Raw genomic sequence first — 112,829 nt, 5'->3', positions numbered from 1 at the left:
GGAGGCCGGCGGGCGCAAGGAAGGTTGCTGGCATGCATGGGGCCCGGCAGGTGCCTTATCTCCCTTGCGCTGGGCCAGCTGATGGCCCAGCCAGTGGTCGGCCTGCTCCGTCTCTGCCACTTGCCAGCTATGCCTTGGCCGGCGCAGGGGGCGGCACCACGCATGTGCAGCGCTCCCGGGCAGGGAAAGTCCTTGACTTACAACCGGTTGGGTAGTCCTCAACTTACGACCGGTTGGGTAGTCCTCCTTAAAAAGGTTGAGAACCACTGCTCTAGAGATAATCTGGAGAGTTGCAGCAACAAGCAGTAGAGGGCACTCTTGGATTGTCTGGAAGGGTATCTGGAAGGATAGTCAGAAGTTTTTCACTAGTTCCTTGTCATTCATAAAGGTTATTACAATACATTAAACTAGCCAGATGGGCTGGCTTTGTACTATGTATGTAATCACTCAGGGTCGAAGCAGGCCAGCTTTAATATATTATGCAATTGCAGCTATTCATTATGCATTATTTGATTTTCCTAATAATCTGACCTGTGAAGAACCCAAGCCTTATAGTTTGTACATCATGTCTTATAATTTCTTTTTTACTACTTACATTTAATGATTTTATATAAAGTAAAAAACAAATCTATAGAAAAAAATAGAAAAGGAGAAAAGAAGAAACAAGTGTAAGAAAAGAAAGAAAAAAGAAAGATCCCCTAAAGTTATGGAATATAATTACTTCCAACTGACTCTTCAATATATATTAAATATTTTATAGTTTGTGATGAATGAATCCCAATAATTTTTAATTGTTAAATAAGCCAGGATACAGCATGCTATACTCCATTCATTAGCAGCACATAACATTCTAACATTCTCCATCTTCTTTGATTCAAACTTGCTGTCTGTTGAACATCTGCATTTTTCTCTGTACTAAGCAGGGAGATGTGCTAAATTCCCTGGAGCCTTCATCCCCCAAAACTGAAGAGGAAAGGCTGTGGTTGGAGGGCAGTGGAAAAGATCAACACTTGGGTTGAGTTAGCCTCAGAAATTGGTAGCTCAGACATCTGTTGCATTTGAAAAGCCACCAAGATAAGCCATTCCAGAAGAAGGTGACTTTCTTTTTGCCCTGAAATTCTTGACATGCTGAACTCAATAAAAATATCACAGGGAGGGAGGGAGGGCACAAGAGCGTAGAGCTACCCGGATTGACATTGCAAGACTGAGGCCTCTTTTCAGATTAAATTGCTGCTAAATTTAGCACTCTTGAGCCCTCAGATGGAGTTGCCTATGACATGTGTAGGTGGGGAGATGCTGATTCTGCCTTTTGGAGATTGGAACATTCTGCCCAGGACATATAATGCCTTGGTAAGGCCACACATGGAATACTGCACCCAGTTTTGGTCACCATGATGTAAAAAAGATGTTGAGACAGTAGAAAGAGTGTAGAGAAGAGCAACAAAGATGATCAGGGGACTGGAAGGTAAAACATATACAGAACGGTTGCTGGAATTGGGTATGTCTAGTAGTTTAATGCAGGGTTTTTCAACCTTTTCACCCATTGTACCACTTTTAGGATATGGCAATATAAGAGTACCACCAGTCGCCTAGCAAGGTGTCAAAAACTTGATGATCGCCCCCCCCAAAAGGAAAAAAGTGATAAAGTATAGGTAGTCCTCGACTTACAACAGTTTGCTTAGTGACTGTTCGAAGTTACAATGGCACTGAAAAAAGTGCCCCCCAAGGCACAGCCAAGCAAGACACTTGCCTGCCCACCCAGCGGCACTCTCACTCCCCTCCCCCGCTACCACTTTTCTAGGATGGTCACGTACCACCTGCCAGGTGCCAATGTACCATAGGTGGTACCCGTACCACTGGTTGAAAAGCCCTGGTTTAATGAAGAGAAGGACGAGGGGGGACATGATAGCAGTGTTCCAATATCTCAGGGGTTGCCACAAAGAAGAGGGAGTCAACTTTTCTCCAAAGCACCTGAAGGCAGGACAAGAAAGACAAACAACCTAGAAATAAGGAGAAATTTCCTAACAGTTAGAACAATTAATCAGTGGAACAACTTGCCTCCAGAAATTGTGAATGCTCCAATATTGGAAGTGTTTAAGAAGAGATTGGAAACCATTTGTCTGAAATAGTTCAGGGATTCCTGCCTGAGCAGAGGGTTGGACTAGAAGACCTCCAAGGTCCCTTCCAACTCTGTTATTCTATAATGCTAATTTCACATCATTAGCAGCATTCCTGGATATATTGAGTCTCTGAAAAGACATGGATTCTTTTTTAGTTTGGAGTTAGATCAAAGCTATCAAGCAAAGGTCTTAGGTAGCCACCAGACCTGTAAAGTAATGTAAGGCAATCTTCCAGATGACATGCACAAAGATGTCCTGAATCAAGTGTTCCCTTTTTGAGCAGTGGGATCCCAAGAGAGAATTCTGACTTTCCACTTCCATGTCTGTATGTTTTCCACTAAGAAATAATTGAGGGTTTGCTTTTGCCAACAATTATGGGTTACAATTGGGTTCAACTTTATATGAAAGTCTGAAAGAATTTGGAATATTCAGTCAGAAGAAAGAAGCTTGGCTAGATACATAAAAGGAAGTTACTTGTCTTTTTCAAGGTTATAAAAAACAGGACCAGAAATTACAAATGTAAGTTACTTAGATGTTGGGTAAACATAAGGAAAAACTTAGTGATGGTATCACCCTAAAGCATTCTACATATGGAGGCTGTGAGTCTCCATCTCTAGAGGTTTTTAAAAAGAGACTGAACAGCCCCTTTTCTGCAGTCTAATCAATTTTCCTGCATAAATCAGAGAGTTGGATTAGATGATCTAGGTAATCCCTTCCAACTCTAAAAATCTTTGATTTATGCTTCTATAATCCACAGAAGCATATGATCTGCAACAGGTTTCTTTTAAAAAAAGCCTTCTGTGGCAAGATACTACCATGTTTGGTTTTCCATGTGAGAAAGAATGAAATCACTAACAGTTATCAGAACTGAAGTCTCCCAGAGAATTGTTAGACAGCAGTAAAAAGATACACGCAAATGTAATCCTTTGTTTTGAAATCTTTCTAATGGTCATCTGGATTTTTGCATCCGATAACCCAAGACTTGCAAGCTATATCCCAACAGCACTTGGAGCATGCAATAGCTTATGAGTAGAATTATTATTAATTCATTGATTAAAATTATATATTGCTTGACTCCTGACAGCTCTGGGTGGCTCAGAAATAAAAACATTAAAAATAAGAGAGAAATAGACAATGATAGACAATAACAATATAAATAAAAGCATTTAAAGAATCAGGGGAAGACTATGGTAATTTTCCCACTAGAGACTTACTGTGATGGAATGTAGTCTGGATTCCCAGGTGACAGGGAGTGTATTCCAGAGGAGCAAGAGCAAACTCAGTTCAGATACTTTGTGTGAGAGAAAGAGGTTGAAGGTGGTTCCTTCCTAATAGTTTCCAAAGTATATGCTTTATATGGCTGGTAGTCAGCTTTTGTGAGATGGGTTGCAAACAAATTTAATAAATAAATGCCTGTCTATGGATAAAGAACAATAAACAAATCTGCTTGGAAAAATCAAAACATGTCTTTCTTGGTTTTTGGAGCTTGACATTTACAGTATAGCCGTTATTGAAGAGATATAAAGGGTCTCTTAAGCCTTGGAAATGTTATCTTTTTCTCCAAAGGATGCCCTCAAATTTTCCCCTTCCACTCCAATAACTTAATGACATCATCAACTATACATATCTTTTGGTTCGGGAAAAAGATACAAATGAAAGGATAAAATAGTTGTAAACTTTTCAGGACTTCTCTCAAAGACTCCACCAACTCCAAAAGAATCCTGTATTCTTGGACAGAATGATTGCTTGGAGAAGTGTGAAAAGCAGAAAAAGATATTTCTAATATATTTATTTACAAAATAATACAGTATTTGGGAAACACCTGTATTACCTGTACCATTTCATAATTTGAAGTGAGTATGAACTGAATGCAAATCACAGGAACTTATCTGAAGAGCATTTGAGAAGGCTGTCCTGCTGGAATAATAAAAGAACTGCTGTAATTATAAAAATAAGATTATTACAACAGGGACACTTAAAAAGAAATAGCAGCTTTCCTTGTGTAAGCCATTTGCCAGGTATGGTAGTGCCAGGCATGGAAAGAAAAGACTTTAGGAAGAAGGGAAAGACTGAGGAGATACAGTTGTGTTTTTAGGCTGAACTTTTTTCCCCCAAATTTTCTTGCAAATATTGATAATCTGCATGGCCCTATCTAAACAGGAAAGGGGACGAGATGCAGTCCTGCAGCTAAAAATTGCTGCAAACAAGGACGAAGAAAAAGAAAATGGTCACAAACTCTGCATAGCCATAATCTGTAAAGGGAAACATTAGGATGGACTCTGGGAGACTCAAAGAAGTTTAGAAAATGGGCAGCTCTTGGATAAGAACAGTGTTTCCCAACCTTGGGCACTTGATAATGTGTGGGCTTCAACTCCTGGAATTCTAAAAGTTGAAGTCCACACATCTTTAAGTGGCCAATGTTGAGAAACGCTACTTTAGGAGAAGAAATGAATCCATTCTGAATCCCCAAAATCTGGTATTCTCATCCCATCCCATCTTCACACTCTATCTCAAGAAACATTTATTGCATCTTCTTCCTTCAAGTACAGTGAGAAATGTTAAGATAGAAATGTACAAAGAAGCTGCACAACTCTCCATTCAGTTACACCATGGAGGGCTTTTATTTTAAGAATGGCTATATCCACCAAACCACAGCTGTTCTAGTCATGGATAAAAATCCAGGGGGCAGAGATTTGCTAAGGAAAAGGCACTTTTTAATGAGATGTATCTTTAACCAAGAAGCATACATCTTGGAGAAGGAAGTGTTCTCCAAGGCCCTTCTGCTTCTTCATGTCAATCAGTTCCTTCTCTTGCGGATGTCCAACAGGAGACAATTGTCCCCAAAAGGAGAAAAGGAAAGTCAGGAGTTTCTATTTCTGGATGGCTATTTCCACTCCTCGCCACTCATGGGCCTCTTCCCTATAGGTCCATTAAAATGCTGTGAGCCAACAAAAAGCTACTTTGGCATCTGTTCCCATTGCTATGCCCCATTGTCTTTATTCTGGTCAGTAGCTGGAGAGCGGTGTCCAACTTTCACAACTTAACCAACTTGTGGGAAAACAGTCTCCTACTCAAGCATCGTTATGACTGGTAATGGTTTGAGCTGATCTCAAACTAGAACTACTAGATCTGCAGGTTCACCGTTTGCCAGAATTTGTCCCCGTTTTATCTGTCACTTCTTCCAACTGGGGGGAGTTCAATTATCTAAATGGCAAGAGGTAGCAGAAGACAGGAAAGAGGAGCCTCCTTATTCACCAGGTGTTCCTGGGTTTGGAAACCTGGATCAGCTCAAATGGCTGATATCAAAACATCGGCCATCAAATCTGCTACTTGTCTTCCTCTATGACATTCCAGAGCATAACTTATGTGCACTTATTGACTCTTGTTCGGTCTGCTTTAGAACATGGGCTTAGTGCTCTTCGAGAAGAAGAATAAACACATGTTCAAAAGCAGTTTTATTTATTTATTTGTTAAATTTATATGCCGCCCATCTCACTGGCAGAGTTAAGCAGAGGATGAAAAGTGCAGCAGAGTGAGAGCCATTCCCCCCCTCTCCCTCCCTCTCTCTCTCTCTCTCTCTCTCTCTCTCTCTCTCTCTCTCTCCTGCTTCACAGTGCAGCCCTTCCCACTGCTGCTACTAGTCGGGGATTGGCCCTGTGCATAAAGTGGAAGAGCCCCATGCGAAAGAACCAAACCCGTCTGCTGTCCAGATTAGGATCGTCCTACAGAGCTGTGCCTGGGGACTTGATAGGGAAAGTAACAATGTGCTACTTCAAATGGTCAACAGGTGCTTGGCTGACCTCAACCCATATACGGTAGGTCATCTGGAAGCACTACTGACAGAATGGCTGGTGAACGGTGCCAGATTGCACTTACCATACAATAAAACTATTGCTTAAAAGGAGGAAAACATCACTTTTACACTGGACCACCTAAGGACGACTTTGTTGCCTCGGGATGTGTGGTGGAGAAGGTGAAGGCAACATCATAAGGACACAGCAGAAAAAAGAGCTTGCAGTGGCATGTTTTTGTCAGAGCTAAATGATAAGCAAGGGAAGTCCTGTGATAGTCAATACCCCAGTCAGAGTCTCCTTCTATGCTCTAATTAGAGTTTAAGTCTTCTTTGTAATCTCAGGAGCTGGCAACTGACTACTCTGATGCAAGAAGGGAACTCTGCAGGTGCTCACCATGGCTCCATTATTCATATAGTCTAGCTTTGACTTTCTAGACAAAATCTGTAGATATACCATAACTCATAGGCAAGGATTCTTTAGGCATCCTACCTACAGGCTTATATAGCTGCTAGAAGCTAATTCTCACCTCTGCCAATAGCCCCTCACTTTTATCAGCTCTTAATCAAAGGAGGAAAACAACAACAGAATCCAAATCAGTTCAGTAGGAACAACCCAACTGTTTGCAGAAGAGGCATAGCAGAAGAAAGCAAACTACTTAAAATCCTTAGGCAACAATAAATAATTATCCTGGGGGAAGGAGCATCAATCAATAAATAAATTACATGCATGTCCATGTCTCACAGTGTTTGGCAAAGAGGCTAGGATTGAAACACTCAGTAGTTGCTTTGGTTTCCTTCCCTACAGCAAAGCTCATCAAACTTTGGGGAGGTATATACAAATGGCAACATGCTAACACAGATACACATATATTAACAGCCCAAAGAGCAGCAACAGCAGCAATGGTCTTCTCCTATGCTCAAGGCCTTTATACAAATGGCAACCAAATAAGACATCCAAAATGTTGATGTAGAGAGTGAAATGACAGTCACTCCATTTGGAACGTCTCTCTGCCCTTGAAATATATCACTGGCCTTAGAGTCCTGAAAGGATGGCCTGAGTGCAGATCCCTGGATTGTTTTGCAGGCTAAGAAGTGCTCTCTCTCTCTCTCTCTCTCTCTGCCATATGGAGGAGACACCAAAATACATCCCAGCTTTCCCATTGGTGTGGTTTAGGAAGGGGAGGAGACCAATAGAAAAGCTGAGCTAGAAACTGTAATGAAAGGTCCATTTGGACATTAGTTCTGCGTCTCACAGGTGACAGGCCAGGAAAACCAAGGCAGGGGCCAGAAGAAGAGGACTGATCTTCCTGGGAGCCTCCTCCAACCATGTCTTTGGAAGGCAATAAGTCACACAAGGTATGCAGCAGAGTTTTGGCGGTTCAGATGGATCTGTCAGCCTTCTTGTTGCTCATTCCACCTTCTTGGCTTTCCGTTTCCGGGTTCCTTCATTGAGCTCCTCCCTTGATTTGGCTGGCATCTGAGGTGGTGATGGAAGGGATGGCTCCTGGGATCCTCCATGGTGGTGGTGGTGGTGGTGATTATCATGACTGGCAAATGCAGAGCCAAAGAGGATGGGGCACACCACATTTTCCAGAGGGGCAAATGGTGAGCTATGGGAGTGAGTTGCTGTCAAAAACACCTGCATGACAGGAAAAAGCTCCATTAGTGGTCACCTACTGTGCCAGGCTTTCCATTGCTCAGTCAGCTACAGTAAATCGAAGTGATTCCAACCTGTGTTTCTTTCCATTCCTCTTACCCCTTCTTACACCAAGGCTGGCATATGGATCTCTTGTTCTGGCCAATCAAGCCCTTTTCAATAAAGTGCTGGTGCTGCTTCTATGGGGTCACCACAGTTCCAACCTATAGTCAGCAGGACTCTAGCTATACTGTGGAAAGGCTACTGGAAAGGTCTCCATTGTTAAGCAACCTAACAGTATTTCTTATGATACACCAGCCAAGCTTCCTTTCATATCTCTGGAAATTCAAAACTCACACAGGAGTCCATCAATAGGGGAAGAATGTAATATCATGAATGTCATGACCTCATCATGCAAATGATGTCAGTAATGTGTCAATGAAGTGACTGATATTGGTGTCAATGAAGTGTCAATGAAGTGACTGATGGTGTCAATGAAGTGACTGATACAAATTTCATAATCTGAGTTCACGATATGTTGAATGTCACTGTGGCTTCTACCAAATGCTTCTGTTAACCCATAGTGCGATTTGTTAGCTTTAACTTAGTGAATTGTGGGAAATATCTAAACTACGGTTAATAGCTTAGTGTTATGCATAAATCAAGGACCGTAGTTTAGTCAACTATCCATAGTTTATTCCAATGAATGAGTCCAGGGCCTGAAGCTTCCTTGCCTTTCTGAAGACCTTCCAGTGAACAGAAATGGATTTGGCTCCTTCCCCCATTCAATCCACCCAAATGCTCACATGTGCCCCGGACAGAGGAATTTACCTTGCAGATGATCATAAAAATAGTGAAGAAGAAGATAAGGGTGGCTTTGGAGATGGGAAGCCACTGGGTTTGCTGAAGGGTGAAGAGCACTGCTCCATACAGACTGGCTTTGGATGGACTGCAAGACAAGCAAGCCTTCATAAGAAGCACAACTGTGATTCCATCTCAGATAAATAAATCCAAAATTTAGAGAAAGGACATGCTTTTTGTAGAGATTACTGCAATGCTCGTTAAGTGTGAGAAATGATCATAAGTCACTTTTTTGCAACTTTGAACTAAACTAAACAAAAGATTGTAAGTTGAGGATGGCCTGTATTCTTGAAAACCTGCAGTGATGGAGCACCCACAACCCCAGAAGGTGAAGACAGTATGTGTTTTGAGAATCCCTTATCCAATTTCTACTGATTTTTCTAATTTCCATTAATCATCAGATTCCTTCCAGGTTAGTTACAACATGACTGATCTCTATCCAGAAGACACACCAGTCCAAAGGTTTCAGTTTCTCTACTTACAAGGTCATATGAAGGAACTCATTTGTTTCTGGCTTCCAGACACCACGTAGCAATTGCTCAAAGTTGGACATCAAGGCAACTCCAGAACCTACAAACAGAAAGATGGTAGCACACTTGTAAACAGACCAGCAGTGAGAATGCAGGTGAGCAGAATTTCATTTTCCTATGCTCACTGATAATTCCTGTCAAAGTAGGTAATCTAATGCAGGAGAAAAACATTGAGCATCTTTGTGGTGGTGCTCTCAGCCACAACAGCTCCTTTAAGGAAATGGCAATTTCACTAATTATTCTGAATAATAAAAGCGATGCCCGTTTCTAAGTTTACTATTTAAAACTGAAAATAAGGTAGTGATGCCAGAGCCCCTACCTTAAGTTTATAGAAGTTGGATTATTCTAGTTTCTGGTTGCTTTGAATTAGCCAAAGAAAAGCAGTACAGAAAAATGTAAAAAAAATAAACATTTTGAATTTGTACTGTTTTGAATCGAAACAGTCTTGACCCCACAGGATTTTAGTGTGATGCAGGCTGCTTCAATCATTTTGGAAATACATCAGATTAAAAGTACTTCTCTTTCCAGATCACAACCAGAACAATCAAAACAACTGAACCCCCAAATAATGACTTTGATCTCAAAACTCATCTTCATGTAAAAATAAGAAATACACAAGCTTTTCTCACTGTCTTAAAACTTATTTTTCATTTGAAAGATCTCAGGCTTGATCTTGACATTTCTAGCTAAAATAAGATATTAGAGAGAGGCTACCAGTCACAAGAGAAAGTATTGAAGGACAAAGGGTCTGGTCAGATATAAAGCAATTCTCTATATCTAAAACGTCCTTGTGGCAAAAGCATTCCAGATTAGTAGGGAAGAGTTAGTTGGTGGAATTTCTAGCCTGACAGATGAAATCAGTTATTAACAGAAAAGAAAAGGAACGTGATTTCTTCCTTCTTGGTTCAATTTCTACATCAGAAGGGAAATGTCTTATGAGTGGTAACAGATGCTTCAATCATGAACCTCTGTGTGATCTCTATCATTTTTGTACCTAGCAGCCTGAGCAATGTTCCACTGGAAATAGTAGAATAGAATAATAATAGTTGGAAAGGATCTTAGAAGTCTTCTAGTCCAACCCTTGCTCAAGCAGAAGACCATAGGCAACCTTGGCTCTTTTATGACTCGTGGACTTCAACTCCCAGAATTCCTGAGCATGGCTGGCTCAGGAATTCTGGGAGTTGAAGTCCACGAGTCATAAAAGAGCCAAGTTTGCCTACCCCTGCCCTACACCATCTCGGACAAATGATTGTCCAATATTTTCTTGAAAACCTCCAGTGATGGAGCACCATAACTTTTGAAGGCAAGCCATTCATTAATTGTTCTCACTGTCAATACTCACTGATTAATGATGTATGATGGGCGGGGCTATACCAGATATGTGGAGAGGGCCAAGATACTATTTTATTCCCTTTGATCTTTTCTAAAGGAGGCTTTATAGAATTGTATCTTGAGATAGCTTTTTGGGGTGTTATTCTACCTTAAATGAAAGGAAACCCTCTTATTGTGTTTGACAACTGTATTTGCCAAAAATAAAGAAAAGAGTTCAGAAGTCCCGTTGGTATCCCAGTTTTAAGCATCTCACCAAGCTTTAGGAAGAATGGAAGAACGCAACATGTGATTCAGCTGGAAATGCATTCCAACATCCTACCATTTGTTTGGGGGTTTAGAGCAGGAATCTGGTCAACAAAATAGTTTCAGGACCACCATCTTCAACCATATACCCAACAGAAAAACTAGTTAGTAGTTCCCCACCACCCTGACAATGAAAGGTGGGGTCACGTTTAGCAGGAGAAGCTTCTCAGTTATGGTGCTTATTTGTAGAATAGTTTTTCATAAGAGCTTCACTTTGGCCTGCCATGCTGTGAATTTGTGTTAATCCAGATATTAATGACCTGTAACTCTTAGTATCCCTTTTTTACTGGCCATGCTGGCTAGAACAGGTGGAAGTAATCATTCAGCAACATCTGGAGAGTGATAGGTTCGCCATCCTTGTTTTATGCAAGAAATTTTCTCTGAGAAATAAAGAATACAGCCATCTGTTTTTCTTCCCCAGAAGATGAGAAATCTCAGCCTAATCTATATCTCAGCAGTTCTGACACTCACCATTCCACCACCTGTCTGAATACTGAGTGGGATCACAATGCTGAAATGACAGAGCTCACCTTTGACAAATCCAATTATGACCATAATGAGCCAACCATGATGGTAATGATGGTGGGCATGATGAACACCAGCAGCGATCTTGCGAACTCGGACTACCTCTTTCATTGCCACAAAAATCAGTTTGACAGGCAGAAAGCTGACACACTTGTAAAACAAGTTCATAGGGCAATAGAAGATTAGGTACCTGGAAAGCAATGCAGAATAAAAAGTGATACCAGTCATTGGGTTGAAAGAGATCTGACATCAACAAGGATGACATAAAAAAAGTAAGAAGAGAAGAAATAAGCTTCAGCCTCCCATGATAGAGACTCTATTGTTGGCCTTAAAAAGGCAATTTTTGAGCAGATTGTAGCATGAAAAAAAATAAACTGCTATTTTTCAGGTAATTCCATTCCATCTTTTCTTGTTTGTACATGTAATTTTTTTCAGTTGATTTACCAATTAAAGTTTGTCTCTTTTATCATCTAGCAAATGTTTTTGTAATGAATACATAATCATTGCTACCTGAATAATATGTTTTATTTCTATTGACCTGCTTAGCTTCTCCACTCTACAAGGGGTGGGTAAATATGTGTGGCAGTAGAGAAAATAACAATTTGTGCATCTTGAAATCATCAGATAAGTGACACATACATTGAATGTCATTAGGTACAATTGTATCATTGTGTAATGATGTCAGGACCCCCATGGCATCATTTTAAAACACTGTGGCTTGTAATGGACAACTACACTCTATTTTCAATCATATGTCTCCTATCCATCTGTCCATCCATATAACTTTTAGCATCATCCATTTATCCCTTCCTGACAGTTAGAACAATTAATCAATGGAACAAACTGCCTCCAGAAGCAGTGAATGCTCCAACACTGGAAATTTTTAAGAAGAGACTGGACAGCCATCTGACCAAAATGGTGTAGGGTTTCCTATCTGAGCAGAGGGTTGGACTCGATGACCTCCAAGGTCCCTTCCAACTTTATTATTATTATTATGATTAGCAAAGATGATAGATAGATAGATAGATAGATAGATAGATAGATAGATAGATAGATAGATAGATAGATAGATAGATAGATAGATAGATAGACAGATAGACAGACAGATAGACAGACAGACAGACAGACAGACAGACAGAGACAGAATCCAGGACATTACGTACTTATTCCACAACAATCATATTAGATTTTTAGACAGCACAAGATTCTCAGTTATCTTTTCTTCTGTTAGTTTGGGAAGCTTGGAAGGAGAAATCTTAGTATATCTCTCTTTCATATGCACAACTTGGCAGTGATAGCAGTTCCTTCCCTTAACCAACAATAGCAATGTGAAACTAACAATTTAACAGTTTCAGCAACTGGTATGTGTCAAGCAGATGTATTAACCTGGAGTCATATTTATGTTCATTCTGTTTTTTTAGAAATATCTCTTTTGGAGGGCAACAGGAACTCTAGTGGAGAAGTGGAGTGTAAGGGGCTTGGTGGTGCAGTGTTTAGAATGCAGTATTGCAGGCTAACTCTGCCCACAGCCAGGAGTTCAATCCCAATGAACTCAGCTTTCCATACTTCTGAGATAGGTTAAATGAGGATCCAGATTGTTGGGGACAATATGCTGACATTATAAACCCTTGGAGAATGCTATAAAGCATTATGAGGCAGCATATAAGTCTAAGTGCTGCTGCTGTTCCTAAGTCCTGGCTCTGCACTGAGGCCTAGCCTTATGGTCACACAAGGTGGCCTTACCAAACAGCTGTGGCCAGAAGTATGCTGGAGTTGTTGCTGAAGTAATCAATAGGGGCTTCTCCAAGCAGGAGATCAGCAAGGATGTAGCTGCCAAAACAATACAGCATAGCACAGACCCAAGAGGCCAATGGGCTGTTCCGGGACAGCTCCACCACACCTGCAGAGATAGAAGGAGAAAACTGCCGTTTCAAATCCAGCTGTTCTAGGATGAAAAAATCTTGAGAGAACTTACTTCAGTCCCTCACTTCAGGCTGCTTACTTCTGTTGTGAAGCCTTCAGTTACTTCTCCGGAGAGATTTAAATACCTTTCTCTTCAGCAGGAAAGTTCCTACTTAATTACATAAAGAATAGGGAAATCTCTTCTCAGCTGTACTAAGTAGACCTGGAAATCACCCTTCCCAGGAGGGCTAAAATACTTTTATTGAAGTTGGCTTTAAAAACAGCATTTTGTGTATCTGATAGTGCTGTACCTAGTCCCTATTCTTTCAGTGAATCAGTCAGGAATCTGATTGAGCCACTTTTGAATGTTATCTCCTTGCTCTGGATGAGCTTAGAAAATATTTGATCCCATTTTACCTATGTAATGATTCCTGCATATTTCCATTAAGGTCATGTTCCTATGTCTCTATATTCCTCTACCCTGCTCTCTTTCTAAGAGAAAACTGCTATTTAAAATCCAAAGCCTCAGGAAGCTAAGGATTGAGTCAAGGAATTGGAACCTCTGAAAAACAGTTGCAAATCCACAAGAAACTAGGAAAATCCACAGAGGCAAAAAGACCCTTTCTTCTAGAGCAGTGGTTCTCAACCTTTTTAATGCCATGACCCCCAACCGGTTGTAAGTCGAGGACTACTCAACCAGTCGTAAGTCGAGGACTACTCAACTGGTGCAGCACTGTTTGCAGAATGGGACTTTTGGCGGGCTCAGCAGGGCAGAGACAGCCTGGACAATTCCTATTGGCTTTTGAAAGCCAATAGAATTTGACTCTATTCAAGAGAGTCTATTCTATTGGCTTTCAAAAGCCAATAGAATAAAAGGGAGTAGCACAGCTAAGGAAAAGGGGGGGAAATAGTGGACTGTGTTGTTTGGCGACCCCCGTGAAATGGTTGTTCGGCCCCAAATGGGGTCCCGACCCACAGGTTGAGAACCGCTGTTCTAGAGCCTGGTATGTCTCTAAGGCAGTGTTTCTCAACCTCAGCAACTTTCAGATGTGGGAACTTCAGATGCCAGAAGCTAACTAGGGAATTTGGGCCATTGAAGTCCATACAATTTAAAGTTGTTGAGTTTGAGAAACATTGCTTTAAGGAATAGGTTAATGTTTTTAGCTAAAAAAAAAAATAGGGTTTATGTTTTAACTTGGATATGTGTGCTTCAGTCTTATTTATTGATTCAGATACTTTGAATGTGCTCTGGTATCTTATTTTTGTATGCAAGTCCAGTGTTTGAGTTTTGTACCATTTGGAGTCTTGGGGTAATACAGGTATATTGGGTTTTTAGACCCAGTTACAAAATCTACAAGATATTTGCAAAACAACTACAAAGGCAGCAAAGAGAGACTAGAAAAGGCATTTATTGCCATTTAACTATTTATTTCATTTTTTAATTCTGCTTTTATTATTGTTTATAAATAATTCAGGACAACAAACATGCCTAATACTCCTTCCTCCTCCTATTTTCCCCACAACAATAACAACCATATGAGATGGGTTGAGCTGAAGGAGAATAATTAGCTCAGTGGTGGCGAACCTATGGCACACGTGCCAGAGGCGGCACTCAGAGCTCTCTCTGTGGGCACATGTGCCATGCCCCGGAGATGGCAACCATCCCTTTTCAACCAGCTGCCCGCTAACTCGCTGAGGTCCCATGTGACTGGATGCATCCCAGGATGGGTGGTTTCCCTCTCCCCCATCCCATCCCTCCTGGCCTCACATGCTCTCCTTTTCCCGGGCACGACCCACTGCATCGCTTCCTTGGCTGTCGGCCAGCCATCCAGCTCAGAGGCAGCTTCTCTGAACTACTGGTGGTGGGCTGCGGAGCCCCAGAATGCGCTGCTGATGGACACTGTTGACCCCCATGCACTCACTGGCCTCTGTGTGCGGGGGCTGATAGTGTCAGGCAGCGGCCGCCCCGGCCCCTGCCTCGCCCTGCAACAATGGCACCCCCACCCTGCATTGCCTTGCCTTGCCTCACCCTGCAGGACGAGCCTCCTGCCCACCGCTCCACCTGCCAAAGACCCCCTGGATCTCCCCCAACCCTGCCCTGTCCCCCACAAGCGTCCCTCCCCACAAGCAACATCGAGGTGACCATGCCCACCTTGGCCACACCCACCCAGTCTGCCATAACCACCACAGCCACGCCCACCCAGTGGGCCACGCCCACCTGGCACCTGGTGATAAATAAGTGGATTTTGGGTTGCAGTTTGGACACTTGGTCTCTAAAAGGTTCACCATCACTGAATTAGCCCAAAGTCATCCAGATGGTTTTTAATGCCTAAAGTGGGACTAGAACTCACAGTCTCCTGGTCCTTAGGCCAGCACCTTAACCATTAAACAAAACTGGTCTAGGGTGTAAATTTGATCAGTTTAGAAAGAAAGAGATTGCCAAACCATGTTTGTGCCGTGGTTAGATACATGTGGGCAATGCTCTTGAGCAAACTATTCTAACATTGGCATTGCTGTTGCTTTCTAGTATCACAGGCCTTTGTTCTCAAGTAAAAGTGTCATAAATATGTATCTTGGATTCTGATTTGTTTAAAATATAGTGCAGTTAGTCCTCAACTTATTACAATTCATTTGGTGACTGTTCAAAGTTACACATCACTGAAAAAAACCAAAAACGAAAAAAAGACTTATGACTGTTTTTCACAGTTTACAACCTCTGCAACATCCCCATGGTCATATAATCGAAATTCAGATGCTTGGCAACTGGTTCATATTTGACCGTTGCTATGTCATGCGATCAACTTTTGAGACCTTCCGACAAGCAAAGTCAGTGGGGAAGCCAGACTCACTTAACAACTGAGTTACTAACTTATCAACTGAAGTGATTCACTTAAGAACTAAGGCAAGAAAGATTGTAAAATGGGACAAAACTCACATAAAAAATGCCTCACTTAACATAAATTTTGGATTCAACTATGGTCGTAAGTCGAGAACTACCTGTATTTAACTCTTATCATCTTATGGCCTAAGCCAGAGGTAGGCAATCTTGGCTCTTTTATGACTCGTGGACTTCAACTCCCAGAATTCCTGAGCCAGCCATGCTGAGGGGAAAGGGAGAGGTTTCCAAGCTGAGCCATGTTGGCTCAGGAATTCTGGGAGTTGAAGTCCATGAGTCCTAAAAGAGCCAAGATTGCCTACCCCTGGCCTAACCCAAGGATGGGCGACTTACACATCTCAGAGTGACCTCTTCCAATGATCCATCTATTACGCATCTGATGGAGTGGCAAAAATCTTCTTCCTACTTGGCTCCTGAGACTAAATAGGTATGCTTGGAAATAATATTGGAAGCATTGTTCCATAATCAATATGTTGACTGTCAAAGTATAATTCAGCCCTTCATTGTCTCTGTTTCTCCTGTCAACCTTGCAGGTTCAAATGAATGAACCAGCCAATGCATAATACTTTGGAGCAGCTGTTCTCACCTCTGCAGCCATTAGAAAGGAATTGGGTTTGGATCCCCCCTTCCAATGAAACTGATATGTTTGCTGTGGTCTAAAAATAAAGTGAATGTAGCAAAGACTGTTCTCCTCAAGACACCCACCCTACAGATCTCTAGTCCATAAAAGATTAGGAATTATTTTTTCCTTATAGAAATTATGAAAAGGATCTAAGTGTCTGGATGAATCACTACTTAAAGTCTGAGTCAGCATTGTGCTACAGCTGCCAAAAAAGCCAATACAGTCCTAGGCTGCATCAACAGATCAAGGGAAATGATAGTACTGGTCTGTATCACACTGGTGAAGCCACACTTGGAATATTGCATCCAGTTCTGGCCACCATGATACAAAAAAAGATGCTGAGGCCCTAGAAAGAGTGTAGAGAAGAACAACAAAGATGCTAAAGATCTGGAGACTAAATCCTATGAAGAAAACTAAAGGAACTAGGTATGTTTAACAAAGAGAAGGCTGGGGGGGGGGAGGGGAGACATGATAGCAGTCTTCCAATACCTGAAGAGTGCCACAGGGAAGAGGGAGTTGATTTATCCTCCAAGGCACCTGAATGTAGAACAAGAAGCTATGGGTAGAAGCTCTTTAGGGAGATCCAATTTGGAACTAAGAAAATCTCCTGACAGTGACAACAATTAGCCAATGGAATAGCTTGTCTCCCAAGTTGTGAGTGCTCCATCACTGAAGGTTTTCAAGAAAAGATTGGACAACCTCCAAATCCTTTCCAACTCTATGATTCTATGATTCTAACACGGGTTCCATTTTATAGTCCAGGAAATAGGGAGACTGAGGGAATCTTGGCTAGGGAATGAACAAACATTTGAACTTTGGTTTCTTTTATTCAGGAAGGAGGTATGCAAATATTGTCTTTTAGGGTGAGGTTTGCACTTGATTTCTGAATGACATTCCCAAAGGAAGGAAATAGCAAACACTTCCATACTATTGTAAAGAAAAGTATATGGATTTTTCCAGGTAGTCACCAAGAATAAAGATTCGGTCTAAAGTGAGTGTTGTTTTCCTTTCCTTTCCTTTCCTTTCCTTTCCTTTTCCATACATGCTATGGAGGATGCATTCAAAAAGAAGTCAGGACCAGGACAGAGCAATGTGAGAGGAAAACATAGTTAATTGACACAAACTTAATGGAATACATTTCAAATGCTAAACATATTACTCCTTTTGTCACAGTTAAAAGTATAATTTGGCAACAACATTTTGGAAGTTGTCTGGAGATTGTGCCCAGGACTTTGGAAAAGGGAGTCAAGTACAGGCCACAGTTTCTATGTTCTGGTACTAGTAGAACATACCAAATTTTGCATGCGGGAAATTTTCCAATCATTGTTTAATTTCTTCAAGAACGCATAAAACAACCAAGGCATATTGTCTGGGGCAAGTCAGGCTCTGGTGGATGACCTAAAGCAGTGGTTCTCAACCTTTTTAATGCCGCAACCCCCAACTGGTCGTAAGTCGAGGACTAAACCGATCGTAAGTCGAGGACTACCCAACCGGTTGTAAGTCAAGGACTTTCCTTGCCCGGGAGTGCTGCGCATGCGTGGTGCCGCCCCCTGCGCCGGCCGAGGCGTAGCTGGCAAGCGGCAGAGACGGAGCAGGCCGACCACCGGCTGGGCCACCAGCTGGCCCAGCCCAAGGGAGGTAAGGCACCCGCCGGAAAAGGGGGAAAAAATGGCGGACAGCCTTGCTTGGCGACCCCCGTGAAATGGTCGATCGACCCCAAACGGGGTCACGACCCATAGGTTGAGAACCAATGACCTAAAGAATTCCCTCTCTGTCCTCCATGCTAAGATGAAGCAGCTGCGAGTCCATACTATTAATTGCAGAAAGGAATCGGCAACTGGTGGTAGAGAGGAGCCACCAAGAAGCTAGAGATGCTATTGCAGGCATAATTAGTGAAATGACTTTCAGGGAAGGTGAACTGAGGGAAGTGAGTCATTTCTGCCCAGAATTGAATGTTACATAATACGCAGAACTTCTGAAAGTGGCTTGGAGTTTCTGGAGATTCTTCTAGAGCAGGGGTGTCAAGCTCATCGCGTCACGTGACGTGTCACGACATATCGTGACTTTTCCTCCTTGCCAGAGCTGGGGTGGGCACAGCTTCCATGTGACGCATCTGGCCCATGGGCCGGCAGTTTGACACTCCTGTTCTTAAAACCTTCTCTTACTGATTAACCAGGGTGTCACCCCAGTTCCTGCCAGATAGAGATAAAGGTGGTTTGACTAGCCTAATGAAGGTTCTTTATATTGTTTGTACCTGAAAACAGGTGTTTTGGTGGAAGAGGAATTTTGGGTACCATTTCTGCAGCTATTGTGCATTTTCAAGATGATATATACCAGTGGTTCTCAACCTTTTTAATGCCGCGACCCCCAACCGGTCGTAAGTCAAAGACTACTCAACCGGTTGTAAGTCGAGGACTACTCAACTGGTGCAGCACCATTTGCAGAATGGGACTTTTGGCGGGCTCAGCAGGGCAGAGACAGCCTGGACAATTCCTATTGGCTTTTGAAAGCCAATAGAATTAGACTCGATTCAAGAGAGTCTATTCTATTGGCTTTCAAAAGCCAATAGAATAAAAGGGAGTAGCACAGCTAAGGAAAAGGGGGGGGGGGAAATGGCGGACTGCGTTGTTTGACGACCCCCGTGAAATAGTCGTTCGACCCTAAATGGGGTCCCAACCCACAGGCTGAGAACCATTGATATATACATTTTCTGTATTGCAGAAAGAAGGAGCATTTTAACTGGAGTTACATCCTGCCTTTTCTTCAGCAACTCAAGATGGTGAATATAGCATTTTGTCCTCTATTGTAATTATGCCTCACACTAACAACCTTGTGGTGTAGATGGGGCTAAGAAAGAAAGAAAGCCTTAACTTACTCAATGAACCTATTTGGCTGATGATGATGGTAAGTGTCTCACTTACCAACAGAATTTCAGTCCCAATTGTAGTCATAAGTTGAGGACTACCTGCACTCCAATACTTTAACACCATACTTTGTGGTTTTAAATAGCTGTCTGCCATCACTAGTAATACCAGAATTATCTGTTATGTCTTTTGAAATGGTAATGTTATTCTTATGCTTTCATTCCAAAGGAAGTTAGTGGATTGAAGCCCTAATGATATAATCTAAGTGAATGTTGTAAACAGTAAAGCAATAATTCTGCAGTTGAATTTACCAACCAGGCCTGTAAGCTTGACCAGGGTAGAGAAATAATCCAGATTTGTTCTTCTTAGCAAAACCTCCGCACCTTTCCCTCTATGACCATGCAGGTTCTCTCGCTAACAATAAGGACTAGTAATTCAGTATCAATACTCATGACGCCTCAATTCTCAAAATGCCAGATTTTGAGACTGGCAAGTGTGGAAAATCAGAGAAGGTTGGGAAAAACCTTTGGCAATTGCTTTGCTTTCTGTCTGAATCCCAGCGATTGGATGATCATTGGAGGATCATTGGGGTCCAATTTTTTTCTCTCCTTCCCAGTAATTCCTTCTCCGGCAATTTGAAAAAGCCAGGCAATTCCAGGCATTTTTAAGCCTTCATGGGCAGGAACCCAGCTTGTCCTTTCCAGAAGAAGGTCACCAACTGCATCCATCCATCAAGACAGGGGTCTCAGATTCAAGGGCTCAAGTTTCTCACAGACACCCATCCCTTTGGTGTGGACAAGAAGAGAAAGATATTCCCACTTGATCATTTCTTATTTTAGAACTGTCTTTGGAACCAGGACTCTTAAATCCACTCCTGCTGCTAAAGCAATACTTTAAAATCCCAACAAAGGAGACTCAGTTGTACCAAAGACACCCCCTTCACCCCTTCAAAGCTGCCAGTTCTTCAACCAGAGAACTGGATGTTGAAGCGGCCGATCTCCTTAGTGCCACTTTGTGTTCATTCATTTTTTCTTCTTTCTTCTAATTAGATGAGGCAAATCTGGAGCCTTTGGCATTGGTCACGCGCCTCTCACCTTTTCAAGACCACTAGATTCAAATAAAATCAAGTCTGCTGGAAAGGAAACCACTACATTGGATTACCTCACTTAGCAGTGAGGACGAAGGGAGATCATTTCTGCTGTCTGTGAAGCTCTGGGCCACTTTCTCAAGACTTCTTCCTGCCCTTTTCACCTTCTGCAACCCCATCTTTATCCCTCTTTAATCCAGCCTGATGGCCGAGCTATGAAACTGCCTTACTGTTGTGCAGACGGGAGCTGCAATTCTGGCCCTTGTCCTAGATTGAATATTCTCATCACTGGGGGGGGGGAGCTTTTGGGCCAAAATCACTACCCACCCACTCGTTTTAAGCAAGTCCATCTTGGAAGTCAGGTCAACCTGTAGGAGAAGAACGCCTTTGGCTGGATTTAGGACAGCGGGGAATGTGGGGATGGAGGCATGGAACAAGAGCCAGAGTCAGACAAGTCTCCTCTGTTTACATTACAAGGACAATGCTGGGTATAGGTAACAATAAACACCATTTAATCATCAATGCTAATTTAAGTCGATGAAGAAGGCTCTCCGAAGCAGGTCAGTGGGTAAAAAAAGATGGAGAATTTCGCACCACCCGAAAACGGATTTCCTAGCCGTGGGAAAAAGAGGCGCCTGCCCTGCCGTGGGGAAGGGCGAAGGGGGAGCCGCTTCTCCTCCTGACTTACCTTTCTCATACTTGAGGTAGAGGAGAGAGACTACGAAGTAGCCCAAATCGAAAACGGGGAAGACAGGCAGATGGGCAAAGGCGGCTGCCAAATCCCCCACATCCAGGGCCCCGATCAGGTCCATTGTCGGAAGGAGAACCGAGCAGGCGAACGGCGAAAAGGGAGCCCCTCACGAGCGCCCAGCGGCTGTAGCTGGTGCTACCGCTGCTTGGCAGAGCAGGGACGCAGCGGCCGCCCCGCCGAGGGAGGGAGAGAGGGATGGAGACGCCCCGCCGCCTTCCCTACTTGGCCTGCCGCTTGCAAGCGCCTCCGGGGGCCGCCTCGGGCAGCTGAGCATGTGCAGAGTGCAATTCTTTTTCCTCCCGCCCGGAAGACGACCCCATCTCTCTCCGGCCTTGCCTTCACCGCCGCTACTTCCCAAACCCAGGCACTTCGCGTCCCCGCCTTCCCCGGCACCTTGCGCGGTTGCTAAACGAGGCGACTCTCCTTTCTACTTCACAGGCCCACGCAAATACATCAACGACAGTGGATGCTGAACGATTTACTGGAAAGGAGGGCAATGATCGTCCAGTTAGGGCCGGACCTCAAAAACGAAATCCGGGACTCCGCAACTCAGTCTCCGCTCCGTTCCCCGAAACGAGCGAGAGTGGGGCAGCAGAAGCAAATGCAACCGGTTGCCAGGGTGATGGTACATGTCGCGGCTTTTTTAAAATAATAACAATAAAAATCATTTCATGAAAGGGCAGAAGGCAACGCTTGCCCACTCAGGCGAGGTTCTTCTGCGGAGATTCGGATTCTCTTTAGTTAAATCAGGATTGAATGAATACTACTTCCCTTCCCAAGCCCTCGATTTCAACACTGTCAGACAAACTACACTGTGAATCCAGACCCCAAACTCTGCGCTTTCTCGCCTCTTTGCTCAAATTGCCACCCAGGATCTCTTCTGTGACCCCCATCTGAGATGCTTAATGGTAAATCAAACTGAAGGGTCTTCAGAACCGAGTTGATGGCGCAGATCTTCTATCCATGAGGAATGTCCACTTACTCCGTATTACACATAATGCGGTAACTGCCGGTAGAAGAGAATATTTGTAGCTCAGGTTTGAACTACGAGGTCCTTGGTGCTTTCTGAGCTTGGTTGTTTTCTTGCAGACCTTTCATTACCAAACTAGATAACATTATCAGTGCTGCGGTAGTAAGGAGCTGGGTTTGCTTTCATTTTATATTCTAGTGGCCTACCCTGTCAGTATTGGTGGGCGTGGTCTTGATTTTTTGATTGGGCTATTGTTTACTGTTAGTCTGAGTTGGTAGTACCTTGATTGGCGTATTATTTGCTTCTACATTATTAGTCTAATGTTGATCTTGGTGTTAATCTCTGTTCATCTGGGTGTTGAGTTGGTGAGGACTGTCTATGGAGATTCTCAATCATCCAAGTCATGGTTGTCCCAAAAGTGCTTTTCAAAAGGCAACGGGACTTCCTTTGTTTTTCCTTGAAGACGTTTCACTTCTCATCCATGAAGCTTCTTCAGTTCTACACCTGAACTGAAGAAGCTTCTTGGATGACAAGTGAAACGTTTCCAAGGGAAAATCCAAGACAGTCCAGTTACCTTTTGAAAAACACCTTTGGGACAGCTGGTGAGGAGGTGCTTTGGTCTTTTTGTTTCTTTTTTGGCTTTGTGAGTGCGTTTGCCTATAACGCTTCAGAAGGCAAGAAGGACACACCCCCATCGTGCACTTGGTACTTAAAGGTAGACTGCCTTTGATCATGCAGGTTCCGTCGGCACCTCACCACCAAGAGCCCACTTCTTCACAAGCTTGAGATTACTAGATAACACAAGGGATGTTTCTGAAGAACCTTCAGTTTGATCTACCTATTTTTCTATAGCTTCACAATTTCTGTTCCTCCCTCCGACTTTTTGGCTAACATAAACATCCTCCTACAGTTCTTAGTGTTTGTGTGTGGGGGAGGGGGAACCAGATACAACAAGGACCAGACCCCCTCCCCCAAAAAAAATAACGAAGAAAAGAAGGCAGCATCTTTTAAAACCACTGAAGAGCGAAAGCCTCCGCTCCCAGGGTAAAGAACTCATCCCAGCGCTTTAAATTGGTGGGCGGGGTTTATGGAGGAACGTCACCACCCGCTTGTAACCTACCACAGACTTTCTCCTTGCAGTAGTGCCACCTGGCGGCCAGCGGTTGGAATGGCAAGATGAAGTTGATGTTTATTGGATGTTGAGCCGCTGCGTGTCAGCCGGGTGTATTTCCGTTTCGATAGCAGCAGAGCGGAAGTAGCAGGATGTTGGGGGATTTGCTGTTGTTCGGGTAAGGGGAGATAACTTGTTGCCAAGCAACCAGTTTTATTAAGCTGGCGGGGGGAGGCATAGCTGTTTTCCTGTTTGATAAATTCGACTCTACGGAACTGAGTGTAAAGGTTGTGTAAATATGGGACAGGGACAGCAGAATACTCCAACCTGCATTCTCCGAGGGAAACTGGTTAAATTTCTTGTTTCTGCCCTGCAACTCTTAAAAGTGCAAAAAAAGAGAAGTAATTTAGGATGGGACATCAGGAAAGGCATGGAGGAAGCAATTATCCCTAACTTGTAGGCCGTTTCTTGCCCCCACAGCTCAGAAATATTAAGAATTAAAGTGGAAAAGGCCAGGCTTTTGTATATTCTTACTCTTTCTTCTTCTTCTGCCACATAGGACTCTGTTGGTCAATGCCGGAGCAGTGTTAAATTTCAGGCTGTAAGTACTGAAAAAAAACAACAGGATTTACTTTGTTGGGGAAATGGAGGAAATCTTATAACTGTAGGAATTGAGGTTTTGTGCTTCCAGCATGAGTTCCTTCTCAGAGAGGTTTCTGGGAAAGCTTTTGATTCAAAGATTGCAATATGTAATTCTGGTAACAGAAAACACCTGGTTCAAGGTTGTTAAATGAGTTTTAGGAAAATTGGCAAAAACTTCTTTCTAGAGAGTTGCTGTTCCTTAGAGAGTAGTTTATTGGACGGATTGTGCAGGACACAACTTTCTCCAAACTAGAAAGCTCTTTTTAAAATGCCAATGATGCTCCTATGGCTGCTCCCCAATCTTGGAAGTGGCCAAAGATAAATAAATAGCTTTTCTTGAGCGTAACTTTATGTCTGCTGACTAAACACATCACATAGCCATGTTTTCTTTTAGCAAAATATAAATGTGGTTGTGAAATGAAAAAGGTCTTCTGCAGTCACGACATAAGCCTAAGACTGAAAATCAGGCTTGTCAGATGCTATATTTTTTCTATCCTGCTCTATGGAGTAGAGAGTTGGTCTCTGACAGAAGGCCACCTGAAGAGACTAGAAGCATTTGAAATGTGGATTTACAGGGGGCTGTTACATATAAGCTGGGTTGACAAGATCAGAAAGGAGGAGGTGATAAGCCGCCTGGGAAAGCCAAGGGAAATCATCGGAACAATTAAAAAACAAAAATTAGAATATTTCAGACATGTGATGCGACATCCAGAAAAATACGGCATACTCCATTTAATCTTCCAGGGAAAGATTGAAGGCAAACGAGGTCCAGGCAGAAGAAGAACATTGTGGCTTCAAAATCTAAGGGATTGGTTTGGACAAAACTCAGCAGCACTTTTTTGTGTGGCTGCTGATAAAAACAGGATCGCCAACATGATCGCCAGCGTCCGATAATGGATATGGCACAAGAAGAAGAAGAAATGTGGTTGTCCGTTGCCTTGATTTTCCAATCATAGAGAAATACAAGTTGTATTTCTCTCATTTTAAATGATAGCCTGGGCAACTAAACTGGTGGGATAGCATGAAACCCTGAGATTTCTTATTAAGTATTAAAATTAACTCAATGTAGATAGAACAGTTAGAACTATTAATCAGTGGAACAACCTGCCTCCAGAAGCGATGAATGCTCCAACACTGAAAGTTTTTAAGAAGAGACTGGACAGCCATTTGTCTGAAATTTATAGGTTTCCCGCCTGAGCAGGGGGTGGGATTAGATGACCTCCAAGGACCCTACCAACTTTATTATATTATATTATTAACTCTGCTTCGCTTTTCAGGATCAGCCATGACTGCCTAGATTTAAATGTAAAGTGAGGGACTTTCAATCAGAAGGTTCAGTTATCACTACTTCCAATCGGAGCACTTAGCAATTTTACAAAAGACCTGAAAGCTGTATGTAATACATTTCCTATATTGTTTAGGAGTATAGGAAATGCATATCCCACCCAGATATTCTGTTTACTACAGTGGCCAAATTAGTGGCTCTACAGGAATATCATAAGCTGAATATTATAGCAGTGGGTGAACCAGCTGCAAGCACTTTTAAAGGCATGCTGCTTTTGATCATGGAAGTTCCCCTTAATTGTTGCCAGAAGATTCTTGTTGTATCCTGCCTAAATTGTATTCATCTGGTCCAGCACCATTTTTTCTGCATGGCTAATCATTTCTGAAAATTCTTCAAGTGGGCCTTGAAACTTCTTTTGTTTTCAGGATTCAGCAAATTGCTATAGTATTCCATCGCTACTTTGGTTAATAGCTGTCAGTAGATTTTCTTCTGTCATTGTCCATTTTAATATATTCCTGTTTGCCTTAAATTATGAGATACTATTATGTTCTGGGATGTTTACAATAAATCTTTGTCTTCCAGGAAGAAGAAAGAGAGTCAGGGCTTTGGTGAAGAAGGAAGAGAACCAACAACAGGTAAACATTCTAACTGAGGCCTTTGTACTGAAGGTTTTTTTTTTTTTTAACTTACTGTGTGTTTCCAAAATAGTTGCAGTTATTTTTTTAGTTTTGTGTTAGGATTGCAAATTTGGGGTATTGTATAGAAAAATATGGCTTGTTGTTCCTGATTAACATTCTAGACCAGAGGTATCAAACTCGCCGCATCATGTGACGTGTTGCAACGTATTGTGACTTTTTTCCCCTTGCGGAGCTGGGGTGGATATGGCTTCCGTGTGACGCATCCGGCCAATAGACCGGCAGTTTGACACCCTTGTTCTATCTAGACCACAGGTCGGCAACCTGCAGCTCCAGAACCGCATGCGGCTCTTTGAGCCTTCCCCTGTGGCTCCCAGCCTCCTCTGCCTTTGCAGAGAGAGACAGAGACAGAGAGAGGCAATTGCGCTTCCCTGCTTCTCTCTCTCTCTCTCTCTCTCTCTCTCTCTCTCTCTCTCTCTCTCTCTCTGTGTGTGTGTGTTTGTGTTTTTGTGTGTGTGTGTTTATGTGTAAAAGAGCGTGCATTCACAGTATTCTCCGAGGAGCTGAAAAGTTTACTGGGCGGAGCTCCTCCCTTTGCTGCGTCTCTGCAGGAAGCAGGAAGCAGGAAGGGCAGGAGAGAGCTAGCTAGCCCAGCAAGGCTGACTCAGGAATTCTGGGAGTTGAAGTCCATGAGTCATAAAAGAGACGAGGTTGCTTACCTCTGAGCTTTTTGGACAACAGCTTGAAGCTTGCCAGGTGAGCAGCAGATAGGAGGGGGGGAGAAAGAGAGGGAGAGAAAGAGAGAGAGAGAGAGAGAGGGAGAGAGAGAGGAAAGAGAGAGAGAAAGAAAGAGAGTAGGGGAAGAGGAGTGGCAGACCAAGGGCAGATAGGGAGGGAGGGAGGGAGGGAGAGAGACAGAGAGAGAGAGACCCTTTTGACATCTAAAATGAAGATAACACTGCATATATCCTTTTTTTACCTCTGTGTGTATGTAATTTTATTCTCTTAAAGCATTCTCCTGGTGATCATTGTTTTAATAGTATGGATATTCCCAAGAGTCATATTTTTACTTTTAGTTTTAATGTCATATTTTTACTTTTATTTTTAATATACACACATACATATACATACATACACACACACACAAACACACACACACCTATAATAAAGGTAAAAAAGGATATATGCAGTGTTATCTTCATTTTAGATATCAAAAGGGTTTTGCGGCTCCCGGTGTTTTGTTTTTGGTGGGAAACGGGTCCAAGTGGCTCTTTGAGTGTTTTGGGTTGCCTACCCCTGATCTAGACTATTTGGTACCATATGCATATTGTAACTGCTTCATTGTAAAAGACAGCTCAGTCTACTAAACTGGTAACATTGTTTAACATAAATTAAGAATTAAATTTTTACACAGAATTGCAAAATTATGAAAAAGTAACACATGTAATATGGTATATTTTCAGATTTTATAGATATTTGGTTTTACTGGGCCTCATTTCTCTACATTTGGACTGTGAAGTCAATTAGTTTTTGTGTAAATTATTGTTGCCCCTTCTTGAGAATAGTATCAAATTTGCTGTGGGTAATGCTTTAGATACCGTGTTTTTCACGCTGTAGTTTTGTTTTAGCCTAATAATTAATAGATTGTTTATTTTAAAGCATTTAGAACAGAATTAAGTGAGTCCCAGAGTTTCTCAATGCAGAGAGGTTGATTTGTCAACAATTAACAACATTCATTGTGAAGGCTGAGAAACATAGGGCAAAACATGAGTTAAGCCATGGGAAATTAAACTACTTTGAATATAAAAAATGAACTGAAAAAACTTCAGATTGATAGAGAACAATCAAGTGTTCTAATGATTTCTTCCTAGTGTATAATAAAGATACTTACGTATATAGTAACGTGTCAGATAAATTTTCATCAGATATGAACTTAGAATTATTCAAGCTATTGAATGCCTGGGATATTCTGTTGAGGTTCTATGAGTTTGACAGCAGGCAATATATAGTCACTCAGATACTGAACTTCCTCAATTCTAGCCAGGATAAGCAGTCATGGGAGTTGCTATTCAACAATTTCTAGAAAATTGCCCACCCTGAACTGAAACAAAAGAGTATACATCATTAAGTGACTAACCTTTGTCCTTACAGCAACTTTCCTCCCCCCCTCCCTATATATTCTGTAAATATGCTATGGCGATTTCTTAGCTATCCAGACAAATCATAGGCATATAAAGGAAGGGGCAGATATTGAATGTCTGCTGGAAGAATGACAACATGCCACCCAATTGCAAATATTAGAAAAAATAATATTCTTAGTGATTATACTGCATAGGAGGACATTGTATGGCTCTGCACAGTTATTTTCATGCTTCTTCTATCCCTGCTGGCTCATAGGCTCTATTATAAGTTGCTTGAATTATAAAGATTCCTTTATAACAGTGGTTCTCAACCTTTTTAATGCCGCGACCCCCAACCGGTCGTAAGTCGAGGACTACTCAACTGGTGCAGCACCGTTTGCAGAATGGGACTTTTGGCGGGCTCAGCAGGGCAGAGACAGCCTGGACAATTTCTATTGGCTTTTGAAAGCCAATAGAATTAGATTCTATTCAAGAGAGTCTATTCTATTGGATTTCAAAAGCCAATAGAATAAAAGGGAGTAGCACAGCTAAGGAAAAAGAGAAAAGAAAATGGCAGACTGCGTTGTTTGGCGACCCCCGTGAAATGGTCGTTCGACCCCAAATGGGGTCCCGACCCACAGGCTGAGAACCACTGCTTTATAACTTGTTTTCTTGTCTTATCTTAAATATAAAAAGTACCTTATTAATTGTTGGGAATCTAAGAAATAACTCCAATTATTTAAGTCAGTCTGGAATCGGATGGTACCTAAATTAATGACTGAATAAATTATTGCTAAGAGTATACTGAAAGGAGCGTGGATGAAACAAAGGTACTTTTTGCTGTAAATGCAATTTCATTTACTTCCCGACTTCTAGGTGATAATATCAGGGAGTTTCTGTTGAGTTTAAGATACTTTCGGATCTTCATCGCACTGTGGAATATTTTCATGATGTTTTGCATGATTGTGTAAGTAATCCCAACAAAGATGTCATGTTTATGTCTTCCTTACCTTGTCTTTTTAATGCTTGGTTTGTATAGTTACATAATGCATGGTATTCTTTTAATATAGTATTGGCACTTAAACATAGGAACGATACCAATACTGAACTGGTACTGCTGTAGTAATAAAATTATTATAAAATATGAGCTTCAATCCCACATATTCTAAATTCACACTATTCACTAATTGTTTTCACTGTTCCTTATATAATGAGGATATTATATATTTTCTAATATGCTATGTTTCAATTAACTTACTGGACAGTATAAAAGGACAATAAACAATTTTGGTTTATCTTACAGGTTTATTGTAAGAATAACTGATAAAAATTAGTCATTAACTTTCCATTTGTTTTTCACCAGGCTGTTTGGATCTTAAACAACTTTGACTGAACTGACAAAAAATACACGTAAATCTTTGGCAATTTGCAGATGGCTTCCAACTGGAAATATAAAATACTAAGTAAAAGATATGACATCATTTTAGTATTGAGCTCTGGCTTATTTTTACTACAAATATCAAAGGAAATTTCACCATTCCCTCTTTTCCCCTGTTCTTGTTTTTTTCCCTAGTTTTTGTTTCTTTGGTTATTTGGTTAATGAATGTATAAGAATGAACTTTCAGCCCTGTGAAGGGATACTTGGGTTACGCTTGCAGGCATGACAACCATGGAGAACAGAGCTTTTATGTGAAGATATGAAGAAATGTAAGAAGAAATTATGTTGAAACTTTTGACACGAGTACAAAAATGGCCTTGTAGTGCACACTTTATCAGTCATTGGATTTAAATTTAGCCTTTAGCTCCACTAAGGAAAAAAAATAGGTTTTAGATAGGATAAAATGATAAAACAATTTTATTTTGTTTTTTAAGAAAAAAAAAGCTATATTTCTCCTTGCCTTAAAACAGTGTTTCTCAACCTTAGCAAATTTAAAGTGGATGGATTTCATCTTCCAGGAAGACTAGCTGAGGAATTCTGGGAATTCAAATCCCAATAAGTTCAATTCTCAGCAAGGGATTACTGGGGAATTTTGTCAAGTTTGAGAAACATTGCTTTAAAGCAGCGGTTCTCAACCTATGGGTCGCGACCCCATTTGGGGTCGATCGACCATTTTTCGGGGGTTGCCAAAGAAGGCGATCCGCCATTTTCTCCCCTCGGGGCGGCGCCGCGCATGCACACCGCGCATGGGGCACCGCCGCGCACCGCACATGTGTGGCCCCCGCCCCCATGCGCGCAGCACCGCGCATGCGCAGAACGTTTGTGTGACGGGGTCGCCGTCACACAAACGTTGAGAACCACTGCTTTAAAGTAACATTTTAAGTAACTACCGTGCAGGTAGTCCTTTACTATGACCACAACTGGGCCCCAAATTTCCATTGCTAAGCAAGACCGTTGTTAAGTGAGTTTTGCCCCATTTGACGACCTTTCTTGCCACAGTTGTTAGATGAATTGCTGCAGTTGTTAGTAACATGGTTAAGTGAATCTGGTTCCCCATTGACTGTGCTTGTCAGAAGGTCGCAAAAGGTAATCACATGACCCCGGGACACTTCAACCCTCATAAATGCATGCCAGTTGCCAGGTGTCTGAATTTTGGATATGTGACCACAGGGATGCTGCAATGGTCATAAGTGTGAAAAACCATCGTAAGCCACTTTTCTCAGGGCCATTGTAATTTTAAATGGTCGCTAAATGAATGGTTGTAAGTCAAGGACTACCACTCTTTACTTACCAGAAAACAAAGTACACTAAATATTCCTGATCAGGAAAGAGTGATGCAAAAAATAAGTTGATGCCCAAAAGCAGTTTAAGTGTGAATTGTGCAAGACCTGTTGTATGACTCTCTGCCAAAGGAGAATAGCTGATTATATACCTTATTCTTGTAATAGTTGATTGGAGTAGACCCAAGTAGTTATCCAGCACATATATCTGAGGTGATGTTGACATCTAAAGCAGTTTGGTCTATAATGATGGTTAAAATGGGAGGATATCCCTGGGAGGTGAATCTGTAAAATCATCTTTCTGTTGAATGCTGAATGTCTGGAGATCTTACTGTGTGTATGAAGAGACTGTTTGAACATCTGGGCTCCAAGATCTAGCAAAATAAACACAATTGTATACTTTCTATACTGAGTCTTTTTTTTTTTCTTTGAGCGGAAGGGGTTAGGGCAGGCATAAAGAAAATAATCTCACGGAACTATCTGAAAAATTGAGTGAAAAAAAGAAAATGTAGAGACAATGCTACATTGGCTGGTTTACAAATAATAGAACTAATAATCAAAATATTGCATTTTACAAATGATAACACAGTATCAGCCAGCTCAGCAAATGAAGATTGTTTTCGCTTCCCTCCTGAATGTTAAATGGTGGGATGAATAAGGCATTTTTACATACTAAGTAAATTATTTCATCTGACTGGGGGCTGATTCTTGTTCCTGCCCTATCAGCCTCGTGGGAAAGGTGAGGGCAGAATTCACATTATCCTTTAGTAATTGTAATATGCAGGATTCAGAAAAGTTGGAAAGCTGCTCTTAAAAAAAAGTGCTGTGGCTAACTATTTGTATTCCTTTCAAGATGTTTATGTTCCTTTCAAGAACAGTCATTATTGGCAGCATGAATTCAAATAAACTCAGAAAGCTGATGTAGGTGAGATGACATGTTGCTATCCAAATATGAATTTAAGCAATACACTTTGCTAATGGATTATCTTTAGAATTCTATGGAAGTACTTAAATATGTTTGGTCTAGATCAGGGGTCTTCAAACTTGGCCCTTTATGACTTGTGGACTTCAACTCCCAGAATTCCTCAACCAGTCTTCTAAATTCTATTTTGACATACTTTATCAGGAAAAATCCGAAAGGAAGGTCTCCAAACTTGTCCTAAGGTAAATAAGAACGGCAGGTTTATTTCTGGGAGAGAGCTCTCATAACCTCCATCTGTCTTCTATAACTGAGTACTGCCCTTAAGTGATAACTGATTAGCTGAATTCTGAGATAGGCTGCCAACTTCTTTTCAAAAAAAGTCAATTTGAAGTACAAAAATTCTGCTCTGCCTTCTACATAACAACTTTAATAATCCCCACACTTTTAATAAATAATTATAACCAGGGAAATAATAATGGTAAAGAATCTAATTATGACATCATAAAGGTGCTTCTGCATAACAGTTTCCTAAAGGTGAGCCCACTAGATTTCTGGTGGGAGGATTTTTCACGGATGGGTGCTCTAGTTGAGAAACAAGACGTCCTTGCTCTCTGGAACAGAGTGTGTTACCCTAATTTTTTTTTTTTTTTTTTATTGAAATTTTTCAAAAGTTTTACAAATAAAAATCCACCCCCCCCTCCCCAACCACCCCACCCCCCCCCCGACTTCCCAGAACTGAATATAGGATTATTTAACAAATATTTTAAAAATAACATTTGCAATTTATAAAATAATTAATAATAATAATAAAAATCACAGTAATAATATATATAATAATAATATACATAACATAAACTTTAAAATGAATAATATATACTAAAAAAGAAAAAAAAATAAATAAAAAGAGAAGAGAGAGAGAAAGAAGAAGAAAGTAGACGAAGAATAAAGCATATATATATAAAAAAAAAATATATGAATAATAATACATAAAAAATGTATATATATAAAAAAGAAAAAGAAGAAAGAAAGAAAGAAAAAACAATCATTACAAATTATAAAAAGGCTAAATAATATTTTTCCATATCCAAATTATGTTGTATAAAATTTATCCATTTTTCCCATACCGCAAAAAATTTTTCTTGAGATTGCTCCTTTAAGAAAGCCGAAATCTTTGCCATTTCTGCCAAATACGAAACTTTATGAAACCATTCTTGTAAAATAGGCAAAGATTCCTTCTTCCAATATTGTCCTATTAACAACCTAGCGGCTGTAATCAAATTTAACATCAATATAACCTCCTTAGCATCACAGTCAATAACAATACCTAGTAAAAATAATTGCGGAGTAAATTTTACCCTTCTTTTAAAAATTCTTTGAATATTCCACCATATCTTAATCCAAAAAGCTTTTATATGCTTACACGTCCACCAAATATGGTAATAGGTAGCATCCAAATATCCACATCTCCAGCATTTCGGCTGTAGATTAGGGTACATAATGGACATTTTCTTTGGGTCAAGGTGCCATCTATAAAACATCTTATAAAAATTCTCTCTTAAATTTTGCGCTTGTGTGAATTTAACATTTCTTATCCAAATAAGTTCCCACCCTAATTGAGATGCTGGTTGCAACTTGATCTAAAGATTAAGAGTTTTATTTCATACTCTGTAGAAAGTATTATGTAAATACTTAGAAACTTCATGCCTGGTTAAGATGTCTGTGAGCAAGTCTGCATTTTGTGTACAGGTAGTCTTCCACTTACAATTGGGTATGTCTACTTTAATGAAGAGAAGGACGAGGGGTGACATGATAGCAGTCTTCCAATGTCTCAGGGGCTGCCACAAAGAAGAGGGAGCCAAGCTATTCTCCAAAGTGCCTGAAGGCAGGAAAAGAAGCAATGGGTGGAAACTAACCAAAGAGAGAAGCAACCTAGAACTTTTAATCAGTGGAACAACCTGCCTCCAGAAGCTGTGAATGCTCCAACACTGGAAGTTTTTAAGAAGAGACTGGATAGCCATTTGTCTGAAATGGTATAGGGTCTCCAGCCTGAGCAGGGGGTTGGACTAGATGACCCCCAAGGTCCCTTCCAATATTATTTATTATTATTATTAATAATAATAATAACAATTTACTTAAAACACTAAAATAAACATCCATTTATTGGAGAGGGGAACGTTTTTGTTTGTCCCTTTCCCTTTGTCATGCTCTCGTGTATCTTATATGGAGGAGTAACAGTCTTGCTGGGATTAAACTCTAGTCTGTCTTTTCCATCAATTTTATTATAACCTTGGGCACTGGATAAGTGTGGGTACATTGCAGTAGTACTAGTCAAACTTTGCTGAACTGGTCAAGCCTTCTTAGTAGGTACAGTATATGAAATCAGTAGTTTGGGGGAATCATGAGCTCCACTGATTCACCTATATAACCCATATATATATCCCCATTGCTCAAAGCCTAGCTGATAAACTAGGATTGAGCTCCAGAATAATCAAAGCAGGAAAGTGAACAATAGAAGTAAACACATCTGAATCTTCTTTAAAAAAAAGTAGCGTAAGAGGTGTTTTTTGGTCCTAAATGAATACAGTAATTTTGGTCTGCAGCTCTGAAATAAAGTGGGAAATTAGGGGAAAATCCTGGAAGAAAGTAAGTAAATCATTTCTGCACATTAAAAACACTGGATAGATGCATCCAGGAAACTCCCTTTCTTTCAAAGACCTTTTTTAATGTGTTACCTGATATACCCAAATAATTCTTTTTGTTTAATGTTTCAATTCCTCTTTTGTATTCTTTCTTACTGTTACCCTCTTGTAAATGTTTATCATGAAATTTTCCTATGCAGCCACCCTGACTTCTCTAGACATCTCCTGTTTTTCATTCTCATACAGGTAATCCTCATCTTACAACCATTCATTTACAAGTTCAAAGTTACAATTGCACTGAAAAAAAGTGACTTATAATGGATCCTTGCACTTACAACCGTTGCAGCATCCTCAGTCAAGTGGCCACAATTTGAGCACTTGGCATCTAGCATGGTTTTATAACCCCACTATTACTAATTTTAAGACAACACCTCAATTTATTTGTAGCATTTCTGCCTTTTGGACTTCATCAAGTTCTTCATCAGTCAGATGTTTTAACAGATTGTAATTCCCCATTAATGCTGAGTTGTCTGTGAAAGCATTGTAATTTGCATTGTGAAAGTGCTATCCACATTTGCCATTTTCGTGGTCAATCTGCAGTATACCGTCTCACCAATTTCAGACTTTCTATTCTGCATGATTTCAACAAGTTTATATTCTCAGTAACTAATATAAATCTGTTTGCATTCTCTATTGTTCTCTTAAGAGGTCTATTCCTTTGTTTCTAATAATCTTAATAATAATAATAATATTTTGGAAGGGATCTTAGATATCACTAGTCCAACCCCTTGCTCAGGCAGGAAACCCTATACCATTTCAGACAGTCTCTTAAAAACCCACAGTGTTGGAACACTGACAACTTCAGGAGGCAGGTTATTCCACTGATTAATTGTTCTGTCAGGAAATTTCTCCTTAGTTCTAGGTTGCTTCTCTCCTTAATTAGTTTCCATCCATTGCTTCTTGTTCTGCCTTCAGGTACTTTGGAGAATAGCTTGACTTCCTCTTCTTTGTGGTAACCCCTGAAATATTGGAACACTATCATGTCACCACTCATCCTTCTCTTCATTAAACTAGACACACCCAATTCCAGCAACCCTTCCTTATATGTTTTAGCCTCCAGTCCCCTAATCATCTTTGTTGCTCTTCTCTGTACTCTTTCTAGACAGAGTATCAACATCTGAATATGTTCCACATTTTAGGTTCACAAAACATTTCATGGGAAGAGAAATAAAATGAAGTTTACTTTTATTTGCATTTTAAGATGCTTTTTTGCCACATTTTCTTAGGAGTAAGCAGCATTAGAAAATAATACTTTCCTAAATTAAATTTATAAATAGATCCACATAAGCATATATATGCTTGATTAGCACCTTCTTAATAAAGACAGGAAAGATTGAGGGCAATAGAAGAAGGGGACGACAGAGAATGAGGTGGCTGGATGGGGTCACTGAAGCAGTAGGCATGAGCTTAAATGGACTCCAGAAGATGGTAGAGGACAGGAAGGCCTGGAGGAACGTTGTCCATGGGTCGGACACAATTGGTTGGACACAACTTCGCAACTAACAACAACAAATAAAGACAGAGAAAGAAAAGCAAGGTATGGTGACTTGTATTAGAACTCTTGATATTCCACTAGATTTTTTAACATACTTTGAGACCGGGATTTGGGGCAAAATTCACGACTGATTGCATTTTATAGGGGTTACTACTTCAACAATAAGTCAATACAAGAAGTCCTTGACTTACAGCAGTTCATTTAGTGGCTGAATGAAGATGAATATATGTGTCCCAAGATGTTGCAGGATAAAATCTGGGACATTCCCAATCCTGGGTCTGATCTTGGTGACCGACCAAGATTGGATTCTGCATTTAGTGATCGTTCAAAGTTACCGCACTGAAAAAAGTGACTTTTGCCCATTTTTAACATGACCATTGCAGTATCTCCATGGTCACTTGACCAAAATCCAGATGCTTGGCAACTGACTCATATTTATGACAACTGCAGTGTCCCAGGGTCATGTAATCACCTTTTGCAACCTTCTGAGAAGCAAAATCATCTTCATCAACAATTTGGACGAAGGGATAGATGGGGAACTCATCAAATTTGCAGACGACACCAAGCTGGCAGGAATAGCCAACACTCCAGAAGACAGGCTTAAGATACAGAAGGATCTGGACAGACTTGAACACTGGGCACTAACTAACAAAATGAAATTCAATGGTGAAAAAAGCAAGGTTCTACATTTAGGCAAGAAAAACCAAATGCACAAGTACAGCATAGGTGGCACCATGCTCAATAGTAGTAACTGTGAGAGGGACCTCGGAGTCATAGTAGACAATCACTTAAATATGAGCCAGCAGTGTGCTGCAGCTGCCAAAAAGGCCAACACAGTGCTAGGCTGCATTAACAGAGGGATAGAATCAAGATCACGTGAAGTATTAATACCACTCTTCAATGCCTTGGTAAGGCCACACTTGGAATACTGCATCCAGTTTTGGTCACCACGATGTAAAAAAGATGTTGAGACTCTAGAAAGAGTACAGAGAAGAGCAACAAAGATGATTAGGGGACTGGAGGCTAAAACATATAAGGAACGGTTGCTAGAATTGGGTATGTCTAGTTTAACGAAGAGAAGGACAAGGGGGACATGATAGCAGTATTCCAATATCTCAGGGGCTGCCATAAAGAAGAGGGAATCAAGCTATTTCCAAAGCACCTGAAGGCAGGACAAGAAGCAATGGGTGGAAACTAATCAAGGAGAGAAGCAACCTAGAACTAAGGAGAAACTTCCTGACAGTGAGAACAATTAATCAGTGGAACAGCCTGCCTCCAGAAGCAGTAAATGCTCCAACACTGGAAGTTTTTAAGAAGAGATTGGACAGCCATTTGTCCGAAATGGTGTAGGGTTTCCTGCCTGAGCAGGGGGTTGGACTAGATGACCTCCAAGGTCCCTTCCAACTTTACTACTATTATTTATTAAAATCAGTGGGGAAGCCAAATTCATTTAACAATTGTGTTATTAACTGAACCTCTGCAATGATTCACTTAACAATTATGGCAAGAAAGACTGTAAAATGGGATGAAATTCACTTGACAAATGTTTCACTTAGCAACATAAATTTTAGGCTCAGTTGTGGTTGTAAGTTGTACAATGTACTCCAAATAAGTCCATATTTTACTTAATTGTCATATTGGAGATTTCACTAATAGAGAACAAAACATTCTAATGTTCAATTACCAATTGTTATAGCACATGTCTATATACCTTGGGAATTCTGCCATTAATTATCTGAATGACGAGGGTAAACGTGCTCTATTGAAAGGGTATTCCAAATATATTGAAGCAGAGATAATCAGTTTTAGAGCAGAATGTAAACTGTTTATAGACTTGCCTAGCAAATGACCTTTTCTGGTGATTATGTGTACTAGGCTTAATGAACTGTATGATGCAGACATACAGTCCTTTTAAATGCAGAGGTACATAAATGTCCAATGGCAAGTGAGAGTGGGCTGAAACAACGTGGTGCCCAAATCCAGAAGATCAAAGTAATAAACATGCCAAGAGTCAGGGCATGAATTGCAATGATCAAGAACTGCCATACCAGATTCTTCCCCCAAACTGTTTTCCAGATAGTTTTTAGATAATCCAACACAAGATGAATGAAAAGACGATTGTTTTATCCCTCCAGAAGTACCATTTGTTACCAGTTTGTAAATAAAGCGAGGATCGGTTTGATTACTAGCGAGAGCAAATAGATAATGACGTAACGAGTATGAAGCCCGAACACAGAAAAATATGTTTGTACTTTGCAAATGGGATATAGTTAAAATAATCAAAACTATCTGCTCAACAAACGCGAGTGACAGAAGCGGAACAGCAGTCGAAGCCCCACTTTTCCCGCCTTTTTGCCGTTTCCAAGGCCCTCCGCTACCTCCAGCTCTCGCCCTCACCAGCCACCTCCGCGGGATCTTCTGCGCAGGCGCGAATGGCTCAGATTTTTCCCGCCCGCGAGTACCCTGTCGCGGACACGCACTGAACAAACAGAATGCCGAGTTCTCACCCTTCCTCCCCCACCCCAATCCTCTTGGCGGGAGCACCCAACGCCCTGCGTCGTGACGTCACAGACGCGACGTTCGGCGTCTGTGCGTCGGCCGCCGTCAGCGTCGGGCGTGTCCCAGGATGCACTGCGCGGGGCTGGCTCCTGCCCACAGTTGAACTCGGCCTCCTCCTCCGTCTCCTCGGTGGAGCCGAGCGGAGCCGAGCGGCGGCCCGGTTGGGTCTAGGACGAGTCGGGCTGCACTATTTTCTTTCAGTTCTTCTCGAGCAGTTGTGATACCCTTCCTCCCCGACTGGTGGGGCGCTTGAGCCCGGCGGAACATGCGGCTCCAGTTGCCCCGCGGCGAGGCCGGCGAGTGAGAAAGAGAGGGAGGGAGGAGGGGAGGACGGTGGGGCCTCCTCTCGCCCCACTCTGCTGGGCCCGGGGCTCTTCCTCCCCCAGGGAGGCAATGACAGCGGCTCCGGGACCGTCCCCGCAGCAGATCAGGGACCGGCTGCTGCAGGCCATCGACCCCAACAGCAATGTGAGTGAAGGATATATGTACAGGGAATGGGCAGCTTGTCTCAAACTAATTTCATGTTTTTCTATTAATCTACACTCCCTGCTAGTCCCAGGTGACATAACCATACTGACTTAAGTATGGTGGACTGTAGTCCACCACATGTGTAGGGCATCCGGCTGTGTAAGAAGTCTTGGTCAAGGATTAGTGAGAATGGGAACCATCTTTATCCTGCTTAGGGGCAGGAGTCCTGTAGTTAGATGTGGATGTATCTGTGGGTGTCTGAGAAAGACAGTCTATATAGATTTCTATATATAAACAAGTTATACTTCTGATACCGATGGTGGCAGGAAGGTTTGGATTCTGAAATCTTTACTCTCTGTTTTCTTGGCTTTCCTTTCTGTTCCTCCATTTGTATGGCTGCTGGAGCAATTCAGCCCCCCTCCCATATTTTGCCAAAAAATAGGTACTGCAAGAAAAGGATTAATCAAGCTTCTTGTCTGTAGTCCCCTTCTAGGGTCTCTTTGGATCTTTTATAATCTTCTGAACTGTATTTTATATTGCCCAACAATTGGTGTTGCCTAAAACTTATTTTTAGTCCTTTGCTGATCATTTACTCATTCTCTTCCCCCAACACAAACACAAACAAATAGTGTTTTCTGTCTGACACCATTTTCCCTCCCCTTTTTTGCTTCTTCAGAATAGCATAACTTGTGTAGTATGGCTCAGAGATGGCAATGATGGTCTACCAGTGAGCAGGAATTTAGTATTTGCTGGGGCTGAGGAGGGATACTTGTGATGGTTTGGGCTAATATTTTCTGTTTTAAGGGCTTCTTGAAATACTTCATCTTACCTCTTTCTCAGAGCATCTATGCATTCTGTACTAATATAAGAGCAACTTTTCTTTTCCTTTCCTTGCTTTGCTTTTGTGTATTGTACCTAATCCTCTATGTGTTAGTATGTGTGGATCCACTTTTCACAATCACATTCTATGGGTCTGAGTAGGGAATTTTTTCTGCATTTTTATTCTAGTTCCCCCAGCCCCAATATATTTGTAGAGCAGGGTCCTGAGCTGTTTTCCTTTGAAATTTATAAAATTATTTATTACTTCAGATTGCTGTATCTCCTAATTTCTCCACACCCAGCCTATATTTTCTGCAATCATTCCTTTCTATGCTGCTCTTTCCTCTTGACCTATCTTTTTGATTATAGCAAAATAATGGCAGATAATTTGTCCGCAGTAATATAACCCTATTTTTGAGGGGTGAGATGAGTTTATTTATTAAAAACCTAATTAACCTGAATCTTTGGACTTCTTATTTATTATAATGAGTTTATTTTTATTTATTATACTTCTAGGAAAATAAAAAATATTATCTTTTACTTAAAAATATTTTGTTTGATAGTGTAGTAGTTCTAGTGAGTAACTACAATAACTGTTGTAAATTACTCATCTGGTATATAATGTATATAATTTGCTTATTTTGCATTAGAGAAAAAATGAGACCAATGGAAAATGCATAAAATTATGTTTATCTGCATGGAAACATCCTAGGTAAAAGACCCATATATATAAGAGAGTTGAGGAAACAAACAATTCTCAAAATTTGTTAGGCATAAGATTTAGAACATTTATACTGACAATTATATTAAGCTGAACTAAAATCATTGTGCAGGCCTTTATTAAGAATTCTTGGATGTTTATCATTTGCTATATTTCAAATCAGGTCCTTGCATTACTACTTACTCTTCCTGGGCAGTTGTTCCTTCAGCTACCATACGCAGAGAGACTATGTGTTTATGAGTTCTTTTGTATCACTGTGAGTAAGAAAAAGAGATGGTCTGGATGTGCTTTTCTCTACTGCAGGGGTATCAAACTCAATTTCACTGAGGGCCACATCAGCACTGCAGTTGCCCTTGGGGGGCCAGGTGGGTGTGGCCAGGGTGGGTGCGGCCTACTTAGTGGATGTGGATGGAGTGGGTGTGGCCTACTGGGTAGGTGTGGCCAATTCTACATCATTCTCATCAAGAGTGCCTGTGGGGGCCTGGGCAGGAGTGGGACAGATCTGAAGGTCTCTGGCAGAAGGGGGTGGGACTGGGGCAAGTGCCAAAGCATGGTCCACCAGGGCAAGTGCCAAGAGGGCCACCACAAAACTGTGTACATTGGCTCCCGGCTGGCCTGGGCCAGGGCCAAGGCAGCGGGGGCCATTCCCTCAATGTTTCCAGGATGGCTTCGCGGGCCACATGAAACCACTTTACAGGCCGCATCCGGCCCCCGGGCCTTGTGTTTGACATGTCTGCTCTACTGCATTCTACATTTATGGAAATAATCACTTTATATCAGGGTAAAGATAATGGCATGTAAACAGTCCTGTTGTAGAAGAGCCAATTGACTCTTGCAGGCTTCATTTAAAGCTTTCATTCTCTTGAGAAAGTCTGAATATATTTTCATGTTTATGTTTTGATTTCTCATTTTAAGTATGTGACTTATCCTTCAAATGTTTGCAGGATAGTATACACTTTTTCAGAAATATCTATTCTTAAGATACATCAGGAAGCTATGCCATTTTTTCTTTCAAATCTGTGACTTTGTTGATTTGTTTTAATTTATGCTACACTGTTCCTCAGGACCACGACATAGCATATATAGTGCTCCCTCCAGGGTTTTTTCCTTATAACCTCCTATGAGTTGGCTCGATTGAGAGAGAGTGATAGGCCAAAGTCACTCAATGAGCTTTCATGGTAGAAGGGAACTATGGGTAGTCCTCAACTTAAAATAGATCATTTAGTGACCATTCAAAGTTACAATGGCACTGGAAAAAGTAACTTATGACAATTTTTCCCACTTACGACCATTGCAGCATTCCCCATGATCACATGATCAAAATTTAGACACTTGGCAACTGACTCATATTTATGATGGTTGCAGCGTCCTGGGATCATGTGATCACCTTTTGTGACTTTCTGACAAGTGAAGTCAATGGGGAAACCACAGTCACTTAACAACTTTTTACTAACTTAACAACTGTAGTGATTCACTTAACAATTGTGGCAAGAAAGGTCATAAAATGGGGCAAAACTCACAACCAATATCTTACTTAACATATTTTGAGCTCAATTGTGATCGTAAGTTGAGGACTAAATCTGAGTCAGTCCTCTTCTGAGAATATCTTAAATGCTATATTGATTCTCATTTGTTGTCTTTTTACAGGCATTAAACTTTTTTTGCAGATACATTAATGTGATTTTAGTATTGTGGAAAGTCTGTTTCTAGACACACCTTTTGTCCCTGTGTGGTAACTTTTGCCTCCAGGCAATTTGAATGATTTCTTACAGGTCTCTTCTAGTGGATTGAGATGACCCCAGCCTCCACTAAGTAAAGCAGAATAATTGTGTTAAAACACATTTATTTCCTTGTCTTTTTCTACTCAGCCTCATTCTCAGCTGATAATTTCTCTTTAAATTTTAAACCAACTCTGGCAATAATAAAGTTTAGAGCAGGGGTAGGCAACCCAAAACACTCAAAGAGCCACTTGGACCCGTTTCCCACCAAAAACAAAACACCGGGAGCCACAAAACCCTTTTGATATCTAAAATGAAGATAACATTGCATATATCCTTTTTTACCTTTATTATAGGTGTGTGTGTGTGTGTGTGTGTGTGTATATGTACACACGCATTAAAAATAAAAGTAAAAATATGACTCTTGGGAATATCCATACTATTAAAACAATGATCACCAAGAGAATGCTTTAAGAGCATAAAATTACATACACACACAGGTAAAAAAAGGATATATGCAGTGTTATCTTCATTTTAGATGTCAAAAGGGTCTCTCTCTCTCTCTGTCTCTCTCTCCCTCCCTCCCTCTCTGCCCTTGGTCTGCCACTCCTCTTCCCCCCCCTCTCTCTCTCCCTCCCTCCCTCCCTCTTTCTCTTTCTCTCCCTCTCTTTCTCCCCCCCTCCTATCTGCTGCTCACCTGGCAAGCTTCAAGCTGTGTCCAACAAGCTCGGGTAGGCAACCTCGTCTCTTTTATGACTCATGGACTTCAACTCCCAGAATTCCTGAGTCAGCCTAGCTGGGCTAGCTAGCTCTCTCCTGCCCTTCCTGCTTCCTGCTTCCTGCAGAGACGCAGCAAAGGGAGGAGCTCCGCCCAGTAAGCTTTTCAGTTCCTCGGAGAACACTGTGAGTGCACTCTCTTTTACACATACACACACACACACACACACACACACACACACACACACACTGAGAGAGAGAGAGGCTGGGAGCCACAGGGGAAGGCTCAAAGAGCCGCATGCGGCTCCGGAGCTGCAGGTTGCCGACCTGTGGTTTAGAGTGTAAGAATAAAATGAGATGCAGTACACTGGAAACAATCAATTTAAGTCTTGTGTCTACAGGTGACACCTAAGAAACACACAGAATTAGAAATGTTTTCACTTACCATGGAAAAAAAATAGGCAACTCCAAGTAGAAAAAAAGAATTCCAGGCAAAGATATTTTCAGCAGAAAAAGTATCATCTTTTGACACTACCTGCTTCAAATATTTCAATTCTCATGTAGGATATTCCAGGGAATCCACTAACATACGACAGCTCTCCTGTCCAGTGGGATATAACACGGTATACTTAAAGCATCTGCCCTTCTCTAAAAGGATACTTTCTGTTCCTTTTTTTCCACAGATACATAACATGGTGGCAGTACTGGAAGTGATCTCCAGCTTGGAGAAATACCCCATCACCAAAGAGGCACTTGAGGTTTGTTCCTACACAAGTATTCTTTTCTTGATAAGAAAAAAAACTCATAGAATACTAGAAAATGCCAAAAGTAGGTATGGTATTTAAAGTTGTAGGAGGAGTTATATGCATCACCTATCTTATTCCAGTCTGAATACTTACATTCAACTCCTTGTTAGGCTTGATAATACTTTGTGATTGAGAGAAATGTGCTCTCACTGTTTTGACACTGTAGTTAAGAAAAGCAGCAAACAACAGGATTTTGCTGGTCTGTCTCTGAAGGCCAAAGAAGCTCCAGGTGTCCCAGCAGTCATACAACTTTATATTCCCAGTCTCTACTTTGATTGACATTCTGTAGTCACCCTTAATATCACCTCCACCATGGTAGGGCAGAGGAAGCTGTTCATCCAAGAATTACGATGCTTTCACCTCTTCTTTCTTGCAATATTGCATTTTTAGTTTCACAATTTTGCAATGTCTATTGAATATGGATGTGCATGTGCCATACTGAATAAGGCAGAACTGACTTTTTTGATTGCATGGCTTTTTTTTCACCTTCATCTGTTGTTTAAAGAAGAGAAGAACACCCAAGCAATGAATTATTGTGGTTGATAAAGACGTGAGCCTTTTAGGCCAGACAAATGTGTTGGGAGCTTATCAGGATGTGTTTGGAACATGCTATAAATATTTTTAATTATTCAAGGCTTTGGAAACTCCCCAGCCTGATTAAATATAAGTAAATGCATGTAAACAAGTAAAATTAATAATATAAACAAGACTAAGAATAATAAACATAATTTAAGCATACAGCCATACAAAAAATAAAGCACTGCTTTCACTTCTTGCCTGCTAAGAAGATTTGGTCCTCTGAGAAGACAGACTTAAGTTCTTTACCTGACATATTTTGGCCAAAGTAATTATCTTAACCAAATGGAACTTGATAAGAATCATTTATCACGTATGATTGTCCATATTCTGTGACAGCTCATGGATTTTAGACTCTCCTTTTGATAAAAAAAAATTGACTCATATAAAGAATGGGTATTGACAGCTTGCCTGAACTGGTTACAGCTCACCTATTGCTGTAGCCCAGGCATGTCAAACTCGTGATGTCACATGACATTACACGACGTATCGCAACTTTTTCCCCATTGCCAGCAAAGGGGTGGGCGCGGTTTCAGCATGACGCATCCGGCCCGTGGGCCGGTAGTTTGACATGCCTGCTATAGCCTGTGGAATTCCATGGAAGCTGCCCACAGCTTTCTCTGTTAGAATCAGTCAGAAATAGGGAATGTAATTTATAACTGATTGATGCTGCAAATTTCATTTACAATTTGAGATGATTTTCTGCTGCCCTGCCTTAATAAGTGCACAAAGGTTTGAATTTCCTTTGTTGATTTTGATTCACTTACAATGGTACCAGCTTCATTTATTCTGTCATTTCAAGATATACTTGAATGGGGCTCGTCTTAGTAAGGATATTCTGCAACACTTGATTTGTGAACATATACTTATTTGATATGATTGTAGATTTGGTAAATATTAATCAGAGAACATTCTTCTGCTTTACCTATCAATTTGATTTTTTTACTTAAACATAGGTTTAATTCAAATGCTACACAAAATATTTTTTCAGGATAACATTAGAATAAGTACTTGAAAAAATGCACTTACTATAGCATTGATATTATAAATGTTAAGAATTTATTTAAATAAATCCAAATATTTATTTGGGTTTAATGTACATATTTGAAAATACAACAGTGGCTTTGTATTGATTACAGTTTTAGGAAGTTGATTATTTATTTGATTTAAAGGGCCATAGTGCTGTATCTAGTAATAGCTCTTTTTGTTTTTTCCCATAATGATAGCTTTTTGAAGTAGGTTGGACTGAGAATGAGTGACTAGTTCAAAGTCATCCAGAGACCTTCTATAGTTGTGCGTAGATTGGAATCTGGGTCTCTACTCTAGCCCAACACCTTAATCATTATATGACACGAGTTGTTAAAGTATTAAAAATTATTCTAATGTTCTTATCGTGAAAAACACCATTTGATGCTATAGTCGATTAGAACTGTATCAAAATATAGCCGCCCTATTTGATTTACATTTTGCGGATTGCAAATTAACTTTAGCAAAGGAGCCATTTCTCAAAATAGAAACAATTTTGCAATCAAAAAGTTTTGAAGAGCATTTTCTACCTTATAAGCTCCTTGCTCCTTAATTGTAACTTCTTCTGGTGGTATAGTAATTTCCCCCCCTTTTCTGACTGTGATTAAGAAACGAGACTCTAAGTCAGCTATAGAATTGCCCTATACTCTTTTTCCTCTTCTGGGCCTTGTCAGAACATAACCACTGAGAGAACAAAAGAAGTCTCTCCATTAATGATATTTGATGAGGTGCCTTTTAAAATAATCTTTGTGTTCTTTTTTTAAAAAAAACAAACTTTAGGAAACACGGCTGGGGAAGCTCATCAATGACGTGAGGAAGAAAACCAAGAATGAGGAGCTTGCTAAACGGGCCAAAAAACTGTTGCGGAATTGGCAGAAGCTGATTGAGCCTGTTTCACAGAATGAAGCCACCTTGAGAGGATTGCCAAATCCACCTGGATCAGCCAATGGTGGGGCTCACAACTGCCGAGTGGAAACTTCTGGGGCTGTGATTGGATCTAAACCCATTCAAGATGTGAAGAATAGAAATGATGTCCAAAAGCTGCACTCTCCAAAGCCAGGGAACCGGAAGAGGCAAGGTGAGCCCAAGGATGGTCCTCCTCTGCCGCTGCCAAAAGTTTCCAAAGCCAGTTATGAAGTATTACAAAACTCTTCTCCTCCTCCCACCAATGGGATTGGTGGAAGCCCAGAGAGTTTTCCTAGCCCTCCAGATGTGAGTCTTCTCCCAGGGCCAGAAGGCAACAGGGATGAGGTGAGTGAAAATGACAAGCCCAGCAAGATCCCCATCAATGCAGTGCGGCCTCATACGAGCTCTCCAGGACTCTTCAAAACTTCTGGGACATCCTTACTGCTGAAAACAGCAGTGTTGCAGCAGCAGCAGCAGCAGCATGACAAAGCAGAGGAGGCTGCTGCCAACCAACCTAGGAGTCCTCGTTGTTCCTCATTCAGCCCCAGGAATGTCAGGCTGGAAACATTTGCTCGGCAACATGCCACGTATTCCCCCAAGAATTTGACGCTTGTCCCATGCCCAAAGCCCCCTCTTCTGGATGTTCCAGTGCCCTTATCGCCACCTCCCCCCTCTCTAGTACAGCTGTCACCACAGCCAGCACTAGCAAAGAGACTGGAGGCATCTCATCAAGTGGACCCTGAAGCATCCCTTCATGACCAGGAGCAGCAAAGAGTGCCCGAGGGCCAGCTTCAGCTCAGTGCAGGAGCCTCTCCCGGCAGTGGAGCAGGCTCCCATTCAGTAGAGTCTTTTGCACCCTTGGCTGACTTATCACCAGATGCTTCAAGGATGGACAGTGACAGTGCTGCCTCAGGGTCTGACAGCAAGAAGAAAAAAAAGTACCGGCCCAAAGACTACATGGTCAACTTGGACGGGCAGGTGATGGAAGGCGGGGTCAAGCCTGTACGGTTAAAAAAAGAGCGGAGACTGACTTTTGACCCCATGACGGGCGAGATCAAGACTTTAGCACAGAGGGACTGTTTGCAGTTGGATCTTCCTGCTCTTGCTGAGCAGCACAGGACAGGCACAGATAAGCAGGAGCCGAAGCCACCTCTGCAGAGTCCCTTTGAACAAACGAATTGGAAAGAATTGTCCCGGAATGAAATAATTCAGTCCTATTTAAACAGGCAGAGTAGCTTGTTGTCCTCTTCAGGGGTGCAGACTCCAGGGGCTCACTACTTCATGTCTGAATATTTAAAGCAGGAGGAAAGCACTAGGAGAGAAGCCCGGAAAACTCATGTCCTGGCTCCCCACAGCAAACCTGCAGACTTGCCTGGGGTAACACGGGAGGTGACGCAGGATGATCTTGACAGGATATGCAGCCAACACTGGCCTGGCGTGAATGGATGTTATGATACACAGGGTAACTGGTATGATTGGACGCAATGCATATCGCTCGATCCACATGGGGATGAGGGGCGCCTGAATATCCTGCCTTACGTCTGCCTAGACTGAGTACAATTTTGCTAAGATGCTTTTTTTACACTGGCAGGTTACTAAAGTGGGCAGGTGCTGTGCCATCCCCCATCTACCCCCATCACGCTGAAAGAGGCTTACAAAGCAGAGAGGGTGTGTCAGAGAGCTGGACGCTGGCAGTTTCTTCTTTCCTGTTAAAACTTTTTTTTTTTTTTTGTGAAGTGCTGCTACCAGTTTACTAATAAAATTGCAAAGGGAGGCATAACAAAAGGTTTGATTAAAAACAAGTAGAGTTTTGAACTCTAGCAAGCCAGCTGTTAGAAACAAAGCAAAACAAAAGTGTTTGTTTTCCAAAGGTGAAAACTGTTTCCAGCTATTTGTGGATGCCAGAATCCAAGGTCAGGCAGGTACAGGTGGTTAATTGTGGAAATGAAACATTTAACACAGAGTAGTTGAGTCTATTTATTTGTCTTGATTTGATTTTCTTAAAAAGGAATAATATGGCAGTGAGATGTTTTAAAATGAACTGTGCAAAACTATGGGTCTCTTCAAAAGTCCCCCTGATGTGGAGATGTGGATTGCAATGATGTGTGCTCTGCAGTGCAGGAAGGGCCAGAGAGAGAGAGATGGCCACCTTCAGCTCAGCATTCCGTAGACTTTCACAGGGCGTAGTCTGGTTTCAATTTCAATTCAGATCCATGAAATGCTGCAAAAAGTGTTCACAGTTCTCCCAGCAGCAGCAGCAGCAGCCTAAGCACGTTAACCCCTTTCTACAGATTTTCTACGGGAAAGCAGGGGGAAAAAATGGGGGTTTTTTTGTTTTTGTTTTGTTTTTGTTTTTTTCTGTTTAACAAAGAAAATTCCAACTTGTACTGAGGGTGCTACTAGTTTGTAAATGTCCTGTGAAGGGGGAGACAGACGCCTGTTTGTATGCTGGAAATATACTTGTTACCATTCCTTTAGATATTGTTTGCCTTATGGATATCCATCACAAAAGCGACTTGCAAAAACAGCCTTAGTGAATGTACAGTAACTAGACTTCTGTGTTCTTGGGCACAGAAGAGAGCAACTTTGCTATTGGTCCTTTCAGTGGACACATTGTGATATAAATGTGGAAATAAAAAAATTTGCACAAAATACACTGTCACTTTCTAATATTTCAGAAATGGCCAGGTACAGATGAGGGTTTATAAATGGGGTCGCAAGTGGAAGCGGAGCTCTTCTTGTCTCCTGTTGGACAATTAAAAGATTAAACTTATAAAATGTATATTTTCTGCACCACTAAGTCTGTGACTAGAGATGCATAACCTGAGGCCATGGGGTCCTGTATATCCTCTCCTCCCACTCCTGCCTTGGCTGCAGCTCCCAGAACTCTTCAAAAGAGCTGCTAAATTGTTTAGTGTGTTAGTGGGAGAAGAGTTATTAAATATATGGGGTGTAATATTAATTGCATTTAATTAATTCATATTTAATTAAGTGTACCTTTAAATTAAATCAAATTTAGTCTTCGTCCTGGTCCTGCATGTTTTTTGAGCATGATTCTAACATTCCAGTCAAATTCCCAATTTGGTTATTGTCTCCAGAAGGACCTCAGCTGCATGGACCTCACCATGCTTAGCAATATCTCACTTGCAATATCCAGGAAAAATGAAGATAACGACTTGTTTTATACAGGTGGTTCTTGACTTGCAACATTCGTTTAATAATTGTTCATAGTTATGACAGTGATTTAAAAAATGCCTTATGACCAGTCCATGCACTTACGGCCATTGCAGTGTCCCCTTTATGTGACCAAAATCTAGGCATTTCAGCAACTTTAAATACTTGAGGAAGTGCCTAGATTTTGGTCACATGACCATGGGGACACTGAAATGACCCTAAATGTAAGGACTTGTGTCCAAGGTCACATGATCACCATTTGCAACCTTCCAACAGACAATGGAAGACGCTGGATTGGCTTAATGACCACAGTGATTCATTTAACAACCATGCTAAAAGTTGTAAAATCAGGCATGATTCAATTGCATTGCTTAGCGGATGTTCTAGGCCCAATTATAGTTACAAGTTACCTGTTACCTGTATTTTAATTTGCAAAGCATTTTGCAATTGTCTATAAAAAGTGCTATATAATTTATTTAATATCATCTATATTTTAGATCTCCAGTCTACTGTGTTCTCATCACCAATTACTAGAAATTGTGGCAGGGAAAGTTTTAGTCCAGTAATAGCTTGAGAGGCACAGCTTTTCCACTGCAATGTCAAAGCAAAGTGTGTCTTTAGATTTAAACTATTCTTGAGTATTTAATCACATAACTTCTTTAATTCGATGACAATCATGATGTGTATTATTGTTGCAAAATCTCTGACATTTTGTCAGGAAAAAAGGGCAATTTATGTACTCAGCCTTTGGCTAGCTAGTAAAATGTGATCAAGCAAATGTTGAACTTCAGCCCAAGAGATTTTTTTAAAAAAATATTCATCCATAAATTGAAGGTCTCGGAAGGCTGAAATCTGTGCCTGGGGTTGCATTCTGTGTAACTCTTCTTGGTCTTAGGTCTTAGCATGATTGATGACAGGGTTTGTGGGAATTGCAGTTCAATGCACCTGGAAGGGGATGTGTTGACCTGTTTTTGAATTAGTTGGACTTTGCTTTCTCAGTGGATAGTTTTATTTGGGTAGGTCGGAAGCATATACAGTATTAGGTCTTTTTAATCTTTTCATGCTGTACCAAGTTCTAGACAACAAATATGCAGTCTCTATAAATAAAGCAGCAAATGTTTCCCTAAACAGACATATTTCAGTGAGGCATATATAGTTCTAGTTCATACAGTGAGATGTATTTTATCTTTTGCTAGGGAGGGGAATTTGTGACATTCAGGTACAATTCTCAGTATTCTGCAACATTGACACAGTTGACTGTGGCTGCTGAGAGTAATCTAGAGAGTCACCGCCTTCCTTTTCCTCAGGCAGATTTTTACTACTATCCTCTGTGCCTTTAAAGCTGGAATAGAACAGCCAGAAATCCAGTCTGACTTATTCCAGCCAATTTCACCCGTGAAGAAACTGAGGTTTTTTGCAAGCAGTTATAGACATGGAAAAATAAGCTCTAGATCTCTGTCAAAATACTGCTTTCTTATTTCTTCCCCTTATTTTCTGCATCAGTTTCTATGCAACAATCCAATGAATGAAGTCTTCCTGTCATTTTTGATATTTTTTTCCAAAAATTAAGGTCATCTAATTAAAGCTACTAGAGTAGGAACAGAAAAACAAATATATGACCATGGGACCAGATAAGACCTTTTAACCTTTGCTGACTGCACAACCTTTCCTCGGCATAAAGTGTGCAATATTCCTGCTACCAGTAGCTCCATCATAATTGGGTGTGTTTGCACAAGATGCCTAACAGTCTAACACTACTGTGGGTTAGTTACTCACCCGGTAATCTGATTTCCAGATGATCAAACAAAGAAGGCTGGTATAATTATCCTGGGAGCAATGACCTGAGCTGGTATCTCAGCTATTTTTGTGGCTGTCAATTCCTGGTTTTTTAAAAATGCTGTTGTAAAAATTCCACAATGGCTGATCAGAGTTAACAGGTGGTGTGAGAGAAAACTACTTCCAGTACCCTCTCCCTGTAATCTCTTCTATTTCCTATTTCACCCTCTCCCATATGCATGAGAGAGAAAGGAGAAGACAAGAGTGCTGGGGGAAACTCTTGTGGATGTTCTCATTTTCGTTTCAGACGCCAGAAGAAATAACCTTGTTAACTCTAACTTCAAAGTTTGAATGATACTGTGAATCATGAATAGATAGAGCACCCAGTGCTCACTCCATGTTGAATATGGAATGGATATTAAGGCTTTTTTCTTAAAATAATTTAGTTTCTAGGTTTGGTCATCACATTGAGACCCACTGATGTGGTTTCCTAAGTAATGTAAATCTGTTCTTTGGATAGTTCTGATGTGGTATTTCTAACTCACAATCCCTGCATGGAGGTATCGTCAGAATATTCTACTTCTCTTGGTCTGATTCCTCTGTTTGCCGTTAGCTAACTTTAAATTTATTTTCTTTACATTCATGCTTAGCTTTTGTACATAGGCTGATTCAATTTTTTAGTAAGTCAGTGTGGCAAGTGCTGCTGGTGTTGGATTATGTTTGGGAAAATTAGATTCTAATTCACTGGGAGACATGGGATAGAAGGAATGAAGGTTGTGTACATTGTTTTATACTGGGCCATTGCTATATTGTCAAATATATTTTTATTTATTTATTTTGGGCCATTGCTATTTTGCAATATGTATATATATTGCAAAAATAAATAAAACCATAAAACAAAGGGGAAACAAGGCAAAAGAAATTTAAATAAAAAATAGAAATGTGTACAGTATGTTAAAAAAGAAACCTGACCTGAAGTCCCAAGTATAGCATCTGTGTCGTTTAACCTTAAAAAAAAATAGGATGTTTCACTAATAGCTATACCCAATTCACTGCAGCAAAAGAAAAATGGGCAATTTAGCAAAGTAAAATTAAGAAAATTCAGAGGAAGGGGGTTAGCATGCAAAGAGAGACTTTTAAGACATCTTGGGGACTTAAGAATCTTCGCCAAGGTATCGTTTGCAGGACTTTATCCCACTCCCCATTCCACTCCAGACAATATAGAAAAGGAGGGGCAAGCATGAGTTATAGGTTTATTGTAATTGTGCTTTTAGGTTTGAGAACACAATCAAACACTTAAAGGTGTAATTGAAATAATATTTTGAATTGTACTGGTATGGCAAATGCTTTTCTCAGGCCCAGTCTACTTTGACAGAAACATGAAATATTTGGGTGTGCAAAACACTTGAAAATATTTTGACATCTAAATTGCCAATGTGAGTATTCTGACTTTGATACGAAGAATTTTGTTTGAGGATGGAACAAGACACTAAAGAAATTCTGAATTTTATTCTGCAGAATCCAGCAAACTTGGAATATTCCTTGTGAGGCCGTTTTATCCTGAGTTTAAAAACAGAATCACTTTTTTTGCTTTGTGCAAATTCTAGTGGAATCCTTGATACCAGATGTCTGTAAATTCATGTTTGGGACTTTTATTTTCTGAGACCTGCTTCAATGATTGTTGTGTACATTACTCGAGGATAAGCGATGTTTTGTTGGCTGTACAAGAGTAACCACCAGCAGCTACATACACACCCAGCCTAAATGATGCAGAGGTGAGCACTGTCAGCCCGTTACCTTCTCGTTTTAGAGATACTGTACTTCAGTTCCCAGAACGAGCCTTGGCAGCAGCACTGAGACCGATGCTTTGTGATTACATCTGCAGCGCCTGATGGTATGTAGAAATATAGGTAGTCCTCAACTTACGACCACAAATGAGCCCAAAATTTATGTTGCTAAGTGAGAAATGTGTTAAGTGAGTTTTGCCCCATTTTACGACTCTTCTTGCCACATTTATTAAGTGCATCAGTGCAGTTGATAAATTAGTAACATGTTTGTTAAGGGAATCTGGTTTCCCCATTGAGTTGGCTTGTCAGAAGGCTGCAACGGGATCACATGACCCCAGGACATTGCAGCTGTCATAAATGTGAGTCATTTGTCAAGTATCCGAATGTAAATCATGTGACCATGAGGATGCTGCAATGGTCATAAGTATAAAAAATGGTCATAAGTCACTTTTGTCAGAGTCTGTTTAACTTCGAATGGTCACTGAGTGAACTGTTGTAGGTCGACGACTATCGGTACGCAAGTGCAAGTGAAAAATGAGTACTGTGGGGATCCGGGCTTGGAAGAGATCGAGCTTGTGCCCTCTCCGTACGTTATGTTAGGGCAGTGTTTCTCAACCTTGACAATTTTAAGGCATGTGGACTTCAACTCCCATAATTCCACAGTCAGCATTGCTGGCTTAAAATTGTCAAGGTTGAGAAACACTGTGCTAGGAGAAAACCGAGAGCCTAATTTTATCGGTGATAAAATCCCTAAAACGTTGGGCGCTACAGCAGCGTAGTCATTTCTCGCTCTCCCACCTCACCCACCCCCCAAGTGCGCGAGCTTTCCCGCTCACCGCAAAGAAAGCCAAACGAGCCCGCGCCTTCCCCGTTGCCAGGACCACCCACTGAGGACTTCGCTTTTTCTGAAGTTGAACGTAGCCGTCTCCCCGGCTTCCGTCGCTATGGCACTCCGCTTCCGCCGGCTGTACGGAAGTGACGCGTCCGAGGGAAAAAGGCAAAGCGGCTCCGGCCCGGCTGCGGAGGCACCGGTGCAGCTCTTCTCCCCAGCCTGAGGATGGTGTCGCCGCCGCCGCCGCCACCTCCTGGCCTCCTTCCCCCTCCCGTTCCCCCCTCGCCCGGCAGCCCCTCCGGCACGCCCCCCCGCGGATCCACGGGGCTGTTTCGAGTGCCTGCGCTCTGCCTGGCATGGTACGCGCTGAGCGCTGGCGGGAATGTGGTGAATAAGGTGCTGTTGGGCACATTCCCGCGGCCCGTGACGGTCTCGCTCTGCCACGTGCTGGGCCTGGTGGCGCTCCTGCCCCCCTTGTTGCGGGCCTGGCGCGTGCCCGCCGCCAGCCCTGCCCAGCTACCGCCTCGCGCATATCCGCGCCTCATCCTTCCGCTCGCTTTTGGCAAGTACTTGGCCTCCGTCTCGGCCCACGTCTCCCTTTGGCGCGTCCCAGTTTCCTACGCTCACACCGGTATGATGGGGCGCGAAGGGAAGGGAGGGAGCTCTAGTCTAGTCAGTATGCGGAGTGCTTTCAGATTTCCAAAAAAAAAAAAAAAAAAAAAGTGTTGGGAGAGGGAGATGCACTTTACTTTTTTTTCATGTTTTAGATATGAGGGATCGTGAAACTTTTGCCTGCGGACATGCTTTTATGGAAATAACGTTTTTTCTGGGCCTGGTGCTGAGAAAGAAGAAAGCTCTTCTCCAATTTATTTATAATTTGCACATTGTTCAACTTAAGATAACATATGTAGGATTTCCTCTTATTTTCTCCACAGTAATAATCTTGTGGGGCATGTTGAACTGAGAGAAAGACTGGCCTAAAATAACCAGTAAGCTTCTATGGCTAAGGGTTATTACTAGAAGCTGGGTATCTTTGGTGCCAGTCCACACTCTGACTACCACAGTAATCACAAAGTGTAGCAGTGCATTATGCTGTCTCCTGTTATCCCCACAACTGCCTTGTGAGGTAAGGTGGGTTAAGAGGTAACGATTGGCCTAATATTATCCAGTGAACATTTGTGACCAAGGATGAGTTGCAATCTTGATACAGGTAGTCCTCGACTTACAACACAATTAAGCTCAAATTTTTTGCTGCTTAGTGAGACAGCTAAGTGAATTTTGCCCCACTTTATGACCTTTCTTGCCACAGTTGTTAAATGAACCACTGCAATTGTTAAATTGGTAACAATTGTTAAGCAAATCTAACTTCCTTATTGACTTTGCTTGCCAGAACGTCACAAAAAGTTACAACTTTACACTGCAACCATGACACTGCAACCGTTATAAATATGAACCAGTTGCAAGCGTCTGAATTTTGCCCACACCACCACGGCAATCGTAAGTGTGAAAAATGGTCATAAGTCACTTTTTTCAGCACCTTTGTAACTTTGAAAGGTCATTAAAGTGTTGTAAGTCAAAGACTACTTGTATTTCTCTCTTGTAGTTCAGTGCTAAACTACTTTGGTTCACAAGTGGATTTGCAAAGAGTAGAAGGAGGGCTTCTCTGTATAGAGCAGCGTTTCTCAACGTTTGTGTGACGGCGACCCCTGTCACACGGCCGCGCCGCGCATGCGCTGCGCATGCGCGGTGCCGCCCCCATGCGGGGGGAAAATGGCGGATCGCGTTGTTTGGCGACCCCCGTAAAATGGTCATTCGACCCCAAATGGGGTCACGACCCATAGGTTGAGAACCGCTGGTATAGAGGTATCAGTGTTCATTAGATTGATATGCTGTCTCCAGTGTTCATTAGATTGATAGGCTGTAGAATGTTGGCAGAACTTCAGGAGAATTTCCTTATTTATATTGAGGAAGAAAAAACAAGCCTGGAGGGTATGGTATTGTTCTTTTAAAAAAAGAGCTTTTACTGCCAATGATCTGGTTCAACCAGAATGCCTGATAGTTCTTACAGAGAGAAGCAAAGGCAAGGAAAACTGAGGGTTGTTGTGCTGATTAATAATGAAATCCAGTGAACCATCTTCATTTGAAGACCTTTTGCAGTATAAATAATGTGTGGGGGGAGTGAGGGGTATACAGGTAGTCCTTGACTTACGACAACAATTGAACCCCAAAATTTTGTTGCTAAGTGAAACATTTGTTAAGTGACTCACTTAAGACTCACTTAACCATGTTACTAACAACTCCCCCATTGACTTTGCTTGTCAGAAGTTTCAAAAGGGGATCACATGATCCTGGGACACTGCAACCATCATAAATATGAATCAATTGCCAAGCATCTGAATTTTGGTCACATGACTATGGGGATATTGCAATGATTATAAGTGTGAAAAACACTCAAGTCGCTTTTTTCGGTGCCGTTGTAACTTTGAATGGTCACTAAATGAGCTGTTGTAAGTCGAGGACTACCTGTAATTCACACTGTAAGCTTCTTGTAGTTGTTATTTAATTCTTGTTTAATTGCATATTAAAAATTGCTGTGTTCATGCAAGATTTTTGTATCTTTTATTTTATTTAGAACAGCAGTCCTTATTTTTTCAAAATAGCAGGAAGCTTAGTTAGTACGAAGTTTAGTTGTAAAGGAAGTAGTATGGGAGAAAGTATCAGGGAGTAGTGCCACAGTTTCACCATGGAAGCTTTTGCATATGTGAGTGACAGTTGAGCAGTTATTTATACTGCATTATACTGTGTTGAGTAATATCTGCATGCAATATATCAGTTTCTAAGTAGCTTTTATTTCACAGTTCTTGTTGCTGGTCTCTGTTCTCACTTTAATTCCTTCCTCCTCTTTCCAGTTAAAGCAACAATGCCTATTTGGGTTGTTCTCCTCTCAAGAATCATCATGAAGGAAAAGCAGACAACCAAGGTAAGACAAATAAGAGTAGTCAGAGGGGTGAAATATTTGGTGCTTCTCTGCAATTGTTCCATTGAAATGTTTATTTGGAAAAAGAAAACATTTGGAAAGAAAGTTTTGTGAGACTTGCATAAACTTTCTCACCACCTGAACTTGGGAAACATATAAGCTGTCCCATATAAGTAAGCTGCCCAGAGTTGTCTTGAAGTGAGATGGGCACAAATGAATTTAATAAATAAATAAGTAGATTTTTTTCTTCTGTCAGGTATATTTATCCCTCATCCCTATTATTGGTGGAGTCCTGCTGGCTACAATTACAGAACTCTCATTTGATACTTGGGGACTTATCAGTGCCCTGGCTGCAACTCTCTGCTTCTCACTTCAGAATATTTTCTCTAAGAAGGTACCCTGTGTTTATTTGTTTTAATGTACATTTTTGCACATCGATAACATTTGCAAATATACTTGATATTTCTGCACTAATGATCTTTGTAACAAACCTGCAATATATTCGCATTTCAAATTCATATTCTCTAATGCTGTCTAAATGATGATAATGGCGTAGAAACTCAGTAACTTCTTTGAGGTACACAAAGTCTAAGCTGCTATTGTTAACCAATTTATATATGGAAAACTGAAATGGAGCAAAATTCACTTAACAAATGTTTTACTTAGCAACAAAATTTTGGGGACTAGATGACCTCCAAGGTCTCTTCCAACTTTACTACTATTATTATTATTACAATTATGATCGTAAGTCAAGGACTACCTGTATATCCCTCACTCCTCCCACACATTATTTATACTGACAAAAGGTCTTCAAATGAAGATGGTTCACTGGATTTCATTATTAATCAGCACAACAACCCTCAGTTTTCCTTGCCTTTGCTTCTCTCTGTAAGAAATCTCCCACACAAATCACCCAATTAGTTTGTAATTAGATGCTAGTATTATCTAGATCAGTGGTTCTCAACGTTTGTATGACGGCGACCCCCGTCACACAAACGTGCCGCGCATGTGCGGCGGCGCCCCCATGCGCGGCGGCGCCCCCTGAGGGGGAAAAATGGCGGATCGCCTTGTTTGGCGACCCCCGTGAAATGGTCGATCGACCCCAAATGGGGTCGCGACCCATAGGTTGAGAACCGCTGATCTAGATTGTTCAATTTTTTATTTTATTATTTGAACTGATTCAAATAGGATTTCATTTATACAGAATATAGAAAAACAGTTGGAAGGTGTCTTTTAGTCCAACCCCCTGCTCAAGCAGGAGATCCTATACCATTCCGGAAAAATGTCCTTAAAAACCTCCAGTACTAGAGCACCCACAACTTCTGGAGGAAAGCTGGTCCACTGATTAATTGCTCTCACTGTCAGGAAATTTCTCCTTAGCTCTAGGCTGGGTCTCTCCTTGATTACTTTGCATCCATTACTGTTTGTCCTATCTGTTTTGAAGATAGGTTGACCTGTTGCAACCCCTCAAATATTGGAAAACTGCTATTATGTCATCCCTTGTCCTTCTCCTTGTTAGACTGGACATCCCAGTTCCCACAACCATTCTTCATATATTTTAGCCTCCAGTCCCTTTATCATCTTTGTTGCTCTTCTCTGCACTCTTTCTACAGTCTCAGCATTGCCCAACAGCTATGAAGGCTGGGAATTCTGAAAGCTGAGATGCAATTTATTTGTAGATCATCAAATTAGAAAAATTGACTTAATCACTGCCATTGTGTTCAGTTGCACACAGGTAAAAAAATTGTGTGTTTGAGATATAGCAACTACATTTTGGTTTGCAGGAAGAGAAGCAACTAAAAGAAATGATTCTTGAAGAAGGAGCTGTTTCTGAATTCTTCGTTCTTATAGGTTTTAAGAGATTCACGAATACACCATCTCCGTCTGTTGAACATCCTTGGGTGCCATGCTGTGTTTTTCATGATCCCAACATGGGTGCTGGTTGATCTATCATCATTCCTGGTAGAAAATGATTTGGTAAGCGTTAACTAAGTCTGTAGAAAAAAGCCTTTGTCTTGAAGTATGCCCCTGGAGTCAAGAGGTTCCTGTTGCTGGTATTTCTATCATGTTTCCTATTGCAGCCCTCCCATATTTTTACCTTAGCTGTTTAGAACTGTTGTTGAACCCAAATTTTGATCATTGTGAAGGACTTTGAGCATATTAGCAATAAAACCAAGAGAGCTCTAAAACTGAACTGACTGACGGGTTGATAGAATTATTGAAATTTGTAGACATTTTTTGAGCTTTTGTTCTTCAATAGAGTTTGTAGTCTTCTGGTGGATGAGAAGAAGGGTACTTAGAAGAACTCAGCCAATTGTAGAAAATGAATAGTGTAAAGATGGAAAGATTCGGGATAATAATGTTTGTTTTTACCTAAATACCTTTTTCAGTTATTGAAATTTATACATGTGTTGTACCTTAGTTGCTATGTTGTTAAACAATCTAAAAATAAACAGGGAAATCTGCAATAAAAAGTAAGCCATTGCTGGGGGAAAGAGAGAAGGAAAGTGCAGTCCTCTTGATGTTCCTATAACTTCCTTTTTGGTGGCTTTTGACCCTATTGGTCATGCCAGTCTGTTGGAACTATTGAAAAAGCTGAAAATTAGAGGCCCTGTTTTCAGTAATTCTGCTCCTTTCACTTCAAGATAGTTTTATGAGAGACTGTTGCTCAACCCCTGGGATTCTCCTGCAGATCATGCAAAGTTTGATAATATTTAATATTTGTGTGACGCTGCTGGGAAGGATTATGTGCGGGTTGGAGCTAGTCACTGTCGGTATGCTGATGATACTCAGCTATACTTCTCCTTTCCTGCGAGCTCAGGGTTGGATGTCTCAAGAGCTTCTGCAAGTCTCCAGGATGTAAAGGACTGAATGTGGGAGAACAAGGTGAAGCTGAAACCAATCAAGATGGAGTTGTTGCTGATCCAGGGGCTGAACTTCAAGATTCAGGAGATAAGCCTATTTTGGATGGGGTTGTATTCTCCCTGAAGGTCCAGGTTCACAGTCTGGGGGTCCTTCCTGAATCTGGCATGGACAGGACATCAATGGCAATGGGGCCTTTTATCAGCTTATTTGAACAACAAATTGGGCCTCTTTCTGGAAATGGAGACCTGGTATTGGTGATCCAGATGCTGGTAACCGCAAAGGCTATTGCAGTTTATGTACTAAAGGAAGCCCTTGGAGAGTATGGAAATTGCAACTGCTCAAAATGTGGCTACAAAGGTGTTGCCATATCAACACTGTGCTGAAACATTTGCACTGCTTCCCAGTCGCTTTCTAAATCAGTTATAGGCACTCACTGTATTATAGCTTTATGCAGCTTTTGATTATGTGCCATGAAGTCATTGTTGATTTTTAGCGACTGCAAAAATAGATTTTTTTCATAATAGCTTGGGTAATTAACTAGGCACTTTTGCAGACCCTGCCAAAGGCATAGACAGTATAACACAAACAATCTTGCTTTTTTCTGGCAATTGTTGCTGGAGTTGAGGGAGGTGTCTTATTATTGTGCTTTACAAGGGAGCTCAAAATGTATTTTTTGTTCATGCTTTTTGAGTTTTCACCTTTTATGGATTTTATCAATGTATTAACTTTGGTCAAATGACAGGCTAGCCTGTCTCAAATGGATTGCTGAAATTGAAGTACTGGTGAACTCTTTGAGGAAAGAAAGATCTAAATCTTAAGTAATTCCTTACCAAAATTACATTATTTTAAATTTGTCAGTAATTTCTACTTTTTTTTAGCAAATAGGTGCCCACTAAGATAACTGCTGTGTTAAATAGTATAGTCACCTAGCGATGGGTGGCCATAAGTAAATAAACAGTACCCAATGCAGCTAGAAAGAATTATTGACTATGGTATCAGAATAGTGCCATGTTTCCCATTCCAGTTTAGAAATTCCAGCTACCCTTGCAAGATCTTGATAACTATTTCATCCTTTAAAGTACTTTAGAGTCTACTTATTTGTTTGCACTTAAAATTTGAGCTGCATCTGGTGAATTATGCGCAGTATGCTAACAGATTAAGTAATTCTAAAAGAACTGGTTATTCAATAATAAAACTATATCTTTTTTCAACTTTTTTTGAAAGCTGGCTGGCCTTATTTCTCTGATATTAATAGCAGAGAATATTATCCTTGATTAATGACAGTAATTGGGATCAGAATTTTTGTTGCTCAGCAACATGGTTCTAAAGCATAATGTCACATGACTGCTGCTTAGTAACAGAAATTCTGGCAGTCGCAGTTACAGTCATTAAGTGAATCATCACAGGTTAAGTGAGATCTTCACATGGTCACCTTTTGTGACCTCTTCCTGGCTTCCTGATTGACCTGGTAAGAAGCCAGGAAAATAGGTTGCAAATGGTGATCAGGTGACCCTGGGGATGCAGCAGCTGGTGTAAATATAAAGACTGTTCGTAACTATTACTTGTTCAGTATCATCATAACTTTGGTCCCTGAACAACTGGTCATTAAACAAGTAACAGAGTAACCAAGCAAAATTTCAGTCTATTATAGAAAAAGGTGTATTTAATTTGTTCTAATTATATAAAAGCAAACCTTTCCCACAAGACTGTTTTAGTTTAATAGACCAACTTTCAAACTGATGATTCAGTTGTCATGGCTTTTTCATTTATGCTCTTACTAAGAGATAATTTATGAATAAAATGCTAAAAAATAGAGGACATTTATATCTAAGGATATAATAATAATAATAATAACAACAATAATAATAAAGTTGGAAGGGACCTTGGAGATCATCTAGTCCAAACGCCTGCTCAGGCAGGAAACCCTATACTATTTCAGACAAATGGCTGTCCAGTCTCTTCTTAAAAACTTCCAGAGTTGGAGCATTCACCGCTTCTGGGGGCAGGTTGTTCCACTGGTTAATTCTGTCAGGAAGTTTCTCCTTAGTTCTAGGTTGCTTCTCTCTTTGATTAGTTTCCATCCATTGCTTCTTGTCCTGCCCTCAGGCGCTTTGGAGAATAGCTTGACTCCCTCTTCTTTGTGGCAGCCCCTGAGATATTGGAACACTGCTATCATGTCCACCCTGGTCCTTCTCTTCATTAAACTAGACATACCCAATTCCAGCAACCGTTTATATCTAAGGATATTATTAGTACTGATTTTTTTTATTTGACATTAAATTAATTATAGTGTATATAATTATAGTGTATATAAAAAATAGTTTTATGTCAACAATTGGTGAACTATACAGTGACTTGGATTCAGAGGCAAAAAGATGCTTTAAAAACATGATTACTGGGAAAAATTACATTTTATTTAAGGAGTTGCAGATGGGTACATCATGTAAATGCCTACTCTAAAATAGCTTTATGCCCTTGAAAGCAAAGCATATTATGCTTTAATGTTCATTATATAAGCTCCTACTGCTCAAGTTCAGAATTTTTTTTAAAAAAAATGCTTTATGGGGAAAGTATTTGGATTTGTTATTTATTACTCATATGTACAACTTTTAAAATGACATCATTTGTTATTCTAATTATTTTCTTTGCTGCTTTCAATTTCATACCCCTATACTATATTGGAAGAAATATAAAATTTGTGGGGGGGAACATTTAAGACTTCAAAATAAAATTCACAGCCAATCCATGCTGCTATTAAATTCTAGAATCCTAATATTCTAATATTCAGATATAATTATGCAATAATGTTATATTTATTTAAATGCTGTAAGTTTTGTAGTATTTTATTGCTTACAGCCATTTAGGATTAAATATTTAAAAAAATATCTTCATAAACTACTGAATTTAGATTGCACCTTTATTTTGTTTTAAAGAAGGAATATAAGAAGCATGTTTCATATTCATATATACATACATACATATTCATATTCATATATTCACACACACACACACACACACACACATATGTAGGTCTTGGGTTGTTCGGGTTTTCTCCCGCGTAAAATTGGAAGTGTCTTGGTGACGTTTCGACGAAGTCCCATTCGTCATCTTCAGGCTGGTGTTTTCAGCTTCGAGCAGACGCGGGAGAAAACCGTGATTCCTGGGTGTATGCATACTAAGAAATAAAACGTGAGTACCAGGAAAAGTTAAAACATTAAAAGTTTAAATATAAAACATTTAAAAGTTTTTTAAAAAGCAGACCTAGCTTTCGTTGGCTCCTGCCAACATCATCAAGGTGCAAATGAATCAGTGGGAAAGACATTTATAAACAAGCCAGCGCCTACATTTTTTTAGATTGCTAACAATGGATGGCTCTAGATTGAGCTGATGCAGGCAAAAGAAAAAGAAAGAAGATTTCTTTCTCCCATATTTGGGCCGACAGGGTGCATCAAAAAATACTCAAGGTAAGTGTGTGTGTGTGTGTGTGTGTGTGTGTGTGTGTGTGTGTATGTATGTCTTTGGTTATTCGGGTTTTCTCCTGCGTAAAATTGGAAGCACGAAGCCGAAAACACCAGCCTGAAGATGACAAATGGGACTTCGTCAAAACGTCACCAAGACACTTCCAATTTTATGCTGGAGAAAACCCGAATAACCAAAGACCTACATACAAACACCCGCGAAAACCTCAGAGAAAATAAATATAAATATATATATACACACACACACACACTTTCAATTTATAAAACTTGATTTTCTAAAAGCAATGTTTGGAATTGAAAGCTAGGAATCCTTGGGCTTAATTAGAGAAAAAGTTACACTCAACCAATTATTACAATCAATATGTGGTAGCTGCTTCTGTTCCTTTTAAGTGAGCTGATGTCTCACACACTGTTTCTCCCACAGAGTTCAATGGCCCATTGGCCATGGACCATGCTTCTCTTGGCCATCAGTGGCTTCTGCAATTTTGCCCAGAATGTCATCGCCTTCAGCATCCTGAACCTTATCAGCCCTCTGAGTTATTCTGTTGCAAATGCAACAAAAAGGATCACGGTCATTAGTGTCTCCCTGATCATGCTTCGCAACCCTGTCACCACCACCAATGTTCTGGGCATGATGACTGCTATCCTGGGAGTGTTTTTGTACAACAAGGTATGTAGCCAGTGGGAAGTCTTCCTTTGACCCCAGGCCAAACAGTGAATGAAAAATGAATATAGTTGAAGCATTCTCTGAACTCTGATTGGAACTCGGGCTGGAATTCAACTACACCTGAGATTTAACTTTTTAAATGGTGGGACTAGCTCAGGATTCATTTTCTGTTTCTTCAAAATAAACAAAATGAGTTTTAGTTAACTTTTGAGTTGCATTAATGATTTAAGAAAGGGGTATATGTCTGTGGATTCTTATCTCCTGATTTCTCAAGTATTATTCTGTGAATGAAGCTCTAGTTTAAGTTTTGGTTGTATAAGGTTACAGAGCCAAAAGTAGTCCATAATTCTCTGTTTTTTGTAGCTCCTCAACATACGGAGTCCTTAGTATTCTCTGAGCTGGGTTATTTTCTTGCAGATATTTCATTACCAAACCAGGTGACATCATCACTGATAATGTTTATCTAGTTTGGTAATGAAATGTCTGCAAGAAAACAACCAAGCTCAGAGATTAATTCAGTCTTGAGCTACAAATATTCTCTTCTATTGGTCCTCAACATTGCCAAATCTCAATGGAGCAAAATCAACAAGATGGTTCTCCACAGTTTTGAGATAGAAAACTAAACAGTGTATGCATTAAATGTTTAGGAAGAAAACAAAGACAAAGTTAATTCTGACAAATGTTGTAAAGACAAACCAAATGTTAGATTGATTCCTCACAAGCTACAGTTTAAATGTTAAACAATTTAAATATAAAAATTACTACAAGACTAGCTATTGTTACAAAGATGAGTAGGATAAAATGATCAAATGAAACAGAGTTCCCCAGTCCTGAGAGCAAAAATGGCCTTTAACAGTCCATGAATGAATAGTTCTCCCCTCTTATTTAAGGGTGGTATTTGAATTTAATGTGAAGGAGGTGATATGTTGTTTCAAAATATTGCAAAGAAATTTTGGCACTATATAAGCTAGATGTGCTTTGAGGGCTTCCTTAGTGGCCTGAAATCTTAACAGTCCACCACATTAAAACAACTCAGTTAATATAACTGAAGTTATGGTTCAGTACCCACAGAAAAAGGCAAATAACTGCTTTCCTCTCAAAATTGACAAAAGGAAAAAAAAAAATCCTATCTCTGAATAAGATATGGTCACACCCAGTTTGCTTCTCTGATCCTATCTAGCCAAAGTGGAATCAATCTAGTTCATTCTATTACAGCAGACATGTCAAACTCGCGATGTCACGTGATGTCGTGAGATGAATCGGGACAGTTTTCCCATTGCCAGCAATGGGGTGGGCGCAGCTTCCGGATGACACGTCCGGCCTGCGGGCTGGCAGTTTGACACCCCTGTCTTACAGGAATATTGACAAGATCAGTTTATGATGTAATAGTGGGGAGGGGCTTCATTTGAGACTCTACAGGTCAAATGAACTGACCAATCAGGCTAGAGCTTACATCTTGCCCTGTTAGGACTTCTTATTTGCTCCAAGACTCCAAAGGCAATACTTCCATGTTGCTCCTCAGACATAGCTCCTTCCTTTTGCAAAGATGGAAGCCCACCAATTTGTCCACCATATGGATTCCTTATTCAATCCTCTACATTCTGAGGTGAATTCTTAATCCTATCAATCAACAATGGGAGCAGTTAGTGCTTTCTCATTAATAAATGGAAAGAGCAATTTAATAGTTTCTCATTTAATATTTCTCAAGATAGTTAATGGGTGCCTTGTCTTTAGACTGTTTGTACTTTATTAGATATGCTGATTTCTGAGGCTGATAGTGTAATTTTCTTACAGACCAAATATGATGCAAACCAGGAAGCAAAAAAGCAGCTCCTTCCTATCACAACTGGAGATCTAACAAACCTGGATCGGCGCTGGAGTACCCCAGAAAAGTCTCAGAATGGACTTGCCTCCTTTGCACATCAGGGCGATTTCCAGTATGGTAGCAGCAGAGGCAATGTCCCCATGGATCACTTCCAGTATTCCCGGCAGAACTATCCAACATTGTATAGCTCCAGTCGCTATGATATTTAGCAACGGCTTATTCATTGCTAAACAATGTGAACTGTTCACATGGAGTTTTCCCCTTCCACTTGTGTGAACTATTTAGTCTCAAGGAATAGCCGGGGTCTGTGCATATGTCCCATGGAGGGATAAATGCTATAGAAGAGGGTACTGCATGCCAAGCACTACTTGCTAGTGGAAGAAACCACTGGGGTGGGTTTCATCAGGTAAAATTTGGCCATGCAAAAGCCCCAGTCTGTACCCCGAGTCTCTGTGATCGCCAGATGCCCTTGAACATGTTGGTTGTCCATGGTAGCACAAATGTGGCCAGTTTTTCCTTTCACTTCTAGTTTTAGATCTTTTTGAATTGCATTCTGCCTTACTTTGCCATTAATTTACAGTTATTTTCCAAATGTAACAAAAACAACTCTTTTTCTCAGTCCCTCTTTTTTGTGGAAAAGAGAAAGTTTGTTGTATTCTGTAATGAGAGTAGCTTAGTTGCTCATCTGCTGCCTTCGTTTGCAGATGAGGGATTGTCAAAAATGAAGAAGAAGAGGGAATCAGTTTCCAGTCTCTGGAGAAAGAATGAATGAATTTATTCTAAAAAAAATAATCATGTAATAGCACGAGTTTGCTGCTAGCACTATGTAGCAAATATAGATCTGAAATCCTCTCCCACTCCGGTTTTAATCATGGTCTCAAAGCCTTTTTTGTTTGTTTGTTTTTCACCTCGTACAAAAAGTTGAAGCAAAGAGATCTGTATAGCATACAATTTGCTCCATAGGGCAAAGTTTCTTAGTAGTATCATGCAGCTTCAGGAATTATTTTCTGAAGGTTCTGCTCTCCTAGTTTACAAGGATCATTTTAAAAAAACCACTATGGGTATTGGTCTATCCTGATGTCAGATTTGGGCATAATTTGTGTATATTGTGCTGAATTGTTTATGTTGTCTCTTTGTAATAATCTTTATACTTTCTTTCCTGCTGTGGATGACATTTGCTTTTTGCCTCAAGAATTGGAGCAACATGCTCTTTCTCTTGCACTATGATTAGCTGAGATCTTCAGCAGAAGTCTGTGATATGTCCACTATGCTCTTGTGAGTTTGTAATCATGTTTCTGGGTTGCCCAGGTAAGACAGAGGCCCTTAGCTTATACAAGAAAGCAAGTCTTAGACAGGAGCCAAATACCTCGCCTAGTTTTTTTTTTTAATTTGACTGGACGCTAATGATGGTAGGAAGGCAAAATATGCACACCATTTTAGGGTGTCCATTTGGTTTTCTTAAAACTGCTCTCTCCTTGAGCAAAGGGAAGCTAAAGAGATGTAAGTTCTCTAATCTGGATGTGGAAAAGAGAATGCAGCTCTGGATGAAAGGAAGCCACCCATGCTATATGCAATTGGAAAAGAAGGTTTGCATTCTGTAATAAAGCCCCTCATGAAGGCTGCAATATGGGGAGTTGCAGGGGCTAGTAAGCGTGAGTTACTCTGGCCTTGATCTGTTCCCAAAGGATTTCACAAGGGGGCACTATTTTCCTTCCAAGCTATTTAGGCTTCATCTCTTCTGCCTTCTCCACGACCCTCTCTTTTCATAATACTAAAGCAATGAAAACAGATGGGAAATGGAAGAAAATGGGCACGAACATTTCTCTTTTTTAAGATAGGTGCTGTAGAAGAACAAAATAATGAAACTTGGACTTACATGAGCATGCCTGGCCACTAAATAGAAACAAAATGAAAATTATTTCTATACAATTTGAATAGGAAACCAGGTCACAATGGGGGAACATAGATTTATAAAATAAAAATAGCTATTTCATTTTTGAGAAGGACATAGGATCCCAAAATTTAAAAGTGGATGTAATTCTTACATGTGTGAACTAACTTCCACACCAAAAGTTTGTTTGTCCAAAGATAGTGAGTATACTTTGTGGTTTTTTTTATAAATTATGATAAAAGAATAAAATAAAAGATTTGAGATCTCATCCAGTGTAGGACCAGTTAAGAGCAGGTTCCTATGTTACAATAGTTCACTTGGGAACATAAAGTGCCAATTGTCTAGTCTATTTGCCTTTTTCTAGTATCGATTAAACATTCCAGTCTCATTGATGGTGTAACAATGCAAAGCTGATAATAATTTTGATTTTTAAGAGGCTTGCTGAGACAGGTGATTGAATGAACTAGGAATGTCCAAAATACAATATAAAGCAGTAAGAGCCAGTAAGTTATAGCATGTTGTCACATGTTGTCCCTTTGTATCCTTTCACACTGTCAGGTTGGACAGAGATTAAGTTTCTCTCCATAGACTCTCCGAAGCAGTGAGAGACATTGGGAATCTTGTCTTAGTAACAGGGTGTTGGTTGTAACTGGTGCAGTCCTAATGAAATATTTTAGTTTTGAGTAGTTGTAGCCCAGTTAGAGCCAAGAGAAGGGAGCAGCGTGAGGCCTGACTTTGCCCTACAAGTGATGAGAGCACATACATTAGTCTTAAAAAAAAAAAATTCCAGCGAATTTCACATATATGTGAAATTCAATATTTGGATTATTACATTTACTCTGGGCTTGCTTGGTATACTAATTTTAGATGTACCATCTATTCTCATACTTGTCTTGGGAGAAGGTGACTGGTAGGATAACAGTGCGTGTATGTATGTATGCTCGGGGAGGGGTGCACGTGCACTTGTATATATGTAATTGGAAATCCTAGTGTGTACTTGGCTTTGAGTGTGTTGTAAAATTTCTCTAATTCCCCCAAAGCAAAACAGTCAACTACAATAAAGAGCTAGCTTGTAAAAGTTGTAAGGATTAGATCTCAGATTCAACAAGCAACTTATTTTTGTAAATAAGTAATATCTTGTCTCTTACTAAAAGGGACATTTTTGGTGCTTGGAAAATTCATGCTATGGACTATTTACATATGCCCTTGCCTTTTTTTTTTTTTTTAATGCACATCCCTGGATAGCCAAATTAAAGCCTTGGATGACGGCTTCTGATACCTGCAGAAGTCAAAGTGAATTGACAAGATTTGTAAATACCAAAGTATACTAGAAAGTAGCGATGTGCAGGATATGCCAGGCTCCCTCAGTCTGGTGTTAGGTGTTACTTCACATCAATCCCAGACAATATGGCCAAATTCAATGATAACTAGAAATTATGAGAAATGAAACAGACAGATTGGAGAAAGCTATGCTACAGAGTTCAAGAATATTTGAATATAATATTCAAGTAAAGGATAAATTCCTTAAAACTTTTGAAGACTCTTCCTTAAGACTCCCAATTACTTTTAGAACCGTAATGCAAAGAATCACTAGGAGCATGAAGAAAATAAAAGAACTAGAGCAGAGTCAACACATCCTGGAAATGCCCTTTAATATCTTGCTAGAGCAGTGGTTCTCAACCTGTGGGTCAGGACCCCATTTGGGGTCGAACGACCATTTCACGGGGGTCGCCAAACAAGGCTGTCCGCCATTTTTCCCCCTTTTCTTTGGCCACGCCCCTGGCACCCGCTGATGTATAAGTGGTTGGGGGTCACCACAACATGGGGAACTGTATTATGGGGTCACGGCATTAGGAAGGTTGAGAACCACTGTGCTAGAGTATCTTTGCTGAAACCTTTGTATGAACACAAATGTTAGGTTCAAACTGTATATTAGGCAGCATGGCAAGTTAGTTGCTGATTTCTGTGTCTTAAAACATTTTTTTTCTAAGCCTCCCGTGCCCTGGGAGGAAACTTTTCAAAAAGTTAAGCCATTTATGAATTGGGGCAGCTTGGGAAAGGGCTCATGGAGGGCCCCCTCCCCCAGCCAGCTTCAGCTTTTGAGTCTGAATAATTTGTAAGTCTGTTCTTTTCAAACTGGCAAGATAGACCTGCCTGTTTCCAAATAAATGTTTAGGATTGTGTAGTCAGTCACTTGCCTCTCAGAGGGGCAAGTCTCAATTATCTGTAAATGGCATTGACAATGTCTGAAAAAGAAATATTTAATTGAGTTGATAGGCGTGGATGTATATATTATAAATAAATGCAGTCACTCCTGTCCTAAGTAAGGTGAACTTTTTTCAGGTTTTATTTGTAGTGTACAGGAACCATGATTTTTTTAGTCTGCACATTTAAAAATTGGATAAAACTAAATGTGTTTTAATTATGCTTTTTAAATATTGAATATGTAAATAAAGCTGAATTCTGCAAAGTTGAAACTTCCTTGATTGGATTTATGTTGAAAGTAACAGTGTTTTTTCTAAAGGTTACAGGCAACATCTTTCTCCTAGCCACCAGCGCCATGGCATGTGTGCTAGGCAGAATTCCCATCATTAAAAATCCTGAATTGTATTAAGATTTGCCTTTTAACTCATGGGTCTTCATTCTTTCTGAAGCCACAATACCTGGCTTCTTCAGGTCTTCCTATTATTACAGATTTTAATATATGCCACAAGTTTATGCATTATTGTGACAAAAAAATGATAAACATTTGTTCAGTGTCCAGCCTGCTTTTTCTCTACTTCATAAGAATTCACATGAAGATCTCTATTTTCATTCTCACAAGAGCAACCTGTGAATTAGGTTGGACTGACAGACGGTGACTAGCCCAGAATTACTCCCAGTGAGCTTCTTTGGCTGTGAATTCAGCCTCCCTGGTCCCAGTCCAGCACCGTAATCAGTACAATGCACTGCCTCTTGTTATCGCCAATTTTACCACTTCCTTCTAAGCTGTATTGCACCCCACTATTGAAGCAGCCCTTATTTGGAGATCTGTTTCCTTTGGCAGAACTCAGTCCTTTTTATGAAGAAGACTTGGGAAATTATGAAAATAGTTTGCTTTTAAAGGAACTAAGGCAATAGTTCTGCTAGCACTGTAAAAAACTAACATGATTTCCTAACATAGTGTATCTATTCCATACCTGAATATAAGTAGTTCTCAACTACAACCACAATTGAGCCCACATTTCTGTTGCTAAGCAAGATAGTTAACTGAATTTTGCCCCATTTTACAACCTTTCATTCCACAGTTGTTAAGTGAATCCCTGCAGTTATTAAGATAGTAACACGTTTTTTGAATGAATCTGGCTTCTCCATTAACTTTTGCTTGTCAGAAGATCACAAAAGTTGATAACATGATCCTGGGACACTGCAACTATCATAAATGAGTTAAGTTTGCCAAGCATCTGAATTTTAATTATGTCATCATAGGGATGCGGCAATACTTGTAAGTATGAAAAACAGTCATAAGTCACTTCAGTGCCGTTGTAACTTCAAACTTTCATTAAATGAACTGTAAGTCGGAGACTACCTGTACTCACCTTTTCTCCCCTGTATATTCCCTCTGGAAATCCACATTCATTCTTCAGTTTGGATACAACAGTCATTCCATGGTGGCACAATGGTTAGAATGCAGTATTGCAGCCCTTTGCCAAGAGTTCGATTCTGACCAGTTCAAGGTTGATTCAGACTTCCATCCTTCTGAGGTCAGTAAAATGAGGACCCAGATTGGGGGCAACATGCTGACTCTGTAAACCACTTAGAGAGCTTTAAAGCATTATGAAGCAGTATATAACTCTTAAGTGCTATTGCTATTCCCCCTGCCTGCTACTTGAAGTAACTGGCATCTTTTGTTCTCTTGTTAAAAATAAGTTGTCCTATTCAGTGTGTTTGTGTCTTCAGAGGATAGGAAAGGGCAGGACAAGGCTGGTTTTGAGGGAGAGGTCATCTGGGGTGGGAGCCAAACTTAATACTAAATAGAATAGTGACAGCAGCAGGCTTTCCCATCAAGGCCTGTTGGTTGTGTAAACCATTTGAAAGCTTTCCTGACCACTATTGGCCTCCATCTACAAACAGTCCTTCTGAGAGCAAGAATGCACATTTGGCTAGGTGATTATGAAAGAAAAAACAAGGAAGCTTACAGACTTCTTCTGATCTTGTTACTGCAGTTGTGATACAAAGTGCTAATTGTATCCCACCAGTCCATAATCCAAACCTCCATTTAAAAAAAACACACTTAGGTGCAAAGATATTGCCAAAATGTAACTTTTTAATGTGACAGAGAATTAACTATGTTTTCTTGGCTCTGAGCGAAATGAGCGGTTTCCAAATTTTACAATGTGCAAATAAGACTCTCTTTTCTTGGTTACATCTACTAGACCCACCAAAGCAGGGAGGCAGGGAATGTTGCAGATGCCCTCTCCTAAGAAGGTCCATTTGGTGGGACCCGGAATAAGTGCCTTCGTGGTGCTTCCCTCCCTTGGGAATATCATACCTGTGGAGAGTAGATTGGCCCCTATTTTGACACTCTTTCCCAAGAGCCTTGAAGACCTGGTTTTGCCAACGGCAAAGCGTAATTTCGTATCATTAACTAAAGGGATTTCCGCCAACGTCGCTAGGCGGACGTGAAAATAACGGGGCGGAAGAAAGTTGCAGTATTTGACCACCCTGTTAAAAACGCACACTGCTCAATCGTCTCGCTTCAGAGCCTCGCGCGAGGCGTCCTAGCTGCCGCTTTGTGTGAATGAAGCGGCGATCCCCCTATCTTCGCGCTCAATCGCAAGCCACTAATTGGCCGGTAAAGATCGCCAGGTTCGCCGCGAGGCCCATCCACGGGGAAAAAGGCTACTCCGCCCTCAACGATGGGGAGGAGGAGTTAGAATCTCCATGGCGACGAAGCCGTCAAGAGCGACCTCGAGGGAAGGAGGAAGCGATGTCGCAAGCGGGTCTCCTTTTACGATAAAGGAGCGCTCGGCGGCTGGCGGGGCCTTGTGTGACCGAAGGCGCTCTTGAGTGGCTGTCCTCCTTTTCTTTTACCGCCATGGAGATGCCGCCCCCGCCCCTGCCGCCCCCGCCCGAAGGTGAGTCTATATGACATCTCGGAGGGTGGTGGGGCACAAATTTGGTGTGTGGGTGTGTGTCTGATAAGAAGGGCAGATTTGACTATCCCCAAACCTGGCCTGATAGTGGGGAGGATTCTTCGTAATAAACGTTATGCCTTTTGGTTTGTTGTAGAAACCAATCTTAGGGTTAGGCACTCCGCACATGCTCAGGGGCCTCCAGGGTTCCGTCCGGATAATAGAAATGACGGTGCCTGACAAGGCCAGGAGGCGCCCACAATTGAAAATAGGGGAGAAACAGTGTTTAACGTAAGCCACATTAACCTTAGGGCCACGCCCCCTTAACTCTTTCCCGTAGCTTTCAAAAACCAGTAACTTCCTGGGTTATGTCTATCCGCACACGATGCAGCTCTGGCAGGATTGGCAGATGCCAGGTGGGGTTATGGAACTGACCTGCTTAAGCAGAATATAAGAATAGTTCAGCATTTCTGTACCAGCTGTTCAGCTGTTGTTTTTTCTTGATAAAAGAGATAAGTAGTTTGAATGGTTCTAAGCTCTGAAAAGGTGCTAGAGTAGCCAGCACCTAAGGGTTTAAAACAATCAACATGTTTATTCTTATAAGAATATAAGTCTAAAGTCTGATCAGAAAAAATCAGTACCGGTAATTATAAGGTATTTTTTTTTTAAAAAAAAGTTTTCAATAAAAGATGAAATGAAGCAAGGAGGATAGAATGGAAATGCGAGTGTGAAGTAGACTTCCAGCATCTAAAATGTTTTTTAATATGTCCTACTGGAGAATCAATCTGGCCATTCTAGGAAACACATTGCCAGATTATATAGGATGGGTTGTGGGTTCTTTTGTATAACTGGTATCTGTTTCCTGTTTATTTAGCACTTAAGTCATATTTTATAGATATAGTGATTAAGTAGAGGGGATTTCTTAATTTATAAATGCACAGTGATATCTGCTCTTACTCTTACTACTCCTTCCTCACAGATCAAGAACTACGCAATGTCATTGACAAACTGGCTCAGTTTGTGGCACGGAATGGCCCTGAGTTTGAAAAAATGACAATGGAGAAGCAAAAGGAAAATCCTAAATTCTCATTTCTGTTTGGAGGAGATTTCTATGGCTATTACAAATATAAGCTGACTCTGGAGCAGCAACAGTGTGAGTTAGGGAGGAGGGTGGCAACAGAATTTGCTGTGGATAATATAAACTATATATATCAAAACATATTATATGATATCAGCAATTCTAAAAAGTGGATTGCTGTTGTTAGCCCCATTTTGAAAATAGAATGGGAGCTGTCTGGAGCTGAGAGACTATAAAATAGTGTATTATTTGAGTTTACCGGTTCTAGGGTTAGCTACATCGCCTCTCCGCACACTGAGATGTTCCATCATATTCTTGGAGATGAACTGTTAGGAGACCCATAAATTAAAAAAAAAACATGGCATTCAAGCTATATGCCAGGGGTCTTCAAACCTGGCCCTTTTATGAGTTGTGGATGTCAACTCCCAGAATTCCTCAGCCAGGCACGCTGGCTGAGGAATTCTGGGAGGTGAAGTCCACAACTCATAAAAGGGCCAAGTTTGAAGACCCCCTGCTATATGCAATCTAAGAGGCTAGATATTGTTGTCTTGGTTCTTTATTTGCTCTTGTCTTAATTTCAAGAACTGCCTGGAATTTTTTCCTTCTTTCTGAAGTTTAAGTGGTCTTGGGAGGTTGCTGAAGGTTGTAGAAAAGAACGAATATGTCACTTGCATATTTTGAAACTTGATACTGATTATTTTAGAGCAAAATTGCTGCATATCTGTTAATATTTTAGCTGAAGGTCCCAATTTCTTTGGATAACTTCAGAATTAACTTGTGCATAGAAATCAACAATAAGTGTAACTTTTTCTGACTAGTTGTAGGTAGGGAAACCACTGTCTAGATTTTCACTTCTAGAAAAAACAGTTTTCCCCACCTGGATGAGAAATTTTCCAACTGCAACATGCTGTTTGCAAAATGTTTAATGGATTTTGATAACTGAAGAAGAGAGTACATAATCCAATATTCAGACATGGCTATCTTAGGGTTCTTCTGTGCTCCTCCTTTACAGTATTGTGCAAGCAAAGTCAAGATATTGAGGCTGTCCCACAGATGCAGCCAATTCCCCAACCACCTTTGGCTCCTGCCGCCCCTATCACCACTCCTCAGGGGACTCCTTCAATGGAGGAATTGATCCAGCAGAGCCAATGGAATCTGCAGCAGCAGGAGCAGCACCTCCTTGCCCTGCGACAGGTATGGATTTGACAAAGTATTGTTGATCTGAGATTTAGGATGGGTTTGGGCAAGCCATCATAGATCATGCCAATTGTTTTGATATAACTCTACATCAAAGTTGCAAGGTACTTGGCAAATATTGTATTTGCTGTGGCGTATGCTGTTTATTTAAGAAAGATGCAAAAATGATTCATTCAGAAAGTATTTTTCTCAATATATTTAGAATGCAGTCTATTTCAGAGATACGAAAGAATTGTTACCGAGTATTACCTTGTTTTTCTTATACCCTGTACAAAGACTTTCTTTGAAATATGGTGGCTGAATCTACTGAGAATTTAAATAGAATACCTTTTCTCTTGTTTTTGTTTGGGTGGATTCTTCCTTTGTGATTTGGTTTTGGGCAGGTGTATAGCTTTCTTTGAGGAACAAAAGGAGTATTTTTAGCCACTTTATAGCTCAAGCAGAGCAAACTGTAGCTTAAAAGAAGGACTGCCTCTGCCGTGGATCATTAAATGTCAGAAGTGTTACGGTCAAACATGACTTCTAAGTAGGAAAATTTGGAAACTGCTAAGGGGTTGTCCTCTTTAATTCTCTGTTTAGGAGCAAATCACCTCTGCAATAGCTATGGCTATTGAGCAACAAATGCAGAAAGTCTTGGAGGAAACCCAGCTGGACATGAATGAGTTTGATAACTTGCTGCAACCAATCATTGACACATGCACCAAAGATGCTATCTCCGTAAGTAATGGCAAAATCAGAGCCAGGTGATATATAGTACAAAGACAAAATGTTTGTTACATGTTTGAAGAAGACTACCAAGTGGTCATGAAATTCACTTTAGATATCAGTAGGAGTTAGCAATCGAGTCCATCTATACTGATTATTCTCTAGTCTAGAGCTGTGTTTCTCCATTGAAGCTTTAAGGTATGTAGAGTACTAACAGTAGAACAATGAAGTGGATCTGTCGTATCTCAAGCAGATCTGGTATATCTATAAAATTGGAAAAGTTATAAAAATTGAATCAAGGCTGAGAAACTACTGCATTCAGATTGGAATAGCTCACAACATTCTGATATAAACTCTTTAGATAAAGTCAATTCTTGGATGAAATATGAATCCATGTAATGATTATTTGTTATATCTTATAATTTCAATCAGTGATTTCTACTGTGTTGCCAGGTTCATGATAAAGTTATTCGCATAAAAGATAAACAAACTTTGCACCTTCGTGTACCCTCCTTGTGCCTCTCATGCACTCTTCTTGACCTTCATGTGCACCTCCTCTCCCACCCAGTAGTAGCCACTTACTGGTGTGGGATTGCAACTTCCTGTCTGCTTCCCCAATGACTTTAGTTATGAGACACCGGTAGGAAGTTTCCTAAACTAATGATTGTGGGAATCAGTTAACAACAGCACCAGGACTGCAGAAATTGCTGTTGCTAAGCAATGCAGTTACACTTTACAATTGCATTGCTTAGGAACAGAAATCACAGTCCCAATTATCACAACTCATAATCTTGCCCCTTTGTTTATTTACTTGTATTTTACTGTTTGTATAGCATTATTGTAAAATCTTTTTTATCTTACTTATACTCCTTTCTAAAATGTTTACTAGAAAGGCTTCAGTAGGTCTAGAATTATGTGAGCAGTGAACAAGGATATAAATGACTTCCAAATTTAATCTTCCTGCCTTAATCATTGTATGCCAGACCATACAATTGATTACTATTGTATGTTATGATTAAAAACAACTCCTTTCTTAGAGGAAGAACTTTGAATTTGGGGAAAGGGAGAGAAAGACATAATTTGGTACCCGAAAAGCTTTTACTGTCACTTAAACATTAGACTTTCTAGAAGCAAAATAATATGGCCTCAGGGTTGGTTTCCTGGAAATTGTGTGTTACCCATAGCTTTGCTAATTTCTAATTAGTCTTCAGTGTATTGATGTAGGAGATGATCAGGCAGAGCCCAGTGGCAGTGGGGTCAAACAGTGTCATCAGTTTGAAGTCACGCCACTCACCGAAGGGATCTAAGTCCAGTCCCCCCTTGAATTCTTATCTAGTGCCAATTTGCCTTGACCGTTAGTAGATCAGATTCTTTTGTATAGGAGCATGAAATAAATTTGTAGTATTTTTGAACTCTATCCTGGCCCTTGGGTTTCTTTGCCCCTGCTCTTTTTTTATGAACCTGAACTTTTGTTTACTATGGCAAACTTTCACACCATTTTATGTTCTCAGGCTGGAAAGAACTGGATGTTCAGTAATGCCAAATCTCCCCAGCATTGTGAACTAATGGCTGGGCATCTGCGCAATCAGATCACTGCCGAGGGGGCACATTTTGAGCTGCGACTACATTTAATCTATCTGATTAACGACGTCCTCCACCATTGGTGAGAAGTGGTTCTTTCTGGGCTCATTCTTAGGTTCCTAGGGCAAACGAATGGATGATGAATGCTTGCTCAGATGCACCTTTAAAGATAGGATCCAGGAGTTACTAATCTGCATATCATATTGGCACTGTAGAGAATTTTAAAAATACATAACTCTCTGGTTCACTTAGACCGTTCTAGTCATCATTTGTAAAACAATCTGAAATGGTAGCCAAAACTATCAAATATTAAATAAAAATCTTTTGGCTGAAAAACTTTAGCAAATTTTGAAAAACAGGGAACCAAAAATACATGAAATGGGCATTTCTCTTATTTGGGATGTAGGTGTGTTTTGTTTTGGTTTTTTGCATCCGTATGAAGGTTGCTTGACAGACACATAGAGGAACCTAGGATGTAGTAAGCTTACACATGATTTGAAATGCTTTAAATGTCCAGGTCAAGAACTCTACATACTTAAAATAGTCTACTCCTCTAATGATGTCTTTGGTTTTGCCTTGCTTTCAGCCAGCGGAAGCAACAACGTGATCTCCTGGCAGCTCTACAAAAAGTGGTGGTGCCCATTTACTGCACTAGCTTCCTGGCTGTGGAGGAGGACAAACAACAGAAGATCGCCAGGGTGAGCAGCTCGGCTTTACTTCAGGGGCAGCCAAGAGCTTGCCTGAAGTCCAGCCTGCCAAGTAACGGCCTTTCTCTTCCTCTTGATTTCCCACAGCTCCTTCAGCTGTGGGAGAAAAATGGCTACTTTGATGAATCGATTATCCAGCAGCTCCAGAGTCCAGCCCTTGGACTCGGGCAATATCAAGTAAGTCCTGGCACTAGATTTTTTTTTTTTTTTTTTTTTTTTTGCCTTAGCAAGGAAAGGCTTGGTAGAAAGAGTGCTGGGTTAGGTGTAGTCTGAGCCAGCTATTGACCTCAGCTCAGCATTCTTTCTTTGCTAAGAAACATCTTTTTTGCTCTACAGTATAAGCAATGTTAATGGCAGGTGTAAAAAATTAAGTAGTGCTAGAGAATTTTGAGATAATGAATACTTGGTGAAATTGCATTAAGGCAGAATATTACTGCTCACTGCAGCTAATGTTCTGGATATTAAACTCTAGGAAGCTACTGTTCACAGACTAATAACCCAATTTTGTATACTTTGCTAGCCAATAACTCTCATGTCTTCAGTCAAATTATCTCTGCAGTTCACCTGAGTGAAACCTGCTACTCTTAGGACTCCTTGTGGCTCACAAAGAAAAATACATAACCTATTTTTAGAACATAATTGTTGATAGTAATATTACAAGTGGCTATGTAATATTACATTGTGCAGTATCACTAATTGAAAGGCCTGGGATACTGCCAAGCATTCTGTCAGATAGAATAACAGTTGGAAGGGACCTTGGAGGTCTTCTAGTCCAGCTCCCTGCTCAAGCAGGAAATCCTATACCATTTCAGACAAATAGTTGTCCAGTCTCTTCTTTAAAACTTTCAGTGTTGGAGCACCCACAATTTCTGGAAGCAAGCTGTTCCACTGATTAATTGTTCCGTCAGGAAATTGCTGAAATCTTGTTCATAGACTTGAGATGATTCTCAGAGATAAACTTGTTTTTTTTATTTCAGTATACTATCAATATACAGACATGTAAGCTGCATTTTTAAAAAATAAAATTAACTTAGTAACTGAACTAATCCCTATTCATTTTTCCCAACCCAGTGGATTGTTGGATGCAAATTACATGAAGTGGTTCTACTTGAGCAGGAGGCTGGACTAGAAGACCTCCAAGTCCTTTCCAGCTCTGTTTTGTTCTTGTTTTTGTTCCTGTTCCTGTTCCTATTCCTATTCCTTTCTATTTCTATTCCTTTTTACTGGTAGGGTAATGTCCCAAAACAACAGAACCACATTAATATGGCAAAGGAAGTTTGCTAAAGAAATATAAAAAAGGGCTACATCAGATTGGGTCTGTGGAGAAAAGCAGGCTGCAATGTGTCCTTAACATGGAGGCTGTTGGGGAGGAGTTCAGAATACTGTTGATTTCTCCATTTGAAACCGCCTTCCCTTGTCACGTGACCTGGCGCAGAACATATGCAGCCTGCCCTGTGCTTCCCAGCACACGTATAGGCAAATGCTCATGAGGAGAAAGCAGAAATATGCAAACAAAAATGCAGCAATTTCATTATGCAGAATAAAATGTTGATGCTAATAAAGGCCTTGGACAGCTTTCTAGAAACAACTTTGCGTGTGCTTGCCTTTGATGGAATGTAGTATGTCGTATTTCCAAGAGATACGGGATCCATTCCGGAAGAATAAGAGGCAGGTCAGTCCAAATATTTTATGTGAGAGAAAGAGAGTGAAGACAGCCTCTCCCTAATGGTTCTCAGAGTATATGGTAGATGCTGATAGTAGAGTGGTTCAGTTTAGCAAGATTCTACCTATAGATGTGGATCCATAAAGAATTCAGCTTGAAAGAGCCACCATGTATCTTCCTGGATTTTGGAGTCTAACATTATCAACCTTATTTTAATTTGCAGGTACATTGAATTGAAAATTTCAGTAAAAAGACAAACTGGCTTTAAGCAACCAATTAAATTATCGAAATACTAAAACTAATCAGGCTGAGTATGTTGTACAAATCTAGATGATAATTGATCCGATTATGGGTATTGGGTGAAAAGAGCTATGTGAGAGAGAACAAGATCCTTAGTGCTGGCAGGACTCTCAGTTATGCTGCTGGTACTTTAAAACTTCTTTTCTTTTCCAACCCTCTCTTTCCCGTCACCTTTGCAGGCTACTCTGATCACAGAATATGCCAACGTTGTGCAGCCAATTCAGGTTGCATTTCAGCAGCAGATTCAGAATTTGAAAACTCAGCATGAGGAGTTTGTCAACAGCCTCACACAACAACAACAACAGCAACAACAGCAACAGATGCAAATCCCCCCACTGGAAAGTGAGGTGAAACCAGCTCCTCCAGCCTCAGCTCCTCCTCCAGCTACTTCCATTGCACAAGCAGGTACAGCCCTTCTGAGATTACAAGAGCTTCTGTTTCTGCTAATTCTACAGAATGGCTTCTAATCCAAGGTTTCTTAGCCTTGGCAACTTGGAAGAGATGGACTTCAACTCCCGGAATTCCCCAGCTACGTTTAGGTCACATCTCTTCAAGTTGCCAAGGTTGAGAAACACCACTCAGCTGTTCTGTCTGAGAAGCTTGGGGATGCAGTGAGTGGGCAATCTGAATATTAATAACTGAAGTTCATTAGATGAGATTATTCAATAAAACAAGCTGCCCTGAGCAAAGGTTTGAGGCCGTGCCCTAAGTGTTCTCCTCTGCTGATTTTATGCCATGCCCAGGGAAGAGGCTGTCCTTTCTCACATTGGGATTTGTTTCAGATGAAGGGAAGGCTCAGCTGCCCCTTGCAGGCTCCACAGAATACGAAGCCACAGGAGCTGGGCCACCTGATCCTGCTGCAGCTGGACCTCGTGGACCTGGGCCTCATGATCACATTCCTCCCAATAAACCGCCCTGGTTTGAACAGCCGCATCCTGTCACACCTTGGGGCCAACAGCAGGTACTAGCAGAAGGTCTGGGGTGTATAGAGTGGGAAGTATTTCTGGCCATGAAGATCTCTTTAGCTTGTGTGAAGCAGAGGGCCAGCATCTAGTCAAGCTCTTGGTTTTCTGACCAGCCCCCCCAATCAACTCTGTGTCTTGTCTTCTGCAGCCCCCTGATCAACCTCCATTCCCACACCACCAGGGTCCTCCCCACTGTCCTCCATGGAACAGTAACCACGAGGGGATATGGAACGAACAGAGGGAGCCTGGCTGGAACAATCAGCGTGAAGCCCCTTGGAACAACCAGCCAGACCCATCCTGGAACAATCAGTTTGAAGCCCCCTGGAACAACCAGCATGAGCAGCCACCATGGGCCGGGGGCCAGAGAGAACCCCCCTTCCGTATGCAGCGCCCACCTCACTTTAGGGGGCCTTTCCCCCCTCACCAGCAGCACCCTCAGTTCAATCAGCCTCCTCATCCACATAACTTCAACCGCTTCCCACCTCGCTTCATGCAGGATGACTTCCCCCCACGGCATCCCTTTGAACGGCCTCCATATCCCCATCGCTTTGACTACCCTCAGGGGGATTTCCCTCAAGGTGAGTGGATGGTAGGGCCGGCGAGAACTGGGGGTTAGTCTTGTCAGCTATACTGGCGTGGTGTCCAGTTTCTGCCAGAAAGGATCTGCCTGGTTTTTAAAATTCTTGGCCTATCTGAGAAAACCTCAGTCTGCTCATAAGCAGGGCATTCTGAAAAATGAAAAAGGAGGCATGTGCCTGTTCCTGCTTAAAATTCTGAATGCCTTTTCCGTAAGGTGTGGCTTTTCTAAATTGATGCTTGTGGTCATTGGTTTTTGTATCCCCTTAAAAACAAAACCAGGGTCCTTTTCTTCATTGCCCAGAAGTGGTAGGCTTTTAAAACTGATTGTTGCAACAATTATAGCATATGAAGAAGCGCTGATGTTGCTGTTTTCAGCCCCTATGGGTTAGGAGAGGATTTTTTTTTAAATAAGACCCAATTCACTGATTGGCTTGGCCTAGAATTTTGACTTTCGGATATTTGCCTGAATCTGCTATTTGTAAGGTGACCAACTTTTTTACAACAAAAAGGAGGATACAAATAAATTGAAGAAAAAAATATCGTAAATAAAAGAAACATTGTATTTATTGCAACAATAATACAGAATACACTATAATATGATCAATGCATAATAAAAAACATTTGTAACAATAACATTTTATATTGTAATTATGCTTACATGCCTATTAATTATTTAAATGAGTACTTTTCCATTGAATGAATATTTTTTGTCAATGTATCATCTTCTAACAATATATTGGAAATATCTGAACAAGAAATGTCCTTCATATTGAATTTTACGGCAAGTGCTGCAGCTAGAGTATCAACATTCAATCTCGATTTCTCACTTGTCCAAAAATCTACCCGGCTGGACTGCGTGGGGGTGGGCGGCGGAGGCAGGTGTTGTGAGCCAGGCACTCCAGGATGGCCACGTAGATGCACAGGGTGAGGTGGTGGCAGCGCAGGTCAGCACTGCGTAGACCACCAGCTGGCGCGGCCCATGGAAGGTCAACTGCCCGCTGCGCCCCCGCCCACAGCCGCCCCGCAAAGTTCCTGCAACTTGCACATGCAAAGTTTGCCGCCTGGGTGTTTTGGCACGCTCAGCAGCAATTTCTATTGGCTTTCGAAAGCCAATAGGGAGAGTAGCACAGCTCAGGCAAAACTTGAAAAAAACCATCAAAAAAAGGTCCCGGAACGCCTTCTGGGCGTTCTATGAGGGAAAAAAAAGCCCTGCAAATAAGTCTTCAAATATAGAAAAAGAGGACATTTAGGAGGACATTTTTGAGGGAGGACAGAACTCCCAAAAGGAGGACTGTCCTCCCAAAAGGAGGACGGTATGTGGAAAAGGAGGACATTTAGGAAGACACTTTTTGAGGGAGGACAGAACTCAAAAAAGGAGGACTGTCCTCCCAAAAGGAGGACGGTTGGTCACCTTACTATTTGTGCACCCTGTTTGAAATGGGGCCTGCTGGAAAAGGTCCTTGAAATCCTGCAGGTGATACTGGGGCAAGCTGAGTTTATAAATCCTTGCCGAGGATAGCTGCAAGTAGTCATAGTTTAGCCAATCTTTGTGGGACAGTTTTGATGCGTGTGAAAAACTCAGGTTGGTGGGTAAGATCGGGAAGAATTTATCTCCATTTTTTAACCTTGTTTCTGGACTAAAAAAGCCCCCCTGTCGGTCTCTGTTCTCTGCCTTGCTCTTTGTTATTTGCACAAGTCCCTTTTCAAAATACTGCCCTGGGTCGATTCAAGTTTGAACTTCTCATATTCTTTTCCAGAAATTGGACCACCTCACCACCACCCTGGGCACCGCATGCCACATCCTGGAATAAGTGAGCACCCTCCGTGGGGTGGGCCACAGCATCCTGACTTTGGACCTCCTCCCCATGGCTTTAATGGACAGCCACCTCACATGCGCAGGCAGGGGCCACCTCATGTTAATCACGATGACCCCAGCCTGGTGCCAAATGTCCCTTACTTTGATCTTCCTGCTGGACTCATGGCTCCTCTTGTCAAAGTAAGTGCTTTCAGTCGTTGATTTGGGAACAACTCAATTATGGGCTGTCCAAGGAAAACCTGTGTATTGTCACAGGCATATGGACTTTTCTCCTGAATGGTTGCAGGAGAGGCAAGGTGGTGTCTGAGCTGATAATTAATCAGTGTTAGGAACCTAGCTTCTTTTAAGGCCAGATAAATCATTTCCACCTATGACTTCTCCTTGAGCCAGTTACTGGATGTTTAGCTCCATTTAGACTACAAGTTCTTTTTTAAGGGTCCGGGTTTTTTACAAGTGCCTCATTTGAATCTGTGATTTTCTTCTTTTAGCTGGAAGATCATGAGTACAAGCCTTTGGATCCCAAGGATATCCGCCTGCCTCCTCCGATGCCTCCCAGTGAGAGATTACTGGCTGCAGTTGAAGCCTTTTATAGTCCCCCATCCCACGATAGGCCAAGAAACAGGTAAAAGATTGAGCTAGGCCTAAATGTTGTACAAATTCTGCAGTCTTCCTGATAATTTTGATTCCTGACTGCTCCAAATCTGGAGAATTTCTAGACTGTTGGTATTTTCAGATTATAGCAGGAAATGCTGTGAGCTTTCATCTTTACGGAGGTAGAGTCTGATGGGATCCAGAAGGGGCTTCTTTGCTTTGGCGCCTGCCCTCTGGAACATCTTGACCTCCAGAGTCAGGTCCGCTCCAGTCCTCCTGAGCTCCCATTAGAGCCTAAAGACCTGGCTCTATTAAGCTGACTTGGGGCTCTAAAAGGAGGACTTCGTGTTGGAGGTGGCTTATAGATTAATATCAGATCCCACCTCCCCCCCATCCTATTTTCCCCCCCCCCCATCTTCTAGCTACCGTATTTTGTATTTTATAGTTTGTATTTTATAGTTTCGTAGCATTCTATTTATACAGTTTTAATATTGTAAGTCACCCAGAGTTACTCTATGGCAGTGGTGGCGAACCTATGACACGCGTGCCAGAGGGGGCAGTCAGAGCCCTCTCTGTGGGCACACGCACCATTGCCCCAGACCCGCCTCCTCCCGTGGCCCTCTCCTCACCAGCAGCCCCCCAGAGGAGAGTCACCCCCCAGGTGCGGCCTGCGTGGAGCAGCACAGCCAAGGACATGGCAGCCAGGCAGTGGGGACAAGATTCCGCCCTCAAGCCCCATCACATGCAGATGATACTGCAGGGTACTGGCAGAGGGTGTGGCCACATGGCGCTGCTGGGCTGTCTGGGCGATCGGCAGGTTGTGGAGGCGGTGGGTGGCCCTGCAGGTGGGAGCAGGGCGGTTTTTGGACACTTGGTCTCTAAAAGGTTTGCCATCACTGCTCTAGGGTAAAATGGGCAGCCAATATATTTGATAAACAAGCAGGCAAGCTGATTTCTCTCTTCCCCCGCTCCCCTCTCCTACTTGTTTTCTTATTTCAGTGAGGGCTGGGAGCAGAATGGGCTGTATGAGTTCTTTAGAGCAAAGATGCGAGCCCGGCGCCGCAAAGGGCAAGAGAAAAGAAACAGGTAGCACTTTCATTCATGTTATCCTAGTGAAAGTACAAAAGATCACAGGCAAGGTTGACTTTTTAATGCTGTCAGTTAGGACAGTACTGCAGTATGTGTGATGCATAAATATGGCACAAACAAGTTCTGGTTTTGCATGGGTCTAAATTTACTTACAGATAGGCAGAATGCATCTCCATCATAAACATTTTCTCAAACATAAATGCAACCTTATTTTTGGCTGGCAAACACTTGGCTGTGAGTAAGCCCATCTCACTAACAAAGTTTACAGGGTTGGGGAAAGGTATCGAGTATTTCATCTTTTGCAGTTTTTTTTTTTTTTTTGCTTGCCTGTGAATGTGCATCAGGATTGGATCATATTTTAGATTCAGAGGCACTTGTAGCATTCCTATTGCTAGATACGCCTGCTTTTTCAGTAGTCAGCTAAAGTCGTATTTTCATTTCCTCCTCTTCTGGTGCAGTGGCCCTTCACAATCCCGCAGCAGGTCTAAAAGCAGAGGGCGGTCTTCTTCCCGCTCCAATTCAAGGTCTTCAAAATCCTCAGGCTCATACTCAAGGTCTCGATCTCGATCCTGCTCCAGATCAAGGTCCTACTCCCGGTCTCAGTCCAGGTAAAAAAAAAAGGGAGGGAATTAGGTTTAGAAAAAGATGATTTTTCTACTTGGCTAGTGACTGTGCAGTTTTGCTCTTAAGGAGCTTGAATGTTATTGTTGGAAAGCTACAGAAGTAGTGTTTGTGTAAGTTGTATCTCTTGTGTTTTCCTTTGGAAGATTTTTTTTTTTTTTTTTTTTTTGCTTTAAAACTTCCTGCTATGTAACAGATAACTTTCATGTTTTGGAGGTTACTATAGGGCAGGGGTAGGCAACCTTGGCTCTTTTATGATTCGTGGACTTCAGTTCACAGAATTCCTGGCTCCCTGGAATTCTGGGAGTTTAAGTCCACGAGTCATAAAAGAGCCAAGGTTGCCTACCCCTGTCCTATAGGACAAGGGATGGCAGAACCTGGGGCCAGAGTGAAAATAGGGATCAGCCTAGAATCCCTACATAGCCACAAGAGAACCAAGTCCAGCCTCCTCACCCTTCAGTGCTGTTGGCCCTTATCTAACCAGAAGCAGATGCTAGATCGTTAGTTGAGAAAATTCTTGTTCCTGTTCCTTTTAGGAATAAATCAATTTAATTGAACCTTCAGGTGTAGACCTGATCTTTCACACCTGACAGATACCTTCTAGTTACTGCCCTAGTATCAGTCAGTGGCTCCAATGCTTTTCCAGGGCTTTTTCTTATCAATAGGGAGGAATCAGGAAAGATGCAATATATGTAGAATGGAACTAATTTTCACCTGTTTATTTTGTAGGAGTAGGAGCAGATCCCGCTCTTCACGAAGTCGTTCCCGCTCCAGGTCCCGATCAAAATCCTACTCCCCTAGTAGGCGGCGCCGGTCTCGATCTCGCAGTCAGACACCTCCGTAAGATTTGACTTGTTCATTCTGCAAAGATTTTGGTCAGAAGGGGGCAAAACACAGAAATGTTTGAGGAACTATGTAATACAGCAGTTAAAACTGTTTTAAAAATCCTATGTAGATTCTTTCATGTTGTAACAGTTGCTCTCTTCATTAGTCATTCTTTAGCAAGTGCTAGCCAAGAATATATAAAAGATCTGATTTATTACATTCTGCTTACTGATGTAGTTCTGCCGCTGGATTGGGCTCCAGCTCAGGACCTCCCATACCAGAATCCAGACTTGGAGAGGAGAATAAAGGACATCAGATGCTGGTGAAAATGGGTAAGAAAGACTGCCTATTTCTCTCAGACTGCATTATCTTTCAGGCAGTATTCTTCCAAATTTGTTCCCTATATGGAGAAATCACTGCTTTGCCACATGTGTTGAGGTTTCAGCTTCAAGAATTCTCAACCAATGTACCTATTTCCCATATGTGCAATGAATCTGGGGACTTCATTTCCAATCAAGTTGGGAACAGTTGTGTTGAGTTTCTTTGAACCAAGATTTGCACAACGTGCCTGATCTTTAGCTGCAGTTTTCAAATCTTTCGTAACTTTAAGTTTTTAGTCATTGTAATTCTGTAAGAAAACAGCACACGATATTTGATATGGGAGATTCCCTTACAAATGATCGCAGTGGCACTGCAACATTCACAATGGCTAGTCCCTCCCTCCCCCTCACCGGTCTCACTAGAGCTAGGGCATGGGTAGGCAACCTTGGCTCTTTTATGACTCGTGGACTTCAACTCCCAGAATTCCTGAGCCAGCATGGCTCAGCTTGGAAACCTCTCCCTGTCCCCTCAGCATAGCTGGCTCAGGAATTCTGGGAGTTGAAGTCCATGAGTCATAAAAGAGCCAAGGTTGCCTACCCCTGGCCTAGGGAGATCAAGAGATCGAGAGATTCTTCGCTTTCTTGGCTGTTTCACTGCTTCCTTCAGTGTGTTTGCAGAGAATGGAGGCCTAAAGTAACACAAGATCATGTGAGATCAGTGGTGTGAGATCTCACACTCATCTTGTGTGATCTCACGGTAGTTTAGCCCTCTGTTCTCTGTAACAGAATGGAAGGTGGAGGAGATCAGATGTCTGGAGGCAAGCAAAACCCTCCCCTGGCTTTCATTCTGGGCTGGAGGAGGGCTCCGAGGCCCAGAATAGACCTCCGGAAGCATGTAATCGCCACAACCTTCGTTCTGGGTCTCGGAGACCTGGAGGAGGTCTCTGAGGCCCAGAACAGGCCAACTGAGCACCACTGAAGCATCCCCCTTCCCGGACAGCAGCGGCCTTGAAAAGGCCTCCAACACCCAGATTGGGCCTTTGGAGCCCCACTATGAAGTGTTCCCCGGTTTTCTTTCTGGGTGGCAGTGGCCTGCAAAAGGCCTCCAATGCCGGATCGTGCCTTAGGAGCCCTGCTGAAGCGTCCCCTGGCATCCTTTCTGGGTGTCGGAGGCCTTTTCTGGGTTGCTGCCCCCCGGAAATGATACTGGGGGATACTTCAGGTGGGCTCCAGAGACCCGGTCCAGGTATCAGAGGCCTTTCCCCAGCTGCTGCCACCCAAAAAGGACTCTGGGAGACGCTTCAGTGGGGCTCCAGAACCGAGACCGGGGAGGTGGCCATGTGCTTCTGGAGGTCCTTTCTGGGCCTCGGAGACTCCCTCTGCTCTTGCCTGGAGCAGAGAAAGAAACAGAGGTGGGAGAGGAGACAGATCTTCACAAGGTAAGTGACCGGGAGTGGCAGGATGGGGGGGAGCAATTGTGGGCCCCTAGGGGAGGGAGCATGAGGTATTTTGTGGGTCGGGGAAGGCCTTGGGTGGTCGGAAGCAGTAGGCCCCCTCACAGCCTTCCCCACCTAGAGATACCTCATGTTCACTTAGCGAGCTGTGCATTCGCCCACACATTAAATTAGCGAATGCGTAGGCAAAAGCTGGGAGCAAATCGCATTCAAGGTACGAGATTCACTCCTACGAATCCTCAAGCTACAAATGGAATGGACGGGTTCCGTTACATTCATTAATTCGAGGACTACCTGTATTTTGCCAATAATGGCAAGAATTGCAATTTTACTCTAGTTTGCAAAAAAGCCTAAGTCTTCCAAGTATTTTCCTAGCCTACTTTGTGAAATATTTATCCAGGATCCTGAATCCACTTCTTTATACAGGATTTCCTCTACTGGAAGAATTTTCCTGAGGCAGATCTGTAAATGGAATGAGCAAAATTGGTCTGGAATAACTGGAAGTGAACACCTAGACATGATTCTGTTGGTTGGCAACTGGGATATTTTTGTGTGGTTGATCATGCTATTCTGTGTTTTTCAGGATGGAGTGGATCTGGGGGCTTGGGTGCCAAGGAGCAAGGGATCCAGGACCCTATTAAAGGAGGGGATATCAGAGACAAATGGGATCAGTATAAGGGTGTGGGAGTATCCCTAGACGATCCCTATGAGAATTATCGCAGGAACAAAAGCTATTCCTTTATTGCTCGTATGAAGGCCAGAGATGAAAGTAAGTGCCCAGTGTAGGAGATTAACAATAATTAGGGTAAATAAACTTTTGGATGTTTTCCATAAGGTTAGCAAGCCTTCGGCTAAAAGGGAATTCTTGTTTTAGGAACTTGTGTTGGTTGCTTTTGGTACTGATGTTTACCAAGCAGCACAGCAAGGTGCTGCTGTAAACCATCTTTGTCTTTTTGAATGTAGTGTGTGTGCATATTTAAAAGAAATAAAAAGAAAGTATCTACCTTTCTAAGAATAATGTTAAGTTCTTAATGTTTGGACTAAGTTTGGGTGCATTTGAAAGATGCCCAGTAACAACTGCATATGTTGAAATTGGGGGCAGTGCAAACCAATAGCAAATCTTTCACTTTGAATTAGCTATATAAATTTCTAGCATGTACAGGTATGCAAAATGTTTTGAAATCAAAACTTCATTTCAAGTGTGAAACTGGATTTTTTTTAGCACTAAAGGGGTTGATCATTTCAGAAGCGTTTTCAAGCTCCCCAATTTACAATTTATATTTTTCTGACAATTATATTTTTTTCCTAAAGGCTAATGGTGTTTCAAGTGGAGGAAGCCAGATAGCTACCAAGTACTGGGCAAATGAATCAAGAATCTACTGTACATTCTAAACCCCCAAGATACCCCTCTGCAGCCATCACAGCTCCATCCAGAACAGAGGGCTTAACCACTCAACAGTTACTTCTAGATGTTTAAGGATTTGTAACAAGAAAAAAAAATATTTAGGCCTTTTATATTTTTGTATATAAAATCTTAATCCTTTTAAGAATTAAGAGGAGTGCTGGAGACTGACTCATCTGTAGCACCATCGCATTTCCTTGCTTATTTCAAAATATGAAACGTTCCTAGAAGCCCTGTCTGAAAATACCTTTTGTAACCGAGGGTGCCCATAGATCGCCAGTTCTAAGTGATCTAAGGCTTGCCCTGTGCAAACTGAAAGAACCATTTTCCTACCTGTCTAGAACTGTTCTTTCACAGCCATCCATTTTGACATGGTAGCAACTGTTGTAGACTGATTTCCTGTAGCTGTGAAATTTATTCATCTTTCAACCTTTCTGTCATGAGTCAGCTACCATCTTGTATTTACTGTTGCCTTCCAATAAAAACTTTTTTCTATATCAGGATGAGATTTATTAATAGCTGATGCAGCAGCAGAATATTTTCTCAGTCTCATTTAATACTGCCAATGTAGACGAAGGTTTAGAGATTGACTTTAATTTGCAGCACTGAATTGTACATTGCATAATTACATCAAAATGCGGTAAAGAAACTCTCTGTTGAGGTTTCTCTTCAAAAATCCAGCTAAATGCATATTTCAAGTTGTGATTCCCAAGACTTTGTGCTTGACTGAAGAAACTACTACTGTAGCCTTCTTTCTAAAAACTCTGGTGCCGTCCATTTTTTTACGGGCCTGAAAAGGAGCAATGAACCTAAGAAGCCATTTGTTCTTGTTCTTTCAGCTCTTGCAAGGCTTGTTCCATAGTCAGAGGCAGGGGCTTGTGCTGTTGAATATACTGCAAGAAAGAAAGCCAGATAAAAACCAGATAATGTACTAAACCACTCCCTGCCCACAGCTTTCTTTACTCTGACCGTTATATAATCGGGGCAGTTGAAATTTTGAATTTTTGTAGGGGGAGATGTATTGAGGCTGCAGTCACACCAATCCTAGAATTGTCTTTAGTATTAAAAGATTAAACCAGCTCAATGTATTTTTTTTTTTAAAAAAAAATTGCCAATCTTCAAAACTAAAACTGCAACACTTTGAAACCACAAATATGAAATTGATGAACCTAAGCAGGATCTAAAACTATAGTAACGTGATGGGAAACTATCGAGAACATTCTCACCCCAATGTAAATTATTAATATCAGTATTTTTTAAAATAAAATAAAATATCCAAATGTAACAAAATGTCTTCACACTGGAAAGATGTGTGGCCAAAAAGTGTCTTGCTGGATAGTACATTCTAAAACTTCAGGTCAGTCATTTATCCCAACTCATCCTTAGGAGATAAGTTTGGCTAAGAAATCTGGGAAGATTCTTATTGTTCCTATAGGACACCAGCACTTTGAATTGGAACCAGAAATTAACTTTTAATGTAATGAAGCTCATGTAAAATTAATTCAAAATGAAAATAAAAACAGTCTAGCTCCAATTACTCTCTATTGTACTAAGAAATTTCCACATTTCCTCAGAGGCAGACACATGCATAATGTGTTGCACTAATCAAGGCAAGAGATTACGACGGTACAGCCTGAAGCCAAATTCTATATTCCAGCAGTCCTGTAATTGTCACAATACCTTAAACTGTTAGAAGTGCTATGTGATACAGAGGACACCTGTCCCTCCAAAGAAAAAGCTCTAAAACACAGCTAGACAACTTTTTGGGTGGAGTGTGTATATAGGTCATGACTGGCGTGATTTGGTTTCATTTATTTGGCTGCAACTGTGTGTAGGGTAAAACTGGTTAACCCTTTCCAGAGATGGCAAATGGGATCATGGCTTGCCAATCCCTAATCTAAAAGCATTTTAAATGAGCACTTTATTTTTCAAAACCTCTTTCAGAACAAGCTAAACTAATGTTTAGATCAGTGTTTTTCAGCCTCAGTAACTTTTAAGATTTGCAGTCTTCAACATGCTGGCTCAGGAATTCTGAGAGTTGAAGTTCACACATCTTACAATTGCTGAGGTTGAGAAACATTGACCTAAACCAGGAGTCTTCAAACTTGGCCCTTTTATGACTTGTGGACTTCAACTCCCAGAATTCTTCAGCCAGCATGCCTGGCTGAGGAATTCTGCGAGTTGAAGTCCACAAGTCATAAAAGGGCAAGTTTGAAGACCCCTGGCCTAAACAAACCACCTATTAAGAAAATGTCAAACCTCATCTAGTCCATTACTAGAACCAGAATTTTTACCCTCATCCTCAACACTAGTTTGGGCTTCCTAGGAACATCACTCATCATCATTAAGCAGACTAGATTTGAGTAGCATCGTGCATGAATATGCTTTCTCCCTGTACTTTTTTAAAAATACAGATGTTTTGTATAAAATAAAAGCAAATTTAAACTAGATTTGAAGGAACAGCCTTAGCTGCTACATATTAATGAACAATGGAATATGGAGACTACAAATGCAGTGTAAAAATGAACAATTTTTGTTAATATTGTCTGGAACAATTTAACACACACATTCCTTTGCCTTTAATTATTTTTATTATGTACACAAAATATTTGCTTTTATTTTTAACCAAACCAAAAATGAAATTAGGAATAACTTCTTAAAAGTGTGGATTTAAAATTTTTTTAAATTGTTTAAAATTTGTTGTTTATGAGCTGAAATTTACCATTTAAAAATTGCAGCTATTGTTACTGAAGCTTAGCCCATCAGTGATTTTGTTTTATGAGTGATAGAGGTTTTGTTTTATCAGTGATAAAGCAACTAAGCTAATTTACCTAAATTACAGATTAAGAGAGGCATCCCCTTACTATATAAAACATTTCCCTTACATGTCCTAAGTACAAGATGTGGGATACGCAAACCTTTCTAGATCAGCCCATTAGATCTCAGGAATGAATGATAGTGGAGGACTTAAGTACCTGCAGCATTATTTACATTTTTATTTAAGATTCCATTTCTGGATATTTAGTGTCACAGATTCAGAATGCAAGAATAAAACAATAAATTTAGCTTTGAAAAGCTACGAAGTGGGTATTTTTTATGTGCACATAATCTAACAATTACCATTTTGGCTTCTTCCAAGGTGTGATAGCGGTATTCCTCCTCTTCCAGCGATGCAACAAAGGAGGCATGAAGATGTCGATTGATCTCTATAGACTGCTGAATAAGCAGCAAGTTTTGTTTTAACATGTTATTCAAAGCAGAGATGGATGGATTGTATATTGAGAGAGCTGCAGAAGGCAAAAAGATATAAGAATAGTTTTAATTGCTCTGACTGGCTATAACTAGGTCCCTCTCAGGAAGAGCAGATTGATCACAGATATGCTTCAAATCTTAAGATATTTGCATCTGATAATCTTTATGGATGGAATCACCCCTTAGGGAGGAAATATGTCTCAATGGATTTCAGATTTTGCAAGCATTGGCTCAATGCTTGCTACCTTCATTTAAGAGGATTTCAGGTATAACCAGGGTTGCAGAGCGCACCTGGTTGACAGGTTTTAAAATGACATTTACATTACAAATTAGTTAAATGACAATGACCAATCAGGAGGAGCGGTAACAGTTTTGTTCCATAATGAGGTGCCTCTCTGTAAAGTTAAGTAAAATAAGGGATGGTGCTCAGCAGGGGCACGGAGAGGTATTACCTTCTATGACTTCCATGTTCAATGTATGGCTGCTAACACACGGAGCTTCAGCAGAGCTTTGTGGTATTGCATGGCCAACAGGAACATCATCTATGTGACAGGGAAAAGAAGACACTTCATAGCAGAGGGGACAAGGCAACTGCACCATTTCTGAAAACCAGTTTGCATCTTAATCTACCCCATGCTGACTGACTTACACTGTAACCTATGATAGGCAAGTGAGAAGGAACCGGTCTGAACAGCTGCTTCTTTCACCTCTATCTTCTTTATGGCTTTGGTGCCCTCAGGTGCCACAGAAGGGCAGCAGGGAGAAGATAAATTAGATTGGATGGAATGAACTGAGGCACCCAACAGGTCATCTGACTTTTCAGAAGACGATTCTCCTCCTGTTTCCTTAGATGTGGGAGAAAATGATGAGGGCTCAAAATCTTCCGAATACTCAGTATCGTTGAGGCTTTCCTCCTTGCAAGGGGAATATCCAGCAGAACTGCTGCTTAGCTGCTCAGATATCTCAGTTTCTTCCAGGTTTTCCTCTTCCTCCAAGGACACAGCTGAGGTTTTAAAGAGGCTTTGGGGATTAGCAGGAGACAGAACTGTTCCTCTTAAGTTCTTGTTTGACTTCTCAACTGCTTGTATTACCTGAGAAAGATATTTTTCTATCAGCATGAATCAGACTGCAGCACAAAATGGAAGCTAAGCAAGCAAAAAAGAACACATTTCTTTGTAATATTTATTTTCGAAAAAAAATGAACAGATGTTACAGATTCCTCCATGCTTACACACTAGTCAGAATAACAGGCTGCTTTTTTCTGACAGAATTAGCAGAAAAAATTATGACCCAACAGTCCAGAATCTTTGCTTCCTTAATAAAGGCTCTAGGGTGACAGACTAATACCGATGCACAGATTATTAGTTCCTATTGAAACCACAAGAGTTGCTTTACCTCTTCTTTTAATTCTGTTTTTTGGCAAGGTTCTAGTTCATCCAGGCTCAAAATATTCACTCTGAAATCTACAGCAAAAAGAAACAATCACTTAGGGTAATCTAGTGATAGAACTCATGTCCTCGTGTCTTATAAGAAGGCCAAGTTATTTATTTACTGATATCTGGCTAATTTTGTCATGATTTCCACAAAAAGCGTTTCAACATTTGCTTTCTTCTGCTTTTCTATTTTAGCCAGGCTTTATAAGTTGCAGCTCAAAACTGGGAGGGAACACCAAGCTAAAAATATGCATAGGATTTAAGTGCAATGCTAATAATTTAGTTTTCTGAGATTGGAGTACAGTTCTAGAAATGTTTCTAGTGCCGGAAAATATCATATTGCATAAAATTCATCTTATTTTCATAATTCTGAAGTACAACTAGTTCTAGGGTAATGATGGCAGTTGGGACGATTGCTGTTGATAAGTGATACAGTTGCAAAGTGTGATGTTATATAATTGCATCACTTAGTGAGAATCCAAGCAGTCCCAGTTGCCTCTGTAACCCCAAGGAGCATGGGTTGTTAAGCAGGAGGTAGCAGCAATCTAAGGAATGCGGGGGTGCTGCAGGGGATAGGGGAGCACAGGTGTAGGATATTTACAAATTAAGGAAAGCCATGGTGCAAGTGCAGAAAATTCAGGGAACTTAACCCATGGATTTTGCTTGTGGGAAGTCAAGGAAGGCTTCAATTGGTGATTACATGACCATGACTCTCCCTGGGTTATCACTGTAATCGTGAAGCAGGCCTACAAGTGCCTGGATTGTGATCACATGACCACGGAAGTGCTGTGACAAACAGAACTTCAAAGATTGATCATATGTCCATTTTTTTCAGCACTGCCCTAACTGAACAATTGCTGAACAAATGGATGTAAACCAAAGACTGCCAGTACCTGTTTCTCCAAGGACAACCTTTGGAGAAAAATGTCAAATTGTTTCCCGCTCTTTTTAAAAACTATTGCTTATCTTTTACTTTGAGATGCCCCTTTTTCTTAAAAGAAATAATCTTAAAGGTCAATTGTGCTATTTCTCCAGAGACTCTGGACAACTGATCTATTTACTTTTGTACAGTAAACACAGATGGGAACTTGATAGTTTGCTGAACCCAAATACAGTAAATTACAATTCAGCAACTTTGGGACCACAGTAAGTTTTTACTCCTTCCAAAGAGCGTGCCATGACAAAGTGATCTGTTTAACTCACCACTGTTGCTGGAAATATCATTATGTATATCAGCCACATCAGAGAACAACTCATCCAAGGATCGGACAATACTCCGTTCAGAAAGAGATTTCCTCTGGTAATTGGAGCTCCTGTTATGGGTTATTGTATCTGCTAGACTGTCTTTCATAGATGGAGAGGAGGAACAGGAAGCTACATGGCTTGCTCTTGTATCCCTGTTTGGTGAAGAGGGAGAATGGGATAGAAGTCCGTTCACTTGACTTTCTTCAGGCAGAGATCTTGAAGTGGAAGATGTCTCTGGTAGCAACTGGATCAGGATGAATTAATGCAAAGGAAGGGAAACAAGCAGGGAGGGAAGAAAGAAGATTAGGATATGTTACCAAATCTGGGATTCTGTGATACTGAAAGAACTAAACACTTTCCACGTTTCCAAAATAAAGGTCTTCAAAATAATTCATTTGTAATAGAAGTTTTTTCAGATGAAACAAAGCATAAAGAATCTGTGAACATTATATCTATGAGTGAGACAAATGACTCACATTTATGACAATTGCAGTGTCCTGGGGTCATGTGATCACCTTTTGCAATCTTCTGACAAAGTCAACAGGGAAACCAGTTTCATTTAACAACTGCGTTACTAATTTAGCATTGATTCACTTAACAAATGTAGCAAGAAAAGTTACCAAATGGGGCAAAATCCACTTAACAAATTTCTCAGCAACAGAAATTTGGGGGTCAATTAAGTTGAGGACTACCTGTACTTGTCAACAAGTTCCAACTCTGAGAAACATAAACATGGAGAAGTTGGGTCATGTTCCCCTTCACCAATAGTTATCAGTCCAAGTCAGCAAGATAAAAAGAGCTGAAGTTACCTTTCTGTTAGGTTTGAATTTGAATTTATCTTCCTGTCTTTGGGATTTTGGGCAAACTTCTTGTCTATATCTATCTACATCTTCCTCATTATCACCAGTTATGTCTGCAAGAGTCACACTTTTCGTCTGAGCTTTGACATTCTCCTTCAGCCTAGCTGTCTTCTTCAGGAACTTCAGACCGCTTGTCCTCAATTCAAAATCGTCATTAGATTCACTCAATGAGAGTTCATTATCCAACACAGGTATCTGCTCGATGCTCTGCTTGGTCTTCCGGCTCTGGATCTTACTCTCTATTTGTGCCAACTTTCTGAGGATGGCATTTGATCTCCCCTTGGAGTCAGCACTGAGCCCCACCCTCGTGACAGGATTGTGCCCCGCTTGCTGGATCTCCACGTCCCCATTCTGTGGTTTCTGTTTGAGGAACCGGCTGCCAGGCTGTGCCGGTCGGGTGGTCTCAGCAGGACCCACATTTTCCAGTCCTTCCCTTCCCACGCAAGGACTGCTCGGATTGGAGAGGTTACTCGAGTCACTGTCCGTGGGGAAAACGGAAAGCCAGCGAGTGCTGCTACTGGAGGCCTGGATGGTTGGCTTGCTCTTGCCAATCCCTTCTTGCTCCTACAAATCAAGTAAGATTTTAGATTTAGAACCGAGATTGATGGTGCTTGTTTATGGACTAGCACGTTAAGGTAAAACAGCCTCGTCATTATCACCTGCTTCCGTCTCCCGACGACACGCTTCCCCGCCAAGAGGGCGTCAGCCCGAGTAAACTCCGGCCAGCCGCCCCTCCGCATAGCTCCGCAGGATCGCGTCCGTCTCCACCGGACCGAGCGCCGCGTTGTTTAGCAACTGCATATACCAGTATCTTCAATCCTAATTCGTCCAGAGCCATCCTAACAGGACTCCCTCATTGGCCGGAGGTTGCAAGCCAATAGCTAATCGGCGATTAAAACAAAACAAAAAAACACCGTGCGCGGTGCTCGAAGGCAAAAGACCAATCAGAGGAAGGACCCCTAACGACACCCAATGAGCAACTCCCGGGGAAAAGGCGGGAAAGTAAGCAATTAGGAATGAACGAACGTTTCTGCACGCGCGCGGAGTCGGAAGCTTAGAGTCGTTGGCCTCCGGCAGCTGCTGCCTCAGCAATAATTGTTCGCTGCTGTCTTTCGATGGGATCGCTGTTGCTCGCCCTGATTCTGGTTTTAGCTCAGCCTCTGCCAGTCCACGGCACGGTCTATTTCCGGGAGCAGTTTCTGGACGGAGGTGGTGGCAGTAGCAGCAAGGGCGGGACAAAGGGCGGGGTCAGGTCGGCAAGTGACTAGGGCGAAATAATTCCTTAACCCATTTTAAAGGTTGCCCATTTGGATTAAAAATGAGCCAAGGGCCTGAGTTCCGGCAAGGTGCTGAGTCACAATGTTAATAGCCACGTGTGCGAATATATAGATAGTCCTCGACTTATGACCACAATTGAGCCCAAAATTGCTAAGTGAGACATTTGTCAAGTGAGTTTTGCCCCATTTTACGACTTTTCTTGCCACATTTCCTAAGTGAATCACAGCAGTTGTTAAGTTAGTAACATGGTTGATAAGTGAATCTGGCTTCCCCATTGACTTTGCTTGTCAGAAGGTTGCAAAAGGGGATCACTGACTCCAGGACACTGCAACCATAATGAATATAAATCAGTTGCCAAGCAGCTGGATGTAAAATACATGACCATAGGGATGCTGTAATGGACAAAGTGTGAAAAATGGTCATAAGTCACATTTCAGTGCTGTAACTGAACGGTCATTAAATGAACTGTTATAAGTCGAGGATACCTGTATTAGCTCTTTGCTGACCTGTCTATGTGTGCCATAGGAACTCAGCCTCAGACTTTTACAAGTTAAAACTATCAAAAGTGAGGACATTGAAACAGTGAAATAGTATTTCCATTAAAAGTCTCTTTTACGTAAACATACTTTTTTTAACACCCTGCTCTCTTAAATGAAGCCACCGGATCTGGGCTGCAAAGGCCGAAGAACCATTAACCCTAGCTTAAATGTGATGGATGTGATATTGTGCAAAATGTGGAAGGATTAAGATAGTGGACAGGGAGGGGAGAGTGTTCCCTCTCATATTGGATCAGATATTACTTCTCAGCCCAATCTGACATATAGTTTGTGAAAGGAGAAAGTTTAAAGCATTTGGAGTTATCAGGAAGGCAGGTTATACAAGCAAAGCCAAAAGTATTGGTACCCTTTCAATTTTTTTTCCCAAAGAATCCCAGTTTATGGTAAAATAAGCTGAAATTGATGCAAGAAAATGGCATCCTTTATTTTATCGTCTATAGAACAGACAACTTTGCATTTGATGGATTACTAAACATATTGTAAATAATTAAAGAACAAAAATGTGTGAATATAATTACTGGTACCATTAAAAGATAAAAGATACTGGATTTTATTGATCTCGAGACTACTTTCATTAGTATCACAGCTGCCTTTTATCTCATAATCAGTCAGCTTGTTTTGTGTCATTGTGTACAACATATTTAATAAAGACAAGCGAAAGAAAAGCTGAGAGTTGTATGAGGAGGAAAGGAAAAAAGTACAGTAATAGCTAGGCATGGTAAAGGCTGTAAAACTATCTCCAAAGAGTCTTATATTCCTGTAACCATGCTTGCTAATATTATCAAGAAGTTTGAAGTTCCTGGGACTAAGGTCCCACCCTCCTGGACAATGGCTAAAAGAGGAAAGTTGATAGGATTGAACAGAAGGGTCATTGAATGGAGGATCTTCAAAACAGACCCTGGCTGATTTCTTACACCATCTGATTGAAAGTGGCTCCATGGTAGAAGACCTAGGAAGACTCCCCCTTCTGAAAGAAAAAGACATGAAAAAGCCAAACTGGAGTTTGCTAACTGGAGTTTTTAGTCTTCAATATCTCTGGAGAGAGCTGAAACTCATACTTGTGAGGAGAAATGCATCAGACTGAAGACATCTAGAAAAGAAGATAGCTCAAGAAGAATGTGACAAATTATTCAGAGAGTCAGAAAATCTTGATTGCAGTTATTGTTTGTTATTTTGTGTACTACAAAATAATTAGGAATACCATTTTCCTGATTTTGTTCCCGTATTAGAAACAAAATATGTTCATGTCATTTTCATTTGTGTTATTGTTTCATGAATTAGTTAAATCAGAATCAACATCAAGGGTCCTTTATTGACTATGGAATAAAGAATGATGGATGACATTTACTTGTTTCAGTTTCAAGTTCACAGCAAATTGGGCTTCCTTGAGGAAAAATGGGATTACCAATATCTTTGGCCACCCATAAATGTAATAACACAAACACATAGCAGCCCCATCCAGAGATGGGATTTTTATTCATTTCAAAGGCTTTCATGCATATTCCATTTTTCAGAGTGGTTTTTTTTTTCATTATTAAAGGATTTCCTAGCTAGCTAAACAGTCAACTAATTAAAATGTAGATAAATCTCCAAGACAAAAGAAAAATCATTGGGTAAATATTTGTCACTTAGATCTTGAGGATGATACAGCAGTGGAGTCCTTACTAATCTCTGAGCTGGATTGTTTGCTTATAGACATTTCTTTACCCTCCTAGGTAACATCAGTGCAGTGAGTATGGGGTTTGCTCCTTGTTTATATACAGTAGCTTTCCCCATCAGTTTGGATGGGGATGTGGTTTTTTGCTTGATTGTTTGTCTGGAGTTAATCCTGGCTTATCTGGTGTTGGTTGCTGGAGAGGATGTATTCTACTTTTTTTTTTTTTCGTTTTAGCTTTTAATTGACTCAGTTAGGAAACTGAGCAACTTAGACCAAGTTAAATGCAAAAACATTGAGGAATTTCTGGAAGTTTGGCATTCAGACAAATCAGCCTTCAGTAGACACATAGAAATAAATCATATTTACACACAATTCAAAAGACAATAAAAAAATTACAAAGGAAACAAAAACACCAAAACATATCCTTTCAGCAGCCAACACCTAGATAAACAGGGATTAGCCCTAGGCAAATAAACAGAAAACAATACCCTAATCAAGGAACTACCAAGGAGAAAACATTCCCCACCAAAACTGGCAGGGTAAGCTTTTATATATAAACAGGGAGCAAACTCCACACTCACTCCCACTAATGATATTACCTGGTTGGTATATTTGCAAGCAAACAACTATTTCAGAGAGCACCAAGGATCCTGCTATGTTCGCTTCTGTTGTATAATAATATAGTAATATAGTAGAGCAATTCAGACCTCTATAGAATGAAATAAGTATTCTACATCGTGTTACAATGTTTCAAAAATAATGTAATATGATCCCTGTGTGACTTCCTTTTTTCTTCTCTCTCTACCAAATAGGTGATTTCCAATTACTCTGTAGCAGTTGTAACCACTTTCAGCAGGAAAGTCATGTTGAGACTTTGCTGCAAAAACAGTGGTCTTGTGGATGATCAAAAATTATTTTGTGGTTGTAACCTGTATTTAATTGCTAGTTTCTTTTCATCAAAGAGTCGTTGCTGATTTAGAACAATTAAGCATCTAAAGTTTGACTTGGTCATTGACTGCATTCTTCTTGAATTCCATTTCCACGTCTTATGTTTTTTTTACTTGTTGAGTGCTTGTCATTTTAATCTGATTTTTGTCCAAATTTGCAATGACTGCACATACATGGATGGGTGCATAAATACATGTATGTACTACTTTTGATCATCTAATATGTATGTGTTATCTATCCACTCCAATTTTTTATACCTATCATTAGCACTCGGCCTTTCGTGCAGAGCTTTTTTTCTCATGGAACGCCCAGAACGGAATTCTGGCACCTTTTTTGGATGGAACCTTGTAGAGTAGGCAAGGCGGGTTGTATGATGTGTGTGAGTTCCGGCACCTTTTTTTTTTTTTTTTTTTACAAAAAAAGCACTGCTTTTGTGTATTGTATTTACTTTTTTTGTTTGTCTCTGGTTTTGTTTCTGGTCCCTGGCTTGCTATTATTAACAGTTCCATTTGGTGACAAATATTTTCATTTTTGTTAACAGCAAAATGGAAGGAGAGATGGGTGGTCTCTCAGCATAAATCCAACTATGGAAAATTTAGGGTGACAGCTGGAAATTTCTATGGTGATCGTGAAGCAGACAAAGGTTTGGAGTTAATGTGAAATTCATAATATTTTATATGGATGTTCATATTTGGATGTGATTCCTGCTCCTTAGAAGATTTTTTAAAAAATTCACACACAGATTAGAACTACTAAGAGCCAGTCATGAGAGTATGCTTTTGTCTTCTCCCCATCTGTCCTTGGTTCTAATTCAGAGGTCATTTCTGCTAATTTCAGGATCATAGTCCTATATACACAAATGGGGGCTATCTGGAATGACTTGCCTCCAGAAGTTGTGGGTGCTCCAACACTGGAGGTTTTTAAAGAGATTGAACAATCGTTGTCTGAAATGTTATACGTTTCCTACTTGAGCAAAGGGTTGGACTAGAACAGGGCTTTTCAACCAGTGGAAGGGGAACCACCTGTAGTACATTGGCACCTGGCAGGTGGTACGCAACCATCCTAGAAAAGTGGTAGCAGGGGAGGGGAATGAGCTGAACCAGTGGCAGCACCGCACAAGCCTGAGCAAGAGATGGCTGGAGCTGCAGGGCTGTCAGGGCTCAGCTGAAGCGCCAGGATCAGCTCCAGGCTCTAGCTGGAGCCTGGCGTTGATCCTGGCACTTCTGCTGAGCCCAGAAGAAGCACCGATCAGCTGGAATGTTGCAGCATCTCCAGGGTCTTATGATTTACATTCAGATGCTTGGCAACTGATTCATATTTGTGATGGTCACAGTGTCCCAGGGTCATGTGAAGTGACCAACACCTGCTGCAACCACCCAGCAGATGGGGGGGGAATAAAAACCAAACACTCCCCCACCCCACTCCCGCTGCCAATCCTCAACAGAAATGCTCACAACAATAAAAACCTCAGACAGGAGGAAGAGCTCCGCCGGGTAGGCAGGCAGGTGTCTCGCTCAGCTGTGGCTTAGGGAGCACTTTTTTCAGTGCTATTGTAACTTCAAACAGTCACTAAGCGAACTGTTGTATGTCGAGGACTACCTGTACTTTATCATTTTTTTCCTTTTAGGGGGGGTCATCAAGTTTTTGACACCTTGCTAGGCGACTGGTGGTACTCGGATGTTGCCATATCCTAAAAGTGGTACAATGGGTGAAAAGGTTGAAAAGCCCTGGACTAGAAGACTCTAAGGTCCCTTCCAACTTATTCTGTTATTCTGCTTGAATACCTATCCTCCCTCCCTCTCTTCATTTATTTATTGCCTCACCCTGCTCAGCAGATTGTATTGTTATCTAGATAAAGATATTGTATTACCATACCATAAAACATGAAGGTTTAAAAAGATTTACTCTCCATTTCCAATATAAGTGTCTGAAATGTGATATTTGTACTCTCTTTCTTTTCCTCACATTAGGGACAGCTGCTATGCTTTTATTGTTTTCTAATTATTACGATAATCCAAGCACTTTGGCAATTCTATGTACAATTCTGATGTCTGTGTGAAATGATTTCTCATATACTCTAGGTCTGCAGACAACTGAAAATTTAAAGTTTTATGCCATCTCATCACGATTTAAACCATTCAGCAATAAAGGAAAATCATTGGTAATTCAATATACAGTAAAGCATGAACAGAAAATTGACTGTGGTGGTGGTTATGTGAAAATATTTCCCTCCAGTCTGGACCAAAAGAATATGAACGGGGAGTCTCTTTACTACATCATGTTTGGTGAGTTGCTTTTGATAAACTTGCCTAAAATCATGTAAAAAAATAACTTTTTTCACTAAGACCCAAAGTTAATAAGGAGGAATCCTAGGCAAAGGTATAAAGCTATAATTAATAATTAAAATTCATCTTTACTAAAATTCTTCCAGAGCTCCCTTTCAGCTTCTATATTAGGGCTTCAATCATAGAAGATCCTGATTCTTACATTTTTATCTGCAGTTATTACCGGAGATGGGTAGAAAGTTTTATTATTCAGAAAGTCAAAGATTTTATCAGTCTGAAATAATTGGCATTTCAGAGGCATTTTCTATACTTTAAATAACACAAAAAGCAAACTTCATTATCTGTTTCAGGGCCTGATATATGTGGTTCTGATACAAAGAAAGTCCACATAATTTTAAACTACAAGAATAAAGTTTATCCTGTAAAGAAACAAATTCGCTGCAAAGTAAGTGTAAAAAATCATGATAATTAAAAGTTGTGATCCATAATATTCTGATCTTGAGCCATCAGAGTCAGATAAAAGATGTTGGTTAACTATAATCAAAGAATACCAAGTTTGTAAGCTAAACTGGGAAACTGAAAAAAAACTCATGGAGGAATATAATTTGTTGCCAAGAAAACTATGTTTATATGCCCATATAATTTTTCAGGACTCATGCATGACTCAACAATACTTTTTTAATGAAATATCCTTCAGTAGACAAAACCACATATAAGTGATATTTTGTACAGCAAACAATGCAGGTGCTATTTGGTTAAAACCTCTATATGGTAAAGTCCTGTGCAGATTTACAGAGAGCAAACACTGTTGTATGAATACTTTACACACTTATTAGACTTGTGTGGTGTTGCTGCACATTATTATGGCCATCTGTCTGAAATTAGTGTTACTGAAGGTGTTGAAACAAACTAATATTTATCTTTTTCCACATTTTATTTAGGTGGATGGGTTCACACACCTATATACACTGATTTTAAAACCGGATCACACGTATAAAGTGAAAATTGATAATAAAATGGTGATATCAGGCATTTTAGAAGATGACTGGGACTTCTTGACACCAAGGAGAATAAATGATCCAGCAGTGAAGAAACCAGAGAATTGGGATGATGAAGCTGAAATTGATGATCCCGAGGACACTAAGCCAGAGGTGATGCTCTAGGATGGAAGTGGATAATCCCCTATCCAATGTGAAAAATCCAGAGCTAGGGCATCCCCAACAAATGGCTAGCCACAAGGAGAGTATATTGATCTTATGATTAAAGTAATTGTCCTAACATTTGATCAAACACTATTCTCTTGTAATGTAGGATTTTGTGAGAACAGAGAATAAGCATTCTTCATCTTAGGGATAGCATTTTGAAGGTTGAAAAATGCCATTAGGTCTTCTCAGGCTGAATGTACCTTCAGTGTTTCTACCTACGAGATGCTGACATTTTTTGTTCTTCACCAAGTCCATTCCATTTTAAAGGACAGCAGGGTGAGGGCTGTTGAAACCATCTGGGAGATAATTTTCAGAGGACAGGCACCCCAGCTGACAAAACATGTCACCTAGTTCCCATCAGATGATGCTGCTTTAAAGATGGAAGCCACAGCATACCCACTTTGTCCATTGTTACAGGGTAGGCAGAAAAAATGGAAATGAGGTTTCTCAAACAGCTACACCAGTGGTTCTCAACCTGTGGGTCGGGACCCCATTTGGAGTCGAACGACCATTTCACGGGGGTCGCCAAACAACGCAGTCCACCATTTTTTCCCCTTTTCCTTAGCTGTTCTACTCCCTTTTATTCTATTGGCTTTTGAAAGCCAATAGAATAGACTCTCTTGAATAGAGTCTAATTCTATTGGCTTTCAAAAGCCAATAGGAATTGTCCAGGCTGTCTCTGCCCTGCTGAGCCCGCCAAAAGTCCCATTCTGCAAACGGTGCTGCACCAGTTGAGTAGTCCTCGACTTACGACCGGTTGAGTAGTCCTCGACTTACGACCGGTTGGGGGTCGCGGCATTAAAAAGGTTGAGAACCACTGAGCTACACTGAGGGGTTTTATACTATGGGTGATAACCACATCTTAAATTTATTTAAATAGCCAATAATTAAATAACAATAAATGACTGGGATGGGTAATAATATTAAAAAATGAAAAGCAAATATATATGTATATATTTGTTTATGTGTATACATATATACATATACAAAGATTAATTCCACCTGGAAGCTAAGGACTGCAGCTCATAGAGCAGAGGTATGCCATAAGACACACCCATGACTGTCTGCATTGGTCACTCTGGACTGACTGCAGCCTCTCAGTGTTCTTCATGGGCAATTAGTCAGTTGGCCTACTGGGATATAAAAAGGACTCTGACTTTTGCTTTGCTAATATTAAAATACATTATGTAAATAGTATTTGCAATAAAATTAGTAACTGATGTCAATGCTGCTAACATCAGATGTTCTTGCTTGACAATATATGAAGATGCAGACATTTTCTTTTTAACCTGTGTATTACTTTTAGAGTAAAAATGTGATGATGCTGGAGGGGAGGGGGAAGAATGTGCTTGGGGACTAGTTAGCCATAACAATATCTGAGTAGAGCAGTGTTTCTCAACCTTGACAATTTTAAGGCATGTGGACTTCAATTCCCAGAATTCCACAGCCAGCATTGCCTTAAAATCCACATTGCCTTAAAATTGTCAAGGTTGAGAAACACTGGAGTAGAGTATTCTTCAAGGTTGGTTGTAATAAGAGGAGATAAGGGGGGGGGAAGTTCACACTTCAGACTAATTGGAGAATGTGATTAATGACTGTTAAATGAAGGAGTGAGTTATGCTTTGATTCTGTGTGTTGGGGGAGGAGAATTCAGATTTTGGCTTTTCTATGTACAGAAGCTATGTTGCAATTAAAGATTCTTTAAGGTAAACAATGCCTCAAAGTTCTTTGAAGAGCTTCTTCTTTCGGAACCATGACAACTGCTTTTTTTAAAAAGTGCAGATTTTTTTTCTTGGCAAATCTGCACTACCTCTTACTAAAAAGTATCTTAGGGTTTCTATCTCACTGTAACAAATTGATTCCTTTCTCATTAATATGTAATTGCAATTGGGCAGATCAGTCTTTATTTTCCTGGCTCTTCTGTTTTGCTTTATAAATGTGTTTATATTCCTGTGATCTATTCTTCAGAATTTCTCAGAGTTTGTTTTGCATGTAAATCATAAAATCCCTGTTTTGTGTTAGGGGTCAACTAATCTGGCCCTGAAGATATACGTTTGCTTAAGATAGTTGGAGACTTGTGGCTTGACTAGAATCAAGGCAGATGTGGTAGAATCCACTAGAGAGGGGGGACCCAGCTAGAACTTCAGGCTTCAAAATAACCAACCTGATTGTCCTCTGCTACAGAGTCAGCAGGCCACCTACAGAGGAACCTGCTTCTGCCAAAGCAGAACCATAGGCAAAGAAGCTCAGGTGAGCAACCATCAGCCTCAGTGCATACTGACAAGAACAACTACAAATGGCAGCAGACAGCTACACAGAACTCTCTATTAACTCTACACTCACCTGAGCCTTTTTGCCTATGGATCTGCTTTGACAGGCCATAGGTTCCTCTGTAGGTGGCATGCTGCCTCTGTAGCAGAGCACAAACAGGTTGGTTATTTAGAAGACTGAAGTTCTAGCTTTTCTGTTCTTTATTGAGCCGAGATGGCGCAGCAGTTAGAGTGCAGTACTGCAGGCCACTTTAGCTGACTGTGTTCAGCAGGTCAGCGGTTCAGATCTCACCGGCTCAAGGTTGACTCAGCCTTCCATCCTTCCGGGGTAGGTAAAATGAGGACCCAGATTGTTGGGGGCAATGTAAATATATATGTACATTGCTTACTGGTGTACACCGCTTAGAGCAGTGGTTCTCAACCTTTCTAATGCCGTGACCCCATAATACAGTTCCCCATGTTGTGGTGACCCCCAAGTGGGTGTGGCCACCAATAAGAGGGAGTAGGATAGCTAGGGAAAAGGGAAAAAAATGGCGGACAGTGTGGTTTGGCGACCCCCGTGAAATGGTCATTCGACCCCAAATGGGGTCCCGACCCACAGGTTGAGAACCACTGGCTTAGAGAGTGCTTGCACTTAAAGCGGTATATAAGTCTCATAAATAAATAAATAAATAGTGGCCACTTCAAATTTTGCAGCACAGGTTATTTCTAGCACTGGTACAATTTGCCAGTGCTTGTCACCTCCAAAGAGAGCACTATAAGCTGCTATTGCTGCAGAGTGGCTTGTCTGTAAAATTCCTGAGCACAAAACCAGCTCTCTTCCCTCAAATGGACATGCTAACTCTTTTTTTTTTTAATTGAAAATTTTTATAAACATTTTACAATAAAATACCCCCCCTCCCACCCCATAACCCTCCCCCCTCCTTCCCAGAGCTGAATACAGGGTTAAAGAAAGAGAAAAAAAAACATACAAATTAAATGAACATCAATCCACTATACATACATCCCCAAAAAATTTAAAGTACTTTAACTCCAATACATAAAAACTACAAATCCAACCATACCCAGTTTAAACTATAAATTATTCAAAAGCTAAATAATACTTCCTAATCCCATATTTAATCTGTACAAAATTTACCCATCTTTTCCACACCAAAATATATCTCTCTTGTGAATGGTCTTTCAGATAAGCCGAAATTTTTGCCATTTCTGATAAATGAGAAACTTTGAGAAACCATTCTTCTATAGTAGGCAAGGAATCCTTCTTCCAATATTGTCCAATCAGCAACCTTGCCGCCGTAATAAAATTTAACATTAAGATAATCTCTTTACCATCACAGTCTACAATAATACCTAACAAAAATAACTGTGGTGTAAATTTTATCCTTCTATTAAAAATCTTCTGAATGTTCCACCAAATCTTAATCCAAAAAGCCTTTACATTTCTACATGACCACCAAATATGATAGTACGTTGCGATGGACATGCTAACTCTTGATGGGCTACCGAACTGATTTTGTCTTGAGACTCAAAGACCTTTACTTGGCTGGATATGGTACGGCAACTGGCAGGACTCCACCTGCCTTGACTGGTCCCAGAAGTTTAGCAGGGCCAGACCTGGTTAGGAATTGGGCAGGAGATCTCCGATGAATTTCAGAGCTGAGAGTTTGAAAAAGACATATTAGAAATGGCTGTAGCAAATCACCACAATACTGTTACCCCCCCCCCTCCAAAAAAAACCACACATGGAAGTGTCTGTGTAGTCATCAGAAAATGAACATTATTCAGGGGTGTCTGCAGATTGAAAGTAGCTGGATATTTTCTGACCAATTCTTTACTAATCTTGGACAGGAATCTTGATAGTTTCTCAGCTACACTTATAGGAAATAGCACAGAATTTTGAAGAGACAAAATATGAATATTTCACTTTTTTTCACCTGAACATTTCCTTGTCTTTACTGAATTATTTCCTCCCTCAGCTTGTTTGGAACATACTTGGGCCTCTTCCCAGTATTAGCTTTAGGTTTCTTGACAGTATCGCTGCATATCTGCTTAGTTGTATGTGTTTGCTCTTGTGACCCACCCTTCTTTCCATTTCTTATATGCATCCAGTCTTTTTTTCCAGAACTTTGTTAAACATAATTACTAACATTTTTTAGTGTTTTCCTTTTAAAGTTCTTTGTGCCTTTCATTATTCTTATGATAATGCAGTTGATAATTATGTCTTTGAAAGTGCTGGGCCCTTATTATTCATTTATGAGCTATAAGGTTTTTACTAGAATTTGTCTGAGTTCCTTGAAATAACATTTCATGAGCTACAGGCCCAGCCAAAGCTCACTTAATATTCACATTCCATAATGACAAAAAATATAGCATTAGCAGTTTCTTCATAAGGTTTATGTAACCTTATTGTCACAGGCCATTTCTTGACTTTTAGGATTGCTGACTCACTCCATTCTTTTTTCTAAGTAAGGACATTTCCAGCAAGATGCCAGGGATTTGCTCAATACTGATTCCCAGTAGATATGTTATTTTGTTATTTCTGCTACTTCTAGACATTGCCCAATGCAAAGTAGTAGAAAAATGCCAACCAGAAGAGTTAGGCAGCCTAGAGACAAGTTTTGCAATCAGCCTGTCCCAGGTAAGCATGAGGTAAACCAAGTCCAGAAAAGGATTTGTTCAGAGACTTGCTTTTGTCAGATCCTTTAAATATTTAATTATTCATTTTTTATCCTGCTGCAGTCTCACAATTCTCCTGGTTATAATGTCATAATAAAAACAATATTGTGGATTGGAGCCATAATATTTCTATTTTTCTCCATTTATTATTACTAAATCCATTTTATGGCATTTATCTTTCTCATTTCTCTTGAATTTTCATACACATTATTTCATTTTCAATCCTCTGTGTGTGTGTGGGGGGGGACTGCATATACACATCTTCAAGTTGATAGTGATTCCTGGTAACTGACAAACATCCCTGGTGTTTTCTTGACCACAATTTTCAAAAGTGGTTTGCTCTTGCTTTCTTCTTTCTAGAGCTGAGAGACAGTCACTGGTCCAAAGTTAGCAAGTTTGCTTAATGGCTTAGTGGGACTAGGATTCAAGGTCTCTCTGATTCTAGCCTGATGCTTTAACCTTACATCAAAGGGAATACTTTTTTCAATCATTCAAAACCTATTAAATAAGAATTAGATATAATTGTTTTAGAAACTGCTCAGACTTTGAAGACAAACATCTGTGAGCAAGGAAACAGGAAAATTCCAAAACTGTGGTATATTTACGGTATCCTGTTGGAATGAATGTCCAAGAATTAGATTTCTCTTTTTTCATGGGATTGGAATGGTAACCTCAGATTAAACAGCGGTCAGACAAATGGCAACCGAGCAAACACCTCAAAAGGGACCCTCCCTATTTTTTTGGGACTGCAAAGGAGAGGGGTAAGAGATGTACTTTCAGAAGTGCAGATTTTGTTAATGTAACCTTTCAATAAAGCTTGAGCCATACTTCTGAGTGTGCTTCTTCTCTGGTCTATGGCACAAGGCTGACAGGATGAGAGCATACTGTAGTACATGGCAAGGTTGATCAAAACTATTTTCTGTACTAAACACTAAACATACTAAATAGTGTTTTCCCCACAGAGCTAGTGGATTTTACCTGCTGACCAGGAATTGCTCATTTCTCTTTTCTTTCCATTTTTTTCATCCCTGTGATAGGATTGGGATATTGATGAATACATTGTGGACAACAGCGCTGAAAAGCCTAAAGACTGGGATGATGCAGCACAGGGCACCTGGCAGCCTCCTCTGCTCAAGAATCCTCTCTACAGAGTACAGCACCACTTTTTCATGTTTTGAGGTGAACTTTGAGGAATTGGGTGGCCATTTGGGCAGCCCATACTGAGAACATTTGGTTTATTTCAGGGGGAGTGGCGGCCCAGGAAAATCCCAAATCCCAACTACAAAGGCATTTGGCCCCATCCCCAGATTGCGAATCCTGAATATGTGCCGGACCCAAGCCTTTCTATTTATGAGAACATCAGCGTCATTGGTCTAGATCTTTGGCAGGTCAGCTGGGCTTCTTCGTGGTTCGTATGTTAATTAGGTGCCATCTTCATTGGCTGAAGTGAGCAGATTCCTGTTTGCATGAAAAAGAATTAGCAACATAGCTGTTGATTCAAATGTATATAAACAGGCTTGTGTTCCTTAATTGCAGGTGAGATCTGGAACTATTTTTGATAATTTTTTGATCACTGATGATGAAAAGTATGCAAAGAAATTTGGTGATGAAACATGGGGCAAAACAAAGGTAAGAATGATCTCTTCTCTGGAATGCAGCCAAGGCGTAGATTCCTTCTGTGCTTGTATTATTCTTTTATTACTTGATCCTTTTCTCAAAGAGCTATTTTTGCTTAGATGGCTGATATTGGAACAGGGAATCCACTATGATTGTTCTGCAGGTTCCTTTCCAAAATAGCCACAGCCACACAGTAAGGCTGTTTGAGATGGCTTTCCCAGTACATCTGGATGGATGCTGACAGTTTTCTCACCTGGATGAGAAAATAAAAGGGGAGCCTCTTTGCTCTGTCCAATGGCAGCAGCTGTTGCACGTGGAACGGAGCCTGTTCTGCCTGCAGCTTGTTCTTTCAATTGTCAGGTTAGTTGGGTGGAAACAGATCAAAGAAAATTCCTGCAAGGGAATAGATTTGCCCAGCTGGATATCTGAGATGACAGCAGGTTTTCTTAAGGTGACCTTTCTTTTTCCATTTAAAATTTCCAGAAGCCGGAACAGGCAATGAGCAAGAAAGAAATAGAGAAAGAAAAGGAGAGGAAACAGAGAAAAACCCAGAAGATGCCAAAAAAGAAACCACCTCAAAAGAACAAATCTGAGAGGATTGTAGCGCAGAAGGAGGAGCTCTGATTTTTTTCTCAATTTAAATTGGAGCTAACAAGTGGAAGATATTAAGGGCTGGGGACCATGTTTGATTAAACAGATATCTTGGAAAACTGTTTGGTTTCAGCTGAGAATGATATCAAAAGGGTTTTTTTTAGTAAAGTCAATTGTTGACAAAGAGAGTCCACAATTACTTAGTTTCCCTATCTCCATCATTCACCAGCAAAGACCCGTTTGTGTGAACCCAGAAGCAGGCAGAGGACAGTAACTCTCCCAAATTATCTCTGGGGCTCGGGGTTGCAAGGGGAAGAGTGTGTGTGTCTCATTGCTATTTCTGAATTACCCCAGAAATCCTTCCTATGCAAAAAGTGGAGAAGGAGGGAGAAATGTCCCTTTCTAGCTTCGGAAGTCTTCTAGGCCAGGGCTTTTCAACCGGTGGTACGCGTACCACCTATGGTACTTTGGCACCTGGTAGGTGGTACGCAACCATTCTAGACAAGTGTAGTGGAGGAGGGGAATGAGCTGAAGTGGCGGCAGCACCGCACAAGCCTGACGGAGAGACAGATGGAGCTGCAGGGCTGTTGGAGCTCGGCAGAAGCCCCAGGATCGGTGCGTGCAGCTACAGCTGATCGGCATTTCTGCAGGGTTATGGGGGCTGGGCAGGAGCCCAGGATCAGCACACACTTCTTCAGGGGCGAGACAGAAGCCCCAGGATCAGTGCTTCCGGCACACATGGAAGAGAAAAGAGAGGGAGAGAGGAGAGGCTATAAAACAGGCATGTCAAACTCACGATGTCACGTGACATCACGTAACATCGCGAGTTTTTCCCTATTGCCGGCAATGGGGTAGGCGTGGTTTCAGCATGACGCATCCAGCCCATGGGCCAGCAGTTTGACATGCTTGCTATAAAAGGAGAAGGTTTTGACGGAAGAGGGAAAGGAAAAAAAAGACAATGGGGGGAAAGAGAAGGGGACTGCAAAAGAGAGACGGAGAAGTGCAGCCTTGGGAGGAATCAGCTGGAGGTGCACGGAAGAGAAAAGGGGGGAGAGAAGAGAGGATATAAAAGAGAAGAGAGGAGAGAAAGGATATAAAAGAATGGAGAGAAGAGAGGCTATAAAAGGGGGAGAGAAGAGGATATAAAGGGGGAAAGGAGAGGATATAAAAGAAGGGAAGAAGATAAAAAGGTGAGAGAACAGAATATAAAAGAAGGAGGGGGAGAGAAGATATAAAAGAGGGAGGAGAGAAGAGGGGATATAAAAGGAGGAGTGAATCTGGCTTCTCCATTGACTTTGTCAGAAGGTTGCAAAAGGGGATCAATGACCATCATAAATATGAATCAGTTGCCAAGCATCCAAATGTAGATTGACCCTGGGGATGCTGCAACGGTCATTAGCGTGAAAAATGGTCATAAGTCATTTTTTTCAGTGCTGTAGTAACTTTGAACAGTCACTAAGTGAATTGTTGTAAGTTGAGGACTACCTGTATCACTTTTTTCCCCTTTTTTGGTCATCAAGTTTTTGACTCCTTGCTA

The 112,829-nt window shown here is 40.9% G+C and overlaps 7 protein-coding genes across 10 annotated transcripts; 5 read left to right on the top strand and 2 right to left on the bottom strand.

The window, feature by feature from the left end:
* Positions 1-3,894: 3,894 nt before the first annotated feature.
* Positions 3,895-21,528, bottom strand: TMEM38A (transmembrane protein 38A). The gene is made up of 6 exons (XM_039338461.1): positions 21,160-21,528; positions 12,844-13,000; positions 11,106-11,290; positions 8,893-8,980; positions 8,381-8,498; positions 3,895-7,552 (listed from the first exon to the last, which is right to left on the bottom strand). The coding sequence occupies exons 1-6, from the start codon at positions 21,281-21,283 to the stop codon at positions 7,322-7,324; spliced, it is 903 nt and encodes a 300-aa protein (XP_039194395.1). The 5' UTR covers positions 21,284-21,528; the 3' UTR covers positions 3,895-7,321.
* Positions 21,529-23,361: 1,833 nt separating this feature from the next.
* SMIM7 (small integral membrane protein 7) lies at positions 23,362-29,466 on the top strand. The gene is made up of 5 exons (XM_039338462.1): positions 23,362-23,481; positions 23,863-23,904; positions 25,813-25,865; positions 28,862-28,952; positions 29,349-29,466. The coding sequence occupies exons 1-5, from the start codon at positions 23,456-23,458 to the stop codon at positions 29,362-29,364; spliced, it is 228 nt and encodes a 75-aa protein (XP_039194396.1). The 5' UTR covers positions 23,362-23,455; the 3' UTR covers positions 29,365-29,466.
* An 8,968-nt stretch (positions 29,467-38,434) lies between these two features.
* Positions 38,435-48,776, top strand: MED26 (mediator complex subunit 26). Its single transcript, XM_039338460.1, has 3 exons — positions 38,435-38,846; positions 43,505-43,579; positions 46,010-48,776. The coding sequence occupies exons 1-3, from the start codon at positions 38,772-38,774 to the stop codon at positions 47,687-47,689; spliced, it is 1,830 nt and encodes a 609-aa protein (XP_039194394.1). The 5' UTR covers positions 38,435-38,771; the 3' UTR covers positions 47,690-48,776.
* A 5,065-nt stretch (positions 48,777-53,841) lies between these two features.
* SLC35E1 (solute carrier family 35 member E1) lies at positions 53,842-69,885 on the top strand. Its single transcript, XM_039338459.1, has 6 exons — positions 53,842-54,335; positions 56,614-56,684; positions 56,938-57,075; positions 58,533-58,658; positions 63,450-63,695; positions 65,487-69,885. Exons 1-6 carry the CDS (start codon positions 53,930-53,932, stop codon positions 65,724-65,726), a joined length of 1,227 nt encoding a protein of 408 aa, XP_039194393.1. The 5' UTR covers positions 53,842-53,929; the 3' UTR covers positions 65,727-69,885.
* A 2,496-nt stretch (positions 69,886-72,381) lies between these two features.
* LOC120305966 (calcium homeostasis endoplasmic reticulum protein) lies at positions 72,382-89,912 on the top strand. 3 transcript variants are annotated; one of them, XM_039338454.1, is made up of 18 exons: positions 72,382-72,525; positions 73,502-73,675; positions 74,613-74,794; positions 75,377-75,514; positions 77,014-77,165; positions 77,670-77,781; positions 77,878-77,967; positions 79,933-80,158; positions 80,536-80,714; positions 80,867-81,296; positions 83,055-83,293; positions 83,602-83,735; positions 84,704-84,790; positions 85,252-85,401; positions 86,144-86,254; positions 86,477-86,571; positions 88,597-88,782; positions 89,325-89,912. In XM_039338454.1, exons 1-18 carry the CDS (start codon positions 72,486-72,488, stop codon positions 89,327-89,329), a joined length of 2,730 nt encoding a protein of 909 aa, XP_039194388.1. In that variant the 5' UTR covers positions 72,382-72,485; the 3' UTR covers positions 89,330-89,912. The 3 variants fall into 3 exon arrangements, with proteins under 3 accessions (XP_039194388.1, XP_039194387.1, XP_039194389.1); XM_039338453.1 differs by having other exon boundaries at positions 77,670-77,967; XM_039338455.1 differs by lacking the exon at positions 88,597-88,782 and having other exon boundaries at positions 77,670-77,967.
* Positions 89,913-89,993: 81 nt separating this feature from the next.
* CUNH19orf44 (chromosome unknown C19orf44 homolog) lies at positions 89,994-97,004 on the bottom strand. Its single transcript, XM_039338456.1, has 8 exons — positions 96,865-97,004; positions 96,155-96,769; positions 95,304-95,589; positions 94,063-94,130; positions 93,317-93,758; positions 93,120-93,209; positions 92,536-92,702; positions 89,994-90,308 (listed from the first exon to the last, which is right to left on the bottom strand). The coding sequence occupies exons 1-8, from the start codon at positions 96,943-96,945 to the stop codon at positions 90,225-90,227; spliced, it is 1,833 nt and encodes a 610-aa protein (XP_039194390.1). The 5' UTR covers positions 96,946-97,004; the 3' UTR covers positions 89,994-90,224.
* Positions 97,005-97,280: 276 nt separating this feature from the next.
* On the top strand, positions 97,281-111,411 carry CALR3 (calreticulin 3). Of its 2 annotated transcripts, XM_039338457.1 has the most exons (9): positions 97,281-97,414; positions 101,187-101,288; positions 102,727-102,930; positions 103,281-103,375; positions 103,872-104,081; positions 110,122-110,235; positions 110,329-110,472; positions 110,621-110,713; positions 111,185-111,411. In XM_039338457.1, exons 1-9 carry the CDS (start codon positions 97,321-97,323, stop codon positions 111,323-111,325), a joined length of 1,197 nt encoding a protein of 398 aa, XP_039194391.1. In that variant the 5' UTR covers positions 97,281-97,320; the 3' UTR covers positions 111,326-111,411. The 2 variants fall into 2 exon arrangements, with proteins under 2 accessions (XP_039194391.1, XP_039194392.1); XM_039338458.1 differs by lacking the exon at positions 111,185-111,411 and having other exon boundaries at positions 110,329-110,530; positions 110,621-110,660.
* Positions 111,412-112,829: the final 1,418 nt, after the last annotated feature.

This window comes from Crotalus tigris, unplaced genomic scaffold, assembly GCF_016545835.1.
Source record: "Crotalus tigris isolate CLP2741 ecotype Arizona unplaced genomic scaffold, ASM1654583v1 scf7180000017701.1507938, whole genome shotgun sequence".
NCBI classification, from domain to species: Eukaryota; Metazoa; Chordata; class Lepidosauria; order Squamata; family Viperidae; genus Crotalus; species Crotalus tigris.
The sequence above is the reverse complement of the archived record's forward strand: the minus strand, read 5'-3'. Positions and strand labels throughout refer to the sequence as shown.

Bases quoted from the DNA above. Each gene is read 5' to 3' on its own strand.
- LOC120305966 (XM_039338453.1), top strand. From the start codon at position 72,486: ATGGAGATGCCGCCCCCGCCCCTGCCGCCCCCGCCCGAAG. The intron at 77,968-79,932 runs GTAAGTCCTGGC...TCACCTTTGCAG, and splicing joins TTGGACTCGGGCAATATCAA to GCTACTCTGATCACAGAATA. The intron at 83,294-83,601 runs GTAAGTGCTTTC...TTCTTCTTTTAG, and splicing joins TCATGGCTCCTCTTGTCAAA to CTGGAAGATCATGAGTACAA.
- MED26 (XM_039338460.1), top strand. From the start codon at position 38,772: ATGACAGCGGCTCCGGGACCGTCCCCGCAGCAGATCAGGGACCGGCTG. The intron at 38,847-43,504 runs GTGAGTGAAGGA...TTTTTTCCACAG, and splicing joins CCATCGACCCCAACAGCAAT to ATACATAACATGGTGGCAGT. The intron at 43,580-46,009 runs GTTTGTTCCTAC...AACAAACTTTAG, and splicing joins TCACCAAAGAGGCACTTGAG to GAAACACGGCTGGGGAAGCT.
- TMEM38A (XM_039338461.1), bottom strand. From the start codon at position 21,283: ATGGACCTGATCGGGGCCCTGGATGTGGGGGATTTGGCAGCCGCCTTT. The intron at 11,291-12,843 runs GTAAGGCCACCT...ATTGCTTTCCAG, and splicing joins CTTCTGGCCACAGCTGTTTG to GTACCTAATCTTCTATTGCC. The intron at 8,499-8,892 runs GTAAGTAGAGAA...CTTGTCTTGCAG, and splicing joins GAGTTCCTTCATATGACCTT to TCCATCCAAAGCCAGTCTGT.
- CALR3 (XM_039338457.1), top strand. From the start codon at position 97,321: ATGGGATCGCTGTTGCTCGCCCTGATTCTGGTTTTAGCTCAGCCTCTG. The intron at 101,289-102,726 runs GTTTGGAGTTAA...CATATACTCTAG, and splicing joins TGATCGTGAAGCAGACAAAG to GTCTGCAGACAACTGAAAAT. The intron at 110,236-110,328 runs GTACAGCACCAC...GGTTTATTTCAG, and splicing joins TCAAGAATCCTCTCTACAGA to GGGGAGTGGCGGCCCAGGAA.
- SMIM7 (XM_039338462.1), top strand. From the start codon at position 23,456: ATGTTGGGGGATTTGCTGTTGTTCGG. The intron at 23,905-25,812 runs GTAAGTACTGAA...TTTGTCTTCCAG, and splicing joins GCAGTGTTAAATTTCAGGCT to GAAGAAGAAAGAGAGTCAGG. The intron at 25,866-28,861 runs GTAAACATTCTA...CCCGACTTCTAG, and splicing joins AGGAAGAGAACCAACAACAG to GTGATAATATCAGGGAGTTT.
- SLC35E1 (XM_039338459.1), top strand. From the start codon at position 53,930: ATGGTGTCGCCGCCGCCGCCGCCACCTCCTGGCCTCCTTCCCCCTCCC. The intron at 56,685-56,937 runs GTAAGACAAATA...TTCTTCTGTCAG, and splicing joins AGGAAAAGCAGACAACCAAG to GTATATTTATCCCTCATCCC. The intron at 57,076-58,532 runs GTACCCTGTGTT...TCGTTCTTATAG, and splicing joins AGAATATTTTCTCTAAGAAG to GTTTTAAGAGATTCACGAAT.
- CUNH19orf44 (XM_039338456.1), bottom strand. From the start codon at position 96,945: ATGCGGAGGGGCGGCTGGCCGGAGTTTACTCGGGCTGACGCCCTCTTG. The intron at 96,770-96,864 runs GTGATAATGACG...CTTGATTTGTAG, and splicing joins TCGTCGGGAGACGGAAGCAG to GAGCAAGAAGGGATTGGCAA. The intron at 92,703-93,119 runs GTAATACCTCTC...TGCCTTCTGCAG, and splicing joins GAACATGGAAGTCATAGAAG to CTCTCTCAATATACAATCCA.